Below are 129,532 nucleotides of genomic sequence, written 5' to 3'. Positions count from 1 at the left end.
TAAATATACATTTTACATTTTTAAAAAATTTGATTTTTAAGAACCTCAGTACATATATTTTGCTACTATTGGAGAAGGTAAAAATTAAGAATCCTCCTGAGTTTCTAAACTTTTGAATTTGCAAAATTTAACTTATAAAATATTGGTTAAAACCCAAAAAGAAGTACGTGAAGATGGAGATGCTCTCTTATATTACATGAAGTACGTAAAGGTGGTACGTGAAGATGGAGATGCTCTTATTTTACATGAAGTCCACTATTTTTCTTTGCCTGTCCATTTCAATTTTTAGATTCCAATTTTCATTAACACATTATAAAAGCAGCATGCATGAGCTACATATATAACTATTAAAGCAATAGAAGAGCAAAAAAATAACCTGCTCTCTTCCTCATTTCATTCAGTAAACATGACAGATGCTTCCACTTTTCTTTGCCTAAAGTTTTGTGTTGATGTATATATGCAACTAGAACAATTATTAACGAATTCTGACTTTTCAATTTTGTTCGGTTCAATAATTGCATTAAAAACCTGCTATATAATTTATACAAAAATTTGTTTAAACGTTATTTTAGTTATCAAAATATAGAATATTATTTCTAAATTTTAAATAAAAGTATATTTTTGATATGCATATTTGAAAAAAAAATTATATTTAAAAATGCATTACTTGTCTCTGTAATACAAGAATTTTAAAAATTACAAAGTTTTAGGTAAGATTGGGAATGACAAAGGTGAATTCTCCTCCCATTAGAATGCACTAGAGTCCGTCTTCGTCACACGAACTGGAACTGGAACTTAACATATCTAACTACAAGTGCAACCAAAATGTATTTCTATTTGGCAACATAGATGTTTCTAAATTTTAATAATTAATTATGTAGGTAAATTAGTCTGTATGGCAACATGGATATATATCATCTTTTTTTTTAACAGTAAGTGTACTCCCTAATTAATAGTATATATGTTTTTAATCTTTTTTATTTTTTTATCTTTTTAATAGGTAAGAAATTAGGTCTGTTTGGCAACATGGATATTTAATATGAATTTTATTTTTTTTACCCTTAAGTGTACCCAGTACCCCCAATTAATAGTATAGATAGTACTCATGGCTCCTAAACCACTAAAACAGAATTTTACTAATGTGTTTAACTAAAAACGTACGATTGTGTAACTAACAACTTACGATTGAGTAGATCATTTTAAGAAATATAAAATAAAATAGAAATAATTATAATTTTGTGTTGAGTATCACAAATTATTTTATCTCAAGAGTACTTTTTTTTACAATATATCAAAAATATTTGATAGTCATTTTTGTTATAAAGCATGCTCAGCATATGTTATACCATCTTACGATAATATGGGCAAAAGCTACTTTATAAAACGATATCATTGTCTAATGAATCAATGCCCCTCAGCAATGGTATTTATTTACTCATCGGCTTCATGTTCTTTTGTCACTGAACATTCGGTAATTAACACAACAATATTTAATCCCCTATCTATATTAACATTTTTTAAGTACATTTTGGTTTATGCCCTTTAAGTTTTACTTATTTAACTTTTTTTTACAACATTAACCCCTAAAACAATTCCATAAATAACATTGTACAGAAACTCAAATACTAAACTTTCTTAAATTGACCAACATTTGTTACATTTATTGCCATAAAATCTTAACAACATCTATACATTCTGATTTTTCCAAAAACAACTCTACCCATTAAAGTTTTAATCCATTCTCCAAAGCTATTTTTATAGATGTGAATCTCTCAAATTTAAATAATATACAACAGATTTTCCATAACAAAAGTTTACAATCTCCATAATTATATTAACATTAATAAATTTTCTAAACCAAAAATTTAATTATAAAATGTTACATTAAATATGTTGAAAAACCCCCATATAATTTGGTTTATTTTTTATTTTTTGAGGAATTACCAAAAAAATTAAAATTCTATTAATTATCATAAACTATATATATTGACATGGAAAAATTATAAACTATAAAAATATGCTAATTTGGTAAAACAATTAACATAATTAAAATTGATGAAAAAATTTTGTTTTGATTTTTTTTACGCAAAAACTTATTTTGATTTTGGTGAGACGGGTTGGCATTAATCCCATATAGGGAGTTAAGTGGAATTGTTTTTTTTCTAAAACACTTTTAGATATGTACCAGGAGATAAATGTATCACTAGACTATACATATACCACACAAGTTAAAACCTTGAAAACACTACAAAAATTATATACTTTGAATACTTATATCAAATACCTGTAAATTTTTATATTTTTAAAATTAATAAAACAATAATAAAATAACAAATAAATAATCCCTCTGTTTCACAAAGAGTGTCATTTTGACACATCTTCTTTGTTACAAAAAGAGTGTCATTTTCTGTTTTCAATGTAGTTTTAAAGATTAAATTCTCTTTTTTATCCCTATAATTTGAGCTAATTAATTAGAAAGAGAAAAATTTTAGTGCATTTATAAAGGGCAAAATAGAAATTTAGATAATTTTCTTAATTTTTGTGTATTATGTCAAAATGACACTCTTTGTGAAACAGAGGGAACACAATATAAATTTTAAAATTTTAAAATTAAAAATATTGTTCCGCGGTGTAGCGCGGGTTAAATCCTAGTATATTAATAGAGAAGCACTCTCACAAAAAAGCTGAGGTGTCGTCCTCACAAAGCTCCTGTAACATTTTCAATAAATGCTCTTACTTCTCATTATTATTTACATAAATATACCATTAAAATTAATTATAATTTTTTCTCCATAAAAAACGACAACATATATTTCTGAATGAATGTTATTAATTATAGTCTCTCAGCCATTGTCAAAAATTATAAAATATTTTTTTTTGTTGATGTGGAATCAAATATTTGAAAATGAAAAATAGAGAAAAATATCATATTCCTGAATAAAAAATAAAGCATCTCCTCGAAAAATATCATATTCCTGAATAAAAAATAAAGCATCTCCTCGAATAGTTGTTATCTGGCCGCTAAGTGTGGTTTCATTCATGGTCGATCTCGAGACTATGGGTCTGATTGGGGTTTATCAAGCTTTTACACTTGCTCGAAATTTTTTCTTCAGGTTTCAAGGCCATCTTTATTTGGGCCCAGTCGGATTTTGTTTGATATGGACTTTCCCAATTTATTGGGCCTTTTGTTAATATACGGGTTTCTGGATTGTTTTTGTGATTGGCTAAGAGTTTTCTACTCTGTTTATCTCCCTGAGGACTGGGCGGATAGATTTGTGTCACAACAATTGGACTTTATTTATGAATATTATTAGTTGGAATTGCCAAGGCCTGGGTAATAAGGCAACTATTGGTAATCTTAGGGATTTATGGCATAAACATCGGCCTGATTTTTTATTCTTGATGGAGACGAAACAACCTCGCATTGTTTTGGAGAAATATATAGGGCATTTTGGGTATAAAAATTTAACCACGGTTGAACCTATTGGTTGTAGTGGCGGTTTGGCGCTTTTTTACAATCAGGAGGATTTTAATGTCTCTATTTTATTTGAGTCTAATCGGTTAATTGATATTGAAGCAGTTTATAAAGGACGGGTCATTTATTTAACATTTGTTTATGGTGATCCGGTACCCAAGAATCGTGATATGGTGTGGGAACGGTTGCTACGGATTGGTGGGTCTCGGTCAGCACCTTGGTTCGCTGTAGGTGATTTCAATGAGCTGACTGGTAACCATGAAAAAAGAGGAGGCAAGCTTCGTCATGCCTCATCTTTCCTCCCTTTTAATGGTATGATTCAAGACTGTGGTTTTTTGGAATTTCCCTATCTTGGAGATTGTATGTCTTGGCGGGGTTGGCGGGAGAAGAAACCTATTCGGTGTCGGTTGGATAGGGCTCTCGGTAATGAGGATTGGCATGAATTATTTCCCGATACGGTTCTAGAATATTTACCCATGATTGCTTCTGATCACAAGCCCATGGTGATTACTATTGGGGCAAAAAGACCGCGGGGAACACGCCGGTTTATGTTTGATCGTCGGTGGATTGGAAAGGAAGGTTTGATGGAGGCAATCTCGGCAGGTTGGGATGGGGGAAACACTCAAACTTCACCCACTTTTTTAGACAAAATTGTCAACTGTCGACGGGCTATTTCACGGTGGCGTAAGGAGCAAGTTCCCTTTGGTCGAGATACAATTGAGGCTTTAAAGAGCCAGCTGGCCGTCGCTCAGGCCGATGATGCGACTCCACTGTCGGTACTCTCTGATTTAAATGCCCGATTGCGGGACGCCTACAGGGATGAGGAGGTGTATTGGTATTTAAAGAGTCGTAATAGATGGATGCGAGTGGGGGATCAAAATTCTAAGTATTTTCATGCCCTCACTAAGCAGCGCCGGGCCCGCAATCGGATTACAGGTCTTTTTGATAAGAACGAGGTTTGGTCTACGGAGGATGTTGATATCTGCAATACCGCGGTAACGTACTTTGAAGATTTGTTTACAACATTACACCCGGCAAACTTTGATGAGGTCTTATGTGAGGTACGCACAGTCATCACAGACGAGGTCAATACCCAGTTAATGGCCCCGGTTACAGAGATGGAAGTTCGTGCGGCTCTATTTATGATGCATCCGGACAAGGCTCCTGGTCCAGACGGGATGACCGCTTTATTTTACCAAAAGTCGTGGCAGGTTGTCAAAGGAGACCTTGTCTCCTTGGTCAATGGTTTTTTCGAAGAGGGAGTGTTTGATAGAGGTTTAAATTCTACCCATATCTGTCTCATCCCGAAGGTGGCAAAGCCAACCCGGATGACAGAGCTGCGCCCAATCAGTTTGTGTAATGTGGGGTATAAAATTATTTCTAAAATCATGTGTCAACGGCTTAAGAAAATTTTACCAGGGCTAATCTCGGAAACTCAGTCGGCCTTTGTTTTGGGCCGCCTCATTTCGGATAACATTCTCATTGCTCAGGAGATGTTTCACGGGTTACGGACTAATCCGTCCTGTAAAGGGAAGTTCATGGCGATAAAAACAGATATGAGTAAGGCTTACGACCGGGTGGAATGGGGGTTTATTGAAAAACTACTCTATAAAATGGGTTTTGATGCTAGGTGGATTGGCTGGGTTATGTTTTGTGTTAGTTCAGTCGAGTATAAAGTGCTCCTGAATGGTCAACCTAATGGTTTGATTATTCCGGAGAGGGGTTTACGACAGGGAGACCCCCTTTCTCCTTATCTGTTTATTTTGTGCACGGAGGCTTTAATTGCCAATATTCGGAAAGCGGAGGAGAATAAATTAATTACAGGGATCAAGGTGGCGAATCAATGCCCGCCAATCACACACCTTTTATTTGCGGATGATAGTTTATTCTTTTGTAAGGTCACCAAAGAACAATGTGAGGTCATTTTGAGTATTTTGCGGAAATATGAGGCTGCCTCGGGTCAGCAGATCAATTTTGCAAAGTCTTCTATTCAGTTTGGTCATAAGGTTGCGGAAACCACAAAAAGAGAGCTCCAAGGGATTCTTGGTATAACAAATTTGGGAGGCATGGGTTCGTATCTAGGGTTGCCTGAGAGTTTAGGTGGGTCTAAAACAAAGGTCTTCTCCTTTGTCCGGGAAAAACTACAGAGACGTACGACTGGTTGGTCGGCAAAGTTGCTCTCTAAAGGGGGAAAGGAGGTGATGATCAAATCTATCGCAACTGCGGTCCCGACGTTTGTGATGTCTTATTTCCGGCTACCAAAGACAATTACTTCCAAACTCACAAGCGCTGTCGCGAATTTTTGGTGGAGTGCGGATGGTAGGACGGGTGGTATGCATTGGTTAGCATGGGAAAAATTATGCTGTAGTAAACAATTGGGCGGTTTAGGTTTTCGGAATGTTGATGACTTTAATTCGGCTTTGTTGGCAAAACAACTCTGGAGGCTAATTGACTATCCGGATTCTCTGTTTGCTAGGGTCTTTAAAGGTAGATATTATAGGAATTCGAATCCTATGGAACCGATTCGATCTTACTCTCCCTCTTACGGATGGAGGAGTATTACTTCAGCTCGCTCTCTGGTGCAAAAAGGACTTATTAAACGGGTTGGTTCAGGAGAGTCCATTTCTATATGGACTGACCCCTGGGTACCAGCTCAATCCCCGAGACCAGCTCTCAGTAAGGGCCCGTCTCAGGACCCTTCTCTTACAATTTCTCACTTAATTGATAGTCGGACAAATTCATGGCGACTGGATGTGCTCACTGAGCATTTTGATCCTGGAGATGTAGCGTTAATAGGAGCATTACCTTTAGGTAGTGGTCCAAAGAAGGACTCTCTGGGTTGGCATTTTACAAAGAATGGGAGGTATACGGTGAAATCTGGTTATCATGCGGCACGTATGACGATAACTGGGCCTTTTAAGGCACATGGGGAGGGGCCGGAGATTACCTCTCTCCTATCCAGTGTCTGGAAGGTTAGATGCCCGCCAAAACTCCACCACTTTATGTGGCAAGTGTTGTCTGGGTGCATTCCTGTTTCACGGAACTTACGGCGGCGGGGTATCGCGTGTGATTTGGGCTGCTCCCGATGTGGTGCGGAGGAGGAAACGGACAATCATGTTCTGTTTCTTTGTCCACCAGCACGTCAGGTGTGGGCCCTATCTCAGATACCGGTAGGCTCACATTGTTTTCCGGTGGGCTCTGTTTACGCTAATATGGATCATTTCTTGGACCCTAAAAGCCAGGGATCCCATGTGTCTGCCTACCCGTGGATTCTCTGGTATTTATGGAAAGCGCGTAATGCAAAGGTTTTTGAAAATATTACGGAAAGACCGGAGGAGGTGATTCGGATAGCTGAAGGAGAGGCTTTATCCTTGCAGCAGGCTCAGGAGGAGGGTGATGATGCGGATTCGATTGGCCAGCCATTGGTTGTTGAGCCTAGTTTTCGGAGGACACCCTTTTCTATTCCAATGGTTTTTACAGGCGTTCGTTGTTTTGTCGATGGCTCTTGGAAGTCAGGTGACCGTTTTGCAGGAGCTGGCTGGGTTTGTACCAAGCCGCAGGATCCGATGCCAAGTATGGGAGCTACTAACTTTCGAAGGAGTCTCTCCCCCCTACACGCTGAAGTCGAGGCTTTCATTTGGGCAATGCGCTGTATGATCGGACATGATTACCATGACGTGGCGTTTTACTCAGACTGCGCTGACTTGGTGAAGATGGTGTCTTCGCCAAAAGACTGGCCGGCGTTCTCCACTTATCTTGAGGACATCACGATAGACAGGGAGGAATTTTCTTCTTTTTCCTTATCTTTTATTCCTAGGACTGCAAATGTAAAAGCGGATCTCTTGGCACGCTGTGCGCGCACATCTCCGCATAATGTTCTGTATGTAAACAATTTCCCTCCGCATTGGCTCATATGAGCTAATCTTTTGTTGACAAAAAAAAAAAAAAAAAAAAAAGTACTCATGGGAAGAGCCGGTCCATAGGCTAAGCCAATGAAGCATCAACTTGCGGCCGTATATACTATATACAAAATTCAGCCTAGATTTGTAAAAAAAATCTTTGGTCTAGTGGTGTTAGGAGTGTTAGTGGAGACTCACTCATCGGGAGTTTGAACAACCTATTGCTCATTTTTATAAATTTTTCGTCTTTGTTATAATAAACATTTAAATATATATATATATATTATATGTATTATTGCATACAGTCACAAAATTCAGCCCATTTTTTTCTTTGATTGTAGCCCTCGAAAAGTTAGCGACGTCATGGCTCGTAAACAATTAAAACAGAACTTTACTGATGTGTTTAACTAACAAGGTACGATTGTGTGGATCATTTTAAGAAAAAATAAAATAAAACAAAATAGAAATAATTATAATATTGTATTGAGTATCACAAATTATTTTATCTAAAGAGTACTTTTTTTTTTTTTTTTTTTTTTTTTTTTTTTAAGGTATATCAAGAATATTTGAAAGCATGCTCAACATATGTTGTCCCCGTAATTCGAGTGAGATTGTCATGGCGCAAAAGCAGATATGGTCTAGTATTCCCCTGTTCCCTGTATTGGTTATGTTCCTTATTTCTCGTCTAGCAGAAACTAATCGAGCTCCGTTTGATCTCCCAGAAGCGGAAGCTGAATCAGTTGCAGGCTATAATGTAGAATATGCGCGGGATGCGATCCTTAATAGTCCACTGTTGGCGGAAGCCAATGTCCAGGGGTCCCGGGGACTCATTCTGACTGAAACTAGGGGTGGGTCTTTACCAACTCAAAAATATTCGATTTTTGGGAAGACAAAAAACGTGATCGCCTAGCGCGAGTCTTATTGAAAAGGCCCCTTACTATAGATGCCCCTTATTGAAAACTCAAGGAAAGCTTGATATATATGTATTATATTAATGCGTAATGCGCTCAAGCATGCTAAGAAAGCCGGCCTTACCTTTAGCAACAAGGGCGCTTAGGCTTTACTAAGAAGTGCGAAAGGGCTTTTCTTGCTTGTTTAGTAAAGTCACGCTTTTTTATTTAGAATTGAGTAGGTGCTTGCTGGGGCAGGGCACTCTTCATTCTTCATTCGAAACTTTTGAATGTCGGGTCGGAGGTTTCTGCCTTGTTATCAAAAAGGAAGTTGTTGGGTAAAGCAAACTCCCTCCTTGGACGAGCACGGGGCTTAGTCAAGTAGAACCGGGTTGCGCTGCTTGATGCTCCGATCGAAAACAAATCAGTGGGGCCATGCCGGTACGACTGAATATGCGTTAGAAAGGTCAATCCCTCCCCTACGACACCAAAAAAACCGGGCCGAACTTCTAACAGCCCGCCCGCTACCATAGAAAAATATCGCGGCAACGTAGACCTAAGTGGTCATATTGGATCCTTGGGAACCATCACAAGTACGGCCGGCCTATATTTGAACGAGAATGCCGTGTCGTTCAGCGGAGCCTAAAAGAAGGTGACTCGCGCAGACAGCTGACTCCTTTTCAATAGAAAGGAATAGCCAAACCAACCCAGCTGGCTGATCAATCTCAGAGATCTTATCGGCCGGCAAACCGGAGACGGACGACCACGGTTCCGACCTTACCAGCACCAGAGGTGTACTAATCAATGAACACCCGAAACCAACTTTCTTTTCTGACAAAATCCAACAAGTCTAAGCGGTCACGACATCTTGTTGATATTGATTGAGGACTTTCGCTGACTGACTCCATCCATAAACCTAGACCCCGGTAACCTTCGTAACCAAAGCGTCACGACAACATCCAAAGTTTACCTTTGGATTCTGAAGTAGGGGGCAAGGAGGAGCGTGTAGGAATGTCGACCACCACATAAGCCACTAGTGGCTGAGAGAAAGCGAGCAGCACTTTGTATAGGTTGGGCAGAGCTTGAAGAAGCAAGCCCCTATCAAAGCAGAGAAAGCCATTGCGCGCTAGCCTAACTAGCTAGCATTTTTCAGCTGGCTGTTATTTAGTTGTAGCGCGCCTTCCCTCCTTCTATAACTTTGGAAAGATTTAGCAGTATTTTCTTATGATGACCTGGTCGAGAGAGTACGATACATCGGTGTAAAAGGTTGAGTGGGATCTGTAAGGTTGGTTATAGTCAGGCCTGGCCGGAAAATGTTCTTGCCTCTATCATTAGCTCGGGTAGCCCCTGTTTCTGGTCTTTTAGTCACCTTCCAAAGGCTCTTTACCCAATCACATCCCTGGGTAAGGGGTCTCTCTAACTCTGCTTTCTAAATCTCTGTTTCCACACTTCTTTAGTGTTGCCATTTCAAACTAAAATAACAAATGATAGGATCAAACCCGCCTTCCCCTACTTTAGGGTCTTGTGAACGGAGTCGAGATAGGGTATGGACAGTCTCCCATAACAAGAATAGGAATACGCGAGCCTTTCCGATGTCTTTGATTTCCTGCTAGAGAAAGACGGCTTCTATCACGAGTTTAGGTCCTTTTCCAGTTCCGGGGATGGGGTTTTCAAATCTTCCATTTTTTGGTTAGAAAACGAGCTTCTGGCAAGACACCGGGGGGAGCATCTATAATTTCATAACCTGCATTGGTGCGGTAGAGTGGCACCTCATATGCTCGATCCATAGAGAAAGAGGGAGTACCAAGTCGTTCAGGAGTGGAAAATTACCACGTATCCATCAATCAGTCATCCCATTTCATTCCTCTTTGACACCCATTTAGTAGTGCTTTGGGCAGTTATCCGGTCATTCCAATCTTTCGTATGCGGATCTGTCAAGAACGAGCTGACGACGGAAGCTCTCATTAATTAGTTGATGAGGGGAAACAAGGCAGTCATTCCCTAACCACTTACTAAATACTACATGGGCTCATAAAAAAACTAAACTAGATGATTGATTAGTGAGATCTTTCCCGGTACAATCTAATCTGCCTCGATAGAACAGAACCTTCCCATCCTCTAGGTCGAGTAGCTGCTGTTTCATTAGTATTCCTTTGTTCCGTGGGAATAGTAGGCATGTATGTGCCGGCTGGTTGCTTGTAGCGGTATTCCAGTTCTTGCATGTGCTTGACTTGTAGGAAGCGAGGAATGACCTACGAGCGACCGGGTCTCACTCTTCCGCACCCTGTGTAGCTGAGGAAGGACCTTACGGTCCATAGAATAAATATCTTGACTTTCTTTCCACAGTTCCGAGTAGGTCTGCAAGCCTAGGAGGATCAACGTACCTTTTGTATTACAGTTGGTTAATCAGCTACCCCTTCCCTTCTATCTTCCTCTTCTTAACCTCGTCATTCCGAGTTAGGTTTTTAAACCTAAGCAGGATCACCCCTCTGTTGACTTTCTATGGTTGAAGCAGGTACCTATTCCTACTCTCTCGTCCAGAACATCTAACAGCCGTATTATATGATTACCAAGAACCACAGTTCCTTGCTTTGTAGCCACTGTATGTCGTCCATCGGGAAGACCCACTAAGCAAGGTATAATATCACGGACATTTGTCATCACCATCAAACAACCTATCATATTATGTGAGGCTACAGTATCTAAAATCCAAGGGACAAGAAGTGCCTTACCGGTTCAAGTTTCGGAAGCTCTAGTTTTGCCCGTATGGAATGTGTTGAGAAGAAGTTTCCATTGTTCCTCTGTAAAACCGACAAGATTAGACGGAGAAGGCGAGGAGAGCTGATTTCAAGCCGCCGAAAACTGCCTCATCGAGTCCCATCAGAAATTGGTGCACCTTGTCCTTCTCGCGACGCTTGCTGGCTCGAGCTTTCGCACCACAGGGACACCCGTCGCATGTGCACTGATCTTCTTTGTCATAATAAGCCAGATCTTCCCATAGTTTCTTCAGCTTGCCGTAGTAAGATTTGATACTAAGGCCCTTCTATTTACAGGTCACGAGCGCATGCTTCAACTGCTGCACACGAGGCCCGTTAACCACACTAAACTGCTCAGAGATATCGTCCCACAATTCCTTCGCTACCTCGAAGTGAGAGATATCTCGACGGAGGAATGGATCAATCGAATTCCGAATCCACAAAACTAATAGAGAATTGATTGTCCAACAATCATTAATCTCGTTTGAATCTTCTGCCGGACGCTTAATCGTACCGTCAATGAAGCCAAACTTCTTCCGAGCTTGTAACGCAGTGCGAAGTTTGCGAGCCCACTCGTCTTTTCCTATGGCTAGGATTACTCTTTCTGGGATCATTGGCTCAAAACTATTTTGTTCTATAGATCCGGCGAAATCCACTGCAAATTTTCTTTCTTTCCTGGGATTTGCCTGAGATCATTCTTTCCTCCCTCCGGATCAATTGATGTTACCTGCTTTGAATGGGCTTTCTCCTCTCCTTTCAACCCATTCTCTGTCTTTCTCTTTTTCCCTCTGTTTCTTTAACAAAAGGTAAACAAATGGTTAAACAGCTATTTATTTTTAGCTATGGGGAATTCGATTTGTACTGTTGTTTGTAGTGTCATAGACGGGCAGCTGTGATGTGATGTGGTAGCTCTGATTTTGGTGTGATTCTATGGGAATGTTGTTTGTTCGCTTACCCCTAGTTGGATTTGAACAAAGAACCTCTCACTTGGCATGTAAGGTCAGCTCTGAAGGCTTTTCTTGTTTTGCTGTTTCCCTTCGTGTCTATCTATTCTTCCCCTGCTGGGACTGTTGCATGAATAAGTCAGGTAGTTGCTTGTAGCTGTATTGCTGTGCCTGCATGACGAAGTACGTTACCAGTGCTGTCTCTTAATCTCTTCCGAGTTGGATTAGGTATACTGCTATTAGCGTAGCGGTTGTTCTCTGTTCTATCTACCTACTGTTGTTAGCTTGGAATAGGTTGTTAACCATGTCGGGGTTGTTTTGCCGTGTTTCACTCTTTCTTTCCCTTTGGTTGCTGTTTTGAGTACTCTGCGGATTATCTGTGCTTCCTCTGTAATCACGTATTGTCTTTATCTGAGCATTATCTGTGAATGTTCTGTAATTACTTCCCCTACGGGATACTTGCCAATGACTGTATCCCGCTGCGTATTAACTGTATATCTTCCCTTTCTTTTATTAAAAATACTTTCTTTCTTCCTTCACTGGGAATAAGCTGTTATTGAGCTGTGTTATATTGCTGTATGTGTTGTATTGGGCTGCGCCCCCTGCTCTTTCCTGTCGTTCTTCTATTCGATAGAGAACAGTTGGAGGGAGCGAGCAACGACCTGTGAGCGACCGTAGCTACCTCTGCAAGTGCAGCTAAAGAAGAATCGTAAGATCCATAGAAAAACTCTCTTTTCTTTCTTTCTTTCATCCTCCGAGTAGTTCTCCAAGCCTAGTAGGAACATCGCTAGCTCGGTCAGTTTGTGTTTCTCCTGCTTTCTTTCCTTCTGCTTCCGAAGAACTGTTGGTCTCTTTGTATCCACTTAACACTCTCATAATCTTTCTTCCTTCTCCCGTACTCTTCATTCCGACTATCGAATCAAAGAAGCGCGAGCTCTACTGTATCTACTTGCCCGATCATAGCTCTCTTATGGGAGTAGCTCCCCCCATTCGAGTAGGGCAAAAGAGGACAAGCGGAGGAGAAGAGCTAGCCCGGTGACGAGGAGTCTTAATCCCAGTCTAATCGAATAAAGGTGCTAGCCAGTGTATTATAAGATAAGGGAAGATGAAGAGAATAAATCGGGAAGGACAATATGGACGGATTCCCTTTCTATTTTCCTCACATAGGATTCTGCGGGAAAATAAACAAAAACAAGCCTTTTTGTTGGCGCGCCTCTTTCACTATTTTCATCAATATCTGATCTATCCGCTCATGCAAGCATTAATAAGAGTATGTTTATTCGATTCGTAACTGAGCTACTAGAGAGTTATAAAAGAAAGGGAGGGTCTCGCATCTTGGTGATCCTTAGCTGCTTACTTCGCCGCTAGAGTATCCGAACTAGTTGAGCACTCCGCCCGACTCCCCTATTGGAACACAATCAGGACCTTGCCTAGGAGCGGGTTTGAAGAGCAGAGAAGGTGCTGGTGGAATGAATTGATAAAAACGCTTTCCATGGGAGCTTGTAATACATTTTTTTCGATCTAACGGGAGGGACCGGTTCTACAATAAAAATATCTTTACTAAACTTGGTCTTCTCGAGAATATCCTGAAATGCCTAAAGCTAATCCAATGCTTGAGTCGGAGGAGGCGGAATTCCTCTGGTTCAATGTAAAGCTTTCCGCTACTGATACAACAACGACAGTTGACACATATGCGAGAGGAGAGACAAGACCTGCTGATCGTAGCACTGCTGTGAGTAACTGGAATCATTCTAATTCTAATCATTTCATATATCAATCTCTCCTTGATAGAAGGATATCCGTCTTTTAGAAAGATTTCCTAATGAACCAACTATCAGCCCTTAATCAAGAGAGAGAGCCTACCTCACCAAGAGGGAATATGTAATATTGTATGTCAATTTAGCAAACCAATGCCTTACTTAAGCCACTCAGCCATCCTTTCTTTCTTTTACTTTACTTCAGCCACTGGACTTCCCCCTTACCTTACTCACTAGATTTTCACTGAATGACTGGGTCTCCTTCCACACTTCAGCTAAGGCAGTAACTTCTGGCAAGAGTAGACTGACTGATATGAGATTGAGCAAGGAAATGCCAAAGCTAAGGCTAACTCTCTCTCCTGTGCTAGTGAATCATATGCCATCCTTAGAGTGCAGCGGGGACACCCTTTAAAGGAGAGTGAGCCATCTCTTTAAGAAGGGCCTTATCGCAAAAATGATCTTTGAAAGGTCACTCTCATTAAAAGAAAAACTGCCTCTCTGTCGAGGATTTTCCTCACCAAGCTTTTAGGAAAGTCAGGACAAGGACTATAAACGATTGTAACAGAGACAACCCCATCTTCTCTTAGCTATATCTTTATTCCGTAGTAGGGCTAGGGGCAGGGTGGTTTAAAATAACTCCTTTTATTTTCCCTCCTACAATTACAATGGGAAGGGACGAGACAAAGCCTTCTTTTAAACTAAATAAAGTAGGATTCCGCTTTCACTGTTCTCAAGGTATCTCCTGACTCGAAGATTAGGGCTTCTTCCCAGCCGGAGGCATCCGAGGAGAATCATCAACCCTCGCATAAAGAAACAATTAAACTATACGCGGCAGGAATACCCAAGTCATAGTCTTTTTCGGGAGAGGGCTCGGCATAGTCTTTATGCGACAGTACCAGCATGCCATAGTCTTTTATGCGACAGTAACAGCGTCATAGTCTTTATGCGGCTTCAGCAGCACCCAGTTAGGACTTCAACCACAGAAGACAAGTCTTTGCCTTCACGTCAGAAACAACAACGCATTGAACTTCGACCGCTTGACTTCCAACAGAAGTGGATGATTCTTTCGCCTTTCTTCGTTGACCTGACACGACATTAAAAATGGAGAGTCCCAATAGTCCAGAGGTAGCAGCACGATCAGGGAACCAAAATGGCTGTCTCGCGCTTCGAAGCCACAGCATTTAGAGGGCCCTTGGCACATCTTGCAATGACAACACGTCTCACCACCCAAACTTGGTTTTCGACGGCGAATCAGCAATGTGTGTCAAGCAACCAATTCTGCTCCTAGGCCAGTTCTGATCTTAGGAATTCCCTGATCTAGAATATCTGAGCCGGAAGGTGGCGTTCAAAGACTTAAACGAGTAGTGGGCCAAAGGGCTCTATAATGATAGTTCGCCCTCAGCTTTTGTCCAGGATTGGCATTCTCAAAGGAGAAAGATCTGATCAGGGAAGGATTGATCGATCAAGATCAGGAAGAGGAGAATGAGGAACAATTAACGAAAGAAGGGGAAAGGGCTAAAGCATCTGCTTCCACTTCCGCTGCAGAAGAAGTTGGGGGAGGTTACAAAGCCCTTATTTCAACAGACTGTTAACCACTTTAATGCCTTTATCCGGCTTTGCAACAAAGTGATCTTCGATCGCACTAAGGCGCATAAGACAGTACACTTCCCCGATTCACCAAGTAACCCTACGGAATTGATGTTGTGACACTTGAAACGCATGAAAGGAATCTAGGAACAAAACAAAGAATTGCACCCCTTGCATTTGAATGCCGGTATACTGCTCCGCCACTCAGGACACACTACCAAAGGACTCCAATCCTCATCATTGGGCAATTCAAGACGCAAGTGGTGTGTATCATCTCTAGCCTCCCTCGGTGATGTTTCATATGGGTCACTAGAATCTCCATCTGGGGCCGAAGAACGTACGATCAAAGACTTCTGAAGCGTCGTCTAAAGGCTCCGATCAAGCTAGGCTGAAAGCGGAGGATTCTTTCTTTACCTGTGCCCCGGACCCAAGCTCGGCTGAAGGCAAGGAATTCTTTCTAGACTGACACGCAAGCTAGGCTGAAAGCAACCCGGGTTACAGCAATGGGGATTCTCTCTTCTATTAGAAATAATATTATATTGGTGACTACTCCCTTCAGATTGAAGATTTGAAAGATAACACGCCCACCGCCGGATACTCTTCACGTGCTGATACCTATATTGGATTGGTGAACAACCCTGGAGTTTAGGACATTTGAAACTATAGAAAGACCTTAGCCGCTTTTATGATATAGTCCTGAAGACCTAACTCTTAGAAATGACCTACTAACTCATCGACAAAGAAAGGACTTCGCCTTGACCTTCTGACCTAGACGTCGAACCAGTGCCTTGGATTCATCAACAAAGGGATCAAAGGAACTCATCTGTCCCTCCAAACGGAAATATTGGTTTTGTAATTTGATCTCTGACAAAGGGAGAGGGAAAGAAAGACCAATCCGTATCTTTGAAAGAAAAAGATTCTCAGAAACGCTACCACCGAACATCGACTTACTCGGCATCTTCGGATTTAAGCATTTCGTTCGTTCGTTGGCGCAAAAGCCTCGTTTGGCGGGAAAGCATTCATTCGTTTGCGGGAAAGCAAAAGCGTTAAGCATTGACTTCCTAAAGTGACTTCTTAGGGTGCTTCAACAGCGCCCAGATAATGCCTTGACCGGAGCCGGAGGGAGACCTAAACAGAAGAACGACCTCGCAGTGGCAACATAGCCCATCCTCAACTCATACCTCAGATTTTGAACCATACTTTGAGTCCTCAAACTTTGAGATGGACTGGACCAACACTCTTCTTTGAGATGGAATTCTCACCACTCTTATTTGACATGAACTGTAACGCTACTCTTTCAAAGATACCTAACAACCTTAGCTGGCATTGATCACTCTTCCTTCCCAATCCCTCCATTTAGAATTGCAAACATCCCAACTTCCAGAGCTACCTATGAGCCAAGGGCGGAAGGAGATATATTAGACTGATCAACTTCAAACAAAACGACCTTCCTGGACTCGCTTTCATCTCCTTCTTTGAAACGACTCAAATAATTGAGTGGGCATTGGGAGCCTTATTTAATGGTGGATTCTCCTGAGCTATGAATGTCTCTGAAATCGTGATGTCAAAAAGGAATGATGTGCGATTATTAACTTGCTTCCTTCCCTCTAATTTTCATGCAGTAGTTGCATTTTTGCACTCTTACCTGGATGCGATTTTCCGCCTTGAATAGATGGAGGTGTTTTCCACCTTGAATTGAGAATTTTTGCATGCTCGATGGGATTTCTGCCTTGAATTGTGATACATTTATTATGAATTTTTGCATGCTCGATCTGATTTTCTTCGCTGGGTGGGACTGCATAGGCCTATTCTAGCATGGGGTTTCTCGGGGTAAGGCTTGTGCTTTTCCTTCCATATAAGACTAGCTATATGCTCCCTCGGTACGCCTGTATTCCTTTAGTGGATTGGAACCTACGTACTGTTGTATTGTAGCGTGATGTTTTCCCACTGCTTTCTGTCTTCACTGGATCATGTACGTGTGAACTATCATGTACGTGTTGAGGGCCTGCTACGTTCTGTCTCATTGTTGTATTGTTGGTCTAAGGCACAGCTTAGTCAGTTATTCTCGCAGTTCAGATAAGATTCGGACCGCCACTTCTCTGAAAGCATGGTGCTTGCCTCCTCCCTCCTTGGAGCTCGTCCATTCGTTGGGTGATCCCTTGCTCTCACGTTCGAGTGTTTTCTCGTCGTTTAGGCTGGTGAGTGAGATTTCTGCTCATTGCAGTCACCTCCGGGGTTCTTCGCACCTGGATAGTACCAGGACCCGTGTGCCCCGGCCCTTGATCAGATAAAGCTGCCCGCCCGAAGCCCGACCTATGACCCACAACTCAAAATGAGCCTTGCGACGAGACGCGGACATTACCCATGCTGCGGTTCCCTCCGGTCCGTTCCCGGGTTGGGTTAGGGGAACATCCGAGCGATGATTGCCTTCGCGGATACAAACGCGCTCACAAGGCGCACAATAAGAATAAGACCAGTAGAGACTTCATAAGAGACCATTTGAGCTGCATATCGTAATGCTCCTAGAAAGGCATATTTCGAATATAGAGGAGTTCAAGTTACCAACAATCAACGAGTTGATCATACCCTTCTATGAACCGTACGAGCACGTCCTCTCTCACACCCCACCGCGCTTACGGCTCTATACCCCAACCCTACTTGCTCTAGACCCCCCCCCCGGTCCTCCCTTTCTGTTCCTCGGTAAGCGGGCCGTGGGAGCATGGCGGGAGACAAAGTCCCCTTTTGACTGATAGAAAGCATCTCTCTTTTGTCTCTCCTGACCGAACCCGCCAAAAAAATCACAATAGAATAAGTTGTTCTTGCCGGGAGAGTAGCGTCTGAGACATCTTTATCTAAGGAGGAGGCTTCGTCGTCCGGCTCATCCTCGGAATCCGAAAATCAAACTGAGACAGAACGGATTGTTTCAGTGACATATATAATCAGACTGAATAGGATTTGAAGAGCTGTCACCATCATTCAATTCACATCAATTTAAGCAGGCAGGAAGGGCGCGAAAGTTACCGTTTATAGAATGCAAGCAAGGTAGCTTGCCTGCCAAGCCGATAGGCGAAAGGGCGAACTGATCGACTTGCATGTGTTAAGCATATAGCTAGCGTTCCTTAGTCTCAATCACAGACCTTTTTCCATTTTAGGTGAACGAGGGTTACCGGCTCTACGACCTTGCAAGGCACTACAGTAGAGCTCTTTTGGCCTGCCACTTTCTCAATCGAAAATGTCAACTGTGAAGATTCTCGCGTTTCTTTATGTAATTTCAGGATTTCTTTTCGTTGATCGGATCGAGCACATAGGAATTTTTCCCTAAGTAAATTCATTCTCTTTGGCTGAAGTCAATCTTCATCAAGACAGCTGACCGAGTCGAAACCTACTGCTCAAGTCTGATTAATGCCCCGTTCATGAGCTGGTAAAGTCGAGATCAATCAACTGGGATCGGAGACTGGACGTCTATTTCACTATCCCGCTTTTGTCTAAGAAAGTCAGATGCCTATGCGGGATCATTATGAACAGGTTACGAGGCCTGAAGCGGAAGCGGCTATTGAACTGTCGGGGGGACTGGATCAATCAAAGACACTAGTCGGTAAACCCGATCTCTTACAGGCACTGGAATTGGACGATATAGTGGCGGCTATGCATCCCGAGGAAAAATTCTTTGAAATTGGTACTGGCATCCTTGCTTCTGTCCCCGTTGCCTCTGATAGCTATGCCCCCGCCTCTCTTTTTGTCTCTGTGACTCGAGAAGCGAGTCTCGATCTCAAAAGGGTACTTGTATTAAAAAAATCGAGATCTTTCAGGTGCTCCCAGATCTGGAGCAGGCGATGGCTCTTGAAATGGGCTAGGGATGCCTAGAAAAGGTGAATAATTAGGCTATTCTGCTGCTGGTCATGGAAAAATGGATGAAACTGAAGGGTCTGCTTCGACGCTCCCAACCTTCAACTCCGAATTATGCTATGCCTTTCCTTTCGGGGAGCTTCCGCCGGCTCAGATGCTTTCTTTGCCATGGATGCCTTCGGTTTGAGGTCAGGGACTTTTTTTTTCGGCTGGTGGCTGTGATGCTAGGCTAAATGCTGTTAGTGAGACTCGGTAAACCCGGTCCATTGTAGGTGCTACTTCTTGCTCTTTTGCCCCCATTTCTCTGTGATTGGCTTTAGAACCGGGAAAAAAGAGTCAACAACAATCAATCAGTTATGCCTGTCCTCTTCCTGCCTCTCTAGCTGGCTTGATCTTAGACTCCGCTACCAGAGAAGAGCCCTTGTGTCCCTAGCTAATGGATGCCTCTTCCATTAGTGCTCCTTCCTCTGATGTCTCCGCTCGGTCAACCGTCTCTGGAATTTCTGACTTTTTCGGTTCTAAAGCCACTCCGCCCGCCATCCAGTGGATCTTCACCTGGCTAGGATTCTGACTCTCAAACGGGGGAAGGCAACCTATTAGATTGTTGACCCGACCTCAGACCTCGTTTTAGGCTGAAGTAATTGGAGGCCCATTACCCGATATGGGTATGGAATTCGTTTCACCTACCTGGTAGATATGTGTATTTTACCTCTAACCATACCTTTGCTATCTATGCTCCAACCATGATAATGATAGCGATTGGACGGTAGCAATTGGTACTTATTTCGGGGATTCAACCGACCTGGATAAACCACTTCTGCCTTTGGCTTTGCCTCATACCCGGTCTAACTCAAACTTTGACTTTGCTATGCTTGCTTTGTTAGTATAGCAAAGTTTCTAAAGCTGTTAGCGCGTAGTCTGTCTGCTCTAAAGGAAGTCGATTTATTGATTCGTCCTTCTCGGATCGTCGTCGATCCTTTTTTATTGGGCTCTCATGCCCGGCTAGACGATAAGATCAAAGTAACCCGCTTTAATTTAACCAACCTACTCTGTAATATTGTTTTCACCACCGGTTTGCCATGATTCATAAGCAGGAATCCTAGATCTTATCTAGGATGTTGCCGTCATCTTATAAGATAAAGAAGTCAAGCACATTTCTCTTCTTCCTAAGAAGTAAGGCTGACGGGCTAATAAGTCCCCGGAGCTTCAAAACAGGCCTTTTCATGCTCCGCAGAGGCCAATGAACTTCCGAAAGCTTCTTCTGATTGAGTGAACATACCGAGTACTTAAAAGTAGGGCATTGGATGGGACAAGCCGCTTCCTTTACTTTAAGCCGAGAGGGATCGTCGCTAATCCTTTAGGCCGCTTCTTTCCACTTTTTACCTCTTAGTCGACTAACTCAAGTTCCTAAACGAGACAACAGCTATCCCGCTTGCCTGTAAAGGAAGGAGTTCTTGTTCCGTTGCCGTCGTCTAACTAATACATAGTTCTGAAATAGGGATTCATATGGATTGAATCATCATAATGATGACAGCTGCTACCTTCCCATTAGAAACCATCTATCTTTCTTCAGAAGGGCGAGCTGTTTGTCACAGTAGGGCGAGCTGTTTTTCTTGCTTGGTAAAGAAAAGGGACAGTATTGGGGGGAAATTAAGGAATCCCTGCGTAATTCCCCCCATCAAAAGGAATATTGGAGGATCCTGGATTTTGAAAACCGGGATCTTCAAATAAGGGAGCGGAAGCACTCCTGTTTAGGAGTGTTTCGCGAGGTGCTTTTCCACAATCCTTATTTGGAAGAAAGGGCCGCCTACTCTCTTCAAGAGGCTTTTTGCGATTTCTTGAACGAGAGGCGGGAGGCGCTGGACATTTCGAACCCCGGATCTAGCCCGGCCGAAATGGACCGCCTAGAAATAATATCTCTGGACCAAGTGGAAAAGGACCTTCTCAGACGTGGGGACAAATCTCTCTATATTAAACAATTATTTTTAAACGGGGATTGAGATAGTTCGCGGAGAAGGGGTGCTTTATTTCGGGAGTAAAGTGATAGGGGGGTTCCATTGAGAGTAGATGGAATGTTGCACCATCTTCAACTCTTCTCGGTATCGGGAGTTTTTCGAGAAAAGGTCCCATCCTTCAATATCATGATTGGGTCAACCAGGCCAGATCATGAGTAAATAAAAAATCGAAAACGTACATAGCTGTTCCAGCTGAAATACTTGGAATAATTCTACCACTTCTACTAGGAGTAGCCTTTTTAGTGCTAGCTGAACGTAAAGTAATGGCTTTTGTGCAACGTAGAAAGGGTCCTGATGTAGTGGGATCGTTCGGATTGTTACAACCTGTAGCAGATGGTTCGAAATTGATTCTAAAAGAACCTATTTCACCAAGTAGTGCTAATTTTTTCCTTTTTAGAATGGCTCCGGTGGCTACATTTATGTTAAGTCTGGTCGCTCGGGCCGTTGTACCTTTTGATTATGGTATGGTATTGTCAGATCCGAACATAGGGCTACTTTATTTGTTTGCCATATCTTCGCTAGGTGTTTATGGAATTATTATAGCGGGTCGGTCTAGTAATTAGGGGGCGGCCGTTCGGTCGCCTATGAGACTAGGACCAATAGGTCAAAAATTGGTTTGTGCCGCAGGTGTTGAACGATCTACTCTACACAGGTGTGGGCTTACAGGGCTAGGGCTTAGGGCTCAGAAACCCTTTCTTTCATTCATCAAGAGGGCTAGACGCGCTTTTCGAACCAGTCTTTATAAACCTGGTCGCTCACTTTTCCGGGCCGGGATCAATAAGTAGAAGTCATAAAAAGATATGTTTCTCTTCGCACCACTGATAGACTACTAAAGATTCAATTTGAAAGGCCATACTTAGTTTCGCAAGCCTTTGTCATTGTCAGTCAACTAAGTAGGTCGTTCCGCCCCCTGCGAATCCGTAAATCTGAGGAGCATGCCGCAACAAAAGGATGGTCCCCTATGCATTTCATTCTTTCCAGAAAGGAAAATTAGAAGTACCCCCATCATGGTGAACCTCTCCTTGTGATCGGGATAAGGTAAATGCCTCCCAGCCGGGGGGGGGGGGGGGCGGATCGAATCGGAGTTTCCTTAGGTAGCCACCGACCTACAGTTATCCTTAAACTTTCGTGCTTGGTGGAGAAGAAGCGAACAAAGGTACGCTCGCTTGCTGTCTTGTTCTCTGCCACGAACTGGGATCGCTCGCCAGCTAGGTCAGATTGAAGCAACATTTTTTGAGAACATATTACCCATCTTCGGGGACAAGGGGCGGAACGACCTCTCGATCTACTTACAGCAGCCCAGGAATAAAAACGTCGTCTAGGCGTTCCCTCTTGCTCCGATCTACCCTACGCCTAGGACGTTGTCTGGGCCAAGAGTGAGAGCCAGGTCACTAGCTAGGTAAGGGTCTACGATTGCTCTGCCTACCATAAATAATTTGAATTGAGCCTATACTCTTTGGAAATTACTGAAAGAGAGGCCTAGGATTTCTCACAGATCTGCTTAAAGGAACTTAAGATAAGTGCTGGACATGCTTTGTTGAGGGGCTCAACCAATCAATAGCTTCGCTTACTTCCCCAGAGTCTTTTGCCTACTTATTGACCACTGACTCCTAGATCAGCTAACGACTCTTTTGAAAGCATACAGATCCCCAATGACAATATCGTCACCCGTGGGATTGGGGGCTATGAGTTGAACTATACCTGCAATCCGTTGACATGGGTACTATTCTTCAGGGACTATCCCACATCGACGACAACTACTCTCTTTTCTGTAAAAGATTGCTGCTTAAAAAGAAGTCTGACTCTTCTTATATCAATCCCCCTTCCTTCTGGAATACGACAGCTACTACTTTGATTGAAAAATTAGAACGACTGCTGATGTGTAAGCGGAGGCATACTTTGATGTATCAAGCGCTAAGCACTAACTTCTGCGTCCTTCTTCAGACAGAATCTCCTTGCTCCCATCTATTGGAAAATCCACTCAGAGACTCAATAGTTGATAATAGTTGAATAGCTCCTCTGGTAGCCGGACTGTCATTCCCACTTTTTTCTGACCTTCCGGTTCTGAATCCGTAGGACACTTCTCTGTTCTCATGTATATCTACACGAGATCTCGAACTTGAAACGAAACATCACTCTCCTCTTTCTTTTACCTTTCTCTCTATCCAGGGGCCAAACTCACACTTTCAGGAGCTATAGCATACATGGAGCCAGCAGGGAGAGCCTTCTTGAATAGCAAAAGCCTTAAGCTTCAGACTAGTTCTAACCCCGATCCTTCTTCGGCGGATCTGTCCTTGCCTCTTTCATGATACAAAAACTTTCTTTTCATTTTATATAGATGCAAAAGTTAGCAATCCTATTTTCCTCCGTAAGAGCACATCTTACATCGCAAACTTTCTCTTTATATACCGACGATTTCTATCAAAATGGCATCAATCTCACAATGTGGTTTGAGCAATTCTATGACCAGCAAAGACTAGAATTCCCTTGTCATGAGGTAGTCTTAGGTTCATGAATTTTTCGGGATTAAACAATGCTAACTCCCTTGCTACTAGCTGCTTTTTAAAATGTGTTTGACACCCACCAGATCCAATGAAACTCACAAGCTTATCTTCGTTAGTGGAGTTAACTTGATCAATCCACAACCTCAAAACTATACCCATCAGCTTTACCAACAGCAACCAATCCGTAAGTAATTCTAGAGACTGCCCTTGTAGCTTTATCTAGTTCTGGTTGAACGAGAACTTTATAATTAAGCCTACTAATCATACCTCCAACCCCCAACACAGGGAAAATTCTGGGGTTCCAAAGCTGGCAGGCTAGGTTCCCGTTTCTTCCTCTTCTTAACCTTCTTTCCCTTCACAGCTCTAATGTCTCGCCAGAGCTCTTTGACGAACTCACTTTTCAGCACAAGTTCCTCCAGGATCAAAGGATGCCAAAAATAAGATCTTATTAACTTCCTGGTGGCTGATCCCGTTGGTCCCATCTTCTCCGCTTGTTTCAGCTGCAAGCGGAAACGTGTTTATGAGGAAGATCCTTGACAATCTAAGATCCTTACCATCTTCCTGATTCCCTGTAAACCCAATTCATGAAGCTCTCCCATTAGCTTCAGAACTCTATCACGACTGTAAACCTTCCCTACCCAGTTCTGAAGAAAAGAATCCTCCGCTTTCAGCCTAGTTTGTCACAGTAGGGCGAGCTGTTTGATAGTGACTTCTTGCGTTTGGTAGGGCGACGAAAGGCTACTTCCTTCAATCTAGGAAACAGCCGGAAACTCGAGAAGGTCGCCTTTGGAAGCGTTCGCCAGTAACCAAAGCCTTACTCCTTCCTTTTGATTATGTCGTGACGCTGACTGAATCCAATCTATAAAAAAACCCGGAAACTCAACAAAGTGCGTTCCCTTTCGTCATGTAGGTAAAGTAGGATACGAACCACTTTTGCTTTGCGGAATAAAACAATGAATGAGGCGGAATGGAGAAAGGAAAGGTCTGCAGGTATTTATTACTCTTATAAAAGAGGAACTCGAGCTTATTGCGAGAGGTGCTTTAGCAACTCGACTGAAAAGGAGAGGGACAAGGGCGGTCTTGCTTGGCACGAAGGCTGCTGGTTTGGGGGTACGGTACTAAAGGTCCTCGGACTTCCAGGCGGTTTTTATTTTGGGCAGCTGTTCACCGTTGGATCTCGCCAATACAGCCCCCTATGGTTTTTGTTACCGAGATATCTTTTTTTTCATTGTTCCCAGGGATTTTTTGGGTAATCTGCTCCCATGCTGCAAACAGTCAAATCTGAACTCAACCTTGTCGCTCTTTTTTCTTTCCTCGCGGGCAGGAAGCACACCAGCAGCGTGCGTTGCGTGATTCTACTGTGTTTTTTGCACTTGACTGGGTGGACAGTTGACCGGAAGAGAACTTCGATTCGCCCGGCCAGCAGGCGGGCGGCGTGCTTATCTTGTGTGACAACACTACAGAGCGAGTGGCTCTTCTAGGCGGGCAGCTGTGTGACAACACTACAAGGGTTTTTTTTCCTCGTGTAACATGCTATGGTCTCAATGCCCTTACGAGGTAGTGATGAGTTTCACTCGCTCTAAGCCCGGCCCACGCGCGGTTAGGAAGATTGGCCGCAATCTGAGCGGTACCACCCACCCTACCCTACCACCTATAGGCGGCCGTCCGTCCTACAGCCGCCCGAAAAGGAACTGCAGTGATCTTGAATAGGAATCCTACAGCGATAGACAGAATCCCCATAAAAATACCACTAGATCGAGCACCAGTGATTTCGTATCCGGTCAAAATCTTGGCTAATTGATCGAAGTGGGTAGCTCCAGTAGACCCATAGATCATGGAACAAATAGGGTGGGTAGGCCCAACCACCACACTACACGTATAGACGCGAACCCCCCTCGTTACCGTACGTGCGACTCTCACCGCATACGGCTCGCACAAAGACTCCTAAATCCATTCCGAGCCTTTTCTTCCCAGTTCTCCCTTCAGTCGAGTTACTAAAGTACCTCTCCAATCCTCGATCAAACTTGCCCAGGCGCTATTAAATAAATGGGGGTCTTTCCTTCGCCTATCGTATATTGTATGTATCGGCTTGGCTTCGTCCAAAACTAAAACAAGAAGGCATTCCGGCGGGCGCGTGCGTGTAGGATAGCAAAAGACAGGATAAACGGGAGACTTCGCTGCCCTCAACCCTACTACGAGGATATAGGGGATAGCACAGAAGGATACTATCTATCTCCGTTGGGATTTGGGAATAGATGTATGCTGTTAACCACTCGAATGCAGCACACGCCGAAGTATTCGTAGGTATGCTCCTTGTATGACCGATCCGTAAATTAATGGCCGTTTCTAGTGTTTCGCCCAAGTGAGAGGAGGAATAAAGAATAATTGAATGAAGCAGCAAGAATGACACGGATCAACAAAAGGCGATGAAAGTGGACGAGTAATCCTGATTCTACGATCTTCCTTTGTGCGCATACACACAATAAAGTTGTCTTGGGAAAAAGATGACTGATCGACTCAATGAATCGCCTAACCTCTGAGAAGGTTGGTAATACCAGCTTTTTGTTTAGCGGTGTGCTTTGCTTTTATTTCATAAGAGTAAGAGAATCAAAAGAAGCAGAAAGACATGGGTATTGGTACCTGGGGCAAAGAGTATACAAATCATTGGTTCGGGAGCACACTCACTTGGAACTATTCTCCTCCGCTAAAGAGAAGGTTGAGTCACAGGTTCGGATGGAGCCCCGAGGGCTTAGGGTAACTTTAGGGCATATGACCAAGTCGATAACTCAGATCTGTCAACGAAGATGTCCACCGCCTGTTACCCAGAACAATTCATCTACCAACCCAGAAGGGAGATATATATTATCTTTCTTACTTCTGACCAGTGATGCTCTATACATATCGGTGAATTTAGATATGAAAATGAAATCTCCTTTATTTAGAGGACCACTGGTCAACAGTTCCACAGAAAATCCAATTCATATCCTAACGTGAGAGAAATTGAGACATCAGACCAGTGGTACAAACTCAACAGAGAAAGTAATACTACCTAATATACTTCATAGTTATATCAAAAACCTAAACTTAGATTTCACATCACCATATGGATCAACTGGTAATAATGAATTATTAAGCATACTTCGTAGTAGGTTTAAACAAAGCATTTTCCCATCATCTGGATTAAAGTGTTTGGATACTACTGGTGATTTTCTCATCAAAAATGTTTTACATAAAAGATATGAAAGTGTTCAGCAGAATATCTCAAATGCATTATCATCCTCCATAAATTCTCGCACTGCAGTCTTCTTTTGTATACTGTTCAGTATAACAGTGTTAATGGAAATAGCTCCTGGACCTCTTTTGAACAAACCTTCATTATTATTTTCAGATAATTTACCAAATGTATTGCAATATACACGAGATGTGTATGTGAATCATGTTTGTATAATACACAAAAGTTTAAGTCCATGTGAGTGCGAGGAGCCTCTCAATCGAATTATTAGAGATATGTTTCCGCAAACCACTTTTGACCCACTTGAATTGAACTACAGAAACCTTCACCCAGTAAAGTGAAAACTATAACCTACATGCTTGGTACTATTCTTCTTGTAATTACATTAATGGATAAGACTGGATACACTCAATTAGTTCAAATGTAGATAGAATGAAATACACATTAACCTCCTTCTCCATTTACTGTTCTTTGATTCTAACCTCCTTCTCCATTTCCCGTTCTGTCCTAGTTCTTTGTTTCTAACATTCTTAGCTTACCGAGATAAGCAATTCCCTACCTAGAAAAAGATGATCAAAGGCATTGAGGATCAAGCTATCCTTCTTTTGCTGTTGAATTGAATTCTGAAGAAAGCGGGAGTTTTGGTTTTCTTGCTCAGATTCAGATTCGGCCGTTCTTCCGTTCTTGTTCTTCCGTTCTTCGTCTTCGTCTCCCACTTACCATGTCTTCTTAATTTCTAGCTGTTCGTGAAAACTAACAAGGTAATTAGAGCTTTACAACTGATTTTTATGGTCAGAAGATTTCAAATTGTACTAGCAAGAGTTATAGAAATTGTGAACTTAAATCTCAGTGGTGTTTATTTCATATGTCAGGTTCTTGGGATATTGATTGAGTCATGTTAACAAGAGAGTGAAGCATCAGATTGGTACGACATTGTTGGCTCAAAGGAGAAGTTAGGTTGTTGTACAATTTATTAAGATGGTCCTTACTTCGGACCTTTTTTTTTTGCTAAATTTGATTCAATTTTTAGTTCCCACTGATGGCTTGACCTTTTATCTTTATATGTTCTCTCTTTTGGCTGCACATTAACCAGAAAAGGGAAATCGCCATGGAGGAACCTGAAAGACCTGGAGCCATTGTGTCCAATCAAGTTTCGTACTTGGACATTTTGTATCATATATGTCTGCTTTGTTTCCAAGTTTTGTTGCCAAGGTTAGTTGATAGAAATATACTCTTTGGTAGCTCTGTATAAATGTATTGTTTTGGCATTTTAGGTATTGTTTTGGCAATGGCATTAACATTTATTTATCTTCTCCCTCATGATTTTGATGCTGAAGAGATCAGTGGGTAAACTTCCTCTTGTTGGCCTCATTAGGTGAGTTGTGAATGACTTATCTTAAGTTCTTGAAAGAATCTCTGTACCTTCTCTCAACTTCTAAGTGTTCTTGTCTCTATTATTCGTTTGTATTGATCATCTCACAAAAAATCTTCAGCTACTGTATTCTCTTCTAGTTTTACTTCCTTTTGGTGGGTAGTCTGTGTTATGTACTTGATAATTATATCACCTCTCTGTTTAAAACTTTCTTTTACACCATTTTGCTCTAGATACTAATGACGCTGCTTCTAGTCATCTTACTACATTTTGTTGTTTTGTCTCTCAAACAGATATACAGTCTTTATCCAAACTTTGGTCCCAAAGAGTATTGCTTTGTCGGGATCAGTTTAATTCGATACAAAAGCTTTCCTCTTGAACCATTTTGATAGCTCGATATATAAACTCTTCCTCGATGCTTTACAGGAGCTCTCCGGGCTTAAGAATACTCTGAATTTTGAAGTTGAGCAGCTCCGTGAGGTAATGTATGTATCTTGAGCCAGCATGCTCCTCCATATCTTACCAGCTTCTTCTGTATTTTGATTACTTGATACATGGCTGATTTTTTTTCATTTCAATAACTATGGCTGAAAAGGTGTCACAAAGTCGTAACCTAAGCCAAAGCTCTGCACTCACTTTTAGAGCCATCACTCTTACATAGCTTAGAGTTTGTATAAACTCAAGGCAACAGAGGAGAACATTCACGTTTTTTGGCTTTTCAGGTACTCAAGTCAACAGAGGAGAACATCCAACTTCACTGCAGGCCCTGTTGGGGATTCAACAGAGGATAGAGACATACCTTGGGTTCGGCTACAGCCTACAAGAGCCTACAGGCTACAGGTAACCACTGTCCAGCTTGTTTTAAAGTGTAAACCAAACCCTGTGAATACATCTAGAAGCTTTAAAAGTTAATAACTATAAAAAAAACATTTAGTAATTATTAGTAAATACCAATTAGATACTAGAAGATTTAGTTGTTTAGAGTTTGTATAAAAGCTGAAAACCCTAAATAGTTTAGCATAATTCATTGCTTTTCTTGACAAGAAAAGACTGACCTAATAATATCGACTTCACGAAACATACGACTCCAGTCCTCAATGTCTTAGACATCTAACAGAGCTCTGAATTGTGAATTTGTAATGGTAAGCTATACATTGATTTAAACTCGTTCCTTTTTGTCTACTTGTCAAAACTTAAATCCTTTAAACTCTTGTGATGTGAGAGATCTCAATCGGTGACTAGTAGTACTCATGAATAAAATATAAAGCATCTCCTCTAATAGGACTAGTAGTACTCATGGCTCGTAAACCACTAAAACAGAACCTTAGTGACGTGTTTAGTTGATTGATAGTTGATTGATAATCACGAATAAATATATCTCAAGAGTTTTAGTTTTTTTCCTTTTTCTTTTACGGTATATCAAGAGTATTTGATAGTCAATTTTGTTATAAAGCGTGCTCAACATATGTTATACCTTCTTAAGTAGTTTGGGCAAAAACACTTTATAAATATTCCTTTTCCTTCAAGTATCACTATATAAGGCTCAATTGACAAATACATTAATTACACCTATTCTCTTGCCGTCTCAACAAAATTTTTTCCTTCCATATATTCATGGCAAGTGAAACTTGTTCAATACTCTCTTCCTCATTTCATTCAATAAACATGACAGATGCTTCCACTTTCCTTTGCTCAAAATTTTCTGAGATAGCATTAGCCATCAATACTTCTTACCTTCTCTTCTCTGCCTATTTCTCTTTTACTATGCAAATCGGTTTTGCTTTGCTAACTGCTGGCTCTATTCGTTCCAAAAACATCACGAATGTCATGCTCACAAACATAATGGATGCTTGCATAGGTGCTATCTCATACTTCATTTTTGGATTTGCCATAGCTTTTGGACCAACCGACGGTTTTATCGGTGATCATCACAACTTCTTTGCTTTGAACTCTTTTCCTGATTCCTCCGGCTACGACTTTAGCTTTTTCCTATTCCAGTGGACCTTTGCCATAACTCCATCGGGAATCACAAGCGGCTCTATGGCGGAACGTACACAGTTTATTGCCTACTTAATGTACTCGTTTTATTTAACTGGTTTTGTCTATCCCACAGTTTCCCATTGGTTTTGGTCAAGCAACGGTTGGGCTAGTGCAACACGAGATCACAACAGCCTCTTGTTTAGCTCGGGTGCAATCGACTTTGCTGGATCCGGAGTGGTTCATATGGTCGGCGGGATAGCGGGTCTTTGGGGATCTTTCATAGAAGGACCAAGAGTCGGAATGTTCGATGGATCAAGAAGGGCTTCTACTGTACATAGTCATGATGTTCCCCTTGTAGTGTTAGGTACCTTCCTGGTATGGTTTGGTTGGCATGGTTATAATGCAGGGTCATTCTTAACTATCTTGCAAAGCTACGAGCAGCAGTTTCCTTACTATGGTCAGTGGAGTGCCATCGGACGAACCGCAGTGACCACAACGCTGGCTGGGTGCACAGCGGCATTAACCACATTATTCACTAAACGTTTCTTAGGATCTCACTGGAAGGTCACTGACGCTTGTTCAGGACTACTCACTGGGCTGGTTGCAATCACCTCAGGCTGCGCTGTTGTCGATCCTTGGGCTAGTATTGTGTGTGGCGTTGTCGCTGCGTTGGTCAAGATTGGACTTGATAAGCTAGCTAAGAAACTTAAATTTGACGACCCTCTTAATGCTGCGCAGCTGCATGGTGGTTGTGGCGCATGGGGCTTACTCTTCACCGGATTATTCGCTACCAAGAAGTTTGTGAACGAGGTTTATTCGGGCGATGGCAGTAGGCCGTACGGACTGCTGATGGGCGGAGGATGGAAGCTACTATCAGCACAGATCGTTGAAATCATTGTCATCTTCTCGTGGGTGACGTTAACAATTGTTCCCTTGTTTTATGGACTTCATAGATTCAATCTTCTCAGGATATCTACGGAGGAAGAGCTGGCTGGTATTGATATAACAAGTCATGGTGGATTTGCCTATCATTACGAAGATAAGGATGCGGTATCCAGAAGATCAGTCGACCAGGCCTTAGGTGGGAGAGAAGGTTTTTAATAGGAAGAAAGAATTCAATGAATAAAAAAAGTGTTTCATGCAGTTCTAGGAAGAGATAACTTGTGGCTGGCTAAAAGTGAAATGGTGAAGAAATTATCCATGCGTATTTTCATTTTTTTTTTATCTTTAATGTTTTTTTGTAAACTTATGTGTTAAGTATTGAACGAAATTGGTTTGGTTCCGTTTGTTGTATTATTTTGAATACTTACAATATGGTTTAATTCCGTTTGGATCCAAATATACCCGATTCGTTGTTTTCTATTTATTATTTTGAATTTGTTTGAATGTATTTGGATAAAGAATATTTTCTGGGTTTTTGATGGAGATTGAACAAACATGCCACAATTCTTAAACGGAAATATTATCTTTGACTGAAGAAAATTCTTTAAAACACACACCACTAAGAAGAAGAAGAACTAGGTTCTGTGCATAAAATATCAACATCAAATTATCCATGTGTACCAGTCCAAATCTTACACCATTAAGCCAAAATCTTACTACCATAAAGAGAAACTTTACGTGACTGAGATTATTTGCTTTCCTCTTTCTCTCTGCTGCATAACCTGCCTTCGAATCATTTCAAGCATTGAAACCATTTGTTCTTGCTTTGGTAATTGTGGAGTTAAATGACTGTCACATTGTTAGCATTTATCAACATCCTCACAGACGCTTCCCAGTCTATAAATTGCCCGACACCAATACTAGAGGCATAAAATCCTCACTTACAGAAGAAGCTAAGGATTTCAAAACTGTTACCTATGCTGAGTTGGTTGGATCTTTGGAGGCCCATGAGAAGAAATTCTTCATAGATAATAAAGGAGAAGGTGAAGGAGCTTTCCATGCACGTTTCAGGAGTATGAATCTAGAAAACAAGAGCAAACAAACATAGGTAAAACGAGTTACAGAGAAAATACGTGGTTTGGTTTCTGCAAAAGAGACAATCAGAATGAAAAAGTGTTCTGGCTCAAGAATGGTAGATATTAGATATACAATGGTTTAATATGGGTTATGTAAATAACCGGTTTGTACCGGATAGACTTTACTTGTATATAATCTCTGTATCATACATTAATTGTGAATAACAGAAATCATCATTTCCATTCTCATCTTCTTCCTCTTTTCTCTACCATCTTCATCGATTCTGTTCGTTCCACTTAACTAATATGGTATCAGAGCTATACGCTTAGCTCAGATTTTGTTTTCTTTTTACTCTGATCGTTTTATTGTTGGTGATTTGTTGTGTGCTCGTTTGTGTCGATATGGGAGTTCCGATCCGGAAAAGTACTCGTCGTCAGGGTAAATCCACCGGTGCTGGGAGTTCTGCTTCAAAATCAAAAGCTCCGATGAGCTCTTTCTCTTCGATTCTGGCAGATCCAACTCTGGGTGTTCCGATCACTTCCGGTTCTGAGATCGATACTGTGGATAGCCCACACTCACCGTTTTTTCTTCACAGCGCTGATCATCCTGGCCTCTCTCTCGTTGTAGATCGTCTCGATGGTACGAACTACAACCACTGGTGCTCTGCGATAAAGATTGCTCTTGATGCAAAGAACAAACTCGCTTTCATCGATGGTTCTCTACCTCGTCCGGATGAAGGTAATCCTATCTTTCGAATCTGGTCTAGATGCAACAGTATGGTCAAATCGTGGATGTTGAATGCTGTTTCTAAGCAGATCTATGGTAGTATTTTGAACTTTGATGATGCTACTATTATATGGAAAGATCTGCACAATAGATTTCATATGACAAACTTGCCGAGAACCTTTCATTTGATTCAGCAGATTCAAGATCTGCGTCAGGGTTCCATGGATTTGTCAAGCTATTACACTGCTTTGAAAACTCTATGGGATCAACTTGACGGCAGTGAACCTACTGAATCATGTTTGTGTTGTCGTTCTTTCAACTGTGTGAGCAAACACAATTTTCAAGCGAAGGTTGATAGAGGACGACTCATTAAGTTTTTGGCTTGTTTAAACGAGTCTTACTCTATCATCAGGGGTCAAATCATCATGAAGAAGCCTCTACCTGATATTGCTGAAGTTTACAACATCTTAGATCAAGATGATAGTCAGAGACAATTTGGTGTGAGTGTTGTACCAGCTGCTTTTCAGGTTGGGAATGTTGTGCCACATCCTGGAGTGATGAATGTCACGGTTCCTCACACCTCTGCTGGATCTGTTAATTCTGCATATCAGTCTCATAAGAAGGATAAACCAATTTGCTCTCATTGTGGTTTTACTGGCCATGTTGTGGACCGTTGTTACAAGCTACATGGTTATCCACCTGGATGGAAGCCTAGGAAGCAACAATTTGCTTCTTCTCAATCTTCTCAATCGTCTAGTATGTCCCCTGCTGTTACAGCCCAAGTTTCTGGTACGATTGGTGTTTCTGACAAGAAATCCGATGGTTTGGAGAGTTTGATTGGGAACTTGTCTAAAGATCAGTTGCAGAACTTCATTGCGTATTTCAGCTCTCACCTTGTTCCTCAGTCCACCTCTCCGACCACACCAAAATCAACGAATGAAGCTTCACCTTCTGGTATTCTCTTCTCTAATCCTACCTATTGCTTTATTGGAATATTGACTGTTGCTCAATGTGTGGCAAATAAAAGATCATGGATTATTGATTCTGGTGTTACTCATCATGTCAGTCATGATAGGAGTTTATTTGGTGATCTTGATATGTCTATTCGTCAGCATGTTAATCTTCCCAATGGCAGTTTAGTTATGGTAGCTGGTATTGGTACAGTGGTGATCAATGGTTCTATCAGTTTGAGAAATGTTCTGTATATACCAGATTTCAGGCTAAATCTTCTCAGTATAAGTTCGTTGACTACAGACCTTGGTTCTTGTGTTATCTTTGATCCTAGTTCTTGCCTGATACAGGATCCTATCAGGGGATTGACGATTGGAAGAGGTAGAAGGATTGCTAATCTTTACATGTTGGACGTTGAAGACCCTGCAGATTCAAGACAACTATCTTCTTGTAGTTTGAATGCTGTAATAGATTCTGCTGTTTGGCATAAGAGACTTGGTCACACTTCTTTTTCTCGGATTGATATGCTTACAGACGTTCTTGGTATTTCTAAACAAAGGAATAAAGGGGTTATACATTGTGATATTTGTCAAAGAGCAAAACAGAAGAAATTGCCATATTCTAGTAGAAACAACTTTTGTTCTGCACCTTTCGATCTGTTACATATCGATGTTTGGGGACCGTTTTCAGAACCAACAGTGGAAGGGTTTAAATATTTTTTGACAATAGTAGATGATCACAGCAGAGTAACTTGGATTTACTTACTCAAATTGAAGAGTGATGTGTTGAAAGTTTTTCCTGATTTCTTACAAATGGTGGAGACTCAGTTTGATAAGAAGGTTCGCAGTGTAAGGTCGGATAATGCTCCGGAGCTAAAGTTTACTGATCTTTATCGCAATAAAGGGATCGTAGCTTACCATTCTTGTCCAGAAACTCCAGAGCAGAACTCCGTTGTTGAAAGGAAGCACCAACACATTCTGAATGTTGCTCGTGCTCTCCTTTTCCAGTCTAACCTTCCTTTATCGTTATGGGGAGATTGTATTTTGACTGTCGTGTTTCTTATCAACAAAACACCTTCACCATTATTAGACAACCAAACACCGTTTGAGAAGCTCACAAGTAAGACACCAGAGTACACCGATTTAAGAACCTTCGGTTGTCTATGTTACGCAAGAACTTCTCCGAAACAGAGAACAAAGTTTGAAGATAGAGCCAGAGCTTGTGTGTTTTTGGGATATCCAGCAGGTTATAAAGGTTACAAACTGATGGATATTGAGAGCAATGCTGTTTTTATCTCCAGGAATGTAAAATTCTTTGAAGATATCTTCCCTTTTCAGAACACACAACCCACCAATGACGCCACACGATTCTTTCCCCATTTGTGTACACGCGTTGACGATAGAGGAGAGTCTTCTGGCACTGTAAGTGAGGGGGAATCAGTGACTAAGATTGATGAGATAATTCCAAGAAAACGAGTTTCACGACCTCCGGGTTATCTTCAAGATTATCAATGCAACTCTTTACAAGAATCTACAGTTTATTCTATCTCACAGGTTTTATCTTATTCCAATCTATCAGATCCTTTTTGTGCTTATGTCAATGCTTTGACAAAATATCCTACTCCTACTAGTTATCATCAAGCTAGTAAGATTAAGGAATTTTGTGATGCTATGGATACTGAGATAGGGGCTATGGAAAGGACAAACACATGGTTCATATGTTCTTTGCCTCCAGGTAAAAAGCCTGTCGGATGTAAATGGGTGTATACGGTGAAACTCTATGCCGATGGCAGTCTTAAGCGTTACAAGGCTCGCTTAGTAGCCAAGGGATATACTCAAAGAGAGGGTCTTGACTATGTGGAAACTTTCTCTCCAGTTGCAAGAATGGCCACAGTCAAGTTTCTTCTTGCGGTTGCAGCTCCCAGAAAGTGGTTTTTAGATCAGCTGGATGTTTCTAACGCTTTTCTTAATGGAGACTTGAAGGAAGAGATTTATATGGTTCTACCACCTGGTTATACACCAAAACAGGGGGAATCTTTTCCACCAAATGCTGTTTGTAAACTCCAAAAGTCTATATATTGTTTAAAGCAAGCATCAAGGCAATGGTTTCTCAAATTCTCTCAGTCTTTACTCTCTTTGGGTTTCAAGGGTGGTTCTGGTGATGATACCCTTTTCACAAGGCAGTCAGGAGATGTTGATATGGCAGTCTTGGTGTATGTAGATGATATTATCATTGCTAGTAGTTCTTCTCTCGCCACTGCCTCTCTTACTGCTGCCTTGAAGGAAACGTTTAAGCTGAGAGAATTGGGTCCTCTTAAATATTTTTTGGGGCTTGAGGTTGCAAGAACTTCTGCAGGTATTTCTATTTGTCAGAGGAAATATGTTCTTGACTTGTTGGATGAAACTGGTCTCTTAGGATGCTGTCCATCTCCTATTCCCATGGATCCTAGTGATGTATTGAATGGAGAAACTGGGAAATTGTTGACAAATGTGAAACAGTATCGCCGACTGATTGGAAAAATCATGTACCTGACTTTTACTCGACCTGACATCACTTTTGCAGTCCATAAGCTTTGCCAGTTCACATCAGCTCCGAGACAACCTCATCTGACTGCTGCATATAAGGTTTTACATTACCTTAAAGGCACAGTTGGTCAAGGTATGTTTTACTCTGCTACCTCTGATTTTCGGCTGAAAGCTTTTGCAGACGCGGACTAGGGTCGAGACACGGATAGCAGGCGTTCCGTTTCTGGCATTTGTACTTTTCTTGGTCCATCATTGGTCTCTTGGAAGTCAAATAAACAAGACACAATCTCCATGTCCTCTGCGGAGTCTGAATATCGATCTATGGGTGCAGCAGTGAAAGAAATTCTTTGGATAAGGAAGCTTATGGTTGATTTATGGGTTGATATGTCTGAAGCTTCTACACTTTAATGTGATAACACAGCTGCTCTCTATATAGCTAACAATTCGGTCTTCCATGAACGGACCAAACATCTGGAAATGGATTGTCACATTGTGAGGGAAAAGGTTCAGTTGGGGATTATCAATACACTTCATGTGGACACTAAACACCAGCTCGCTGATGTGTTCACTAAACCATTGTTTACTCCACAGTTCTTGAGACTCATTCGCAAGATGGGTGTTATTAACATATACACTCCATCTTGAGGGGGAATATTAGATATACAATGGTTTAATATGGGTTATGTAAATAACCGGTTTGTACCGGATAGACTTTACTTGTATATAATCTCTGTTTCATACATTAATTGTGAATAACAGAAATCATCATTTTCATTCTCATCTTCTTCCTCTTTTCTCTACCATCTTCATCGATTCTGTTCGTTCCACTTAACTAATAGTAGAATCAGGCCTAACTACGAAAGAAACGGAGAGAACTTGCATCCACTGTCGCAAAGCAGGACATCTAGTGAAAGATTGCAAAAACAAAAATGGAGAACAAACTCATGCCATTAAAGAAAATAATAAAGAAGAAGAAGACTATCATATGTTCACACCAAGACAAGAAGGTCAAGAAACTCTTGAAGAGAACGTCTGGCTCATTGACAGTGGCTGCACAAATCATATGACTTCAGGTGAGAAACTATTCACTAACCTCGACACAAATTACAATGTTCCTATACATCTATGTAATAAAGCTGTTTAGACGACTATAAGAAAGGAAGACACTGAAGTCACAACAAAGAAGGGCAAGAGACTCATCAGAGATGTTCTTCTGGTTCCTAAGATTGCCAAAAATCTATTAAGTGTTTCTCAGATGATCGCAAATAGATATGAAGTTACTTTTAACCAAAGGGGGCTGTATTATTTATGATCCAGTAGGAGGAAGATAGCTGAGATATCTACGATCAAGAAGAGCTTTTACCTCAAGTGGCGCACAAACGAAGAATCTACAATGATGGCATCAAAGGAAATCGCCTTTTCAGGTCGTCAAGGAGTTGGCTTGCTATTGCTGCAAATCAGGATAAGTCATCACCTGTGGATCATAAGAAAGAGATGAATGAAGATGGAGCTGATAGAAACAAGTCAACAAGTGGAAGAAACAATCAAAAAGAGTCAGAAACTGAAGCTGTGAAGCTAAGATCAGTAAGTAAAGTTAAGAACCAGAAAAGTTCGGAAACAAACAAGAAAGGAGACAAGAGTAGAGAAACAGAAGATGTGGTCAAGGAACCAAACTGATCAAGAGGGTGATCAAAAGAGACAACCTGGAGAAAACTGAAAATCAGAGAAAAGACCTGCAAAAGGGATGCAGAGACAGAGAAGAAGAATCAAGCGTCAAAGTACAAAAGGTTAAGGTTTCAAAAATTGGAAACCATTGGTAAAAGTGAAGTTGACAACCAGAGGCCAGTGCTTCAAAACCAAAACAGATTTTATGTTTCTAAATCCACAAGATTCCGATTAGCTGTTTACTGAAGACAACCTCATCTGCTCAAATTCAAACCAGAACCAACAATTCAAAACCTTAAATGGAGATGTAATAATGTCAAAGGTTCAAGAGAAGCAAACTCAAGTAAAATAATATATTCACCACACCAAGCTTCTTATACATTTATGATAGAGAACTGAGAGTAAGACACTGAATAAGACAAATGCTTCTTTTATTATAAGACAAACGAGACAAGTTTGAGAAAAATGCTCGGAGTCTCTCCCCTCCCCTTACAAAAGTATTCTGATATTGGATACCTACCCTATTACCCCTCCTACCCTTTAAGTACTACTACTAAACCCTACTGATTCCTTGTCTCTACACCAAAGAGCCGTTGTGGCCACTTTACCGTAGGACAGTGACATTATTGATATTAAACTTACACCCCCTGCCCAATAGGCCTACTACTTCCTCTTGGACCTACTGGATCTCTGTTGTTGGACTCCTAGCCACTTGTTGGGCTTCTCTTCCTCCTTTGGTAACGATAGAGAATGGGAGGGTGCTGATTCTCAAACGTATCATTACCCCCCCCCCCCCTCTTTGAAATTCACCTTGTCCTCAAGGTTGAAGAGTGGAAATTGCCCTTTGATTGTGGTAACCCACTCCCACGAACACTCATAGTCAGGAAGACCCTTCCACTTGATAAGAACCTCTGCTTGTCCTGAACGGGGGTTAATGCGTGCTCCCAGTACCTTGTCTGGCTCAGCCTCGAGGACCGCATCTTCAGTCAGTTGACTCGGAATGGAGGAAGAAACCACCCGATCTCCTACTGCCTTCTTCAACTGGGATACGTGGAATGTAGGATGTATCTTAGCTTCCTGCGGTAGTTTGAGGCGGTAAGCAACAACTCCTACACGTGCTTCTACTCGATAGGGACCATAGAAACGAGCTGTGAGCTTCTCATTTGTTCTCCTGGCTAATGAGCGAAGACGAAAGGGTCGCATCTTGAGAAAAACCTGATCACCCACTCAGGGGCGGACCCAGCCAAAAAATTTAATGGGGGCAGATTGTCACAAGATGCTATTGAACCTTTGACCTTACACATTTTAACCTTGTTCACAAACCATTTTGCCAATGAATAATTTATGCATAGTGTAAATTTTTAAAATTTTTGTATTTTACTGGTGACAGCTGCCACCACAACCCTTAACGTGGGTCCGCCACTGCACCCACTTGAAACTCTATCTCTCTGCGATGAGCATCAGCCTGTGTTTTCATCCGCTGTTGAGCCTTGTGTAAGTGTTCCTTGATCAAACCCAACGCGGTGTCTCTTTCCTGCAGCTGCTGGTCCCACTACAACAAATATGGGTATTGATAGCATACGATTAACGCTATGATATGGTTATTATAGCGTTTTCATGAACGTTATTAAACGAGACGCTATAATAGGGGGGCTATATACGATAGCATTTTTGGGCTTGTGCTATCGTAGGGTATCCTGTAATAGCATATACCATGTGCTATATTATAATTTCTAATAACATATATATAGTGCTATATTTAAGTATATAATAGTACTTTATGTCTGCTATATGTACGGTAAACGTAGCTATCTGTTGTTGCTATGATTTTATTTTGTAGTAGCTCTATGTTAATGCCATTTGATTAGTTATCTTAACATCGGTGTTGAGCTATTTGTATCGGAGTTGTAGCTTTTATTATGTGCTACTAAGTTGTATACAATGACTTCATCTGCCTACTATTACGTTTGGTTTCTGATTACTATTAACCGTTTTTTATACAGCATATTCAAATGAAGTTACAGTTTGAAAGTAACCTGTGATAAAGCTGAAATTGTATTCTAGAATAGAAAATATCAAACATTGTTATGATACAAAATGAGCATACGATCCAATTCCATAAATCCCAAACAAAGAACAAAAGTCTCATGCATTTGCCAGAACAACGAAAGTAGAAAATCATACGGTTCTTAGTCGACATCAAATGATGACAACTTTTTCTTCATGCCATGCTATAGTGGTACCAATAGCATCCTCCATACACTCAATAGCAGAATTAGGCCTCCAAACCTTCGCATCAGGCACCTTGACTACATCAATCCACACACGAACTGCATTATGACCCAAGGGAATAAAATGCACTAACTGCTCTGGGGTTTTTGAAGACCAGCGTCCTTCTGCAACAACCCTATTCTTACCGGTAATGTCCAGCAGTCTGCACTTCTGATCCTCCTTGACAATCCGTTTCGGAGAAGTGTGCTGCATAGTATAAATAATATGCAACGTTTACCAAAGGCATCAGTGCTAACATATTTTATAAGTAAGAAAACGTTGAAATTTACCTGCTGAGATGAACTTGAAGGAGATTGTGTAAGTGGTTTTGAACTCTTCACAGGAGCTGCTGGAGTGAGTCCTTGTGACTGCATGCGAGGAGATGCTGTAGCTGGTGCCTCTGTACTTAAATCTTCGATTAAAACTCTGTTGAATGGCCATGCTACAAACGACTTCAAAGAGTCATGAAGATTTGAGAGTTCTTCTGTTGGCCGCCAAAGAAATGTCTCAGGTTCATTAACCGCATCGACAAAAACTTTAATGGAATTTGGTCCAAGAGGAAGGCCATTCACCAAAGCTTTGGGATCACGAGTCTGCCAACGGCCTTCAGCAATAGGTTTATCATCATTTGATAGCCAATGTAGAAGTTTGCACTTGTTCATGGAAGTTATATTTGGGCTCTGTTAAACAAAATTATTCCAATATAGAAAATATTACTAGATTTAAGAACACTAAAACATAGAGATCAAATCCTAAGTACAATCAATCAGATTAAGAAAACATTACCTTAGGCGGAATGTCTTCTGGTCCTAACTCCTGCTCAATAGCCTCAACACAATCCTGAGGCCACGCAATAGTTTCTCCTACAGCTTGACCAATACTAAACATATTTGCCGCAGGTCTCCAAAGAAATGCATCTTCTTGAAAAACCGTCTCAACCAACACCTTCACTGAATTAGGGCCCAATGATACATTGTTGACGAAGTCCATGTGATCAAAAGACAGAATACAACCTTCGGCTACTTTAAATTTAGAGCCAGACCAATCATATAGAATGCACTTAGGCTGCGGTATTTGGTTTACACTTTACAAATGTAAATAATAGTTAGAATCTGTTAACCATTCAGTGAACAACCTCAACAAATCTCATTATATATTAACACTTACTCTTGGCGTTGAATGTTCACCAACTTCCAAAAATTGACGCTAGAAAATGAGAAGGAATGTAATTAGTTACCATTTTCTTAGACCATTAATCCAATGATATGAATTTCCAGACTTACAGGACTATTCAGTTTCGCAAGAGCATCTTGTAATTCATTGACCTGCTGCTGCAACTGAATATGGCTCTGTTGCATTTGAGTCACATACTTGCTTTTCATCTGGAAACAAGCAAGTTTGGACATACTCATTCCTCTACCCATTGCCCTCAGGCGTCCAGGATTGTCAGGTCGCAATATCTGAGCAAGAGTGTCTTCTTTTGGGTTTGATGATGATGATGATGGAGCATCAGACAGAACGAACTCATTTGCCATTTCCTATTAAATGTCGGACTTATGTTTATAGAGGTAAATTATAATGAAAAACATAGAAGAGAGGATCACAAAATAAATGACTTACAATCTTTGCAGCAGCATCCGTGTTCACTGCTGTCCCATCGTTTTTAGTTCGTGACTTGACCCACACATTCAGTCTAGTCACTTCATCTGTGCTCTCTTTTCTCTGCGTAATTATAACACACATTCAGTGATATTAAGAAACCATTGTCAAAACTGGTGGACAAAATATATTGATAATCACTAACTGACACTTACTAAATCTTCGGCCAATCTAACCATTCCTTTACGGCTACATGTGTGAGGAATCTGGTTACGTCTTCTTTCCTTGTATGAATCACTAACAGCCTATATAAAAGAATTAGCACACTCTATGTGGAAGATTAATTAAGTACAAGTTAGTACCTTAAACTCTTGACTAGTCTTCTCTTTGACAAACTTCCTCCACTCTAGCGTAAGAACATTGTCTGGTCGCAGCTTCATTCTTTCTACGTTGTTCAGATCTTTCCTAATCTGATTAACCAAACGTGACTTAGAGGCCCTCCATAGACATCCCATTTACTTCAAAACAGCCGCTTTCTCATATTCTCCATCTAGTTCAAATCATATCTACAATAAAGTAAAAAAGAAAAAAGATAAGATAAGAGTACTTAGAGCAAATTATTTGTGATTGTGACTTGAAATTAAAATACCTGAACAGATTTCCATAGAATTGTCTTCAGCTCCTCACCAATTTTCCTCCAATCATCTATCACAACAGGAACATGTTCTCTTACCAAGGGACCTAAGTAGGAAGACAACTTAATTGATCCTTCTCCACACGATTCTCCAAATTCAGTGAACTGTACTCTTATTCGTGTATTAGGATCCTTGGCAATATCTTTCATCTTTGTTGGTCCTTTGTGTTTTTTAGTCTGGGGCGGAACTGAAGTTGTAGCATCCTCAGAAACAGCAGCTGACTCTTTATCGGCTCCTTGTTCTGTAACGTCCTTAGCAGCTTGACCAACCATATGGCTATCTATCAAAGTCTGATCCGGTTGTGGTTCATCAACCTGTGTGTCTTGAGGCTGCGTGTCCTGTGGCAATATGGTGCCAACGAATTCAGGTTCTTCTTCTTGTACGTTGGTCTTCCTTTTCCTTCCACCCTTTTTTCCCTTGCCCATCTGATACGTCTGTAAAACTAAGACGGAAACTCAAATATAGACTCAAAGACAGACCAAGTATCCAAAACAAAAATATAACAGTCATGCAAAACCAATCAAATATAGACTCAAATGAACGCGATCACACAAAAATTCCTTCACAATCAGCTCTGGCATTTTGAGCCTCATCTGGTACGTCTTCTAGAGTCATATCAATATCCGAAGGTAATGGTCCAACATCTACATACCCATCTTCCACATTCTCATCACTGTATCTTCTAGATGGACCTTTCAAAACTACATACCAACTAGATTCATCATTCTCCCTTGAATAAAATATTTGTCTCGCTTGAGAGGCTAAAATGAATGGGTCCTTCACAAATGACACTTGGCTCTGATTCATATTAACCAGCGTAAAGCCTTCTTCTACCTTAACACCGTTACCTTTAACCGCCCACGGACACCGAAATATTGGGACGTAGAAGACATTGTAGTCTAACAAGATTATATCAACTATTCTGCCATAGTATGATACAACATCTACCACTTTTGCTGTGTCCCTTGCACTAGTTCTACACATTGCTGTTGCCTCATAGTAAACCCCACTATTCTGACTTAGCCTATGCACTGACTTTGTATGAAACCGCAGGCCATTCATAATGTATCCTGTATAAGATCTGGCTATACTACGTGGACCATAAGCCAACATCTTAAGTGTCTCATCATTATCTTCATAATCAAGAGGTATCTAACAATTACAAAATAAAAGGTCAGCTAAAGTACTAATTAAATAGCCACAAAAAAAAACAAATATAGTATAACATGCCTGTTGCTTTAGCCACGTGGGGAAATTTTGAGTGTGCATAGTCCATACATAACTTGCATCACGTCTGCATCTACCAATTATGTCTTGTAGATGTTGAAATGAGCACTTGCATATAAACAAGAAACAAGAAACTTCATCAGAAACAATTATTGTAAGAATAAATAATGTACAACGTAATAAGAAAACTTACTCAATGTAAGGTTCCACCATTGTCGTGTTCTGGATTACAGCAAGGTGAGCTATTTTTCTATCCATATCAGTGAGAGTGAATGAGGTTCCAGCTGATGTAGGACGACCTTCTAGGATTGAGTGGTTCTCGTACTCAGTGTTCCTCTCCTCTTTTTCTTCTACATTTGTTGTCGTCTTCAAGAAATCAGAGCAGAACCTCATGCATTCTTCAGCAAGATATGACTCAGCTATACACCCCTCTGGTATTGCTGGGTTTCTAACATAGTCTTTCAATAATTTCATGTACCTGTTTGTAATGAACATCAAATAAGTCCAATTAGATTCACTAATTTAGTCTTCAAGATGGAACTAAAATAAAAAAAAAGGACACTACCTCTCAAAAGGATACATCCATCGGAAATGGACAGGACCAGCTAGTCGGGCTTCTCTTCCTAGATGCACACACAAGTGCAGCATGATGTCAAAGAAACTAGGTGGCCAAAATCTTTCAAACATGCATAGAGTCTCCACAATTTCTGTTTCCATTACTTGGAGTTGATCCATATCAATAACTCTTTGGCACAAAACGTTGAAGAATGCGCATAGGCGGAAAATGGCTATTCTAGGACCCTTAGGTAGTAAACCTCTAAGAGCAACTGGTAGCAGTTGTTGTACCAAGACGTGGTAATCATGAGATTCGAGTCCTATCACTTTACACTCGTCTAATGATACACAAGTAGATATGTTAGAGCAATAGCCATCCAGACCTTTAAAATCAAAGAGCCGCTTACAGAATATTTTCTTTTCTGACTTTGACAAAGACCAAGGACCTGCGGGAAGTAGTGTCCTTTTACCATGATCTTTTGGATGCAAATCTTTCCTGATACCAAGAGTTTCGAGGTCCTTTCTAGCTTTTAATCCATCCTTTGAATTGCCACAATGTAACAATGTGGCAATCAAGCTTGCAGCCATGTTTCTCTCCACATGCATCACGTCTATGTTATGTCTTACTGGGATCTCCTTGTCAAGAAAAAACATAAAATAGAGTAATCAGTTGAACTTTATATACAAGTGATGACAATGGAAACTCTATAAGAACTATACATACCTCCCAATAAGGCAATGTGAAGAATATTGATCTTTTCTTCCATCTAGTTAACTCCTCTTCATCTTTTTCTGCTAAGTCTTCTTCTTCATCATCAGATTCATTGTATTCATCTTCGTTATCAGATGGTATGTCACAAGCAGCTCTAAATCTCTTCTTCCCACTCTCTTTTCTATTACCAAAATCATTCTTGTAGTTTCTCAGTAGTAAGGAAATATTTCTACCCGTGAGTATCCTTCCCTTTGTTCCATGCTCTGCTTTACCATCAAACCAACTCTTCTTTCCTTGAAATCTATGTGACGGAGGCAAACTTTTTCGGTGGCACATATATACAAACTTCCTACTATGACTCAGCCACAAACTATCTGTGTGCTTCCCACATATAGGACAACCCATCTTACCCTTTACTTTACAACCAGCAAGATTTCCATATGCTGGGAAATCACTTATGGTCCAAAGCAGCATCGCCCTCAACGTAAAAGTTGTTTTACTAAATGCATCGTAAGTCACCTCGCCTTTAGACCACAAACGATTTAAATCTTCTATCAGAGGTTCTAAGTAAACATCTATACTATTACCAAGTTGGTGCGGTCCAGGAATCAACAAACTAAGCATGATGTTTTCCTCCTTCATACATAAGCCATGTTATAATTAACGAGCAAGACAGGCCAACTACTGTATCGACTGTTCTTCATGTTGAAGGGGTTAAACCCATCAGTAGAGAGCCCAAGTCGCAAGTTCTTCTGCTCAGCTGCGAAAGAAGGATACTTGTCATTCATTGACTTCCATGTCACTGAGTCTACTGGATGGCGTAATTTCCCGTCACTGCTCTTGTTATTGAAATGCCATCTCAAATCCACAGCCACTTTCTCCGATCTGAACATCCTTTTCAGACGAGGGATTATTGGAAAGTACCTCAAAGCCTTATGTGGAACACCCTTCTTGACTTCCCCAGTGTGCATGTTGGTCTTCCATCTCGAAGACTTGCATTTTAGACAAGTATCAACCTTCTTCAGCTTCTTTCTGAACAGGCAGCAGTCGTTCACACAAGCATGAATCTTTTGATATCCCATATCAAAATATTTCAGAAACTTCTTTAAGTCATATGTTGATTTGTGTAGTACATTGTCTTCAGGTAACATTTTTGGTAAAGTTTCCATTAAATCATCGAAGCTCTTGTCTTAACAGCCATTCTGAGTTTTAATCCGAAACAGTGTAACTGTAGCAGAAAGCTTGCTATGATTCACACATGTGGGATACAATGGCATTTCAGCTTCTGCAAGTTTTGCTAAAAACTCATCTTCTTGCCTATCCTCTCCCTCAGCAACCTCACATAAATCTGAATTACAAGCTAAATCTTCATCAGACCATTTAGCAGCTTTGTATAAACCCAGAATCTCAGCATTCCACACTCTATCATGACCTTCTACTAAACCAACAGAATCTCCATGGTGAAACCAATCAGTACGTCTCGTGTAAGCCTCATCCATTCCATTTACAACTAAATGAGACACAACCTCGTTGCATGTATGGCGCTCTAAATTGCGGCATCCGGTGCACGGACAAATTATCTTTCCATTAACTGCTAATTTGGCACTAACAAATTCAACAAAACATCGAGCACCACTCTCATATGCAGAATCAACCCTAGAGTTCATGTAAGAGAAAAGTATAAGAAAAAGGCATAAGTATCACAACACTAGTCGAAATGCATAAACAAAACACTTTTAACAATTATAATTACCTGCATAAATGCACCCATGCCTTGTCAAACATTTTTCTTAAAAATCCTAGTTTCCCTTGACACAGTTCAAAGGGTAGAGGATACAAGCAACAATGACCACAAGTTAAACATATTTTCGACAATCAATCACAGAGACACACCTATTAACAAGAAATCGATACAAAAGGCCAAGAAATCGATAGATGTGTCTAACCTCTATAGTGATTGTATTCTTCCCCGATATCTGAGAACCCACACCTATTAAGAAAACACACACCTGTAATTACAACAACCAACGAAACACACTGCTGTGTATAGATACTATAAACTCACTTTCAACTCACCTGAAAATCAGATCTGAGAATGAGTTTCGGCGGAGATGGCGAGAGATCTAAAGGACGAAATCGAATGAGATGGCGAGAGATCTAGAGGATGAAATCGACGGAGATGGCGAGAGATGGAGAAGAAAAATTGACGGAGATGGCCGTCTTTGAAGAGGATGAAATCGACGGAGATGGCGAGAGATGGAGAAGAAAAATCGATGGAGATGACGATCGAGCAAACGAGTCGACGGAGAACTCGAAGGTTTTGTCTTTTTTTTTTGTTTGCCTTCTTTATTTTGTCTTTTTTTTGTGCTATGAAATGTAAAGATTTTATTATTGAGACCGCCAAAATGTTATTTTTTTCACAAGTGTTGGCGGAATCAGGTGTTTTTAGTTCCCGCTTATTGATTTTTGGGCATAGCATTAGTGCAATGCTATAAGTCTATTTGACAAACTCTCATTTCACTTTTAATAGCAGTTACAAAAATTGTGCTATTATAATCTGCTATCAATACCCATATTTGTTGTAGTGTCCAAATCGGCATTGGAGGTGGAGCCAGTCTCGTACTTGATTAATGTTGGAGGTTCCCTGCCATACAACACCTGAAATGGGGTCATCTTAAGAGCGGAGTGGAAAGAGGTATTATAACACCATTCAGCCCAAGGTAAAAATTTAGCCCAAGTTCGAGGCTGCTCTCCTGCCAAGCAACGGTGATACATTTCCAAACTCCTGTTAGTAACCTCCGTTTGCCCGTCAGATTGAGGATGGTAAGCTGTGCTGAAACACAGGTTTGTACCCGCAAGTCTGAAGAGCTCCTTCCAGAATTGATTGGTAAAGACCCTGTCTCGATCAAATACAATGGACCGAGGGAAGCCATGTAACCTGATAATCTCTTGAATGAATAAATTGGCCACGTTTGTAGCTGTGAATGGGTGCTTAATGAGGAAGAAATGGGCGTATTTAGACAGCCGATCCACCACCACGAGCACCGCATTATGTCCTCTAGACTTAGGTAACCCCTCAACAAAATCCATGGAGACATCTTCCCAAACTTTATCTGGGATTGGCAGCGGTTGAAGCAAACTTCCAGGGGAGAGTGTGGAGTGCTTGTATCGTTGGCACACTTGACATGCTGCTACATGTCGCCTGATATCAGTCATCATGCCATCCCAGTAAAACAGCTCGCCAATCCTTCTCTGAGTCTTCAACACTCCTCCATGTCCGCCAGACTTACCATCGTGAAACTCCCTCATGATCAATCCCGTGATGGCAGAGCCTTTTGGAATCACCAGTCTGCCCTGTCTCAGCAGTCGCCCTTGGACCAAGCAGTAATCCAGGTACGAGTTCTCATCGTTCCGCGGCCCTTGAATAATGGTCCGCAACTCACTGTCCTTGTCCACCTCTGAACAAATTTCCTCCAGTTGAAGAGCTGTTGGAACCGAGAGAGCAAACAAGGAAGGAACCACTTCTTTTCGAGACAAAGCGTCTACAGCTTTGTTTTCCAGACCAGGTTTGTAATGAATATCAAAGTCAAACCCGAGTATCTTCGTGAGCCACCTCTGATACTCCAGGTTGATCTCTCTTTGTTCCAACAAAAACTTTAGACTCTTCTGGTCCGTACGCACCAAGAACTTCCTCCCTAACAGGTAGTAACGCCATTTCTGAATGGCGAACACTATGGCCATGAGCTCCCGTTAATACACCGATTTGAGCCTCTGGCTCTCTGTCAAAGAATAGATGTAGTATGCGATTATTCTCTCTCTTTGCATCAAGACAGCTCCCAAACCCACTCCAGACGCGTCCGACTCTACTACAAACATTTCAGAGAAGTCTGGTAGAGCCAGAACTAGCACTGTCGTCATGGCTGCTTTGAGTTTGTGGAATGCTTCATCTGCTTCTTTTCCGCATTTGAACTAATCTTTCTTGAGTAGAGTGGTCAGAGGTCTCACAATCACCCCATAACCTTGCACAAACTTGCGGTAGTACCCTGTGAGCCCCAAGAAGCCGCGTAATGCCTTGACATTCGTTGGTGTCTTTCATTCCACCATCGCACTGATTTTCCCGAGATCAGCAGCCACTCCTTCAGGTGTAATGACGTGACCGAGATACTCGACCTGCTTACTCCCAAACTGACACTTCTTCTGGTTGGCATACAGACTGTGCTGACGTAAGGTTTGCAGAACTTCCCGCAAATGATCCTAATGCTCCGAGAGGGACTGGCTGTAGACTAAGATGTCGTCAAAGAATACCAAAACAAATCGTCGGAGAAAATGTCGGAAGATGTCATTCATCAGCCACAGAAAGGTAGCAGGGGGGTTTGTCAGTCCAAATGGCATTACGAGGAACTCGTAATGCCCATCGTGAGATCTTAAAGCGGTTTTTGGGATGTCTTCTGATCTCACCCGGATTTGGTGGTAGCCGGAACGCAGATCAAGTTTTGAAAACACCTTGTCTACATGGAGTTCGTCAAGCAGCTGGTCGATCGTCGGAATGGGATAACTGTCAGGTACGGTGGCCTTATTCAGGGCTTGGTAATCCACACAGAATCTTCAACTACCATATTTCTTCTTCACTAGTAACACAGGGCTCGAGAAAGGGCTTCCACTCTCACGGATAATTCCCGTAGCAAACATCACAGCTATCTGCCTCTCGATCTCTTCTTTTTGTGCCTGAGGATACCTAAATGGTCTCACACTCACCGGCTCTGCTCCCGTTTTCAAGGTGATAGTGTGTTCTTTACCACGCGAAGGAGGTAGGCCCTGAGGTTCTTCAAAGACCTGAGCAAACTCCTTTAACAGAGTACGGAGCTCCACGGGAGTTACTCCTTCACTCTGTGGATTCGCGGTTTGTAGATTGCAGTAATCCAGCCACACTCCTTCCCCTTCCTGTTTCACCGCCTTCCATAACGCCTTGAGTGAGATAGCAGAGTTGCAAAGACTATGATCCCCATGGAGAGTAACCCATTTCTCGTCCACCAGGAATCCCAACTTCTGTTCCTTCCAGTTAACCTTAGTATCCCCCAAGGTTTCGAGCCACTGCATCCCTAATATCACGTTGGCCTCTCCCAAATCTGAGGCAAGAAACTGGTAACGAGGGTGTATCCCGGAAGTAGCAGAGTCACCTTTTGACAGACTCCTTCTCTTCTCACCATCACTCCATTTCCCAGTCGAACTCCGTACCTCGCTGTTCCTCTCGTGGTAATCCCCAAGCGATGAGCCAAGGAGCGAGATAAGAAATTGTGGGTAGCCACACTATCAAACAGGACTACCACATCCTCTCCTAGGACTTTGCCTCGCATCTTAATGGTTCGTGGGGACGAAATCCAAGCCGCAGAGTGCATCGACAACGCTGCAAATTCCATAACCACCACTTCTTCCATACCGTCTTCTTCTTTCTCAATTTCGTTGCTCTCCTCCTCCGGAGCAACCACCAAGACTTGTAGCCCCTTGAGACGACAGCGATGTCCCGTGTGGTAGCGCTCGTCGCAGCGGAAACACAGCCCCCCTGCACGGCAGTCGTTAGCCTCGACATCGGACAACCATCGGTAGGTGGAGCGGCGATTCTCTCCAGTTGTGGTTTGAGGGTTTTGGTTTCTTTAACCCGTACCACGAAACTGCGACGTTTTTGTTTCATTAGAAACAACAGCCTTTGGAAAGGACGAAACTGCCCCTGTACTAGATGTTTGGGACCCTCTTGTCTGGTTTTTGTCCCCTAAGACTCGTGCTCCGGTTTTGTTCGTGAGTTCCCATCCCGTCGGCTTCGGAGAGTCCCCTTGCCCTTCCCAGTCTTCTACCATTTTCGACAAGCTCATCATCTTCTTGGCTGTCCTAGGCTCAAACATCTTCACCCCTTTCCAAACCTTAGGCTTCAACCCAATCATGAAGGCCATCTCCAACACCCGCTCCGACACCTCCGGTGCGTTAGAGGCTAAGGCAATGAAGTCCTTACAGTATTGTCCTGTGGTATCCTCCTGTTGGAGTAACAACAATCGCTCCCCGGCGGTCAAGTCGTGAGCCGTAGCGAAATTCTCCAACACTCTGTTCTTCAGTTGTTCCCAGCTGAGAAAAGGGTTTCGATCCTTTTCCCATCGGTACCAAGAGAGTGCATCTCCGGAGAAACAAACTCGCATCGCCGCAACATCTCCTCCTCGGTGAAATCCTGCAGCTCGAAGTACTGCTCCACCCCGAGAAGCCAGCTTTCCGCCTCTTCTCCTTCAAACAGGGGAAGCTCGATCCTCTGTGAGAGTGGCTCTCTTTCCTCCACCGAAGTGTTCCGCCTCTCAGTTTCTCCCACTTCAGTGGTAGGACTCTGCGGGAAACGTTGTTGCGACTCTTCCCCGCCCTGTTTTTCCACGCCGGAGACTTGAGAGTCATCCTTGTTCCCCTTGGTTGGATCCCACCTACGTCGGTACTCTTCCGCCATTGTTCGTTCCAATCGTTCCAGAACATCCAGTTTCCCCATCTGCTTCTCCAAGGCATCCAACTTACCAAGTTGTTTCTTCATGGCACTGACGTCGGATTCCAAGCTAGACAGTTGCTGGACTTCCTTCGGAATGTTCTCCATGACTTTCTCCAATTCCTCCACCTTCTTGAGCGCCATCTAGAAGGTTAGTTTCCCAAGAAAGACGGCTCTGATACCAATTTGATACGTTTAGGATAGAGAACTGAGCGTAAGACACTGAATAAGACAAATGCTTCTTTTATTATAAGACAAACGAGACAAGTTTGAGAGAAATGCTCGGAGTCTCTCCCCTCCCCTTACAAAAGTATTCTGATATTCGATACATACCCTCTTACCCCTCCTGCCCTTTAAGTACTACTACCAAACCCTACTGATTCCTTGTCTCTACACCAAAGAGCCGTTGTGGCCACTTTACCGTAGGACAGTGACATTATTGATAAACTAACACCCCCTGCCCAAAAGGCGTACTACTTCCTCTTGGACCTACTGGATCTCTGTTGTTGGACTCCTAGCCACTTGTTGGGCTTCTCTTCCTCCTTTGGTAACGATAGAGAATGGGAGGGTGCTGATTCTCAAACGTATCAGCTTCATCAAGTCAATGCTTCATAAACACAGCACAATTAAAATAACGTATAAAGCCGATGCATCATCAAGTCACAGCACTATGCAAATAATCATGTCAATGGTCTAAGTCTCTAAGACAAAAACCCATGAAACCAACGGATCATAAAACACAATACATGTGTTATTAACGCCAATGCATCATCACGTTACATCACTATATTGTACAATCTTAAATTCAACAACCCTATTACATTGTACAGTCTCCAAATTCAACAACCTTAGATATCTGAAACTTAAGATGATGTAACTAGCAATCGAATCACCAAAAATTAGAAATCAAATCACCAAATCCAAACCCCGAAACAGTCCCTAGACGAACCCATAATCATTCCCTAGACGAACCCAGAATCAAATCACAAAAAATTACAAATCACAATAGATATCTTAAACTTTCGAATTACCAAAATATTAATAATCAAATTAAAAGCACTATATATATCAATTGTTGAGTTGTGGCAATCATATGAGAAAGAGTGCAAACATTGTTTAGTTTTGAGTTATTTTCTAAGCAACAATAAGAGAGTTATTCTTATAGAAGCAAATCTTTGTATCTTATATTTGGTATCAGAGCTCTAGGTTTAATCGATCAAGGTTGTGATTCGATTACAGAACAGGTTTTGGTAGAGAGTATCGAACCACAACAATGGGGGAAATCGTAGCTTCATCACGTCCAAAGGAGTTGGACAAAGCTATCTCTATTCAGTGCCCTCTTTTGACTTCTACGAATTACACGGTATGGTCCATGAGAATGAGGATCATGCTGAGGATTCATAACGTTTGGGAAACGATCAAACCAGAATCAGATGATCCAGAAAAGAATGACATCACTACAGCTTTGTTGTTTCAATGGATTCCTGAAGCACTTACCATGCAGGTTGGTAACTTGAGTACACCAAAGGCAATTTGGAACTCAATTAAGTCTAGGAACCTCGGAGCAGAACATGTCAAGGAGGCACGTTTGCAGACACTCATGTCAGAGTTTGAGAAGATGGTTCATGGTTTGTTAGAGATTAAAGATGAGAAGATGTTGTGCTAGTCTTGTCTCGTTGGGAAGCAGGCTCGACAAACATTCCCAAAAGCCACGAATTTTAGAGCCTCTAAGCCGTTAGAGCTTCTTCACGCTGATTTATGCGGGTCAATATCGCCTACAACACTCGCACATAACAAATATATTTTTGTTATTGTGGATGATTTTTCAAGATACATGTGGTCTATCTTGTTAAAAGAAAAAAGTGATGCGTTTTGAAGCTTCAAGGCATTTAAGAGTGTTGTTGAAAAGGAACTTGGAAAGGAGATCATCACTCTTAGGACAGATAGAGGTGGAGAATTCACATCAAGTGAGTTCAATGGTTTTTGTGAAACAAGTGGGATCAAAAGACACTTGACAGCTCCGTACACTCCGCAGTAGAATGGTGTGGTCGAGAGAAGAAACAGGACCCTGATGGAAATGACGAGGAGCATTCTCAAGGCCATGGAGATACCCAATTATCTTTGGGGAGAAGGAGTTCGTCACAGTACATATGTAATCAATCGGATACCTACTAAGGCGCTGAATAACATCACACCGTATGAATGTTTGTGTGAGAGGAAACCAAAGATAGAACACCTAAGAGTATTTGGGTGTATAGCTTATGCAAAAGCTGATACTGCAGGTCTTAAGAAGTTGGACGATCGATCACAGTCGTTAGTACACCTTTGAATCGAGCCTGGATCCAAGGCTTATCGACTGTTCAATCCGTCTACAAGGAGAATTGTGGTCAGCTTGCAAGTGTGAAGAGTAGCTTGCAAGGATGAGATCGATTCTATCAACAAAAACAAGACTTGGTTTCTTGTTGATAGACCACATGGTGTGAAGGTGATTGGTCTCAAGTGGGTTTTTAAGATTAAGAGGAATGCAGATGGAACAGTGAACAAGTATAAGGCTAGGCTTGTTGCAAAGGGCTATGTGCAAGAAAGTGGAGTTGACTATGAAGAAGCTTTTGCGCCTGTAGCTCGTATGGAGACAATAAGGATGTTGATAGGATTGGCAGCATCAGATGGATGGGAGATCCATCATTTGGATGTAAAAACTGCATTTTTACATGGTGAGTTGAAAGAGGATGTCTATGTAGATCAACCAGAAGGTTTTGAGATCAAGGGGGAAGAACATAGAGTTTATAAGCTGACAAAAGCTCTATATGGCTTAAGACAAGCTCCACGAGCCTGGAACACTAAGTTGGATCAAATCTTGAAGGACATGAGCTTCAAGAGATGTTTAAAGGAGACTGCAGTGTATCGAAAAGAGAAAGGAGGTTATCTACTAATTGTTGCTGTTTATGTGGACGATTTGTTTATCACATGCAACAATCTTAGAGCGATTAAGGAGTTCAAGGAAGGGATGTCTTCGAAGTTTGAGATGTCTGATCTCGGTAGACTCACCTACTATCTTGGTATTGAGGTGCATCAAGGAGCTGATGGTATCACTATCAACCAAGAAGGATACGCACGGAGGATCTTAAAAGAAACAGGTTTTTAAGACTGCAACTCGACAGTGATTCCGATGGAGTTTGGGTTGCAGGTCTCTAAGTCACTTGGAGAAACAGCGATAGATCCTACTCGGTTCAGAAGAAACGTTTGTTGTTTGAGATATCTCTTACACACTCGACCTGACTTGTCTTTTGCAGTGAGTGTTGTAAGCAGATATATGCAGACCCCGCGGAAGTCTCATGGAGAGATCATAAAACAGATCCTGCGTTATCTCAGAGGAACGACGTCATATGGTCTTAAGTATAAGCGTGGAGCCTTAAAGGAGATTGTTGGCTTCAGTGACAGCAGTCACAACGTAGATCAAGATGATGGGAGGAGTACTACTGGACATTTATTCCTCTTTGGTGATACTCCGATCACATGGTGTACACGAAAGCAAGACACAATCACTTTATCTTCATGTGAGGCCGAGTTTATTTATGATGATCTTTCCAAACAAGCACAAGCTTATGGCTGCAACATAAGGAGCAAAGCAAGCGATATGGCTTCAAGATCTTTTAAGTGAAGTCACAGGGAAGAAGGAAGCTCAAATCATGATGTATGTTGACAACAAGTCTGCAATTGCACTTGCTAAGAACCCAGTGTTTCATGGGAGAAGCAAGCACATACATAAGCGATACTTCTTTGTGTGAGAATGCATTGAGAGAGAGCTCATTCGTGTGGAGCACATTCCTGGAGTGGAGCAAAAGGTTGACATCCTGACTAAGGCATTGGCTAGAGTAAAGTTTGAAGAAATGAGGAGCTTGATAGGTGTCCATGATGTGAAGTTTAAGGGGGAAATGTTGGATAAACTTCAATGACTTAAGGCCCAAGATATCTTTACAAAGGAATGATAAGGACAAGAAGGGCTAAGCGTAATCTTACTAGAATTAGGAGTTATCTAGTTCTAATAGAAATAGGAGAATAAAAGCACTATATATATCAACTGTTGAGTTGTGACAATGATATGAGAAAGAGTGCAAACATTTTTTAGTTTTGAGTTATTTTCTAAGCAATAATAAGAGAGTTATTCTTATAGAAGCAAATCTTTCTATCTTATACAAATCACCAAAATCAAACCCAGAATCAATCTCAAGAAGTCGAATCACAACAGCGTCTTAAGTTACTATACCTGGAATTGGCACCTTTAAGATATGAGTGAACTTAGAGAAAGAAGACAACTCTCTTCTTCTTGCACGATCGGAGACGAAGAGTCAAAGTCGGTTTTACTTAACGGGCTACCCATTTAAAATTAGTTTCTTTTTTGTTGTTGTTCAAACACCATTTAAAATTAGTTAAACCCCGTTAATAAACGAGTTTAAAAGGATGCACCCAACTAAAATTATTTGGTTTTAAAACGGGATCAGGTCTAAATCTTTCAGAGAGAGAAAGCTCTGTTTATATTATCCAGCGAGTCTTTTCGTCGGTCTTTTTGTTTCCGGCTAAATCCGGTTTTGTCTTTCTCGCCTAAGTGTGAGATGTACTTAGCTTTTGTGGCTATCTTTTATTTATTATTATTTTTTGTTTTGATTTTAATGTGAAGATTTCATTCCAAAAAAGAACAATAAGGTCCTACTATTACAAAAGCTACCCATTAGCACATAAACATTAGACAGAAAGCATATTTACATCAAAAGGATACAGGAGAAACATGAGAGAAGTAGGTAAGGAGGAGAGAAGAGTGCAAGCAAGGGCCCGTGAAGGACATAAGCCTATCCCGCATTGCACGATCAACAGCAGTCCAGAGCTGGTGGATGGTGGAGGCGGCGTTGGTGAAGATCCTGGAGTTACGCTCCTTCCAGACGTGATATAGAATAGACGTAAGGAGGAGCTTGAGAATGGCGGCTGTGTTGGCTTGAGGAGGCGAATTACAAGAGGCGATCCACGATACAACGGCAGAAAGATTGCAGGGAGGGTTTGGAATAAACTTTGCAGCCAGGAAGCCCCACAAGTCAGTGGAAAAGGGGCATTCAAAGAACAAATGGGCATGGCTCTCAACCCCAGACGAGCATAAGACACAAGACGTAGGAACATTCATTCCCCACCTGTGGAGCTTATCTTGAGTAGGAAGCCGGTTAAGCATTGCTAACCAGGCAATGAAGGAGTAGCGTGGGACATGCTGTTTGAACCAAACAATCTCCGCCCACGGGACCATAGGGGATCTATGTCGAACTTGCTCCCATGTTTCCTTGGAGGAAAATGTATGAGAGTAATTACCAGAGGCTTTGCGCCATAGGAACATGTCTGGGCCACGACTTACCACAGGAGCAGGAAGTTCAGTGTGGGCTACCATAAGAGATTGACCTTTGATTGATCGGGCTGCTGGGAGGTTCCAGTCACCATTCCTTGAGGCTTCAATAACCGTTGCGCTTCTTCTGACTCGAAGTTGACTAGGACCCGCTACCCCGAGGAAGGTGATTAGCTGTCCAAAGTCAGTCCAATTATCATACCAGAAAGAAGCAGTGGTTCCATCCCCGACTTCACACTTAATGAAGTTTTGAAGAGTTGGTTTGAGTTGCAGCATACTGTTTATCGCCTTGGAAAAACGACTTGACACGTTCGTTTCCCAGTAGTTCTTTCGCTTGAAGATGTTCTCCCGCAGCCAAGCCACCCATAGGGAACCAGACTTAGAGAAAAAATTCCAAACCTGCTTAAGCCTGAATACGATTTCAAAATCCTCCAGCAAACCGATACCCAGTCCTCCTTCGGTTTATAGCAACCAAGAACCTAGGTGATGTGATGCATTCCTTGATCCATATGCAGAATAGTGGAGGGAACCCTTGAGCCGCCAACAGCTTTAACACAAAGTCCCAACAGACCGTATCAAATGCATTCTTAATATCCACCTTCAGCATGGAGCTCTCCTGGCAAGTCGGTTTCTGATAATTCTTGATGAGCTCTGACGCAAGTAGAACATTTTCACCCAATAATCTGCCCTTAAGGAAGGCTGCTTGATTGGGTGAGATACATTCCTGGAGGATGGGCTTTACGCGATTGGCAATGATCTTAGAGATGACTTTGTAAACCAAATTACAGCAACTGATAGGTCTGTAGTCTCCTAGCTTGCAAGCTTCAGGAAACTTAGGAATCAGGGCAATCTTCGTGGTGTTAAAATCTTTAGTAGCCGGCCATTCCGGAAAAATTCTTGTACTGCCGCTGTAATACCCCTCCCCGAGGCCTAAATTATGCGGAATGGCCGAGGGACGGCTATCGCAAAAGGATCGATCAAGACGAAGGGTAATTAATTATTGGAGCTGAGCCAAAGTATTTAAAGATGAAGATGAAGCTTTTGGTCGAAGAAAAATTGAAGATGAACGGGGAAAATCGGATTTGGTACTGTGGTGCAGTCTTTGGCCGATGGCCGGACGCGTACCAAGCGTACCATACCGTCCGCGTACGATAGCTACTAGGCAGGCTGCTGGAATGGTCGGTAAGGATCAGATCATGGGTGAAGCTTATCCGTTTGCTTTCATCCTTATCCATTCCCAGACATCCTTATCCGATAAAATGGGACGGAGAGATAAGATCGGACAAGTTTATCCGATAGGCGAGGATAGGATTGTGGATAAGATCGGACAAGTTTATCCGATAGGCGAGGATAGAGTTGTGGATAAGATCGGCCGATCCTATCCGCCATGTGTCACCGTCCGGAGCTGGATTAGTGTCCGCACATGTGTCGCGCTCCGGTGATGCCTATCCGCCACCTCATGCTTCCACCACCGACCTTGGGCACCTATATAAACCCCCTTAGCCCTTTCATTTGTTTCCTCACACCAAAATCAAACCAAAACCTTCCCGCTAGATGCTAGGCCGTAGGAGTCCGAGTCGGGGTAGTCAGGGTAGTCCGGGTAGTCGGGTAGTCCCTCCCTTAGTTTTATTTTATTTTTAGAATATTTTTATAAGGGTTTTGGTTCGGTTCAAGCTTAGATTTATCGCGTCGGCGAAAGCTTGGTCGGATCGGGGCTAGCGTAGGCGTCAAGGGTAGAATGTCATTCTCGCGACATTAGGCCAAGGTGAGTTTTGGTTATGTGTGTTGCATGTGGTTGCATGTTGTTCGAAGAACGCAAGTTGACCAGCTTGTTTGTTTAATTGTTTGATGCGAACTAGAATTAAATAGGGATTTAATTGGTTGCTTGTGGATCTTTTATTTTTACTTATAGACTAGATTAGATTGAGGTTGGGTAGTATTACTTAGAATTATTAGTAATGCTCTTAGGTTGGTTGTTTGATATATTGTTTGTTGTGTTGCTTGTTGCTTGTTGCTTGTTGCTTGTTGCTTGTTGCTTGTTGTGTGCTTGCATTGCATGATTGCTTGTTGATATAGTATCGCGATGGGATAGCCGTGATGCTGGACGTTAAGTCGCATTGCTATATTATTGATTGTTTGCATTATTGTTGCTTGCATTGTGTGATTGCTTGCATTGTGTGATTGCTTGCATTATTGTTTGCTTGCATTGTCTTTATGCTTGCATTGTATGATTGCGTGTTGATATAGCATCGCGATGGTATAACTGGGATGTTGGACGGTTAGTCGCATTGCCGTTGTGCTGTCCGATTGCTATATTATTGATCGCTTGCTGGTTAGATACTAGTGTTGCATGAATAGTAGATTGTGCATGTTAGTATTGTAGCGTACTTGATGCTTCCCAGAGGCCGTAGGTTAGTAGTGTGTGCATAGTGGTTAATCCCTACACACGAACGATACGATGACTCGGAGATGACGGGGTCGCACCCTATGGCCGAGTGCTGCATGACGATGTAGCCTGAGTTACCACCACAATATGGAACTCGGAACGAGTGATAATCTGTACTTGTTTAGCCTGTGTGGCTACTTGTATAGGTTTTCACGAATTATGGGAAGGGAAGGACAATACGCAGGGCCCTAGGTTAATTGATTGAGTAGATGATTGCATGCATGTTTAATTATTGTTGCGTATACTCGTGGTAGTATACATTGTTTGTTGTTTGCATTGCTTGCTGCGTGTTGATTGTTATTTTGGGTTTTTGGGGATGGGATTGATTACATGTTAGGGGAGCCCGAACTCACTGAGTGATTAGCACTCATCCCTCACTCCCTTTTGCAGGTAACTTTAGTGGGGAGACCTTAGGGGTAGCAAAGGACGTTAGGCCAACCGGTGTAGATTTCCTTGCCTTTGTAAGATGTAGTTTTGTGTATATATTATGTAGTACTCGATTTAACATTATCAATAAAGCGATGTTTTCTTAAAACCCCGTGTCTCCCAATGATATTTCTTAGTCTAGTCCGGACTAATCACAACTCGCGCGTCACGGTACGGGTTGCAAAGCCTTAGGCCATGATTCGCGAGGAACGGGCATCTGTGGTTGGATGGCTTGGGCGATCGAATGTGTTCCGGGAACCTTGGTCGGCCGGCTGCGGGCGTTGTATACGTGATGCTTTTGGTCTGTTCTTGGCCTAGAACGGGTCGGGGGTGTTACAGCCGCTACCACATCAGATCCCACAACACAACAAGAAGCTCTAAAGAACTCCACATAATACCCATCAGGACCTGGGCACTTGTTTAAGGGAAGAGCAAAAACAGTGGTTTGGATCTCCTCCTCCGTTACATCTCTTGCTAGGCTATGCTTGTGCACCTCTGAGCAGTGAAATGAAAGGAGTTCCTCAAGGGCTTCAATAGAACAAGGAGAGTGTGGCAAATCCGTTGAGCCAAGGATTTTCTCAAAATAACATGCGGCATGTTCCTTAAGCTCTGTACTTTCATTGATTCTTCTTCCACTTTGGTCATGAAGAAAATGGATATGGTTCTTGTTAGTTCTTGCGATGACTATTTTGTGGAAGAATGCTGTGTTTCTGTCCCCAAGATGAGCCCATTTTATCCGCGATCTCTGCCTGAAAAACTTCTCCTCTGCATTACTCAGAAACTTCCATTTCTCTCGCACACGACGCTCCTCTCTAGCCAACTGATCAGTAGGGTTGGTGAGGATGGCTCTCTGAAGAATATCAAGTTTTTGTTCCTCTTTAACTCGTTGAGAGATCCCACTGAAGTGTGTTCTATTTAGCTTCCAGAGAGCTGGCTTTAATGCTTTCAGAGACTTAGCCACGCGGAACTGATTCAACCCTTCCATAGATGAGCTAGCCCAAGATCGACTTAATCAGGGTGATCCACCACATGGTGGAAGAACTGAAAAGGCCTGACAATGTGTCGGTTAAAGGCAGAAACATTGAACCAAATTGGCGTGTGATCAGATTGCTTAGGATCCATGAACTCAGCGTAAGCATCTAGGTAGGTAGTGGCCAAATGTTGATTGATAAGAGCGTGATCAATTCTTTTCGAGATAGTAGCATTATCACTGCTGTTCCACCACGAAAACAACAACCCCTTTGCCTGAGCCTCAAATAGCTCCGCATCCTGCAGAGCCAAATTCATCTCCTCCATGCCACTAAAGTCAACTTCACGTATCTGGTAGTCTGAATGGTGAGACTCACGCATGATCTGATTAAAATCTCCTAACACGGCCCACGGGTGAGAAGGCACATGTGTAGTATTATTGAGAAGAGTCAGCTCCTCCCACAACGATCGTCTCCTATTGATGGTGTTAAACAAGTAGACAAAAGACACTGTGATACTCACATTATTAGCCGGCAAGAAGACTCCACAGGTTATCATCTGAGCCGACGATTTGTAGATCACCATTGAGATACTTGGATCCCAAACCACCACAATCCTTGCATAGCTGTGTTGATCAAAGTTTCCAAAGAACTTCCATCCTGCGGGGATGGCACTTACAATTCTCCTACTGTTTACTTCTCTGACATGAGTCTCCAAAAAGCTCCAAAAAAATGCTTGCGGATATTAATCCAATCCTTAGTCGAATTCTGTCTAGAACTGCTATTCAGCCCTCTAATGTTCCATAAAAAATACATGGTATTGGGTAGTTAGTGTGATATTGTGGCCTTGCGGCCACTCTTCCAGCGTGACACCAGAATAAACAGATTCTCCTCCAACTGGATACTAGAGTTGGTACTGCTAGATGGCAATGAAACCACAATGTCCCGTGAGAGCTGCTGCGTAGTCGATTCCGGGTCCATGAGGACCAAACCCAAATCAGCTTGTTGCAGAACTTGTTCCGTTTCAGTCATTTCAACAATGTGGGATTGCTGCAAAGCAACGTCCACTTCCTTGACCACCTCTCCTGCCCTCTCCCCATTAGCCCGTGGTAGTTGTGAACTCACTACGAGGGTAGTCGGGGAAGCAGCAAGATCCAAGTCATCTATGCGGGTAGGTGTGTAATTCAAACATTGTACTCGAGTATTTGTGGCAGGTGAGGTGTTGTCGACAGAATGCACAACAGTCCTAGACCTTCCCACTCTTGAGTGAGATTCCTTCCTAGATAATCTCTCACGGCGAGAGGGTCATCCTCTACGGCTGGTGGATCTTCTAGGAATCTTTCTTCCCGTCAGAGAAGTCAAGCTACGTCTACACTCTTGTGAGTTGTGACCAAACTGATTACATACATCACACTTTGCTGGCAGCCAGTGGTAGGATACAGAAATGTCAATCTCTCTCCCATCACTAAAACCGGAGACAATACGGGTGGGTAAGTCTTTGAGGAGGTTAACTCGGGCCAGGATTTTTGCCACCTCAAAATTCTCCTTTCGAGCTGTCTCAAGAGCTAAAGCAACATGTTTACCTACAGCAGTTGCAAGCCTTCTGAGGCTTTCCCTGTTGAAGAGCAGATATGGCACCCCTCTAAGTTCAACTGTCACAATAGCAGACGAGATAGGAGGTGCATCGGGGTTAAAGTCAGGCGACCAAGGTGCGATGAACATTGGATGACCTGCAATGCTCCACATGTTCCTGCTAAGAATCGTGTCCTTGACTCTGTTATTTGTTACCTTTGGAGGAAAATTCCATCACCAATGTGGTGGACAAAAATATGAGGTCCTGTCTTGGCCCAGATCGCATTGACAACTCCAATTACTCTACCCATTGCTGGGGAAGGTCCATGAAACTGAGCAAAGATGAAGTCTTTAAAGTCAATCTTCGCAGCCTGGATATTCTCTTCTGGGATGAGCACAAATGGAACTCTAGATACATGTTGTGTTGGAGTACCAATTTCCTCCAAGCAGGAGGGGTCGCGAGGTAGACTTGTCATTACCGAAGGATGGACCTACGTCGGTGGTATGGCAAGGGTCGGCAACGACAACCACAGGGTCTCCTACAGGAACTTCACCGGAGGATGAACCTACAACGATGCGAGGAGGAGAGCTCTCAGAAGTGGAAACCAGATCTGCACAGGGCACAGAACCCGAGATGGCATCGACCATCAGATCTACCTCAAGATTTGCAGTGGTAGAAGTTGAGCAGTCCAGGGGGGATCCTGGAGTGCAGGGAGCGAGTCTACAGCAACAGAGCAGTCACCGGAGACCGGCGGAGGAGCTGGCTTGAGTTTGCCAACTAGAGCACGAGCATTCAGCCTAGCGAACTTGGAGGAGCCAGGAATGACCTGCGGAGAGCCTTTTTTCTTTTCTTGGGGGCCATGAGAAATTTCCGACCACCAGCGTGAGGCCGACATCGGGGGGGGGGGAGGGGAGAAGAGAGAAATTTAGAGAGAGAAAGCTGAGGAGTGGATCAGAGTTTCTGGATCTTATGATGCTCGATCTCATAGTAAATCCTCATACCATATATTGGTGGCCGTACTATCGGCTTTGGATGCTTGTTTCTCCTTCAGTTTGTGAATCGTGATGAGTGGAATTCGTGGCTGGTGAAGAACAAATTGGGGAGCGAAGTTTTGCGACTAATTTGGCTATATCATCTTCTCGCGTCTTCCAGAGCTAATGGATATGAAGATTTTTGGACCTCTTTTTCTTCATACTCAGAAGAAAACTGCAAAAGGTTTTGGTAAACTTCAGAGTAAAATGCTAAAATCTACTGGAATCTTCTGGCGAAAAAGGTGATTTTCTCACCGGAAAATTTTCAGATTCGATCAGATTTTCAGATTTGGTGGAAAGATGGCGTTGACTGTTGAGTCGGTCGTTTTCCACCATATTCTTGCGTTTTAACACATATCTACCACATGTTCCACTCTAAACCTAATTTCCTGTTTTGGTGTATCATTTGTATGGGTTTATGTTTGGGCTCTATATTTGGGTTATTGGACTCCAAAAATTCACATTGTATCTTTCTTGTAATATGCCCATGTTGGGTTAATCAATGAAAATGGATAGCGGACAAAAAAAAAACGGAGTCAGATCTAAAAGCAATGTATTAAGCCCGTTAAGGCCCAGAACTATAATGCCCAGTTTGTAAGATTACCTTTGTTTTGAAAAATCGGGTATCCTCAAGTTTAGAAACATAGATTGAAATTGAATAAAGGTAGAACAAGATTGTAGAGACGATTGTGCAACAAAATTCCACAAATGGAGAAGAAATTCCAAATAAAGGAATGGAGAAGAAATTCGAATCAAGAAGGAGATTGAGAAATAAAATATGAATGATTTGCATATACACCTGATTTAGGAGAAAGTGTTTTTACTTTGACATACTTTGGCTATTAGTGTACTTTTTGGTCTATTTTATACCGTTAATTCTAGACAATTTTACCTCTGCACTTTTAACAAGAAATAACTAAAGGAAGAAAATTAAATAAAATTTGAACCATCCGATTTTAATTAATAGCTTAGATCTGAGGGCTTATATTTAATCTAACAATTTGTTTTTGTTTGTTTGTTTTCTCTCTCTCTTCTCTCTCTCGAAAGCAAAGTGTTTTTTTTTTTTGTTTTTCTCTTGTAAATAGATTTTGTAGCTTTTTAGATCTTAGCAAAATTCTTTACATTTGGACAAGTTGTCTACAAATCATAAGCTGATTCTGCAATCCATGGAGACCCAACAACCATTCGCCTCCGCTCCCTGACACCTCCTCCACTCTGACTCTGACAACTTTCTCTGCTCTGATTTTCGTTAGAGTTAATTTGAGCATAAAAACCCAAAACCACTCTGATCTGCTCTGTTATGATATTTTTGCAAGGTTTATGTGTTACCCAAAACCCAAAGAAAGAGTTTTGCAAAGAGAACATAAAAAAGAGCTTAAGATGATTAGTTACAGACCTTAACTTGAAAAGAAAAATAAACACAGTTTAGTGGATATATAAATTATTTATAGGTCTCAATGGATTTATTCAAAACAAAGTAAATTATTCTAAGGTTAGTCTCTTTTCCACCACCAATTCGGAATGTGCGGCCATAACAAATATATTCATACATTAAGATTCATAATTTCCATCCAAGTCCATCCACTTAACTTTGACCACATGGTCATTTTACCCTAATTTGTCGACATATGATTGTAGGACATGAGCACATGCATGCTTTCTTCTTCTCAGTTACAAACAATTTAAGCTACCTAATATGTTTTTTGTCAGCAGCTACAAATGCTTTCTTCTGATACGATATTATTTAGTTTAGTTTGATCGCTACAAATGATAACCATATGTACATGGTAGCATGGATACCATTGGTGTTTTGTTCATTCATATTCTGTAGGTATAGTAATGTTATTGTGGGGGGAGAAATAAATAACTTAATCAAGAAAATTAAATACAACTTTTGTTTTGTTGTTTTAAGAACATGAATCGCTCCATTTTTGTATTGCTTTTAAGTTTAGCATATGTGATATGCACCAATTTGTTTAAGTTTAATAACTCTCCCAAGCATGTAATGGTTGTACTTGTGTTGACAGATTTTTATGTGACAACCTGTCCTGTGGACCCCACTAGCCTCACTGCTAGCCGCCCCAACGGACCCCAAGCTGGCCCTGCAGGGCATCGATCCTAACCCCTCCTTGGGCAAATGGAACTATTCATCCAAATCCACAGTAGGTTATTGGTGTTCCAGTCGTTCCTCGAACCCTGGTCCCCGCCCTTTAACAACCTTCCCACAGGACAAGCTGTCACCAATTGATCTGGGGAAGAATTAGATCTTGTGGTTGAATAATCTGGGATCTAGGGTTGCAACACTAGGTGGAAGAATTGAGAATTTGATGGTTGAAGAAATAGGGATCTAAGTTTTTTTTTTAATCTTTTAAATTTGAATCTAAATCCTAAACTTAAACATCTTCTCCCTCTTTGTGAAAAACATAGAAACTGAATGGGAGAAATAGAAAGAAAGAAACGACAAAGAAGATGTGTTGTTTGTGTTTGGTTAAGGGGTTATTTGGTCATTTAACTCTATCAAAATATACCACTAGCAAAAAGTATGTGTGTGTGATTAAAATGTAGAAAAGTAGGTGTAACTGCAAAAATCTCATAAAATATACCAATGAGCTACGCTGATATCCTGAAAGAGCTCCTCTGATAAAGAGCAAAGGAATCAGCACTGAAGAGGTAGAGCACCAAACTTCAAAACTCTAATTTGGAGCCGAGAAATAAAATCGAAAAACTCATTGGGGAGTGTTGAGAGTTGCAACACTCCTTGAACTCTACAAGTGTATAGAACCCCCTTCCAAGATTTATTTTCACATATTTTTCGTTCTCATGACACTCGTTTCTATCCGTCTCATCTTCATCACGTTTTCTTCCATCCCTTGTTTCATTTTCACTGCAACAACACAAGTAATTTTCATAGTTTACACAAACGTTTTACATAAAACTACTCAATATCAATAGAAACTCACAATTATCCGGACACAAATGATGAACAACCACCAAAGCATAATTTTTGACGAAAACTTACTCAATTTTGCTCTTCTTTGGCAGACGAAAACGTCGTGGTTCTCCCCCAAATTAGAACTCATCGACGAACCTTAAAATATCAATCCCACAATTCGATTTTGACTTCAGTCAAGGATTTAATTTTTCAGTTCATTTGAAAGGTTTGCTTATCAGGTCAATGGGTCACATTCGAGTTGTCTAATCGCAAATACAAAACGCGGTTAAAGTTTTTTTTCTTCTTCTAAATATATGTAAATCAACGAGATCAATCTTTAATAACCGGAATAACGTAATTTAGTAGAATCAAATTCCGGTAGGGAAGGATGAAGCCAAGTAAAGATACATCCCCACATGATTAAGGGGTTTAAAACGATATACTCCTTCTGCTTTACAAAGTTTTTACAAAGAGTGTCTTTGTCATTTTATATTTCCAAATGTACATAGAAGCATACATATATACATATATATATATAAATTTTATTTAATAGTTTTTTACTTTGTGTGAAATGTGTCGAGATGACATTCTTTATAGAACCGAGGGAGTATATTATTAATTATCACAATATTTTAACCAGCAGTACACCGCAGGACGATACATTTAAACTAAAATATAAAAATTATAAGCTGCATTTGTTTGTTAATTTTTGTTTGTTTTATTTAGTGTTTAAGGTCGCAAACTTATCATTCAGCTGTGGCATACGAGGCATAGGGACTGCCCCAGATTCGGTGATCCCTCCATGACATCTCTACATATTTCATCATAGTTGTATCTGTGCAGTTGCTAAATGAGCATAGCAAATAGGTGCATCTTTTTATATCGTTGGTGATGCTAACTTGAGAATAGGGGTAAACATTATTTATAGGCGAGAAATTAAGTTGACTATGTCCACCTTTTCAAGCAACAAATTGAATGCATTAGCAACTAATTAGGGATTTCATATTCACATAATATATATATATGGGAATATGCCAAGTTTATATTCTTAGATTAATTTTGATTGATTTTGAGCCATTAATTTGTTTCTTTATACGATTTTGTATATAGAAATTCGGGACAAAATTATATTTGAGAGTTGAATGTGGTGATTAATTAGAAAGATAGAAAATCAAATGTAGCTGATTTATAAGCTTCTCATAAATTTATATTTTAAAATCGATTATTATAAAGATTTTATAGAGATATTTAGGAGAATGAAAATGGAAAATTTTATTTCAGATTTAATATGGAGATAAATTAGGAAATCTTTGTTTTGTTAATGGAAAACTGCTGAATTAATATTTTTGTTTTATAATTTTAATTTTAAAAATATATAATTACAATGGCATTGCCTGTAAATAAGTCTCAACTCCAAGCATTCTTTGTCAAAACTGCTGTGAAATTGTTAATATAGATACACTACGTGATGTGACTACTGGACAAAACTATGTAATGGATGGACAAACGGATGGTTGGACAGACGGACGCATGAAAGAAAAGGAACGGATGGTCAGACGGATCGTAGAAAAGGAACGGATGGTCAGAACATATGGACACATCGGATATGGCATCGGGTATGACATATGGTAGGGATGTGGATAAGGACCCGAATAGTCACCCGAATAGGTGCCCGGATGTGGCATCGGGTAAAGTATCGAGTACCCCATCGGATGAGGAGCTGGGTAGGCATCAATAGACCTCGGCTATAATTATATCCAAAGGAACTACCCGACGCCCAACACGAGGAGGTGCTCGACCCTAGTTTCCTATAGTTCCTTTTGAGCCTACATTTGTTTGATCGGGTTAAGGTCTCGGGCTGTTTTTCATGCACGATCACACCATTGGGTACATGCTCGGGTTTCTCCTCATTCTTGCTCTTTTAAGGCTCCAAAGCACCTTTTTCATCCAAAATGCAACAATGCAACAATGCAACACCCTAAATAACCTAAATGTAAATATCTAAGGTTGAAGACCTAAAAATGCTAAGGTTAGGCTCTGTACAATGCATAACATGACTAAAAAAGATGCCTAAAAAGGTGTAAAATAGAGAGACACCAACACCCCCAAACTTATCTCTTGCTAGTCCTCTAGCAAGAAATTAGGAGGATGAGGTTTGAAAGTGGGGACTCAGAGTCAAAACTTTCTCATCTATTAGTTAAATTCATTGTCCAAGTTATTAACTCTAAGATGCATGGTGAAGGAGTCTACTTAAGAAGTTTCACCACCCCCTTCACAACAAAACATGATTCTACCCCTAATCTACACATGCATTCAGATCCGTCATTCTCTTGAAAAATTATTAGCATTAAACCATGAGTCAAGCAATGCATTGTCATCAAACTCATTTGGCTAGGATGAATGTGTTAGAGACAAAGGTGGTCTCTTTTTCAAAGGCTTTATCTTTTTAAAACTGGTTTCTATCAACAAAAATGGAATGAGCGTTAGGAGAATGCTAAAAGTAAGCTCCAACAGATGCATACAAGAATAGGATCCCATCTACCCAAAGGCACATATATCAATTTTGATCCTTTCTAATATACACCCAGCAAATGTCTAATTTCTACCATTTAGCTTATGCTTTTCTAAACCCATTTGTTTTTGCTAGTCTTAGGGATGGTTTTCTTAAAAATCTTTTAGTGGATTTGTATTCTTATCAAACTATGGTTTTTTTTTTTTCCAAATTCTTCACTAGATTTTTTTATTTTTATTTTTTTTATTACACTCTATTCCTAAAGACTTTTTACCTTTTTCTTCTCTCTTTTTTTTTCTTTTTAAACCAAAAACTCCCAAATTTCTGAAACAAGTTCCTACCTAATCCTATCTAGTTCGGATGATGCGAAACTAGAACTACTTAGAATCATATTCTTGTCGGCTGAAACCAAACACTTTCTACCAAGCTCAATCCGAAAATGCCTAATCACTCAAAGATAGCAGTGGCTTGAAAGTAGGGTAAGGTTAATGGTGGGGGGAACTGCTCCACTAATGGGAATCAGCTACTTGGATTAACAAGGGTAGTAAAAAGGAAAAAGATAATCCAAGTACGTGTATTGTTGTAACATCTGTGAACCAAAATCCCGGTTTGGTGATTGCACCGGTCGATGCAGAAGGTGCATCGGTCGATGCAGGTTCAGTTTTCTGCGTTTTGACTTACGTTAAATGCTGCGTTTTGGGCAAAGGGAGAAGGAAAAACCCTTAATCGTTTCTTTTGTCTCATTAGTCGACTTTGGCCGTTTTTGAGAGAACAAAAGAGAGAAAAAGTGTTCTTCGTGTTCTTGGTGATTTCGGGAGATTTGAGGCTGTTCCTATAGAGATCTGTAGCTGGGATCGTTGTAGGAGCTTCCTAGGAGCGTTTTTTTGCTTGTTTGAGGTTCAGTTTCGTCTTGGCAAAGGTAAGTGAAGGACCATGGCTTATCTAAGCTAGAGAACTCTCTAATTTGCTTGTTGTGTGTTGTTAAACTTGTTAGATCGTTATTTTGGACGTTAGGAAGCTTTCTTGTGGCTTGGGATCGAGTTTTGTGGTTGTAGGAACGAAGATCCGGCGAGAAGCTTCGGGGTAAACACGATGCTCGGTGTTGCATCGGTTGATGCATATCTTGCGTCGGTCGATGCAAGTGCGAGGACGGCGCGTAAAACCCTAGGGTTTTCGTGTTATGTCGAGCATGCGTCGGTCGATGCAGTGCGAGTGTCGAGTCGATGAAATTGCATCGAGCATCGGTCGATGCAACCCTGGGTCGGTCGATGCATCCCTATTCGGTGTCGGTCGATGCAGTGTCTTGGATTGTTATTTGTTGTTTGTTGATTGTTGTTTGATGGTTAGAGATGACTCTAATGCTTGTGTGTATAGCCCAGTAGATGGGAGGATTGCCTTACTGAGTGTTTATTAAATACTCATGCATTGCAATGTGTGTTTGTGGTGCATGTAAAGGCAAAGTGTGATCGTGTAATCCAGGCAATGAAGAGGACGATGTTCTAGGGACTCGATTGGCTGTTATCTGGCATTGCTAGGTTGCTAGAGTCGAGTCATTAGAAACATTGCTAGGTTGCTGGTTCTATGTTTTCTGATGATCGGATATTTGGTTATTGGTTATGTTATGAATATTGGTTATATATTTATTGGATATTAGTATTGTTAATCTGCTGTTGGTTGTAATTGTGGTTAGGTGGCTAGTGGGTATGGGACCACTAGTCGTAGTTTATTTATTATATTATAATTATTATTTATTATTTAAAAAAAAACGGGTCGGATCGTTTCAATTTGGTATCAGAGCCCTTACGGTTCTAGGTTTGGGTTCACTAGGCTTTGTGCTGTAGATGTTTTGATTGCATGCTTTGATTGATTATGTGAGTTAGTCAATTGTGTGTGGCATAGAGTCCTAAAACATCGTCTTCGAGCCTACTTTGTGATTCCACGGTGAGTTTATATTTATGTGTTAAGATAGAAATTTGTTTGCTTAGTCTTCTGTTCATGGTAGTGCAGATGGCTAGAGATGGTACTGTTGCTGGTCGTGGTCGTGGACGCAGACGTGGTCGTGGACGCGAACGTGGTCGTGGTAGGGGCAGAGTCCCAGAGGTTAGTGTGACCGAGGACCAGAGTGGGACAGTTGAGGGTGTTGGCGAGTCGTAGGATGTTCCGGGTGATTATGTGAGTGTGGCCAGAGGGGGCGGTGTTGATGCTTCAGTGGACGGTGGTGCTAGGGTCCCAAGTGTGGGAGTCCCAGCGGGTGGAGTCCCTGGTGTTGATTTTGCGGCTTTGCTAGCACATGTGTTAGAGCGGTTGCCAGCTGTGGTACCGGCTCAGGCTCAGGTAGTGCCACCAGTGGTGGCGAAGGAGCGGCAGCCAGTGGCTGCGGATACAGGAGCACATGGACGTTATTTGTCCATGCTCAAGGAGATGATGCGTCTCGGGACTGATCGGTGTTTGGGTGGTACAGACCCTACTGTTGCGGATGCATGGAGGACGAGTGTGGAATGTAACTTCCATACTCTGAGATGTCCTAAGGAGTTTTGGGTGGACATAGGGGTCCACCATTTGAGTGGTGATGCTCAGATGTGGTGGAGATCAGTGGCTGCTACAAGAGTGCAGAGGGAGATGATTGGGCTGACTTCGTTTTGGAGTTCAACCGCAAGTATTTTCCTAGAGAGGCTTTGGACCGCTTGGAGGTGAAGTTCCTTCAGTTGTCTTAGGGGACACGGTCAGTGCGGGAGCTGGACTTGGAGTTCAGTCGACTTCTTTGTTATTGTGGTCGGACTATTGAGCCTGAGGAGGCCCAGATCAGGAGGTTTATGAGGGCTCTTCGTCATGACTTGAGGGTCCATTGTAGAGGACGTAGTTATGCTACGCGTGCAGAGCTGGTTGAGACTGCAGCAGAGATTGAGCAGGATATCCGGGCACAGTCAGTGGTGGTTAGTCCAGCGGTTCAGCCTAGTAAGGCTCAACATCATGGAGGTTCTAGCAGGGGCGGCAAGCCTATGCAGTGAACCAAGAGGAGGTGGGAGACTATGCAGACGCAGAGTGGTGCGGGTTGCTTTAAGTGTGGGAGCAAGGATCACAGGTTTGCTAGCTGTCCCAAGAGGAGTGCTCCGATGGCAGGGGCTCGTGTATGCTATCATTGCAAGGAGCCAGGGCACATCATGCCCTTGTGTCCCAAGTTGCAGCCAGAAGCAGTGGTAGTGTTGCAGCAGGTGCAGCTTGGAGGTCAGCAGGTGGCACATATTGAGCAGGCGCCACGGGTTTACACGACTGCAGAGACTGGTGGAACCAGTGCCGGGGCGATCACAAGTATAATTTTTCATACTTAAGCTTTGTGAATTTTAGTAGGTTCAGATTTTATGTTTTTCCTATGATAAAGTGATAGGTTCTCAACACATGAGGTTTGTGTAGGGACCTTGTTGGTGGGCGGGTTTAAGTCCTGTGTTATGTTTGATTCTGGAGCTTCTCATAGCTTCATTACTCCGGAGTGTGCAGAGAGTGCGGGAATCAGAGGGGATCCCGGGGAGCGTACATGAGTTGTCAGAGTTGCGGGAAACAAGTTCCTGAGGGTTACTTGTCGAGTTAGAGGAGTTGATATTCATATCGTAGGAGAGTCGTGCCAGCGGATTTGCTTTTTAGTCCAGTGGAGTTGTATGATGTTATCTCGGAATGGATTGGTTGCATCGGCATATGGTGCATTTGGATTGCTATCGGGGTAGAGTGGAGTTTGAGCGTCCAGGAGGGAAGTTGGTTTTTTAGGGTATTAGACCGACTTTAGGGAGTCTCGTGATCTCAGCCATTCAGGTTGGGAAGATGATCGAGAAGGGCCGTGAGGCTTATTTGGTTACTATATCTATGCCAGAGTCAGTGGGGAAGTCTTTGGTTAGCGGTATTCCGGTAGTGAAGGAGTTTGAGGATGTGTTTCAGTCTTTGCACGGATTACCGCCATCTCGGTCAGATCCAACAGAGATGGCAGAGTTGAAGAAGCAGCTAGAGGATTTGTTGAGTAAGGGATTCATCCATCCTAGTGTATCACTGTGGGGAGCGCCGGTGTTGTTTGTGAAGAAGAAGGATGGGAGTTTCCGGTTGTGTATCGACTATCGGGGTTTGAACCGGGTTAATGTGAAGAACAAGTACCCTCTTCCTAGGATCGATGAGTTGTTGGATCAGTTGAGAGGTGCTACTTGGTTCTCCAAGGTAGATGAGGCAGATGTGAAGAAGACGGCTTTCAAGACGAGGTATGGGCATTATGAGTTTGTGGTGATGCCTTTCGGGTTGACTAACGCGCCAGCAACATTTATGAGATTAATGAACAGCCGTGTTTCATGAGTTTCTGGACGTGTCTGTCATCATTTTCATTGACGATATCCTGGTATATTCTAAGAGTCCTGAGGAGCATGCAGTGCATTTGAGGGCAGTTTTGGAGAAGCTGCGGGAGCAGAAGTTGTTTGCCAAGAAAAGCAAGTGCAGTTTTTGGCAGCGTCAGATGGGTTTTCTGGGTCACATTGTTTATGCAGAAGGGGTTTCTATAGATCCGGAGAAGATTCAGGCTATCAGAGATTGGCCTAGACCGCATAATGCCACAGTGATCAGGAGTTTCCTTGGTTTGGCAGGTTACTACAGGAGGTTTGTGCAGGGTTTTGCAAGTAGAGCACGCCCTATGACTAAGTTGACATGGAAGGATGTCCATGTTGTGTGGTCACAGGAGTGTGAGGAGGCCTTTCAAAGCCTTAAGGAGATGTTGACTACTACCCTTAATCATTTCTTTTGTCCCATTAGTCGACTTTGGCCGTTTTTTGAGAGAAACAAAAGAGAGAAAAAGTGTTCTTGGTGATTTATGGAGATTTGAGGCTGTTCCTGTAGAGATCTGTAGCTGGGATTGTTGTAGGAGCCTCCTAGGATCGTTGTTTTGCTTGTTTGAGGTTCAGTTTCGTCTTGGCAAAGGTAAGTGCAGGACCATAGCTTATCTAAGCTAGACTTGTTAGATTGTTATTTTGGACGTTAGGAAGCTTTCTTGTGGCTTGGGATCGAGTTTTGTGGTTGTAGGAACGAAGATCCGGCGAGAAGCTTCGGGGAAAACACGATGCTTGGCGTTGCATCCGTCGATGCATATCTTGCGTCGGTCGATGCAAGTGCGAGGACGGCGCGTAAAACCCTAGGGTTTTCGTGTTATGTCGAGCATGCGTCGGTCGATGCAGTGCGAGTGTCGGTCGACGAAAGTGCATCGAGCATCGGTCGATGCAGCCCTGTGTCAGTCGATGCATCCCCATTCAGTGTCGGTCGATGCATGTTGGTGTCGGTTGATGCAGAGTCCTGGTTTGTTATTTGTTGTTTGTTGATTGTTGTTTGATGGTTAGAGATGACTCTAATACTTGTGTGTGTAGCCTAGTAGATGGGAGGATTGCCTTACCGAGTGTTTATTAAATACTCATGCATTGCAATGTGTGTTTGTGGTGCAGGTAAAGGCAAAGTGTGATCGTGGAATCCAGGCAATGAAGAGGAGGATGTTCTAGGGACTCGATTGGATGTTGTCTGGCATTGCTAGGTTGCTAGAGTTGAGTCATTAGAAACATTGCTAGGTTGTTGGTTCTATGTTTTCTGATGACTGGATATTTGGTTATTGGTTATGTTATGAATATTAGTTATTTATATTTATTGGATATTGGTATTGTTATTCCGCTGTTGGTTGTGATTGTGGTTAGTTGGCTGTGGGTATGAGACCACTAGTCGTAGTTTATTTATTATATTATATTTATTATTTATTATTTAAAAAAAACGAGTCAAGTCGTATCAGTTGTGTTCATGAGTTTGATTTCGATGCTCTCCTCGACACTTATTAGTCAAAATTAAGTTCAAATAGGATAGGGAATGACATCAAATCACAGCATGCTTCGACTAAGTTTCAGTTGCAGGTATAAGTATTCAAGGTGTGGTTCAGTTCTACCTTTCAAACTCAATCAACAAGCTTTAAACAACTAAGAACGAGGGCATTAAATTTATCCTAGTTAGTCAGCAAGTTTACAAGGCTATAGCCATCATGATCCCCCAACGCAAATGCAAATAATCCTATATGAAACAATCTAGATTCAATCATATTATGAAAATGCAACTACATGAACACTTTTTTTTTTTTTTTAATGTTTTTCAATTTCTTTTTTGGGTTATTTTTTTGTGCAAATAGATGCAGACTCAAATGAATAAAACTAGTATACAAAAATTTGAAATAAGAAAATATGAAAATAAAACACAATGTTAAATACATTCTAGGACTCTCCCCCCAAACTTAAATTACATAGTCTCTGTGTAAATTAAAGTCTGAAAAGGTATCCACGAATCAGAAAAATGGAACAAACTAAAATGAAATGCTATTTACAATGGATGGATGAATGTGGTACCTCATGGTTTGGTGAAGAAGGAGGTAGTGGCAGCCTCCATGCTGGCCAATGTGTACCCAGGGTCGTCGCTGGCTTCAGTGGGTGACGGGGTTAACTCATCAGAGAGATCGGTAGTGCACGAACGACTTGCTCGGACCAGCATACGAGTGGTGGGTCTGGTACGGCGTCTCGTAGCTCACCGACTATGGCATCGGGTAGTATGATGGATATGTGTGGGGGAGAAGACTCGAATTGTCACTCGAGTAGCTGCTCAAAAGATGCATTAGATATGGCATCAGATATGGCATATGGTCGACAAAGAGATGAAAGAAAAACCTATCACAAGTACTCACTTCCCAATTTATTTACACAAAGATAACATTGGGACTTCCTCCTAAGTGAGCTTGTTTAAAGTCGCTGATCTTGACTTAGGGGATGGTCAGACTGGGGCAGGGTCGGTGAGGTATAAAGATGATCCCCCTTCTGTGACTTTGCTAGCCATGTATTTCTTCACCCTCTGGCCATTCACGCTAATCTCGGACCCATCTTTCCCGAGCAAGGTTATTTCTCCATAAGGCATGACTTCTTTGATTGTGAAGGGTCCTTTATGTGCATGGTTTTTGTCACTTCAATCTTTTGCCTCAAAAAGACCACACAACGGCTGCAAGTGCACAACTAATAAGTTGGAGTATTTAGGGATCAATCCCATAGAGAGAGAGTTGTTGTTTAGAGAATCCGCCGGAAGAGATGTAAGGCTGAGACTCAGTAAAAATGGGGGTTTTGGTTGTCACAGTCGTAGTAAGCGATAAACGAAACTAAAAGCAAGTAAAACTAATAAGACAAGCGTTGGGAATCAAGGGGAATCACATAGGATCAATGATCTATTTATCTAGGAAAGTTTAGGATTATTTTATTTAATTAAAACTCGGAGTGCAAAACACGAATGAACCGTTAACTTATAGATCACAAGCTAACCATCTAAGATCCCTATACTCCGAGACTCAACTTTCATAGGCAACAACGCATAGATCAAAACATTTATAACAAGTTCGATTATAATCCATGAAGTTCCATAGGTAAGTGGTATGTGCTTCCTATGACACGACACACATCTAAGCTAGGTCAAGCACACATGCAAGTTTTTGGCGACGCACACACACTTTAGATCATAGTTAGTTCATGAAGCTAACTTAAAGCATTAAGCAAAGACTTACAATTAAAGTATAGAATATACAGAATTAAAATCTAACAAACCCTAAAAATTGCCACCTAAACTAAGATCATCTCTCCCATTTGATTATCCTTTTAAACCCAACTAGAAAACTACTCTAGCATGTTTAAGGGAATCATCAAAGCAAGGTTTAAACAATTCATAAACATAAAAGAATAAATAGAGGAAAGGGTTTCAGATATTACTTCAATGATTGTCAAACAAAGTTGTAGGATCTTCTTCTTTAAAAAACTAAGAACAAAGCAAATAGAATAGAAAGAGTTGGTGGGTCTGAAAGCTTCGAGAGGGGTCTGGTCGTCGGCTGCTCCTCAGGTCGTGTCTCTTGGCTGCTCCAAAATGTGCACACTCTAAACTCTAGGTTTAGATGAGTACTTATAGGGTTTTTATAGGTTTAGGGTTTTGTAAGGGTAAAAAAGTATTTTCTTGTTGAATGCAGAACAAGGGGCGGCGTAGGAAGGTTCTGGACAATTGTGACTCCTCCGGGCTGGGCCGCCATGATTGTTACTAATCAGAGCGCCATTAAAGTCCACTTGGCTTCAAACTTATCTTCTCGTCGGTCTATAACACGTCTCGGTAAATCGGGCGTATCTTTTGGATGAATGAATGGATTGACTTTATTCCAAATCGAGGAGAAAGATGCCTTTTCCAGATTTCCATAGACATCAAGTACGTTGTAATGTGAGTTCTGTAATTTCTTCAAAACTGTCTCTAATGTAAAGCTATGAATCTTTCCTGAAACGTATTTTCCTTGTCTTTTGGTCCTTTTTGCTATAAAACCTGTAAAACCTTTTTGAAACCTAAAATACTTTATAATAGACATTAAAGCCTTGAAATCATATCAAACTATTCCTAAATGCATACTAAAACTATAGCTAAAATGGGTAAAATAATGATGTTATCAGTCCTGACCATCTCAATTTGAATTTTGAGCTTAGATTTGAACAGGAGGACTTTATCACCGGCTTTAAGATCCTTGTGCTGGATTTTCTTCTCATGAAAAGCTTTGGTTCCTTCCTTGTATATCGTGGAATTAACATATGCCTCTAATCGTATTTCATCGAGTTCATGGAGATCCATTGCCCTCCTTTCTTGGGCAATTTCGATATCCAAGTTCAGAAGCTTAGTGGCCCAGATTGCCTTATACTTCCTCTGTTTCATTATATAAGATTGCCTTATACTTCCTCTGTTCCAATTCTCGAGTCGTCCTCGCGTTGGTGTCAACCGACACCCAACCTGGTGTCGACCGACACCGATGTCGAGCATCGATTTCCTTCGATCAAAAACTCCAAATCTTGCCTCAAATCCTTTTCAATCCGCTCCATGCATTCCCAGAAGCCAAACCCAGCCAAAGTAGCCACAAAATACCATAGAGAACTCAAAGAAACAACCACATGAGCACCAAATCACAGAAAAACTAGAGATCTTAGCTTAGATAAGCCATGGTCATGCACTCACCACTTTGCAGGAAGATTCAGACCAATAGCAACGAATCCAACCCTCTTTGCAGGAATCTCACCAATCTCTCTCAAAAGCTCAACAACAATGCTTTTCTCTCTTTTCTCTCAAAAACAACAATGCGGCAGCAAAATAAACTTCCAAAACCCTTCTTGCGTCAAAACCTACTTAAATAACCCGGTTTACTGGTTTCCTAACACTAACCCGAACCAAATCGATTAAAAACTCAATCTGGTTGAGCTAGTAAACCATGGTGTCGACCGACACCACCATGGGTGTCGATCGACACCCAACCCCAAAACGCAGAGTTTTGGTTCGCGGGCGTTACAATTCTCCACCACCAATCTAGATTCGTCCTCGAATCTCGAACAACCATCAGTCAAGGATTCCCGTGCAACTGTCTCCACGGCCTGCACTCCTCTGACAGATCTACAAAAGGTCACCTCTAGGCGATAGACTCACGCTCTAGGCATTATTTGCTCTCGAATTTTGGAATTTCCATTACTCATAGGCCTAAACCTTGAGTTTTTATTGGCTCCTCATTAAACCTAAGTCTGCATGCCATAATTTTGGCTTCTCATCGCGCCTAAAACCGCATGCCATAAAATATAAGGAAAAATCCAACTCGTCTCTCGGGTTGCCACCCTACAGCGCACCGCCGGATCGTCATCCGAAGTCGATATACCAACCATATTCCCAAGCCACAAAGTCTCAGAATATAGCAGTACTAGGAGAACCTAAGTCTTCCAAGATTCGCGAGCAACCAATTTTGAACACGTCTGAGTCCTATCCCTATCCAGGTTTCCTTCCCGTGGCTCGCGTAGAACATCTCAATGCCCTACCAACCACATATCCCCTCACTCGAATACCTCATGAGCGCACAAGGATCATATATATGCCAAAGGGCCAAACAAATGTCCTAAACAGGACCACCACCAAGGCCAAACAATATGTCCTAAACAGTACCGTCACAAAGACCAGACAATTTGTCCTAAACAGGACTGCCTAAACAGGCACTATGGCTAAACAGCCCGCCACAAAGGCCGTCTGTCCCGAAGGACCGTCTGTCCCGAAGGACCGTCTGTCCCGAAGGACCGTCTGTCCCGAAGGACCGTCTGTCCCGAAGGACCGTCTGTCCCGAAGGACCGTCTGTCCCGAAGGACCGTCTGTCCCGAAGGACCGTCTGTCCCGAAGGACCGTCTGTCCCGAAGGACCGTCTGTCCCGAAGGACCGTCTGTCCCGAAGGACCGTCTGTCCCGAAGGACCGTCTGTCCCGAAGGACCGTCTGTCCCGAAGGACCGTCTGTCCCGAAGGACCGTCTGTCCCGAAGGACCGTCTGTCCCGAAGGACCGTCTGTCCCGAAGGACCGTCTGTCCCGAAGGACCGTCTGTCCCGAAGGACCGTCTGTCCCGAAGGACCGTCTGTCCCGAAGGACCGTCTGTCCCGAAGGACCGTCTGTCCCGAAGGACCGTCTGTCCCGAAGGACCGTCTGTCCCGAAGGACCGTCTGTCCCGAAGGACCGTCTGTCCCGAAGGACCGTCTGTCCCGAAGGACCGTCTGTCCCGAAGGACCGTCTGTCCCGAAGGACCGTCTGTCCCGAAGGACCGTCTGTCCCGAAGGACCGTCTGTCCCGAAGGACCGTCTGTCCCGAAGGACCGTCTGTCCCGAAGGACCGTCTGTCCCGAAGGACCGTCTGTCCCGAAGGACCGTCTGTCCCGAAGGACCGTCTGTCCCGAAGGACCGTCTGTCCCGAAGGACCGTCTGTCCCGAAGGACCGTCTGTCCCGAAGGACCGTCTGAACAGGCACTCTGGCTAAACAACCCACCACAAAGGCCACACATCTGGCTAAACAGCCCGCCACAAAGGCCACACATCTGGCTAAATAGTCTGCCACAAAGGCCACACAACTGGCTAAAAAGCCTGCCACAAAGGCCACACAACGTCTAAATAGACTGCCACACATGGCACAAAACACTCAAAAGTCCGCCACTAAGGCCACACAAGCTCATCCATGGCTCTCCACCGCTAAAATGGACAAATTCCAACTCACATAAAACTTTCCATTTTTAGCACTTTCCACTTTTGGAAACTTTCCACTTTTGGAAACTTTCCACTTTTGGAAACTTCTATTTCAGTAAACTTTCTCCAAAATCCCGCCTCACGAAAACTTTGTACCCCGAGCACCACATCATCTTGTTACTGAGTTGCACAACCAACCATCCCAAGCGAACGAGTAAAAAAGAGAGATGGGCTGGAATACTCGATTCCCGCTCCAGCCACGAATTACAGATGGGACCAGGCTAGACAAGCTCAAGTCGCGGCTTGCTTCTCATACCACCTCTTAAACCTTTCCTTCATCCTCACCTCAGGCTCCCAAGTCTGCTCCTCCACACCATCACAGTCCAAAAGGACTCTCATCAAAGGAATCTTCTTCTTCCGAAGTTCCTTGATCCTCCTCCCGAGAACCCTCACTGCTCTTGTCTCCAAAGTCATGTTAGGCTGAAGATCCTCAGGAATCTTAGCCAACACCCGCACTCCCTCACGGAGACACTTCCGGAACATTGACACATGGAAAACCTTATGGAACGCACGCATAACTTCAGGTAACTCCAGTCTATATGCCACTGGTCCAACTCGCTCAATCACTCTGAACGGACCCATATACCTCGGACTCAACTTAGTCTCAGTCAATGACCTGTTCGGACCCTGAAACATGGCCATCTTGAGTTACACTCTGTCTCCCACCTGAAACTCAAGATCTCTCCACCTCCTATCAACATAACTCCTCTGTTTATCGTGAGCCTCCTTCATGTTCAGCTTGGGAACCCGAATGTTCTGATGTGATCATGGATGGAGCTAAGGAGGATGAGCTTGTAGCTGAGCTTGAACCTGAGGAATATGTAGCTGAGCTTGAACCTGAGGAGCTTGTAGCTGAGGAACCATTGCTTGTACCTGAAAGACCAATGACTAGAGCAAAAGCTAAGAAGCTAAGGGATGCACTTAATGGGCTTATTCAAGAACTTATGGCCAAAGAGAGCATGGAAAAGCCTATTGGGGATAATGTTTATCAAGTCCAGCCCACTTTGAGCCTAATTCAAGTCCAAGAAAGCCCAAAATAATCACTTTATTTTGTGGTCAAAGAAGAGTGACGAAAATTAGAGATACATGCATCTAGAGTCACCTTGGGAAGGAAAACACCAAGAGTTGAATCTTCATTCAACTATCTATCTTTATTGTCTTTTAGTTTCAAGAATAATTAATACTTGACTTTGTTACCAAGTTTTATTTCCTATATAAACTCATGTAAGATCATTGAAACAAATATCCAACTTTTTATCAAAACCTTTTATTTTTTTTAGAGTGATTCTCTTCTGTTCTTTGTGAACAAAACTGATTGCTTTGGTGTGATTCCAACAATCAAAACCGACTACTTGGTGTGATTCCAATAGTCAAAACCCTGATCTCCTTGGTGCGAGGCTGAGAGATCCAATCCTTTTGGTGTGAGGCTGAAAGATCAAACCGGTATATCAAGAGTCTTTCCGCAACTCTTGTGCAACCATTCATTCCATCATCCTTATTCTTGAGGCGTCCTTGTCTTTAGAATCAAGGTGTATCTATCTACCAACTCAAAGGTGCCGAATCCTTGGGAGGATCATATCAAGTGGTATCAGAGCACACCTTTAAGTTTGGTAATCTATCTTTCATCTTCTTTCTTTTCACCTTCTTTCTATCTTTTCATCTTCTTTCTTTCCTTTTCATCTTTATTTACCTAATTTTGTATCCAGTCCGAAAAAAAAAAAAAAGAAGAAGAACCCGTTCTGATCAAAAAAAAAAAAAAAAAAGAACCTGTTCTGATCAAAAAAAAAAAAAAAAAAAACCGTTATATTTTATTCTATTTCGTTCTAACTTTCAAAATTATTTGTTTCCAATTCTTTTCTTCTCCATTTTGGAATCTCATTGAGTTGTATCTGTTTTGGGTGCTTTGGAAAACACATTGGGTTTGATTGGTTTCTGTTCTATTAGAACCTTTGAGAGTCACTTGAACACACTTTGGGAGTTGAGAGTAAACACTTGTGAACAAAACACTTGAGAGTAAACACTTGTGAGGAACTTTTACTTTTAACGAGTTTGTTCATTTTGCAGGTTCTTTAAATATGGCTGACGGAGAAAGTAGCAACCATGAGGAGGATGAATCCGGGAGACTTCGAAAAGTCCAGATGGAAGCTTTGTTGGGAGAGATGCGACGAATGATAAGGGTTGAGATGAATGCAGTCTATGAGTGTGACAACCCGTCCTGCGGACCCCACTAGCCCACCGCTAGCTGCCCCAACGGACCGTCCGTGGACCCTGCTAGCCCACCGCTAGCCGTCCAACAGACTCCAAGCTGGCCCTGCAGGGCATCGATCCTAACCCATCACTGTGGAAATCCACATCCACCAGTAGGTTATTGGTGCGCCAGGCGTTCCTCGAACCCTGGTCCCTCACCCTTTAACAACCTTCCCACAGGACAAGCTGTCACCAATTGATCTGCAGGGCCAGCCTATGGGGGCAACTAGCAGTGAGGCTAGTGGGGTCCACAGGACGGGTTGTCACATAAAAATCGATTTTTATGTAACAACCCATCCCGTGGACCCCACTAGCCTCACTGCTAGTCCGCTAGCCTCACTGCTAGCCGCCCAAACGGACCTCAAGCTGGCCCTGCAGGGCATCGATCCTAACCCATCACTGTGGAAATCCACATCCACCAGTAGGTTATTGGTGCGCCAGACGTTCCTCGAACCCTAGTCCTCACCCTTTAACAACCTTCCCACAGGACAAGTTGCCACCAATTGATCTGCAGGTCAATTGGTGACAGCTTGTCCTGTGCGAAGGTTGTTAAAGGGTGAGGACCAGGGTTCGAGGAACGTCTGGCGCACCAATAACCTACTGGTGGATGTGGATTTCCACAGTGATGGGTTAGGATCGATGCCCTGCAGGACCAGCTTGGGGTCCGTTTGGGCGGCTAGCAGTGAGGCTAGCGATCTAGCAGTAAGGCTAGCGGGCTAGCAGTGAGGCTAGTGGGGTCCACGGGACGGGTTGTTACAATGAGAGGTTGGACGAAGTTCAAGCAGAAGCACAACAAAGGCAACCACAAAACGTGCCTAATCAGCAGAGGAGAGTAGGAGAGGAGTTACGAATGCCAAGAGATGTAGCAGCTGAAGATTACTATAGTCGTAGTGGAAACTCATCTCAAGGAAGTCGAAGGAGACCTAGACGTGTGAGAGAAGGTAGAGAAAGAAACGGTGATAACATTGGAGGGCTGAAGTTTAAAATTCCACCATTCATTGGAAAGAATGATCCAGATGTCTACTTGGAGTGGGAGAAGAAGGTTGAGCAAGTTTTCAATTATCAACACTATTCTGAGATCAATAAGGTGCGAATGGCGGCTGTTGAGTTTAGTGAGTATGCGCTTAGCTGGTGGGATCAGTTGGTGACTTCACGAAGACGTAATGGCGAATTTCCGATTGAGACTTGGGCTGAGATGAAGGCTATCATGAGGAGAAGATTTGTTCCTGGTCATTACCATCGCGATCTACGTCAAAAGCTAAGGAGACTGACTCAGGGAAGTCGAAGTGTGGAGGACTACTACCAGGAGATGGAGATTCTTTTGATAAGAGCTGATGTTGTTGAGGACCGAGAAGCTACTATGGCTAGATTCATGAGTGGATTGAACCGAGATGTCCAGGACAGGCTTGAGATGGAGCATTATGTGGAGATTGAAGAAATGTTACACAAAGCAATCTTGGTGGAAAAGCAACTTAAGAGAAAAAGTTCTACGCAGATAACTTATGGTGCTAGTTCATCTAACCCAAAACCAAGTTACCAGAAGGGAGAAAAGTCAGTTGCTCTACCAAAGGATGAAGCAAAGCCATTTGTTGCCAATCAAGTTGCCAAGGACAAAGCTGAGGCTACCAGAACCCGAGCTCGAGATGTGACGTGTTTTAAGTGTCATGGGAGAGGACACTATGCGCATGAGTGTTCCAATAGAAGAGCCATGATTCTCTTGGAGAATGGAGAGATGGAATCAGAAAATGAAGAGGTGGTTTCTGAATCACTAGAAGAACTTGAAGAAATTCCAGCAAAAGGCGAGATATTGGTGGCAAGGAGATCACTTAGTGTTCAAACTGCGATTGTGGAACATGAGCAAAGGGTGAATCTATTTCATACAAGATGCCATGTCCGAGATAAGGTGTGTTGTCTCATAATTGATGGCGGAAGTTGTACTAATGTGGCGAGTGAAACAATGGTTAAGAAGCTTGGGCTAATTACGGAGAAACATCCTAGACCATATAAGCTGCAGTGGCTTAATGATGATGGTGAGATGGAGGTTAGTATCCAGGTAAAGGTTCCTATTGTCATTGGGAAGTATGAGGATGAGGTTTTGTGTGATGTTCTACCTATGGAGGCAAGTCATATTCTTTTGGGAAGACCATGGCAATCTGACCGGAGAACAAGCCATGATGGTTTCACCAACCGTTATTCTTTTGAGTTCAAAGGCAAGAAGATCATCTTGGTCCCGTTGACACCTCATGAAGTCTATCAAGATCAGTTGATTCTCAAGCAAAGGAGAGAAACAAACACCATGAGCGACCCCACAAACACAATTCACCAAAAAGAGAGCGAGAGTTTGAGAAAAACCAAGTCAAAGGCCTGTGAGAGTAAACCCGTGAGACTTTCAAATTTCTTTGTGAGAAAAGGAGAGGTTAAGAGAGCTTTATTTTCAAAACAACCTTTGATTATGTTTGTTTACAAAGAAACTCTCATGAGTTTTTCTGACCTTGCACCGGTGTTACCGAGTGAGATAACCTTTCTTTTGCAGGATTTTGAGGACGTATTCCCGGAGGACAATCCGAAAGGATTACCACCCATCCGTGGTATTGAACACCAAATAGACTTTGTTCCTGGTGCATCACTTCCAAACCGACCAGCTTATAGGACTAATCCCGTGGAGACCTTGGAGTTACAAAGACAAGTTAGTGAGCTCATGGAAAAGGGACATATCAGAGAGAGCATGAGCCCATGTGCGGTCCCAGTCCTACTTGTGCCCAAAAAGGATGGAAGTTGGCGCATGTGTGTTGATTGCAGAGCTATCAACAACATCACGGTAAAGTATCGACATCCTATTCCTAGGCTTGATGATATGCTTGACGAACTGTATGGTTCTAGTGTCTTTTCTAAGATAGATCTCAAAAGTGGATATCACCAAATACGCATGAAAGAGGGTGATGAATGGAAAACTGCTTTCAAAACTAAGCATGGGTTGTATGAATGGTTGGTTATGCCTTTTGGACTAACAAATGCACCCAGCACTTTTATGAGGTTGATGAACCATGTCTTGAGAAAATTCATTGGAATCTTTGTTGTAGTTTACTTTGATGATATCTTAGTCTATAGCAAAAATCTGGAAGAACACGTTCTGCATTTAGAAGAGGTTCTTACAATTCTTAGAGAGGAAAAGCTGTTTGCCAATCTTAAGAAATGCACTTTTTGTACGGATAACCTTGTCTTTCTAGGTTTTGTTGTGAGTGCAGATGGCATTAAGGTTGATGAGGAGAAAGTTAAAGCTATAAGAGACTGGCCAAGTCCAAAGACTGTTGGAGAAGTGAGGAGCTTTCATGGACTAGCTGGATTCTATAGGCGCTTTGTGAAGGACTTTAGCACTATAGCTGCACCACTTACAGAAGTCATCAAGAAGGATGTTGGATTCAAATGGGAGAAAGCTCAAGAAGAAGCATTCCAGGCTTTGAAGAGAAACTTACAAACGCCCCACTCTTAACTTTGCCTAATTTCCTTAAAACCTTTGAAATTGAGTGTGATGCTTCTGGTGTAGGTATTGGAGCTGTTTTGATGCAAGACAAGAAACCCATTGCATATTTCAGTGAGAAGCTTGGAGGAGCGACCTTGAACTATCCCACATATGACAAGGAGCTGTACGCATTGGTCCGAGCGCTGCAAACATGGCAACACTACCTATGGCCCAAGGAGTTTGTGATTCACACTGATCATGAGTCCCTTAAACACTTGAAGGGTCAACAAAAGCTCAACAAACGGCATGCTAGGTGGGTGGAGTTCATTGAAACGTTTCCCTACGTCATCAAGTATAAACAAGGTAAGGAAAATGTTGTTGCTGATGCCTTGTCCCGAAGGTATGCCCTAATCTCTACTCTTGATGTTAAACTGATGGGATTCGAACAAGTTAAAGAGATGTATGAGAAGGATCTTGACTTCAAAGATGTGTACAAAGCTTGTGAAAAGTTTGCTGCAGGCAAATACTATAGGCATGAAGGGTTCCTTTTCTATGATAATCGTTTTTGTGTGCCTAATTGTTCTCTTCGAGAATTGCTTGTCAGGGAAGCACATGGAGGAGGATTGATGGGTCATTTTGGAATAGCAAAAACTCTTAAGGTGATGCAAGATCATTTTCATTGGCCAAACATGAAGAGAGACGTCGAAAGAATATGTGGAAAGTGTGTCACTTGCAAACAATCTAAGTCAAAGGTACAGCCCAACGGTTTGTACACTCCCTTGCCTATTCCTACTCATCCTTGGCATGATATTTCTATGGATTTTGTGCTTGGTTTGCCTAGAACTAAGACTGGTAAAGATTCAGTTTTTGTGGTCATTGATCGATTTTCTAAAATGGCGCATTTCATACCTTGTCACAAAACTGATAATGCTTTGCATGTTGCTGAATTGTTCTTCAAAGAAATTGTTCGTTTGCATGGAGTGCCTAAGTCAATTGTTTTTGATAGGGATACAAAGTTTTTGAGTTACTTCTGGAAAACACTTTGGTCTAAACTAGGTACTAAGTTGCTATTCTCCACTACTTGTCATCCACAAACTGATGGTCAAACTGAAGTAGTTAATAGAACTTTGTCTACTCTCTTGCAAGCTTTGATCAAAAAGAACATTAAAACTTGGGAAGAATGTTTACCACATGTTGAGTTTGCATACAATCAATCAGTTCATTCTTCAACTAAGTTTTCTCCATTCCAAATTGTTTATGGCTTTAATCCTTTATCTCCTTTGGATCTAACCCCTCTACCTTTGAGTGAAAGAGCTAGCTTGGATGGGAAAAAGAAAGCTGACCTTGTCAAACAGATCCATGAGAAAGCTAGAATCAACATTGAGGAGAAGACAAAGCAGTATGCGAAACAAGCTAACAAAGGAAGGCGCAAGATGGAATTCAAACCTGGAGACCAAGTGTGGGTTCACTTGAGGAAAGAACGGTTTCCAGCTGAAAGGAAGTCAAAACTCATGCCTAGAATCGATGGACCCTTTGAAATCACAAGAAAGATTAATGACAATGCATATAAACTTGATCTTCAAGGTAAGTACAATGTGAGTTCAAGCTTCAATGTTTCTGATTTAGTTCCTTTTGTGGCAGATGATCCAGATTTGAGGTCAAATCATTTTCAAGAGGAGGGGGATGATGTGATCATGGATGGAGCTAAGGAGGATGAGCTTGTAGCTGAGCTTGAACCTGAGGAATATGTAGCTGAGCTTGAACCTGAGGAGCTTGTAGCTGAGGAACCATTGCTTGTACCTGAAGGACCAATGACTAGAGCAAAAGCTAAGAAGCTAAGGGATGCACTTAATGGGCTTATTCAAGAACTTATGGCCAAAGAGAGTATGGGAAAGCCTATTGGGGATGATGTTTATCAAGGCCAGCCCACTTTGAGCCTAATTCAAGTCCAAGAAAGCCCAAAATAATCACTTTATTTTGTGGTCAAAGAAGAGTGACGAAAATTAGAGATACATGCATCTAGAGTCACCTTGGGGAGGAAAACACCAAGAGTTGAATCTTCATTCAACTATCTATCTTTATTGTCTTTTAGTTTCAAGAGTAATTAATACTTGGCTTTGTTACCAAATTTTATTTCCTATATAAACTCATGTAAGATCATTGAAACAAATATCCAACTTTTTCTCAAAACCTTTTCTTTTTTTGAGAGTGATTCTCTTCTGTTCTTTGTGAACAAAACTGATTGCTTTGGTGTGATTCCAACAATCAAAACCGACTACTTGGTGTGATTCCAATAGTCAAAACCCTGATCTCCTTGGTGCGAGGCTGAGAGATCCGATCCTTTTGGTGTGAGGCTGAAAGATCAAACCGGTATATCAAGAGTCTTTCCGCAACTCTTGTGCAACCATTCATTCCATCATCCTTATTCGTGAGGCGTCCTTGTCTTTAGAATCAAGGTGTATCTATCTACCAACTCAAAGGTGCCGAATCCTTGGGAGGATCATATCATGTTCTCTGAGGTCTCCTAAACAAAATCTGCCCCGTACATGCTCCTCTCCCCCACCTGAGTCCAGCATAACAGTGCATGACACGGCCTCCCATGCAAAGCCTCATAAGGAGCCATCCTAATACTCGCATGATAACTGTTGTTGTAAGCAAACTCTACTAGGTTCAGATGATCTGCCCAATGGCCACCCCAATCCAAAACACACATCCTCAGCAAATCCTCCAGCGTCTGGATCGTCCTCTCTGACTGTCCATCTGTCTGGGGATGATAACTTGTACTCATATGCACCTTAGTGCCCATCTCTGCCTGAAATGCCTTCCAGAACGCCAAAGTGAACTTAGAATCCCTATCAGACACAATACTCGCTGGCACCCCATGCAATCTAACTATCTCTCTCACATACGTCTTAGCCAAGACCGCTGCTCCATCATTCTTCTTAATGGCCAGAAAATGTGCTGACTTAGTCAACCGGTCTACAATGACTCAAATAGCATCAAACGTCCTGGACACTGGTAATCCTACCACAAAATCCATAGTGATCATATCCCACTTCCACTCAGGAATTTGTAGACTCTTCTGCAACCCGCCAGGAACCTGATGCTCAGCCTTCACTAGCTGACACACATCGCACCTCGCGACCCAACTAGCTTCATCCTTCTTCATCCCGACCCAGTGATAGTACCTCTTGAGATCACGGTACATCTTAGTCGCTCCTTGATGAATAGAAAACCTGCTCGCATGAGCCTCTCTCAGGATCTCCTGTCTCAACTCCTCATCCTTGGGCACACAAATCCGACCGTGCACCAAGATAGTACCATTATCTGAGACCTGATACTCCAAATCCTGCTCCTGAGCCAACCGCACCCTACTCAGAAGATCTGCTCTATCAACTGCTTCCAGACCTAATGGTTCCCGTGAAACAGCACACAAGCTCAAAGCACTGATCTCTCCCACCAGAGACTCCATCTCCTGCTCCTGTGGCGAAGCTACCCTCTTCCGACTCAAAGCATCTGCAACCGTGTTAGCCTTACCAAGGTGATAGGCTATCTCCAAATCATAATCCGCCACAATCTCCATCCACCGCCTCTGTCTCAAATTCAGCTCAGGCTGAGTGAATATATACTTCAGGCTCTTATGATCTGTAAACACATGTACCTATGCACCATAAAGATATGATCTCCAAATCTTCAGGGCAAAAACTACAACAACCATCTCCAAATCATGAGTAGGATAGTTGCCCTCATGCTTTCGCAACCACCGCGAAGCATAGGCAATCACCTTCCCATGCTGCATCAACACACACCCCAAACCAACTCTGGATGCATCAGTATAAACCACATAAGAGTTCTCCCTGCTCAGGCAAAGCCAACACTAGCGTAGTAGTCAACATCTCCTTAAGGTTTTCAAAGCCCTCCTCACACTCATGTGACCAAACAATGGAAACATCCTTCCCTATCAACTTAGTCATAGGGCGTGCTCTACTTGCAAAACCCTGCACAAACCTCCTGTAGTAACCTGCCAACCCAAGGAAACTCCTGATCTCTGTGGCATTATGCGGTCTAGGCCAATCCCTGATAGCTTGAATCTTCTCCGGATCTACAGAAACTCCCTCTGCAGAAACAATGTGACCTAGAAAACCCATCTCACACTGCCAAAAATTACACTTGCTCAACTTGGCAAAAAAGTTATGCTCCCGCAGCTTCTCCAGAACTGCCCTCAAATGCACTGCATGCTCTTCAGGACTCTTAGAATATACTAGGATACCGTCGATGAAAATGACGACAGACACGTCCAGAAACTTCTAAAACATGCTGTTCATTAATCTCATAAACGCTGCTGGCGCGTTAGTCAACCCGAAAGGCATCACCACAAACTCATAATGCCCATACCTCGTCCTGAAAGCCGTCTTCCTCACATCTGCCTCATCTATCGGTATCTGATGATAACCTGACGCCAGATCTACCTTGGAGAACCAAGTAGCACCCCTCAACTGATCCAACAACTCATCGATCCTAGGAAGAGGGTACTTGTTCTTAACAGTGACCCGGTTCAAACCCGGATAATCAATACACAACCGGAAACTCCCATCCTTCTTCTTCACAAACTACACCGGTGCTCCCCACGGTGATACACTAGGACAGATGAACCCTTGCTTAACAAATCCTCTAGCTGTTTCTTCAGCTCTGCCATCTCTGCTGGAGTCATTCTGTAACGAGCCTTGGATAACGGCATTGTCCCTGGTTCTAGTTCAATAGTAAAAGGATCCTACCGAGATTTTGGTAATCCCTGCAATGACTGAAACACATCCTCAAACTCCTCCACTACCGGAATACCGCTAACCGTAGACTTCCCCACTGACTGTAGCATAGATATAGTAACCAGATAAGCCTCACGGCCCTTCTCGATCATCTTCCCAGCCTGAATGGCTGAGATCACGAGATTCCCCGAAGTCGGTCTAATACCCTAAAAAACCAACTTCCCTCCTGGACGCTTAAACTCCACTCTACCCTGATGGCAATCCAAATGCACCCTATGCCGATGCAGCCAATCCATCCCGAGAATAACATAATATAACTCCACTGGACTGATAAGCAAATCCGCTGGCCATGACTCCCCTGCGATCTGAATATCAATTCCTCTAGCTCGTCCAATAACTCAGGAACTTGCCTCCCGCAACTCTGACAACTCCTGTACGCTCCCCAGGATCCCCTCTGAATCCCGCGCTCTCTGCACACTCCGGCGTAATGAAGCTATGAGAAGCTCCAGAATCAAACATAACATGGGACTTAAACCCGCCCACCAACAAGTTCCCTACACAAACCTCATGTGTTGAGAACCTAACACTTTATCACAGGAAAACATTAAATCTAACCTACTAAAAATTCACAAAGCTTAAGTACCAAAAATTATACTTGTGATCGCCCCGACACTGGTTCCACCAGTCTCTGCTGTCGTGTAAACTCGTGGCGCCTGCTCAATCCGTGCAACCTGCTGACCTCTAGGCTGCACCTGCTGCAACGCTGCCACTGCTGCCGGCTGCAACTTGGGACACAAGGGCCTGATGTGCCCTGGCTCCCTACAATGATAACATACCCGAGGCCCTGCCATCGGAGCACTCCTCTTGGGACAGCTAGCAAACTTGTGATCCTTGCTCCCACACTTGACTAAAACACACTGTTCATTAATCTCATAAACGCTGCTGGCGCGTTAGTCAACCCGAAAGGCATCACCACAAACTCATAATGCCCATACCTCGTCCTGAAAGCCGTCTTCCTCACATCTGCCTCATCTATCGGTATCTGATGATAACCTGACGCCAGATCTACCTTGGAGAACCAAGTAGCACCCCTCAACTGATCCAACAACTCATCGATCCTAGGAAGAGGGTACTTGTTCTTAACAGTGACCCGGTTCAAACCCGGATAATCAATACACAACCGGAAACTCCCATCCTTCTTCTTCACAAACTACACCGGTGCTCCCCACGGTGATACACTAGGACAGATGAACCCTTGCTTAACAAATCCTCTAGCTGTTTCTTCAGCTCTGCCATCTCTGCTGGAGCCATTCTGTAACGAGCCTTGGATAACGGCATTGTCCCCGGTTCTAGTTCAATAGTAAAAGGATCCTACCGAGATTTTGGTAATCCCTGCAATGACTGAAACACATCCTCAAACTCCTCCACTACCGGAATACCGCTAACCGTGGACTTCCCCACTGACTGTAGCATAGATATAGTAACCAGATAAGCCTCACGGCCCTTCTCGATCATCTTCCCAGCCTGAATGGCTGAGATCACGAGATTCCCCGAAGTCGGTCTAATACCCTAAAAAACCAACTTCCCTCCTGGACGCTTAAACTCCACTCTACCCTGATGGCAATCCAAATGCACCCTATGCCGATGCAGCCAATCCATCCCGAGAATAACATAATATAACTCCACTGGACTGATAAGCAAATCTGCTGGCCATGACTCCCCTGCGATCTGAATATCAATTCCTCTAGCTCGTCCAATAACTCAGGAACTTGCCTCCCGCAACTCTGACAACTCCTGTACGCTCCCCAGGATCCCCTCTGAATCCCGCGCTCTCTGCACACTCCGGAGTAATGAAGCTATGAGAAGCTCCAGAATCAAACATAACATGGGACTTAAACCCGCCCACCAACAAGTTCCCTACACAAACCTCATGTGTTGAGAACCTAACACTTTATCACAGGAAAACATAAAATCTAACCTACTAAAAATTCACAAAGCTTAAGTACCAAAAATTATACTTGTGATCGCCCCGACACTGGTTCCACCAGTCTCTGCTGTCGTGTAAACTCGTGGCGCCTGCTCAATCCGTGCAACCTGCTGACCTCCAGGCTGCACCTGCTGCAACGCTGCCACTGCTGCCGGCTGCAACTTGGGACACAAGGGCCTGATGTGCCCTGGCTCCCTACAATGATAACATACCCGAGGCCCTGCCATCAGAGCACTCCTCTTGGGACAGCTAGCAAACTTGTGATCCTTGCTCCCACACTTGAAGCAACCCCCACCACTATGCGTCTGCGTAGCCTCCCACCTCCTTTTGGTTCCCTACACAGGCTTGCCGCCCCTGCTAGAACCTCCATGATGCTGAGCCTTACTAGGCTGAACTGCTGGACTAACCGCCACTGACTGTGCCCGGATATCCTCCTCAATCTCAGCTGCAGTCTCAACTAGCTCTGCACGCATAGCATAACTGCGTCCTCTATAATGGACCCTCAAGTCATCACGAAGAGACCTCATAAACCTCCTGATCTGGGCCTCCTCAGGCTCCATAGCCCGACCCCCATAACAAAGAAGTCGACTGAACTCCAAGTCCAGCTCCCGCACTGACCGTGTCCCCTGAGAAAACTGAAGGAACTGCACCTCCAACCGGTCCAAAGCCTCTCTAGGAAAATACTTGCGGTTGAACTCCAAGACGAAGTCAGCCTAAGTCATCTCCCTATGCACTCTCCTAGCAGCCATTGATCTCCACCACACCTCGTCATCACCACTCAAATGGTGAACCCCTATGTCCACCCAAAACTCCTCAGGACATCTCAGAGTATGGAAGTTACGTTCCACACTCGTCCTCCACGCATCCGCAATAGTAGGGTCTGTACCACCAAAAAACCTCTCAGTGAAGAGACCCTTCATCTCCTTGAGCATGGAAAAATAACGTCCATGTTCTCCTGCATCCGCAGCCACTTGGTTGCCGCTCCTCCGCCACCACTGGTGGCACAACCTGAGCCTGAGCCGGTACCACAGCTGGCAACTGCTCTAACACCTGTGCTAGCAAAGCAGCAAAATCAACACCAGGGACTCCACCCGCTGGGACTCCCACACCCGGGACCCTAGCACCACCGGTCACTGGAGCATCAACACTGCCCCCTCCAGCCACACTCACAGAATCCCCCGGAACATCCTACGACTCGCCAACACCCTCAACTGTCACACTCTGGTCCTCGGTCTCACTAACCTCTGGGACTCTGCCCCTACCACGACCACGTCCGCGTCCACGACCTTGTCCGCGTCCACGACTACGACCATCAACAACACCATCTCTAGCCATCTGCACTACCATGAACAGAAGACTAAGCAAACAATTTCTATTATAACACAGAAACATAAACTCACCGTGGAATCACACAGTCGGCTCAAAGAAGATGTTCTAGGACGCCATGCCACACACAATTCACTAACTCACATAATCAATCAAAGCATTCAAATCCCAAACATCTACAACACAAAGCCTAGTGAACCCAAACCTAGAACCGTAAGGGCTCTGATACCAAACTGAAAGGACCGACCTTTTTTATAAAAAAATAAAAATAAAAATAAAAATATAATATAATAAATAAACTACAACTAGTGGTCCCATACCTACTAGCCACCTAACCACAATCACAACCAACAACGGAATAACAATAACAATATCCAATAAATATAAATAACCAATATTCATAACATAACCAATATCCAAATAACCAATCATCAGAAAACATGGAACCAACAACCTAGCAATGTTTCTAATGACTCAACTCTAGCAACCTAGCAATGCCAGACAACATCCAATCAAGTCCCTAGAACATCTTCCTCTTCATTTCCTTGATTCCACGATCACACTTTGCCTTTACCTGCACTACAAACACAAATTGAGATGCGTGAGTATTTTATAAACAATCAGTGAGGCAATCCTCCCATCTACAGGGCTATACACACAAGCAATAAGATCTCTACATGCTACAAACAACAATCAATAAAACAAACCAGGCAATATACAAAGCATGCAACATCCGTCGTAGCTGAAAGAAGGGTGTCGATCGACACTGACAATCTGGTGTCAACCGAAACCATGCCCGACACTCCCGAAAACCCTAGTTTGTGTCGATCGACACCTCCACATGGTGTCGATCAACACTCGCCAAAGTCTCAAGCCGTCCTCGCATTTGTGTTGACCGACACCCCAACTGGTGTCGACCGACACCGATACCGAGCATCGATTTCCTTCGATCAAAACCTCCGTATCTTGCCTCCAATCCTCTCCAATCCGCTCCATGCATTCCCAGAAGCCAAACCAAGCCAAAGCAGCCACGAAATACCATAGAGAACTCAAAAAAACAACCACATAAGCACCAAATCACAGAGAAACTAGAGATCTTAGCTTAGATAAGCCATAGTCATGCACTCACCTCTTTGCACGAAGATTCAGACCAATAGCAACAAATCCAACCCTCCTAGCAACCTTCTAGATCCTTCCTAGCTCCAGAACTCTCAAGAACAGCCAGGAATCTCACCAATCTCTCTCAAAAGCGCAAGAACAATGCTTTTCTCTCTTTTCTCTCAAAAACAACCCACTTAAATAACCCAGTTCAATGGTTTCCTAAAACCAACCCGAACTAAATCGATTATAAACTCAATCTGGTCGAACCAATAAACCTTGGTGTCGACCGACACCACCGTGGGTGTCGATCGACACCCAACCCCAAAACGCAGAGTTTTGGTTCGCGGGCGTTACGGATGCAACTTGTGAATCTTTCTTTTTGCTCTTTTCAGGCTCCAAAGTACATGTTTTCATCCAAAATGTAAAAATGCAGCAATGCAATTCCCTAAAATACCTAAATGAAAATATCTAAGGTTAAGGACCTAAAAACACTAAAGACAGACTCTTAACAATGCAAAACATGAATAAAAAGATACCTAAAAAAGTGTAAAATAGAGAGATATCAACAGGTTGCAGCTATCACAAGATTTCAGTATTCCTTTGGTTTTATTTATTTATTTCGGGTTTTTAGATTTTTTTTTTAAATAGCCATCTATTCTATACATATATACTGTATATATATATATATATATATATTATTTTTGAAAAAAAATCGTTATAACCGGAGGTGGGACCCGATGGCGTACTTGACGCGCCTGATTGGGTTTATGCTCGGGTGGCAAGTGAATTCCAAATCCTCCCACCTCTTATCCAACTCGAAAGGAAGCCCTAGCAACTAAACCCTCTATTTAAAGGAACGCGAGCCTCTCATCTCCAGCATCACAAATTGCTAAGTCCCTTTCTGTCCTAAAAACCTTTCAACTACCTAAACTTTTGTTTTCTCCTCAAAGCTCGAGGTTTAAGAGTTTCTGTGTCTAAACTTACTTATATTGAGTTCTAGTTCTTTTGCCTTTTACCAAGGTTCATCAAAGGCTCCCAAGATCAAAACCTGCAAGAAGAAGGGTGATAACAGGATTTTCACCCAGGGTATCAATTCTCTATGCAGTTGTAGTACAAAGGGTTATCAATCCAAATAGTTGTAATGCTAGCAGATAAGATATTATCAGAAGCAAGCAAGTCAAGCCAAGCAATAATTGGAGTTTAATCTAATAATCCTAAAATAAGCAAAACAAAATAAAAAAGTAAGAACCACACGACCTAAGCACTCGATGCAAGCATTCGAGTACAGGATCAGGTGGAATGGTCGAATAAAGAAGTCAAGGATGAACAGCTCGATGATATATACGAAGCTGGTGATCGAGTACCAGTTCGGGTAAGGGGTCGAGTTATTGAATAAAGTTAAACAATCAAGATAAGAAAGCTCCTAAGGATGGGGTAATCGACTCATAAGTGTTCCTGACTAGTATGGATGTCCTACATGCCTCAACGAAATATTCCCTAGACAATGAATCTCTAAAATCTTGTTAAAACACTCTCGTGATATAAACAATCAACCTTGGTCACTCATCTACCCAACTCTCGTTGCAGAAATATGACCAAGCAGGCATTACAAACCAATTTATTATTGTCAATAAACAACTCCTTACACATCTAATCTCTTAGACTAAGTGAGTAAATCTCTAGCATTGATTGATTCAAGCATTTCAACAACATCTCTCGATGGAAAACCACCCTAGATCTAATCTCAACCTCTCGGTCTGAAAATAATATTAAGAACACCAATCTAGAAAGGAATTTATATAAAAAAAAAAAATCAGGCTAAAACATTCTAACCGATCAAGAACACATATTTTTCTGTCCCATCCCTAGAAACTTTGTTTCACTACTCGTATCTCATGGTAGAAAGCACAAAAACACAAATGAATAAAAATTGCATTGTATTGAAAATAAAATAAATAAAAACAAATCCTAACAAAGTGGAAAAAGTGTTTGAGTCGCTCAAGATCTCTCTTAGAAGCTCTCGCTCTCTGTTCTGAGTGTCTGCGGTGTGCTAGGGCGAGAGGAAGAAGAGGGGGGTTTATATATGGAAACCCTTTTAACCTAGCTGCTCAGTCCTGCCTGAGGGTCTGCTCGATGCGGTGCACACGGATCAAGTTGGGTAGTTCCTCAGGTGGATCTTTGGGTTGTTCTTCTTGCTCTTGGATCCTCTTTGATCGGGTTGTGGTTCGGACTGTTCTTCTTGCACAATAGCTTCTTCGAGTACATGCTCGGGTTTGACCTTGTTTTCCCCAGTTTAGGCTCTAAAGCACATGTTTTCATCCAAAATGCACAAATGCAAGAATACAACACCCTAAATGGCCTAAATGCAAATTCCTACAGTTAATGACCTAAAAATGCTAAGGTTAGGGTATATATAATGCAAAATATGGACACAAAAGGGTGTCTAAAACATGTAAATTAGAGAGTTATCACACCCCCAAACTTAAATCTTGCTAGTCCTCTAGCAAGGAAGTAAGAGGATGAGGTTTAAACATGGGGACTCATAACCTTTTTTTGTGCTAAGCGAAGGATTCAGACTATAGTCCTTAAAGATAGTTTAATGGTGCTAAGATCAATCAACATACTTACAAATATTTTTCTATGCTTATCACGGTGCATCGATCTAGTTCATCATCCAACTAACAGTAAAGACTTGCAATTCCAAAGAACATCTCTTTCATATTCATTAAAGTGTTTGGCGAATTCTTGCAAATGGGAAGTGAATCAAGCTCAATCGGTTTCAAGGGTAAGGCTTTTTAGTAGGTGGGTTTCAAAAAATTTCTTTGGGTGGCTTACTCTCGAAAGAAGGAATGCTAGATAGTTGTGAAAACTATCTAAGATTGAGAACAATTAGGACATATAAAGCTTAACTCTTGATAATCTACCCTTTTCTCATTCACTTTCTTTATGCACAACACCCTATAGTAAAACTACCCATAACCTTGATTTTAACTTTTTTTTTTCTTATCCCTAAGGTTTAAACTTAGACAGTTGTGAAAACTATCTAAGATTGAGAACAATTAGGGCATACAAAGCTTAACTCTTGATAATCTATCCTTTTCTCATTCACTTTCTTTATGCACAACACCCTATAGTAAAATTACCCATAACCTTGATTTTAACTTTCTTCTTTTTTCCCTAAGGTTTAGACTTTGAACATCTAGCTCTTTTTTTTTTCTTTTTCTTTCTTTGCTAAACTCCTAATAATATTTCTATTATTATTATTATTATTATTATTATTATTATTATTATTATTATTATTATTATTATTATTATTATTATTATTATTATTATTATTATTATTATTATTATTATTATTATTATTTTTATTATTTTATTATTTTTTTTCTTTTTCTAGGAGACTATAGCAAGATCTTTCTCTTATTTTTTTTTTTTACTTAAAGACTTAGAGCTAATTAAACCAAACCTTAGGGAATTTATTTTTCAATTTCTCTTTTATTCCCCAACCAAACCCCAAATAAGCATGCTAACTACCTATCTTTTAAAACCGATTCTATTAGCTAGTCCAAATGATTCTAAACTTAGCTAAAACAAGAGCTAGTTCTTTGTCGTTCTCAATACTTTCACAACCTATAGCACAATGAAAAGGCCTCACTCAACAATTCACAACAAGGCTTGAAAGAAAGGTTTGGGTTCAAGGATAGGGAAAAACAAATCGAGTTAAAGGAAAAGATTGGAAAAATAGAGTGTTAACCCGAGTTCAGAGTTACCATGAGCAAGCATTCAAATTCCATAAGCAAGATAATTTAAGTTCATGTTAAGTCCAATAATATAGAGATGATGCAATGTTCAAGCAAGTTTCACACAAATGGATGAAGCTTTCAAAAGACACAAGGTTTTAAACAAAGATTTTTCATTTTTTCCAAAGATTGATCTAGCAACAATGAACTGTGATTAAGGGCTATAGTTTCAATCATAAGGTGTGACTTTAAACAAGGTGGTTTTAATCATTGTCCCCTAAAATGCATATGCAACAATCCTATATGAAGCACTCTAGACTCAATCCTAATATGTAAATGCAACTACATGAACACACATTTGTTTTTTTAATTTCAAAACTTTTTTTGGGATTTTTAATGCAAATAGTTGCATACTCAAATGAATAAAACTAGTATGCAAAAATTTGAAATAAGAAAATAAGAAAATAAAACACAATGCTAAATACATTCTTAGACCCTCCCCCAAACTTAAATTACACAGTCCCTTGTGTAAATAAAAGTCTGAAAATGAAGTCTGAGAATCACACAAAATGAAACAAAATAAAATGCAATGGTATAAACAATGGTTTAGATGAAAGTGGTACCTCATGGGTTTGTGATGAAGGAGGTTGTGGTAGCCTCCATGCTTGCCAACGTGTACCCAGGATTGTCACCCGCTTCAGCGGGCGCCGGGATTCGCTCATCAGAGAGCTCGGTTATGTGCACGGATGACTTGCTCGGACCATCATCCGAGGGGTTGATCGGGTAAGGCATCACGTAGTTCATCGGGTAGTACGACGGGTATGGTGGGAGAGGTCCGGAATGGTTACTCGTGTAGCTGCTCGCAGGGTGCATCGAGTACGGCATCAGATATGGCATCTGATAGGTATGTGGGAAAGGACCCAAATGTTCACCCGGATGTGTGCTCGAAGGAGGCATCGGGTATGACATCATGTACCCCGTCGGGTGAGGCGTCGGATAGGCATATGAATGGCTTCTCTGCGATCTATCGGGTCTGGAGACATCCTCTTCTGCTTGGGGTTTGTGGTACGACGCCCTGTGAGGCTCTAGAGGTGCCAATCCTCAGATTCCTCCTACTGGTCCGCTCCTCCCCATCCATGTGGGTGCATAAGCTGAAGTGGGAGCTGAGGCACAGCTTGCCTTGTCTTGCAACTCTTTGATCTGTCCTCCCATCACCTTCACTATGCCGGTAAGGTCCCTCACTTTCCTAGCTAGGAACTTGTTCATCCTCTTCAACCATCTGATCCTCTTGTGAGCTTCTCTCACTCCCACTGGTTGCTTTTAAAAGCAAACATACTCCTCAAAATCATAGTCCTCTGAGTTGTCTCCCTGTCCTTGCCCTGTTGGCTCTCTCTCTTAGCTTCAGATTTCCCCTCAGGGTTGTACAGCTCTTCCAATGGTGGCATAAAGTCTATGTTCTCCCCTAGTCGGATCTTTGTGCACACGACGTTGAGAAAGATCATTTGAGTAGCTCCGACTGCTGGATGAACGAACTTGAAGAGCAACCTATCATTTGGCATCTCATAAGCCAAGAATCTTGCCAATGTGAGGTAATCGATGTCTAGCCATCTCAGCTCATGTACCACTCCCTTCAGGGGGACATCGCAAGCTACCAAAATTTGTGTAACCAAACCTCCTATGGAGATCTCTCCAGATCATTCCCTCCTCTTGGTTTTCATTGCCCTGGATTTAAGATATAGGACCTGATCAAGAAACACAAAAACCAATCTAATGTCCGCAACATCTCCTACTAGGGGTCTACCATCCCTAGCATTATCCAATATTCCACACAAGGCCATGTCTAGCAATTGGAGCTCATGATCATTCACATTCCCAGTTTCCTTCCTAGCAAATAGAGTGCATGCTAGGGACTTGTGAAAATACCTCAAAACAGGGCTTCTTATTTAAGCAGATTTGGAGCCTGTGGACTTGTAGGGAAGCTTATCTCCTATTGTCAGCCATAGGAATTTCATCTCCTCCTTGCTCACTTCCATGTTTTCTCCACTACCAGCCTTGAAACCATAAAGCTCCTCCATCTCCTTGAAGGTGAGTTGGTATTCCTTGTTGCGCATGGAGAAAGTGATGAACCCGATCCCCCCATCGGGTAGTAGGGTCGGGTGGTCTTCAAAATAGTGTAACCGCAGCGTGGAAAGGAAGTGAACCGTCTCCTCTTTGTAAGCTTTGAGGTTTGCTCGCATAATCTGGCCCAAGTGGCACATGTCAAAAAGAAATTCGACATCTCTTGCGATTCCCAACTGTTTCATCGTTTCGCGTTGGGGGTAGCGGGTCCCAACGAAGCTCATCTTATAGAGGACCTTGAAGAGCTTGGCCGGAGTTCTAGCTCTCTTTAATTCAGCCTCCTCGATGCCAACCGGGTGTGTTCTCTCTGCTCCTCTTCGCGGTCATGACTCTCACCCTCGGTGTCTTGATCTTCTTCTTCCGCTGCCCTCTCAGCTACTTCCTCAGCTTTTTCAAAGGTTGGTCTCTTCCCTCTTGAAACCGCGGCTCTGCTCCTCAGCCATGAGGTTTGCTTCTCCTCCGGTTCTCCTCCAACGACATCTGAATCGACCTCCATTGGGTCAGTGACGGTTCGTTCGGATGTAGACAAGTCCCTGCGTAGAGGAGATTTGCGGACAGAACTCGCTACCGGGATTGGTGAGTGAACTCGGGGGTCTACAAGATCGGGTGCTCGAGCACTTGCTCGGGTGGCGGATCGGGTTGAGCATTGGGTTGGGGACAGGAAACGTCCACTCAGCGGTTGGGAACGTGAAGCGTCTCCTCCTCCTTGGGAATCACGAGCATCCACGCCGTCACCTCCGGTTCTAGCAGCGGCGGAGGTTGATCTGCTCCCCTTTTTTTGGTAAGGTGATTAGCGGATTTTCACCCAGGGTATCAATTCCCTATGCAGTTGTAGTACAAAGGGTTATCAATCCAAATGGTTTTTTATGCTAGTAGGAAGGATGCAATCAAAACAATGAAAGTCAAGCCAAGCAATTAAGGGTTTTGTCTAACAATCCTAAAGTAATAAAATAAAAGAATGTAAACAAAGAACCACACGACCTAAGCACTCTATGGAAGCATTCGAGTACATGATCGGGTGGGGTGATCGAGTAAGCAAATGAAGTATGAACAACTCGAGGGGTTACTTGATAACATCATTATTTTACCCATTTTAGCTATAGTTTTAGTATGCATTTAGCATGAGTTTGATATGATTTCATGGCTTTAATGTCTATTATCAAGTATTTTAGGTTTCAAAAAGGTTTTACAGGTTTTGTAGCAAAAAGTACCAAAAGGCAAGGAAAATACGTTTTAGGAAAGATTTAGAGCTTTACAGAACGGGAAACGTTTGAAGAACTTCCAAAACTCACATTTCGACGTAATTGGTGTCTATGGAAAGCTGAGAGAGTCATCTTTCTCCTCGAAGTAGAATCCAGTCGATCCATCCACCGGACGTTATGCCCGATTTACCGAGACGTACCTTAAACCGACCTAAGAAGAACGATCAAGCCCATGGGCTTTTATTGAAGGCCTGACCACCGACCACCACGGTGGCCCATTCCAAGTCTTCACCACCGTTATAGAAGCTTCCTACGCCGCCCCTTGCCATGCACTTATCAAGAGAAGACGATTCTACCCTTACAAAACTCTAGACCTAGACAGAACCCTATAAATACTCTACTAAGCCCTAGGGTTTAGAGTGTGCCTTCAAAATGCCTTCACCTGCCTCCAAAGAGATCACGACCAGAAGAACAGCCACGAACAGCAGCCCTCTGATGTTCATATATTTTACCATGTTTTCCCTTAGTTTATTCACATCTTTTGCATCTTTTGCTATCCATTTAGGCCATTATTGTGTAGCTTTAGCACTAATCATGCATTAGAGTTTAGTTGCATTGCATTTGCATCTTTTCATGCATAATCAGGTGATTTTGGAGCTTAATGAGCATGGAAGCAATGCTGAGGAGAAGTGAGCCAATCATCAAAGGAAAGCAAGAGAGTTAAGGCTGAAGAACCAAGGTCCAGAGTCCAACTCAACCGCACACTCGAGGAGGACTCAACCGAGTGGAGGATGCACGAGAGAAGCCAGCTCGACCTGCCACTCGACCGAGCACAGGTCGAGTTGACCGAGCCGTTGACTATTTTGTCTTTTAGTATTTTTAGGGCTTCCACTCCCTCTCCTATATAAAGCCTTGTACCTGCAGCCACCAAAAGAGTCCAGCTTTTTAGATATTCTCTAAACCTTGTTTTTACCCTTTTGGGAATTATTCTTTTTGCACTTCTTTTATTTTTAGATCTTGTACTTGTTTTTAAGGAGAAAAGGCTAAATTCTTCAATATTGTTGGTTCCATAACTTTCTTAATATTTAGAATTCGAGTTTGATTCTTTCTCCAATATTGAAGATATTTGTTTCATCTTTCTAATGATGCAAGTTTCGTATTTTTCGGGGTTTTTGACTTTGTTCATCATGTGTTCTTGTGAGTAGTTCTCTAGGATCTTGAGGATGGGTTAGGCTGGATTGATCTTGTGGTTTGTTTGATTTGGTCAAGCTTGATTGTTGTAGATCTCTTCTAGGCTAGATGATCTTAATGCTGATCCTATATCTGAGAGGGTAGGGTTTGATTTCAAGCATCTTAGCATCACACCAATATTTAAGAAGCATAGATAAGGCTAGATCTAGAGCTTACCATTAGGCTTGCTAAAAGATTAGAGGTCTTGTTTGGTTTGAGATGTATTGCTTAATGCCTGCTTGTGTAGATTCTTTTCTTTGTGAGAACAAGTCTAGAGATGCATAGGTTTGATTGTTTCTTGCCATGAGAGTGGAAGAAGCTTGTCTTAGAATAATATGTCAAGAGATTAGCTCAAAGTTTGCTTGAGATTTGTTGACAAGGTTAGATAACCACAATGGTTAGTTCAGCCCATGAATCCCTCCTCAGGACCTTCTTTGTTTATTGATTTTAAAGTCTTAATCTTGTTGCTTGCTTGTTCTTTGATTTGTATTGCTCTGTTTGCATTGCTCTGTTTTTATTGTGTTGCTCTGTTTTTGCGTTTAGTCCAGCTCGACCCTGCACTCGATCTACACTCGATCGAGTGCTTGCTCGAGTTCTTTCCTAGAACTTTGGTTTATGATTTTTAGTTGTCCTGTCTGATCTCTTGTCTCATTCTATTTGCATTCCAGTTGCATTTACTTTTTATCTTGTTCATTATTGTCTTGCATTAGTTCATTGTTGTAGTTTCTATTTCTGTTCTAGCTTCATATTAGTCATAATCATTCTGTTCCATTTACATTTAGTATCTAGTTCTTATAGTTTTACTTTCTGCACTTTGCATTTGAAACATAGGATTGTTTGTGACAAACATCCTTACATTTGGCTTGACTTAGTCTCATATGCATGTCTTAATTGTTCACAAACACTCATTTAGGATTGACACCTCTTATACTGCAACTGCATAAGGGGAATTGAAACACCTTACCATCCATCCATTCATATCTCATCATTGCATACATTCATATTCAACCATCACACACATAAAAAAAGACTTGTTTCAATTTGGCGCCATTGCCCATTTGAATGTTTTTTTGTGACATTTAGGATCCATATTAGTCTAAGATTAAGTTCGTTTATACACTTGTGAAGTTGCTGGACTCGAATCTTCTGTTGTTGGGTTGTCTTGAGTTTCAGGTACCCACTCGACCAACCACTCGACCACCACTCGACCGAGCAGTGATCGAGCACTTGATTGAGTCAGAAGCCGTGTACAGCTGGACACCACTTCTCGGTCGATTCAACCACCCATATGAGCCTGATCTCAATTGTGAACCTGTTCGAGTCTGTACTCGCGGTTGTTGATGCACACAAGGTCTAAGGGGAAAAACAATCTTCAAAGGCCTATTGACAACATCCATAGATTGCAAAAGGGTTTGAAAAATCAGAGAAGAAGGGTAATTCAAGTTTAGCAAGAGGATCAAGTGATCATGGAGAAATAAGCTAACCATGAGCAGAGACCTAGGCACATTGGTGCTGGAGATGCACCCAACACCCACAACCAAAGGGCTGGTATTGTGCCTCCAAACGTGCCAAACAACAACTTTGAGATCAAGAGTGGACTGATCTCCATGATTCAAACCAACAAGTTCCATGGGTTACCAATGGAGGATCCACTAGATCATCTTGATGTGTTTGACAGAATCTGTGGTCTTACAAAGATCAATGGAGTGAGTGAAGATGGATTCAAGTTGAGGCTCTTTCCATTCTCACTTGGGTTGCTGGATAGAATGTTTAGAAATGTTATTGTGTTGGTTTTGTACTATTGTTATGTTTCCGCTGTGCATGTTATCGGATGTCGGTTTATCATTGGTTTGTTTGTGTGTGTGGGTTGGTTTGTTTAATTAAGTAGTATGGGATGCTTAATTATATATTGTATTTAATTATATATAAAAAAAGGGTTTGGTTGTTTCATTTTGGTATCAGAGCCCTTACGGTTCTAGGATGGTTAAGTGAATGGGTTAGAGCGGTTTAAGAATTTAATTGGTGGAATTATTTTCATGTTGATTGATGCATGATGTTGTGTAAAGAAATTGATTATGCATAGTTAGTCAATTTGTTTGTGGTATGGAGTCCTAGTATCATCCTCTCCGAGCCTTCAATGAGATTCCACGGTAAGATGTGTATTTGATGTGCGGTTTTGAATTGTGTGCTTAGCCTTCTATTCTGTGTAGTGCAGATGGCTAGAGAGGGTGCTGTTGGTCGCGATCGTGGTCGTGGTCGTGGACGTGGTCGTGGTCGTGGTCGTGGTCGGGGACGAGGTCAGGTTCCCGAGGCCAGTGTGAGTGTGACCCAGAGCATGGCCAGTGAAGAGGTAGCGGAGTCACAAGTTCATCCTAGAGTGTCAGGAGACCAGGCTGGTTTGGGTGGCGGCAGGGCGGATGGGCCCGGTGTCAGTCACGGTGTTACTACGGGTGTGAGGGTTGCAGCAGAGGGTGCTCTAGGCAGGGAGGATGTCTTGATGGACTTGCTAGCTCAGGTTTTTGCGCGGCTTCTAGCAGCAGTGCCGCCAGTGGTTGGTGGGCAGGTTCGAGTAGTGCCGCCAGTGGTTGGTGGGCAGGTTCCAGTAGTGCCGCCAGTGGTTGGTGGGCAGGTTCCAGTAGTGCCACCAGTGGATGGTGGGCAGGTTCCAGTGGTGCAGCCAATGGTAGGTGGACAGGTTCCAGCAGTGCAGCCTGTGGCGAGTGTGCAGGCAGGTGTGCAGCCGGGGGCCGAGGTAGTGGATGCTCAGTATGTGCAGATGATGGAGCAGCTGCAGTGAGTGGGAGCGGGGTCTTTCTCGAGAGGTACGAATCCAAGTGTGGCTGATGAGTGGAGGGAGCGGATGGAGAATATTTTTCAGTCGCTTCGGTGTCCCGACCAGTATAGAGTGGATTTGGCAGTGCACTACTTGTCAGGTGATGCACGTGTGTGGTGGAGGTCGGTGATAGCACGGAGGGTGCAGCGGGATATGACTTGGGGAGATTTTGTGAGGGAGTTTAACTTCAAGTATTTCCCACAGGAGGCTCTTGATCGCATGGAGGCACGGTTCTTGGGGTTGACCTAGGGGGACCGCACAGTGCGGGAGCTGGATGCAGAGTTCAGTCGGCTTGTGGGGTATGCAGGCCGGGCATGGGAGCTAGAGTCGGCTCAGGTGCAAAGGTTCTTGTTGCCTTTGCGGGATGATATGAGGACTCGGTGCAGAGTGAGTAGCTATGCCACAAGGGCGGAGCTGGATGAGGTTGCAGCTGGGATAGAGGATGACTTGAGGTCACAGTTAGTGGTGGTCAGTCCAGCGGCTCGTTCACAGGAGACATTGGAGCATAGCATTCCAAGCAAGGATAGGCAGTTTGAGCAAAGGCGTAAAAGGAAGCGGGAAGAGACGACAATGGCAAACCAAGGTGGCCAGGGAGGCTATGGGCGCGGGAGCATGGATCACGTGTCGGCAAGCGGGCCCAGGGGAGGTAACTCGCAGGAATACGGTCGAGTGTGTTAACATTGCGGGGAGGAAGGGCATATTAGGCCTTTCTGTCCTAAGAGGAGGCAGATGATGGAGGTTGCGACCTGAGAGCGGGGGGAGTGTGAGTGACTTCCTGGATGCCGTAGCTTAAGGTTGTTAACCTGATAGCGATGGGGGAAGCACTGAGTTGTGAGTAAATAATGTCTAGGATGTGAGACCTCGTGGTTCAGTCAGAGGTGTGCGGGCTGTTGGGACAGTTACAAGGGAAACCTTGGCTGACGGTGTTTTATCCGGTCGGAGGATGTACGGGCCCTGTTGACGATGGCACGGAGGTCCTTGACGGATGGACGGTGTTGCGAGATTCGAAGACGAATCCTTATTGGTGGGGGAGAATTATAACATCCGCAAACCAATTTTTTGTGGTTTTGGTGTGGGTGTCGATCGACACACTTGGTGTATCGATTGACACCATGTTTTTCCAGGTTTGGTCGGGTTTGTTTTAATTGCTGTTTGGTTCGGTTTGGTCCAATTAAAATCCCTAATCGTGTTTATAAGTGCTAAACGACAAGAATAAGGGTTTGGAAAGAGTCTTGTGTCGCCGTTGAGTGAGAAAAGAGAGAAAAAGGAGAGAAAACGTTTCTGTGAATTTTGGGCTTGTTCTTGGTGTTTTGGGAGAGATCTGAGGTTGTAGAAGAGGAAGCTGTTGCTGGGAACGAAGGAGAAGCTCCTGGAGGTGTTGATTCCATCGTTTTCTCAACCCAATCTTTCTGTTTTTGAGGTGAGAGCTTGACCATTGTTGATCTAAGCATGAGATCACTTTTGTTTGGGTGTTTTCTTGTTGTTTGTGTTGTTTGCTTGCTTGGGTTTGTTGTTTTCGTGATTTGCAGTGATTTCCAAGGTGTTTGGGTGAGTTTGAGACGGTTTCGAGGTGAATTGGAATGAGAGATCAACATTCGTGTTTGCGCAGATCGTGTCTGCAGAAGAGGCATCGATCGACACCAGTAAGCATCGGTCGACACCATTTTGTGAGGCATCGGTCGACACTGTACAGCATCGGTCGACACCAGTTTTCGTAGCATCGATCGACACTGTTGAGGCATCGGTCGACACTAGTCTCATCTGAGACTAATTTTCCTGGTTTGATGTATTGTTGTGTGTTGTTTGTTTTGCTGAAACATGAGAGTCTCATATGCTTGTGTGTATAACCTAGTAGATGGGAGGACGGCCTCACTAAGTATTTATGATAATACTTACGCATCTCAATTGTTGTTTGTGGTGTGCAGGTATAGGCAAAGTGTGATCGTGGAATCATGGCGATGATGAGGAGGATGATCTAGGGTCTCGTTTGTGTGTTATTGAATTTACTGTTTATGTTGTTGGAACCTTGGATAGTATCATGTTAGGTTGATGGATAGAATGGTTATAAATGTTATTATGTTGGTTTTGTACTATTGTTATGTTTCCGCTGTGCATGTTATCGGATGTCGGTTTATCATTGGTTGGTTTGTGTGTGTAGGTTGGTTTGTTTAATTAAGTAGTATGGGATGCTTAATTATATATTGTATTTAATTATATAAAAAAAGGGTTGGGTTGTTTCAGTTTGCTATGTCCCGGACGTTTTTAAGACTTGTTACCGTCCCTACAAATCACCACATTATCTTTTCCTGTGTTTTGTCCAAACTCGTACAGTTCTGACAGTCACTTCCTAGAAGGTCACCCATCTTTAAACTACTCCAGCATTAGCATATTTAACTGTGAAGTTCTCTCAGAACCTTTGACTGAAAAGATAAGTAAATTTTGGTGACATAGGTGACCAAAACAATTCTTTTAAACCTCTCTGCATGTTCCTAAAACCGGGGTGTCACAATTCACCCCCACTAATAGATCGCAACGTCTTCGTTGCACACCAAAACCGTCACCCCTAACGGTGTGAGCCCACTCGGCACTACACTCGACTGGGTTTAGTTCTGATACCACTTGTAGCACCCCCAACCGCCATCTCTTAGTGGGCCCCTTATGTCTTTCTATTTGACACCTTTTTAAGCATCTTTTTAGTCATGTTTGCATTGTTACTAAACTTAGCATTTTTAGGTCTTAAACCTTCGATATTTGCATTTAGATTATTTAAGGTGTTGCACTGTTGCATTTTTGCATTTCGGATGAAACACGTACTTTGGAGCCTTATAAGAGCAAGAATGAGGAGGAACCCGAGCATGTACCTGATGGTGTGATCGTGCAAGAAGAACAGCCAAAAACCTTAACCCGATCAAGCGAACCTAAGATCAAAAAGAACTACCTGAAGCCCAACCCGAGGAGGTGCTCGACCCTAGCCTCGTGTAGGCCTTGGAACGATGTTGTGCGGCTAGGTCAAAGAGTTTCTATATATAAATCTTTCCTATTTTCTCATAGAAGGAGACGCCACACACGATGGAGAGAGAGAGAGTGAGAGCAATAGAGCCGATTTCCAGCCGATTTCAAGACTTTTCAATGCAGACCTTTTTCCTTTTTGTTTAGTTTACAATTCTAATTTATGTTCTTTACCGTTTTCGATCTGCACTCATTAATTTTCAATGCAGATTTTTTATCCATCTCATTTTCTATGTTTTTTGTGATGAGATCTGAGTAGTGAACCAAAGTTTCTAGGGATGGGATAGGTGATAACAGGATTTTCACCCAGGATATCAATTCCCTATGCAGTTGTAGTACAAATGGTTATCAATCCAAATGTTTGTTATGCAAGCAGATAAGATATGATCAGAACAATGCAAGTCAAGCCAAGTAATAATATGGGTTTTATCTAACAGCCTAAAGTGTACAATAATAAAAGAAATACAACAAGAACCACTCGACTTAAGTACATGATGCAAGCAATCGAGTACCAGATCGAGTAAGTAATCATTTGGTGGAATATATTCAAGAACACAATGATGAACAACTCGAGGATATACACGAAGCCGATGATTAAGTACCGGTGCGGGTAAAGGGTTGAGTTGATTAAAAAAAACTGTAAACAATCAAAATACGAAAGCTCCTTAGGATGGGGTAATCGGTTCATAAGTATTCTTAATCGATTTGGGACAGTTTACAAGCCTCAAGCAATCTATTCCATAGATAATGAATCTCTAAACATTGCTAATCCACTCTTTTGGTAGAAACAATCAACTCTATTCACTTCTTTACCCAACTCTCGTTGGAGGAACATGATTAAGCAGACCTTAAAATCCGATTCATTATTGTTAATAAACTCCTTACTCATCTAATCTTTTAGGTTAAGTGAGTAAATCTGTAGCATAAGTTAATTCATGTATTTCAACAAACATCTCTCGATGGCAAAACACCCTAGATCTAGTCTCAACCTCTCGGTCTGAAACTAGCATTAAGAACACTTATCTAGAAGGGAATTTTACTAAGAACAATCAATCTAAAATATCCTAAACGATTAAGAACACTAACTAACCTAACCTATCCCTAGAAACTTTGGTTCACTACTCAGATCTCATGGTAAATGAATTGAAAACACAAACAAATGAGAATTTCATCGAATTCATCGAATAATAAAATATTGAAAAAGTGGCAGAAGTGTAGAGATACATAATTGCTATGAAAAAGTAGCTGAAAGAAGTAAAATCAAATCCTAACAAAACTTGGAAAGTGTAAAAATTTCTCTCTATCTCTCTCCCTCAGTAGCTCTCGCTCTCTGGTTCGTGAGTGTTTGCGGCGTGTTGGGCGAGAAAATAAGGAGAGGGTTTATATATGGAAACCCCTATGACCTAGCTGCCCAGCTCTGCCCAAAGGTCTACGCGAGGCTAGTGGTCGGGTGCCTCCTCGGGTGTGGCTTCAAGTTGTTCCTCTTGCAAACAGATCCTCTTGATCGGGTTAAGGTTTGGACTATTCTTCTTGCATGATCACTCCATCGGGTACATGCTCGGGTTTCACCTCATTATTGCTCTTTTTAAGCTTGAAAGCACCTGTTTTCATCCAAATTCACAAATGCAACAATGCAGCACCCTAAATAGCCTAAATGCAAATTCCTAAGGTTAAGGACCTAAAAATTCTAAGTTTAGGCTATATACAATGCAAAACATGGATAAAAATATGCCTAAGAAAATTAGAGAGTTATCAACATCCCAAAACTTATCTCTTGCTAGTCCTCTAGCAATGAAGTGGACTCGATTGGCTGGCCGGTTGGGAAGCTGCGCACCGGGCACAAGATAGATCTGATGCTCAATGCCCCTGATCGGTGGTAAGCCTTCGGGCAGCTCCTCGTGGAACACGTCGGCGTAACGCCTAAGGAAGTCGCGTATGACCTCCGGTAAATTTTCGATCAAACCATCGAGCCCTGTAAGTAAAACATCTCGAAAGAGCATCAGTAACACTTGGGCGGAGTCCTTAAGGGACTTTCTGACATCGCTAGACTGAATTAAAAAGTTCTTTTTATCGTTAACATCCTTATACAACTGGTTTTGCATTTCATGCACTTGCGTGGGGCTCAAGGGTTTTAAACAAATACGCTTGTTGTCATGAACGAAAAAGTATTGGTTTGTGTGACCGCAATGCGTGGTGCGCTTATCAAACTGCCATGGACGCCCCAATAAGAGGTGGCTGGCTTGCATAGGCACTACATCGCATAGGACTTGGTAGTCCCTCATACGAACCAACATGAATGATACCATGACCTGATCTTTAACATGGATCACGGTATTATTGTCTAACCATTTCAAACGATAGGGGCGAGGGTGTTTTGTGGTTTCAAGCAGTGATCAACATACGGCGTAACATCAACAACTCTCCGGATTCGGGTTTGGCGACGGCCTCTCCCAGCTCGATCTCTCCGCTGGTGTTCTTGTCGGTCATTGTACAGACTGATCGTTAGTGACGTGGTGCAGTTTCACGGTGAAACTTGAATTTAAACCTCGCAAAAAAATTAATCACAAAGCACACACGCGTGAGTTTCACTCGTTCAAGGGGGCCACACACGATTTTATTTCGTCACCAAAGATTGAGAACAGCTAGCAATATTCAAACCTAAAACTAAAACAAATAAAGCAAAAGTGAAAGTGCAAAACGACAAGACTACTTTATGACTGGAAACAAAAACACGCAAACAAGAACACACTCCTAGCTTTATCGATCTAAAAGTGGACTCACAAGCACACAGACGAACAGTAAGATGAACACGATGAACAAAATCAAAAACTAACGACCTAAACAAGCAGCTAATAAACGCAAGCATACACCAATTTAAACTAAATGAACAAACGGATCCTAAGTAACAAAAAGATGCAAGCTTTGCTACTAAATAACCAAAGATTCAAACTTTAAATGAAAAGAGAGAGTTCTGGAAAGAAACAACCTCGTAGGAGCTTTGAAGCTCTGATACCAAGCTGATGTGACCCGGAGATGCGGTCACGGTACGGTCGCGGTACGGTCGCGGCTTGAGCTCTTGTTCAACTCTCGAACGGTGGAACTTTCCTCGGCGAAGATTCTTGGCTTTGGATCTATGTGAGAAACAAATGAGGAAAACAGAGTTTGAAGCGATTCAAACGAGCCATTTGGGAATACGGTCGAAAAGCCACAAACTGGTCGATCAGATGGTACGGATGCGGAAACGAACGAACGGTCGGTTGCGATGGAAGCGACGATGGAGGCGTGTCGAAACAGTTCGGTGGAGAACTCGAGAACTTGTGGAAGAGAACTCGAGGCTGCGAAGGGGAAATGATGGAAACAAAGCGAGGGGAAACGAGAGTGGATTGAGTGACGACACAAGAGGGCTGGTTCTTCTCTTTATACCGTAGTTAACAAGATCAAACCCGGTTCGAGTCTTGTTAGGGTTCTCTCACTTAGACAGTCCTGGATTGAGCTAATGAGAGGATGGAGACAAGTCAGGAATCTCTCTTGAGAAAAGTTTTTATTTTCATTCAAGTCTAAAGGAGGAACAAGGGCTAAGAGGAGTTTAAATAGTTAGGTTTAGGTAGGGGCTTAAGGACGCGCGGATTCATCTTGATCCGCACATCATCCTTTGATGTGTTCTATTTGCAAAGAGAACACGTCGCCACCTTTTGACTAACACGCTAGCCACAAACTCTCTCAACGTTCATAAGTAAAAGCATCACGAGAGGAATATTCCCCAATGTTCAAATTTAAACCAAAAATAAGAGAGGGAAGAGAGATAACCGCTTTGGCCTTGCGCGTGAAGCAACCTAGCCTTAAGGCATTGTGCACCAAGCTCCATGCCTCGTTAAAACCTCTCCGGTAAACCCATTGGGAAAAACCCGGAGTAGGGAAAAGAGTACATTTCCTTGCTTTGGCGACTTTGGTGTCTTCACTCTTGGGTAAGAGTGCAGACCAATCGGACCGAGTCTTCAAAGTCTCCTTGGATTGGTTGGTGTTGAGCGAATGACCGGACAAAAATGTTGAGTCGTTGTTTGGCCGCCTTTGCTGAGCTCTTGGAACACGTCATGGCTCCTGGAATGATCGTCGGTGCCTCGGCCGCTTGCGTCTCGGCCGTCTCGGCTGCTTGTTTGTCGCGCGTCTCAGGCTGGCTCGGTGTCTCACAGTTGGGTTCACGTCCTAAGGTCACATCAGGGAGGGTTTTGTTCAGGATGACGTTCAGATAGAGAACCCAGTCGAAGCAGTCAAAGATCCAATCGAGCCAGTGAAGCAGTCCGAACCTGAAGCTGTTAAGGAACCTGTTGTTCCTGATTACAAACCCGCGAGATTCATCCCTTCATCGTACAAGCCTCCTCTACCATTTCTAGTGAGGTTCAAGAAGCAGCTTACTGAGATATACAAAGCCTTGTTCGAAAAACAAGTTAAGGAGATTGAATTGAGGATGCCATTGCTAGATGCATTCGCACTTGTTCTGCACTACCAGAAATTCCTCAAGGATTTAGTAATGGAGAGATCAAAAGTAGTTCAAGGCATGGTGGTACTAAGTCTTGAGTGCAGTGCAATCATCCAGAAGAAGATTGTACCCAAGAAGCTCAAAGATCTGGGATCATTCACTCTACCTTGCTCCCTTGGACCTCTGTCTTTTGATAGGTGTTTATGTGATCTTGCCACTTTAGTTAATCTGATGCCATTCTCTGTGGCTAAGAGGTTGGGGTTCACAAGATTTAAAGGTTGCGACATCTCCCTCATCCTTGCAGATAGATCAATGAGACTTCCACATGGTATCTTAGAGGACTTACCTGTCAGGATCAGAGATGTGAAAGTGCCAACCGGCTTTGTGGTTCTGGAGAAAGAACCAAAAGATCTTCTGATCCTAGGAAGACCGTTCCTGGCGACTGCTGGAACCATCATTGATGTCAGAAATGGCAAGATTGATCTCAATCTGGGCGTCGACTTCATTATGAAGTTTGACATCAAAGATACTTTGAAGAAGCCAACAATAGGAGGACAAGTCTTCTACAATGAAGAGATGGATAAGTTGGCTGATGAGCTGTTGGAGGAACTAGCTGAGGAGGATCATCTCAAAGCTGCTCTAACCAAGGATGGAGAAGAAGGGTTCCTGCATGGGGAGACCACTTGTTACAAGAATATGCTAGACTCCCACAGAGAAACGGACAAACCAGAGGAGTTCGAGCAGTTGTCTGACGCAGAAGAGGCATGTGTAGTTGAGACAGAGAATCCAGAACGTGAAACCTCCCACTCGACCGACGTCAAGACCCGACTCGAATCACCGCTCGAGACACCGTTCGGACCGCGCTCAACCGTGACCGCTCCTGACGCCCATGCTGACGACTGGTCGGAATTGAAAGCTCTGAAGGTAGAACTCAAAATCTCCCTTCTAGGCTCGGGTACGTTTTTCTGGGAATCAATTCTACTTATCCTGTCATAGTGAATGCTAGGTTGACTGATGATGAATTTGGGTTGCTAGTAACTGAGCTAAAAAAGTTTAGAAAGGCTATAGGTTATTCTTTAGATGATATCAAAGGAATCTCACCTAGTCTTTGCACACACAGGATCAATCTTGAAAATGAGTCTTATGCTAGTATTGAACCCCAAAGAAAATTGAACCCTAATCTGAAAGAGGTAGTTAAAAAAAAAAATCCTAAAACTACTTGATGTTGGAGTTATCTATCCTATCTCTGATAGTACGTGGGTATCTCCAATGCACTGTGTACCTAAAAAGGGAGGAATCACTGTCATCAAAAATGAAAAAATGAGCTAATCCCAACTAGAACCATCACAGGACATAGGATGTGCATTGATTATAGGAAGTTGAATGCTGTTTCTAGGAAGGACCATTTTCCTCTACCTTTCATTGATCAAATGTTGGAAAGACTAGCTAGTCATCCTTATTACTGTTTTCTTGATGGGTATAGTGGATTCTTTCAAATCCCTATCCACCCAAATGATCAGGAAAAGACAACATTCACTTGTCCTTATGGCACTTTTGCCTACAGACGCATGCCATTTGGTTTGTGCAATGCTCCTGCTACCTTTCAAAGGTGCATGACATCGATTTTCTCGGATTTGATTGAGGAGTCAGTGGAAGTGTTTATGAACGACTTCTCTGTATACGGTTCCACTTTCTCCTCCTGTTTGTTAAATCTGTGCAGGGTATTGACGCGATGTGAAGAGACGAACCTGGTGCTGAATTGGGAGAAATGCCATTTCATGGTATTTCATGGTTGAAGAAGGGATCGTTCTGGGACACAAGATTTCTGAAAGAGGAATTGAGGTTGACAAGGCAAAGATTGAGGTCATGGTTCAACTTCAACCGCCTAAGACAGTGAAAGACATTAGAAGTTTTCTGGGACATACTGGGTTTTACAGGAGATTCATCAAGGACTTCTCAAAAATTGCAAGACCTTTGAAAAGGTTGCTGTACAAGGAGGTTGAGTTCGAATTTGATGCAGCCTGTTTGGAAGCTTTCAGCAAGATCAAGGAGGCCTTGGTTTCGGCACCCATAGTTCAAGCTCCGAATTGGGATCATCCTTTTGAGATTATGTGTGACGCGTCAGACTTCGCAGTTGGAGCAGTTCTGGGACAGCGTATTGACAAGAAGCTTCATGTCATATACTACGCGAGTCGCACCTTGGACGAGACTCAGGGGAGGTACGCCACCACAGAGAAGGAACTCCTAGCAGTTGTGTTTGCATTCGAAAAATTCAGGAGTTACCTTGTGGGTTCGAAGGTCATAGTGTATACCGACCTTGCTGCTCTGAGACACATCTATTCGAAGAAAGAAACCAAGCCGAGACTGTTGAGATGGATTCTGCTACTTCAGGAGTTTGACATGGAGATTGTTGACAAGAAAGGCATAGAAAATGGAGTTGCAGACCACTTGTCAAGAATGAGGATTGAAGATGTTGTGCCAATAGATGATTCAATGTCTGAGGAATAACTTCTGGTCGCCTAGGTTTGTGAGCAGATGCATGACACCGGGGTTGAGATCCTAAAAATCAATTGTATGGTGATCACTTCAGACACTGCACCATGGTATGCTGATTTCGTGAATTACAAGATCTGTGGAGAAGTTCCTGATGACATGGACCCCTACAGGAAGAAGAAGTTTTTCAGAGTGGTCAACCACTACTTCTGGGATGAACCCTATCTGTATAAGAGAGGTTCTGATGGTCTGTTCAGAAAATGCATAGCAGAAGGGGAAGTGCAGGGAGTGCTTGAACACTGTCACGGTTCCACCTATGGAGGTCACTTCGCCACATTCAAGACAGCTCAGAAAGTTCTTCAAGTAGGTCTCTGGTGGCCAAGCTTGTTCAAAGATGCTCACAACTTCATCACCAAGTGTGACGGTTGTCAGAGGATGGGCAACATCACAAGGAGAAACGAGATGCCCCAAAATCCTATCCTGGAAGTGTAGATATTTGACATTTGGGGGATAGACTTAATAGGACCATTCAACCCCCCATCTAATGGGAATGTCTATATTTTGGTGGCAGTTGATTACGTTTCTAAGTGGGTCGAAGCCATAGCCAGCCCCACAAATGATCACAAGGTTGTTCCGAAGCTGTTCAAGAGTATAATCTTTCCAAGGTATGGAATACCCAGAGCGGTGATCAGTGATGGTGGAACTCACTTCGTCAACAAAGTTTTTGAGAGCATGCTGAGAAAGTATGGGGTCAAACCCTCGGACCAGCGGACAGGTTGAAGTTTCGAACAAGCAAATCAAGGGTATCTTGTCAAGGATTGTTGGAGTTTTGAAGAAAGATTGGTCTGTCAAGTTGGACGAGACTCTCAGGACATACAGAACAACGTTCAAGACGCCAATAGGGCGAACACCTTTTCAGTTGATCTATGGTAAAGCATGTCATCTCCCTGTAGAGGTTGAGTATAAGACACTTTGGGCTATCAAGTTGCTGAACTTGGATATTGACACAGCTCAGGCCAAGAGGACTCTTGATCTACATGAGTTGGAAGAAATCAGACTTGATGCCTATAAGATCTCAAAGATTTACAAAGAAAGGACCAAGAATTTTCATGACAAGAAAATTGTTGTCAAGGAGCTCAAGGCTGGGGATCAGGTTTTGCTTTTCAACTCCAAACTTAAGTTATTTCCTGGAAAGCTTAAGTCTAGGTGGTCTGGACCTTTTGACGTCAAGGAAGTTCTGCCATTCGGAGCCATCTGAAACCAACGATATTTGTATGTGGTGAAAGATGGAAGTGTATGCAATGGTGAGATATGGAATGGATGAATGGGTGTTTTAATTCCCCTTATGCAGTTGCAGTATAAGAGGTGTCAATCCTAAATGAGTGTTTGTGAACAATTAAGATATGCATATGAATCTAAGTTAAGCCAAGTGTAAAGATTGTTTGTCACTAACAATCCTAAGATGAAAATGTAAAATGCAGAAAGTAAACTACTAGAACTAAGATCTAAATGCAAATAAAACAGGATGATTATAATAGTAATGATGCAAGAACAGAAATAGAAACTACTACTGATGAACTAATGGAAGACAATTAATGAACAGGACACTAAGTAAATGCAATAGAAATGGAACAGGAATAAAACAGGACAATCACAAATCATAAACAAGAGTTCTGGGGATTAACTCGAGCAAGCACTTGACCGAGTGTAGGTCGAGTGAGAGGTCGAGCTGGTTAAATCCGGAAAACAGAGCAACACAATAAAAACAGAGCAACGCAAATACAAATCAAACAGCAAGCAAGCAACAAGATTAAGACTTTAAAATCAATAAACAAAGAAGGTCCTCACAATGGATTCATGGGATGAACTAATCATTGTGGTTATCTGACTTGGTCAACAAATCTCAAGCAAACTTTGAGCTAACCTCTAGACATATAAATCTAAGACAAGTTTCTCCCACTCTCATGGTCAAGAAACAATCAAACCTATGCATCTTCTAGACTTGTTCTCACACAGTAAAGAATCTACACAAGCAGGCATTAAGCAATACATCTCAAACCAAACAAGACCTCTAATCTCTTAGCAAGCCTAATGGTAAGCTCTTGATCTAGCCTTATCTATGCTTCTTAAACATTGGTGTGATGCTAAGAAACTTGAAATCAGATCCTACCCTCTCAGATATAGGATCAGCATTAAGAACATCTAGTCTAGAAGAGATCTACAACAATCAAGCTTGACCAAATCACACAAACCACAAGATCAATCCATCCTAAACCATCCTCAAGATCCTAAGCAAACTACTCACAACAATACATGATGAAACAAGTCAAAAACCCAGAAAATATTGAAACTTGCATTATTAGCATGATAAAACAGAGATCTTCAATACTGATGAAAGGATCAAACTCAAATTCTCAATATTAAGAAAGTTATGAAACTAACAATATTGAGGAATTTAGTCTTTTTCAAGTACAAAATCTAAGAAAAATAAAAGTGCAAAAGGAATAATTCCCAAAAGGGTAAAAACTAGGTTTAGAGAATATCTCAAAAGCTCGAGTCTTTTGGAGGCTGCAGGTACAAGGCTTTATATAGGAAGGGGAGTGGAAGCCCTAAAAATACAAAAAGTCAAAGTAGTCAACGGCTTGGTCAACTCGACCTGTGCTCGGTCGAGTGGTAGGTCGAGCTGGCTTCTCTCGTGCATTCTCCACTCGGTAGAGTCTTCCTTAGCACACGGTCGAGTGTCTGGTCGAGTGTGCGGTCGAGTTGGACTCTGGACCTTGGTTCTTCAGTCTTAACTCCCTTGCTTTCCCTTCATGATTGCTTCACTTCTCCTCAGCATTGCTTACATGCTCCTTAAGCTCCAAAATCACCTGTTTATGCATGAAAAGATGGTAATGCAATGCAACTAAACTCTAATGCATGATTAGTCCTAAAGCTGCAAAATAATGGTGAAAATGGCTAACAAAAGATGCAAAAGATGTGAATAAACTAAGGGAAAACATGGTAAAATATATGAACATCAACACCCCCAAACTTAGTCTTTGCTTGCTCTCAAGCAAATAAACAAGACATAAGAAGGTAGATGAGGTTTGAAAGTGGGATCTCAGCTCCTAAAGCTTGCAAATAGACCATCTAGAATCAATGTCCAAATTACTAGTACTATGATGCAAGTTGAATGAGCTGTACTTAAAAATTTTAGACAAGCATATCACAACCTTGACTGATTTGAGCCTTAGATATCCATATGCATTCAAATCAACCATTTCCTTTAACATTCATTAATCAAGAACATGAATCAATTCTATGCAATGCTTAAACTCATTTGGCTTGGTAATAAGGGTTTTGAGACAATGATGGTCTCTTTTTAGAGTGGGGCTTGTCAATATCAAGGTTCTCTCATGAAATGGATTGAGCTTTAGAAGAATGCTAAAGGTAAGAACACTTAAACACATACAAGAACAAAACCTTGTCTACCCAAAGGTACCCAAAGTGTTTATCCTAACAATCTAAACCCAAATGATCCTAGTGCTACCCTTTAACTTCTTCTTTTCTGTTTCAACCTTTTCTCTTTTGGTTTTCAAGTTTTAGGAGAGGTTTCTTATTTGATCTATCTAGTGGGATGGGGGATTCTTATTGAATTGCTATGGTTCTCTTTTCTTCTTATTCTTAAGACATACAAGCTTTTTGCTAAACTTCTTTTTGCTTTCTTTTCTTTTCTTTAACTAGAACCATCTTAGATAACAATTTTTACTTCCCATCTTTTCACTAGACTTTAGATTTTACTTAAACACATTCCCTTCCTAAAGACTCTACCCTTTTCTTTCTCTTTTTCCTCTTTCCTTTTCTTTTCTTTTTCAAAACAACCAAGTCCCAAACAACAAGTGAACCACCTAGTCCTATCTAGTTTGAAAATTGCAAACTAGAACTACACAAGGTTTTACTCTTGTCAGTTCAAACCTAACACTTTCTACCAAGCTCAATCCCAAAAATAGGCCTCACACACACAAGAATAAACAAGGCTTGAAAGAAGGTTTGGTTAAGGGGTAGGGAAACTGTTTTAAAAGTGAAATCAGCTACTTGGATCAACAAGAATGGTAAAAGGGAAAAAGATGATCCAAATATGTATATGGTATCCATGAGTTTAAAGCAATGCACACATTGATAATTAAAAGTCAATATTAGGTTCTTATAAATAGGAAATGGAATCAAATCACAACATGCTTCAATTTAGACCAAATGCAATGCAGGAATTCAAGGCTTGGTTCAATCTTATGCTTCTAACCCCTCAACTAGCATCAAAGTACTATTAACTTGGGCATTGATCCTAGTCTAGTGAATTAAGCAAGCTAACAAGGAAAAACTCATCCTAGATCCCTAATGCAAATATTATACAATTCTACATGAAACATGCTAAACAAGATCCTAATATGCAATGCAAACTACATGAACACTCTTTTTTTATAAAGATTTTTATAAAAAATTTTCAAATTTTTATGGTTTTTCTATGCCTTAGATGATTATGCAAGTGCTAACATGATGATGATAAAAATTTGAAATTAGAACACAAAACACAACATCAAATGCTATCTCAAACCCTCCCCCAAACTTAAATCACACAGTCCTCTGTGTGAAAGAAATTTGATTGAGGATGCAAGACTAAAAAACAACAAAACACAACATGAAATGCAATGATATTTACAAGTGAAGGTGATGATGGTACCTTAGGGATTGTGGAAGAAGTTGTCCACATCCATCTGCATGTTGTCATATGAGTAGTTGGGGTCCTCTTGGTGGCTTGGAGATGGACTTTGGGGTAGCTCGACGACGGAGATCGACCGTGACTCGGTCGAGTGCATGTCCGAGTGGGGGGGTCGAGCTGGACCGCGAGTCTCGATTAGCTGTCCCTTCCTCTTCTATTCAGACTCCCTAGCTTCCCTAACCATGAAAACACCAAAGCAAAAATCAAAATACCAAAATTCCAAAGCAATATATACAGGGATACCTTAGGGACTTCCTCCCTAGTGAGCTTGTTTAAAGTCACTAAGCTTGACTTTGATGCCTTTTCAGGCTTGAGTTAGAGACCAAGGAGGTGATGAATTCCCCCCTGGTTCTACTTGATAACCTTTGTATTCCTTCTTGATCACTACTGCCTTAGCACTTGAACCATGTTGCTTCTTAAGCTTGAGTCTTGGTCTTGCCTTCTTCCAAGAATTTTTGTTCAGCTTGACTTGGAGATCCTTGACTAAAGCAGTCAGTTTCTGAACAGAATTCTTCAGCTTCTCCACTGAATCTTCTTGAAAGGTTAGCTTACCCCTTAAAGCAGTTTCCTCACTTGAGACCTCATGATCCTCCTTTCTTTTGATAGTGTAAGGTGGATCATATTTTGAAGGCAGATTAGTGGGACTGTTGATGTCAAACTTCATAGTGAAGTCTTCAGTCAGGTGGAGCTTGATAGTCCCCATCTTCACATCAATAACAGCCCCAACTGTAGCTAAGAATGGCCTTCCCAAGATAAGAGGGTCTTTAGGCTCTTGTTCCATGCTCATGATTGCAAAATCAGTTGGGATCCTTGCTTCTCCTATTTTGATAGGGAGGTTTTCAATCACTCCAACCACATCCCTCTTGGATCCATCTGCTAGACTGACATAGTAGTTGCTATCCTTGAAGTCCTCATACCCCAACTTCTCAGCCACTGAGTATGGCATCAAGCTCACTGAAGCTCCTAAATCACAAAGGCACTTATTGAAGTGCATGTAGCTGATGGAACAGGGTAAGTTGAATGAGCCTGGATCTTCAAGCTTTGTTGGGACAATAGCCTTCCCAATCTCTTTCAAATCCTTCATATCTTGGTCATGAGCCCTCTTCTTTGACATCTCAAGTAAAAAATCCTGATAGAGAGGGTATGGAGCATACTGTTCCAAAGCAGATCCTCTCTCTTCTTCTTGGTAAGCAATGATAGTCTCTTGTATAGCCATTACTTCCTTCAAGACTTTCACTTCCTCTTGTTGCAAAGCAAGCACTTCCTCCCTCTTTTCAATGACTACCTCCTGTTGTATGGCCATTACTTCCTTCTTTTCAATGACTACTTCTTCCTTCAAAGCCATCACTTCCTCTTGTTTCACAACCACAACTTCTTCTTTCAAAGCTTTCTCTTTCTCTTGTTGCAAAGCTATCTTCTCCTTTTTCTCAATGATCTCCCTCAATTCCCTTATCTTTTGAGCCTTGAAACGTCCTGGGAATGGTAGAGGCGGTTTGTAAGCAGTAGGAATGTATCTAGCAGGCTTAATAGCTTCTGTGTCTGCAACTCGATAAGTCACTCGATCAGGTACTCGATCATGTGTGTGGCCGAGCACCTGGTCGAGTGGTTTCTCTGCTTCAGTCTGCTCAGTAAAACCTTCACTCTGGGCTTCAATTAGTGACCAACCCTCCCCACTTTGAACCTCACTGTCCTCAGTGACATATTCCTCATGGAGATGGATAGCTTTAACAGTGATCTCCCTTGGGTTGTGAATAGGTTGTTGAGGAAGATGGTGTGGCTTAGGAGCTGAAGTAGAGGCAATGGAGTGTTCCATGCACTGGAATGTAGAGGTCAGACTCTCAAGCTGGTTACTCAGGTCATGAGAATAAGAATCCATGTTTGGTTTAGCTCTCCAAACTGCCTTGCTGCCTCAATCTGCTGATTGGCTTGCCCAAGCAATAGTTGTTGCATCACAGCTCTTAAGTTAGGTTCTTGGGCTTCGTAGGTCTGAAATGCTGGAGGGTGACACCATTGAGTCTGGAAAGTTTGTTGCTGGCGCATAGGTGCATAATGGAATTGACTGCCTTGAAACATGGTTACTGACTCCAACAGACACACGGTCAAGCACAAGCTCGAGGTTATGGTCGAGTCGACTGGGAAGTGCTGGTTATTGAGATCCGGCGTCCGGCTCGAGCATGTGCTCGATCACAACTCGGTCGAGTGGTGGTCCAGTGACTGGTCGAGTGGTACCTGAAATGCAACTTCAACCCAGCAACAGAAGATTCAAGGTTATAAACGAACTCAATCTTAGACTTTCATGATCCTAAATGTCACAAAACAAACTCAGATAGGCAACGGCGCCAAATTGAAACCAACGATATTTGTATGTGGTGAAAGATGGAAGTGTATGCAATGGTGAGATACGGAATGGATGAATGGGTGTTTCAATTCCCCTTATGCAGTTGCAGTATAAGAGGTGTCAATCCTAAATGAGTGTTTGTGAACAATTAAGATATGCATATGAATCTAAGTTAAGCCAAATGTAAAGATTGTTTGTTACTAACAATCCTAAGATGAAAATGTAAAATGCAGAAAGTAAACTACTAGAACTAAGATCTAAATGCAAATAAAACAGGATGATTATAATAGTAATGATGCAAGCACAGAAATAGAAACTACTACTGATGAACTAATGCAAGACAATTAATGAACATGACACTAAGTAAATGCAATAGAAATGGAACAAGAATGAAACATGACAATCACAAATCATAAACAAGAGTTATAGGGATGAACTCGAGCAAGCACTCGACCGAGTGTAGGTCCAGTGAGAGGTCGAGCTGGTTAAATCCGGAAAACAGAGCAACACAATAAAAACAAAGCAATGCAAATACAAATCAAACAGCAAGCAAGCAACAGGATTAAGACTTTAAAATCAATAAACAAAGAAGGTCCTGAGGATGGATTCATGGGATGAACTAATCATTGTGGTTATCTAACTTGGTCAACAAATCTCAAGCAAACTTTGAGCTAACCTCTAGACATATAAATCTAAGACAAGTTTCTCCCACTCTCATGGTCAAGAAACAATCAAACCTATGCATCTTCTAGACTTGTTCTCACACAGTAAAGAATCTACACAAGCAGGCATTAAGCAATACATCTCAAACCAAACAAAACCTCTAATCTCTTAGCAAGCCTAATGGTAAGCTCTAGATCTAGCCTTATCTATGCTTCTTAAACATTGGTGTGATGCTAAGAAGCTTGAAATCAGATCCTACCCTCTCAGATATAGGATCAGCATTAAGAACATCTAGTCTAGAAGAGATCTACAACAATCAAGCTTGACCAAATCACACAAACCACAAGATCAATCCATCCTAACCCATCCTCAAGATCCTAAGCAATCTACTCACAACAATACATGATGAAACAAGTCAAAAACCCAGAAAATATTGAAACTTGCATTATTAGCAAGATAAAACAGAGATCTTCAATACTGATGAAAGGATCAAACTCAAATTCTCAATATTAAGAAAGTTATGAAACTAACAATATTGAGAATTTTGTCTTTTTCAAGTACAAAATCTAAGAAAAATAAAAGTGCAAAAGGAATAATTCCCAAAAGGGTAAAAACTAGGTTTAGAGAATATCTCAAAAGCTTGACTCTTTTGGAGGCTGCAGGTACAAGGCTTTATATAGGAAGGGGAGTGGAAGCCCTAAAAATAAAAAAAGTCAAAGTAGTCAATGGCTCGGTCGAGTGGCAGGTCGAGCTGGCTTCTCTCGCGCATTCTCCACTCGGTCGAGTCCTCCTCAGCACACGGTCGAGTGTCTGGTCGAGTGTGCGGTCGAGTGTGTGGTCTAGTTGGACTCTGGACCTTGGTTCTTCAGCCTTAACTCCCTTGCTTTCCCTTCATGATTGCTTCACTTCTCCTCAGCATTGCTTCCATGCTCCTTAAGCTCCAAAATCACCTGTTTATGCATGAAAAGATGCAAATGCAATGCAACTAAACTCTAATGCATGATTAGTCCTAAAGCTGCACAATAATGGTGAAAATGGCTAACAAAAGATGCAAAAGATGTGAATAAACTAAGGGAAAACATGGTAAAATATATGAACATCACCATCACTCTTCTGAACAAAGATGGTAGTGAATTCACTGTAAATGGTCAGAGAGTCAAGAAATATTTAGCTGACCAAGTCCGACCACAGAGGTTTTCTGTGCTCCTCTATGAACCCCCAAAAGCCTAAAAAGCTGAAAAGTCAAGCTAGTGACTTTAAACAAGCTAATGACTTTAAACAAGCTCACTTGGGAGGAAGTCCCAAAGGTATCACTGTAAATATTTTTTAGGATCCTTGTGTTTTTAATATTTGTTTTTGGTTTTCTTGTATTCAGAAATCTACAGAAGGGAGTATGGGCAACAGCGATAGAGGATACAGAGAAAAGCAGAGTGAGGAGGAGATTGGGGAGAAACTTTTTATTTCTTTTTGGAAAAAAAAAACTGAAAACGAAAAAAAATATATGGGAAATCGTCGACCCACTTGCTCTTCTCCTTTCCCCACTCCCCACGAGAATTTTTCCCTCCCCCACGAGATTTTTCAACTCTCTTGTCACCTCACCACCCATCTCTCTCTTGTTCCCTCTCACCAAACACATCAATGTATCCCATCTTCCCACATCAACCCACCACCACACTCCATCTCTCCCCCTTTATGTCGACATATCACTCCCTATTTATTACACAACTCTCTCAACTCTCTCTACTCTCCCCTCTCCCCAACCAACAAATAATCTCACCTTTCACTCTCCCTTGCTAGACCTGCCGAAGAGAACTGCTGCCTCCATCGAGCCACACTCCCAATCGAGCCGTCGTCCTCGTCGTGTCCGCCGCTGCCACCGTCTGCTCTCGTCCGAGCCATTCTCGTCGACCCCGCGAAGCTCTACTCGAGACGCTCACCAACCGCCCCTTTCGAGCTACTGTTGCACACCTCGTTCGAGCCATCAGCTCAAGCCGTCGCCTCTCTCAACTCTCGATCGAGCCACTCTTGTTATCCCCGCGAAGACACCGTTCGAGCCAGTCTCCAACACCACCGTTCTTGCCGTCTGCATACGTGAACCCGTCACGTAGTTCATCCGCTCGGGCCGTCTCACGCTGCACTGCTGCCTCACTCGACCCACAAATCCGATCGAGCCATTGTCACAATCTCCGTTCCGATCGAGCCATTGTCACCATCTCCATTTTGCTCGAGCCATTGTCACCATCTCCATTTCTCTCGAGCCATTGTCACCATCGTCACCGTTCGACCTCGCCACCAAACTCACTCGAGCCACTCTCCGTCGAGTCCGAGAAGATCCGTTCGAGCCGACACGCATAGCACCGTGATAGAGCCACTGCAAAATCTCGATCGAGCTATACTCACTCTCATTGATTTTTGTGATTTGTATTATTGCCTGGTCACTAACCTACTAATCTTTGATTTTGAGTTTGAAATGTCTCAGCTTTACAATGTCTGACAATTTTTGGGACGAGATGTATGAGAAGTATGGTTGTGAGGTACCAGGACGTGTTGCTAGTTTTAAGCCGCCTACGCAAGGCGCTGGGTCAAGCAGACCAGACAAACCGCTCTCTAAGAGCAAGAGTCGCGGGAAGCGACCGGGACAAGCTTCAAACTCAAAGGAGGACGGGAGTGATTACGAACAGGAGGAACCATGGTTGCGCTCAGCACAAGCTCCCAGAAAATCGGTCAGACGAAAGAGCGCTGAGACGAAACTAACTCCCAAGGAATACTACGAGCTTTTCAAGCAGATGGAGTTCGAGGGAACAAGATATCCCCATTTTGAGACTATGCAGCAACTTGGGATTTTGGAGGATGTTTAGTATCTGTTTAGGCGGTGCCATCTGGAGAGAATCATGAACACACCCAAAAATGGATACAGAAAGGAGACAATTCAGTTCCTCTGTACTCTCAAGACGCACCTGTATGCGGATGAGCCGGGAATGATGTCTGATGGAGGTCTGGGCTACATTACATTTCGCGTTCACGGCCAGTTCTACACTCTCACCATCAGAACCGTCAAAGAGATGTTTGGATTTACCAGCAGAACGGGGACTACACTACAGTTTGATCGGGATGAGATATCCACACTCTGGGCAACGATTGGGAGCATGCCCACATTCACTTCATCGAAGATAAAAGCGCTGAACGTGCAAAGCCCAGTGTTGCGTTGCTACCAGAAGGCGGTCACCAATGCATTTTACGCCAAAGAGATTAAGTGATACATGACGAACGGCGAGCTAGAGATGATTGATCTGGCGCTTAAGGGACTCTTCATTCACTGTCATGGATTGCACCGCACTGCAAGGTGACATATCCAACACTTCCATCTCGCTCTACCTTATCAACTACATGCTGACATACAAGAATTGGGTCTTGCGAGTAAGCATCAACCACACTCCCGGAGTGATGTGCATGGGAGGCATAGTGACTTGGTTCCTTGAGGCTGCTGGTGTTCCCCTACATCGCACCCACCACATTGGATAGACATCAGCAACCTGTGACAGCTACGCACTTTGGATTGGGGTTTGAGGCATGGAAGGCTGCTCTACAAGTTTGTGCATCCTGCGGTCGGATCCTCGAGATTACTCCTCCCTTGCGTCAAGTTGACTACAATCTTAGGGGGAGAGCATATCGAGTTTATCCCTCCCGCGGGTATCTTATACAATCCTAGCTGAAGAGGAACATGTAGACGTTGCAGAAGCACGCGCCGAGCCAATGGAAGAAGACACAGAGGAGTACCGCCCAGAGCAGTTCCACTTCGAGGAGTACTCGGATCTACGAATGGCCAAGGGGGTCAGAGCAGCTCATCATCGACTCAACCAGCTTCAGCGATGGGGGAAGGCCAGAGACAAAGCGCTGACCAGTTTCACCAAGACTGTCATGAACTTCATGCGTAAATTTAGCTGTTCGACTTCCACAACCGCGGTCCCTAGGTCTATCCCCGAGGATACCAGACCAATGCCAGGACGCCCTTCCGCGAACATAGAGCGAACACCTTTTTCGATTCCCTCTCCTGCACGTCAATCTTCATATCTGCCTTGGGAGCGTCTGCCTTCACCCGCTCCTTCACGCCACTCGTCACACAAGTCTAGGGCGAGACAGAGACGTGGTTCGCGAGGTTCTAGAGCCTCTTATAGTCATAGAGCAGCGCGTCGTTCTGCAGCTCGAGATGAGCATGAGGTTGATGTTAGGCAGAGGGTTGAACATCAGGGTGATTATCAGCCTACCGAGGTTGTTGTGTTGGTCTCGGACCATGGCGAGTCCAGATTCGATGACATGCAGTGTGACAAGCAGCCGAACACTTATCAGAACACGCAAGCGATCGAGCAGCAAGTCGACCAACCTGCTGATGTCACACCCGCGGATCCCGAACAAGGCGAAGGACAGAGTCAATTTCCCGCTCCTCCATGGGCAAGCATAGACTCCTTCTTTTACTATTGAGGTACTCCTACCTTCCCTTTGTATATACCATTTCATTCATCCGTTGTTTGTTTTGTGATTCTTCAATCCTCCTGCAAATTTTTCTTACACAAGAGACTGTGTAATTTAAGTTTGGGGCAGGTTTTGAGATGATGTATCTAATGTCGTGTTTTGTGATTCTTATTTCAAATTTTTTGCATCATATCATATTTGAGTCTGCATCAATCTATTTGCATAGAAAAACCATAAAGATTTGAAAAAATTTCAAAAATTTCCACAAAAACAGAGTGTTCATGTAGTTTGCACTTGCATATTAGGATTGAGTCTAGGTTTATTCATATAGGATTGTTGCATTTAGCATAGGGGTTGATGATGATTGTAACCTTGTTAGCATGTTGGATTCAATAGGATAGGATCAAGGCCCTTGTTTTTAGCTCTTTGATGCTTGTTGATTGAACTTGAAAATTTAAGATTGAAGCATGTTTTGAATTGAGATCATTCCCTATCTACCTTAACCTAATCCTGACTTGCAATTATCTTGTTATGCATTGAAGTAGAACTCATGGATACCATATACATACTTGGATTGTCTTTCACATTTTTACCACTTTTGTCAATCCAAGTAGCTGATTCCCATCTTTGGAACAGTTCCCCGTACCCTTAACCAACCGTTCTTTCAAGCCAATTGTATTCTTGAGTGTGAGGCCTTTTTCCGAGTTGAGCTTGTTAGAAAGTGTTAGTTTCTAACCGACAAGAGTAGGATCCTGTGTAGTTCTAGTTCGCGTTATCCGGACTAGTGGGACTAGGTGAAAACTCGATTTTGGGTATTGGGTATGGATTTGTGCAGAAGAGTGAAGTGTAAAAAGAAAGTAAAGGGTAGAAAGTCTTTAGGAGGGGGATGTGTTTTCAAGGTTTACAAGTCTAGTAAAGGATTTGGGTTGAGCAAAATAATGAGTTATTGGTTCTGGGCATAAAACGAAAAGATTAGACAAAGGAAAGAAAGTAAAATGTTTAAGATTTCTAGATTCCTTAGAAGAAAAGAATAAGAATTTTACTGATAATAAAGATTTCCCAATCCGTTAGAATGATAAGAAGTGAACTCCTCCTAAGACCAAGTGTAAAGACTGAAAGAATGGGTTTGAGACAATGTTTGTGATGAAGGGTAGAACAAACTTCGGTTTGGAACGTTCTTTGGGTAGACAGGGCGCTGCTCTTGTATGTATCAGTTGGTTTCAACCTTTAGCCTTCTCTTAAGCTCAACTCCT

At 42.4% G+C, this 129,532-nt stretch overlaps 9 protein-coding genes and 5 pseudogenes across 11 annotated transcripts; 5 read left to right on the top strand and 9 right to left on the bottom strand.

Moving 5' to 3' along the window:
• Positions 1–11,082: 11,082 nt before the first annotated feature.
• On the bottom strand, positions 11,083–11,634 carry LOC147926975 (uncharacterized). Its single transcript, XM_087487254.1, has 2 exons — positions 11,316–11,634; positions 11,083–11,231 (listed from the first exon to the last, which is right to left on the bottom strand). Exons 1-2 carry the CDS (start codon positions 11,632–11,634, stop codon positions 11,083–11,085), a joined length of 468 nt encoding a protein of 155 aa, XP_087343380.1.
• A 14,937-nt stretch (positions 11,635–26,571) lies between these two features.
• Positions 26,572–27,861, top strand: LOC147926974 (putative mitochondrial protein AtMg00920 pseudogene; annotated as a pseudogene). The gene is made up of 2 exons (XR_015581953.1): positions 26,572–27,666; positions 27,778–27,861. The product of XR_015581953.1 is annotated as a putative mitochondrial protein AtMg00920 pseudogene (transcript).
• Positions 27,862–29,763: 1,902 nt separating this feature from the next.
• Positions 29,764–31,596, top strand: LOC147926973 (ammonium transporter 1 member 2 pseudogene; annotated as a pseudogene). Its single transcript, XR_015581952.1, has one exon. The product of XR_015581952.1 is annotated as an ammonium transporter 1 member 2 pseudogene (transcript).
• Positions 31,597–32,617: 1,021 nt separating this feature from the next.
• Positions 32,618–34,278, top strand: LOC147926972 (uncharacterized). Its single transcript, XM_087487909.1, has 2 exons — positions 32,618–33,896; positions 34,244–34,278. Exons 1-2 carry the CDS (start codon positions 32,618–32,620, stop codon positions 34,276–34,278), a joined length of 1,314 nt encoding a protein of 437 aa, XP_087344035.1.
• Positions 34,279–38,746: 4,468 nt separating this feature from the next.
• LOC147926971 (uncharacterized) lies at positions 38,747–39,286 on the bottom strand. The gene is made up of 2 exons (XM_087487253.1): positions 38,894–39,286; positions 38,747–38,815 (listed from the first exon to the last, which is right to left on the bottom strand). Exons 1-2 carry the CDS (start codon positions 39,284–39,286, stop codon positions 38,747–38,749), a joined length of 462 nt encoding a protein of 153 aa, XP_087343379.1.
• A 996-nt stretch (positions 39,287–40,282) lies between these two features.
• On the bottom strand, positions 40,283–41,359 carry LOC147926970 (uncharacterized). Its single transcript, XM_087486777.1, has 3 exons — positions 41,141–41,359; positions 40,645–41,034; positions 40,283–40,561 (listed from the first exon to the last, which is right to left on the bottom strand). The coding sequence occupies exons 1-3, from the start codon at positions 41,342–41,344 to the stop codon at positions 40,283–40,285; spliced, it is 873 nt and encodes a 290-aa protein (XP_087342903.1). The 5' UTR covers positions 41,345–41,359.
• A 239-nt stretch (positions 41,360–41,598) lies between these two features.
• Positions 41,599–42,842, bottom strand: LOC147926969 (uncharacterized; annotated as a pseudogene).
• Positions 42,843–43,194: 352 nt separating this feature from the next.
• On the bottom strand, positions 43,195–46,927 carry LOC104720449 (uncharacterized; annotated as a pseudogene).
• A 9,491-nt stretch (positions 46,928–56,418) lies between these two features.
• Positions 56,419–57,312, bottom strand: LOC109129138 (uncharacterized). Its single transcript, XM_019236782.1, has one exon. The coding sequence runs from the start codon at positions 57,310–57,312 to the stop codon at positions 56,419–56,421; it is 894 nt and encodes a 297-aa protein (XP_019092327.1).
• Positions 57,313–60,074: 2,762 nt separating this feature from the next.
• On the bottom strand, positions 60,075–60,893 carry LOC104748650 (uncharacterized). The gene has a single exon (XM_010470258.1). The coding sequence runs from the start codon at positions 60,891–60,893 to the stop codon at positions 60,075–60,077; it is 819 nt and encodes a 272-aa protein (XP_010468560.1).
• A 23-nt stretch (positions 60,894–60,916) lies between these two features.
• LOC147926968 (uncharacterized) lies at positions 60,917–61,462 on the bottom strand. Its single transcript, XM_087487252.1, has one exon. It carries the CDS (start codon positions 61,460–61,462, stop codon positions 60,917–60,919), a length of 546 nt encoding a protein of 181 aa, XP_087343378.1.
• Positions 61,463–83,490: 22,028 nt separating this feature from the next.
• Positions 83,491–95,372, top strand: LOC147926967 (uncharacterized; annotated as a pseudogene).
• Positions 95,373–110,749: 15,377 nt separating this feature from the next.
• On the bottom strand, positions 110,750–111,385 carry LOC147926966 (uncharacterized). Its single transcript, XM_087487251.1, has one exon. The coding sequence runs from the start codon at positions 111,383–111,385 to the stop codon at positions 110,750–110,752; it is 636 nt and encodes a 211-aa protein (XP_087343377.1).
• A 5,409-nt stretch (positions 111,386–116,794) lies between these two features.
• Positions 116,795–117,307, top strand: LOC147926965 (uncharacterized). The gene is made up of 2 exons (XM_087487250.1): positions 116,795–117,090; positions 117,256–117,307. Exons 1-2 carry the CDS (start codon positions 116,795–116,797, stop codon positions 117,305–117,307), a joined length of 348 nt encoding a protein of 115 aa, XP_087343376.1.
• Positions 117,308–129,532: the final 12,225 nt, after the last annotated feature.

Source organism: Camelina sativa, chromosome 15 (genome assembly GCF_030686135.1).
Source record: "Camelina sativa cultivar CO46 ecotype springtype chromosome 15, ASM3068613v1".
Classification (NCBI taxonomy): Eukaryota; Viridiplantae; Streptophyta; class Magnoliopsida; order Brassicales; family Brassicaceae; genus Camelina; species Camelina sativa.
The sequence above is the reverse complement of the archived record's forward strand: the minus strand, read 5'-3'. Positions and strand labels throughout refer to the sequence as shown.

Bases quoted from the DNA above. Each gene is read 5' to 3' on its own strand.
- LOC147926975 (XM_087487254.1), bottom strand. From the start codon at position 11,634: ATGATCCCAGAAAGAGTAATCCTAGCCATAGGAAAAGACGAGTGGGCT. The intron at 11,232-11,315 runs GTAAATAGAAGG...ATGACAAAGAAG, and splicing joins GAAGCATGCGCTCGTGACCT to ATCAGTGCACATGCGACGGG.
- LOC147926972 (XM_087487909.1), top strand. From the start codon at position 32,618: ATGGGAGTTCCGATCCGGAAAAGTACTCGTCGTCAGGGTAAATCCACC. The intron at 33,897-34,243 runs GTATTCTCTTCT...TGCCTGATACAG, and splicing joins GAATGAAGCTTCACCTTCTG to GATCCTATCAGGGGATTGAC.
- LOC147926971 (XM_087487253.1), bottom strand. From the start codon at position 39,286: ATGCGACCCTTTCGTCTTCGCTCATTAGCCAGGAGAACAAATGAGAAG. The intron at 38,816-38,893 runs GTGAATTTCAAA...TCGTTACCAAAG, and splicing joins TCTTCAACCTTGAGGACAAG to GAGGAAGAGAAGCCCAACAA.
- LOC147926970 (XM_087486777.1), bottom strand. From the start codon at position 41,344: ATGGACTTCGTCAACAATGTATCATTGGGCCCTAATTCAGTGAAGGTG. The intron at 41,035-41,140 runs GTAATGTTTTCT...TTTGTTTAACAG, and splicing joins CAGAAGACATTCCGCCTAAG to AGCCCAAATATAACTTCCAT. The intron at 40,562-40,644 runs GTAAATTTCAAC...TATACTATGCAG, and splicing joins CTTCAAGTTCATCTCAGCAG to CACACTTCTCCGAAACGGAT.
- LOC109129138 (XM_019236782.1), bottom strand. From the start codon at position 57,312: ATGCTGCAACTCAAACCAACTCTTCAAAACTTCATTAAGTGTGAAGTC.
- LOC104748650 (XM_010470258.1), bottom strand. From the start codon at position 60,893: ATGGAAGGGTTGAATCAGTTCCGCGTGGCTAAGTCTCTGAAAGCATTA.
- LOC147926968 (XM_087487252.1), bottom strand. From the start codon at position 61,462: ATGGTGATCTACAAATCGTCGGCTCAGATGATAACCTGTGGAGTCTTC.
- LOC147926966 (XM_087487251.1), bottom strand. From the start codon at position 111,385: ATGGTATCATTCATGTTGGTTCGTATGAGGGACTACCAAGTCCTATGC.
- LOC147926965 (XM_087487250.1), top strand. From the start codon at position 116,795: ATGGGGTCAAACCCTCGGACCAGCGGACAGGTTGAAGTTTCGAACAAG. The intron at 117,091-117,255 runs GTTGGAAGAAAT...GCTTAAGTCTAG, and splicing joins AGGACTCTTGATCTACATGA to GTGGTCTGGACCTTTTGACG.